Here is a 140,645-nt window from a genome sequence, read left to right on the forward strand (position 1 = left end):
ATATGTCACATCTTCTTTATCCATTCATCTGTTGATGGACACTTAGGTTGCTTCCATGTCTTGGCTATTGTAAATAATGCTGCTATGAACATTGGGGTGCATGTATCTTTTCAAATTAGAGTTTTCACCTTTTCCAGATATATGCCCAGAAGTGAGATTGCTAGATCATATGGTATCTCTATTTTTAATTTTTTAAGGAACCTCCATACTGTTCTCCATAGTGGCTGTACCAATTTACATTCCCACCAACAGTGTACTAGGGTTCCCTTTTCTCCACACCCTCTCCAGCATTTAGCCAAAGGGGTTGACTTATAGGTGAACTTCCCCTTAGTCTCTTATCCTGCACGACTGACAGGCCCATTTGCTAACAGCAGTAGAGACCAAAGCAAGAATTAAGAGTCTCCAGACCAGGCAGATTGTCTCAAACGTCCTATTTTAAAAGTCAGTGAATACTGCCCTGTAAAGAAAGGACTATAGTTTCCCATTCATAATGAGTTTTACTCTCAGGCTAACTTCACAGAAATTCTCTCCTTCCTTCTTCAAAGCCCTGTTAGAGTTTGGCAAAGGTAGCAATTAATATACCCACAAGTCAGATGAGAACACTGAGGCCCGAAGAGGTGAAGAAATTTGACTCAGTAGCAATCATCATGTCCAAACTGGAAAGCTGCACTTTTGTTGGAAAGTCAGACTTCTCTTGCTTGGATCCCTAACACTGATATTCAGTGCACAGCATGACTCTCTAATATTAGAGACTAGGGGTAGGATTGGATGTCATTTGATATCGTGACTGGGATCCAGGAACTCCTCAATCTTACCCTGTTAACCATCCCTCTTTCCAAGAGCTTCCTGAGGGTCCGTTAGCACAAAAAACAATGGCAAATGGGACTAAGGACGGCATTTTATTATAGGCAGAGCAGTGGTCTTCCCCATTAGGAAATATGGCCCAATGATTTGGACTCAGAGCAACCATATGATCGCTTTGTCTGCCCTTGGGATAGAGGGAGGCTGAGGCAGGGGGCAGGCAGAGGAAACTGACATGTGGGGAGCAAGTGTGGCTAAGGGGTTAACCTTTGATGCCATCTCTAGTCCAGACTGTGGGAAAAGGGTCAACTTTTTGGAAACCAGAACTGAGAACATGTAAATTTGGAAGCTATGGGGTAAGCCAAGGTGGGTCATAAAACCAGGGATGAGAAAGTGAGGCTACAGAAGGAGAAGAATGAAACTGGCATGCAAGGAGGAGCAGAAAAGAGGGCCTGGGTCCTACTTTTCCAGTTTCTGGTTGCAACTGCACGGCCAGCTACATTTCCTCTTCTGGGAACTTCGAAGAAATTCCCCCTTTGTGCTTAAGCTAACAGGTGGGTTTCTGTTACTTATACCCATTCTGTCATTCTCTTAACTAAGAGAAAAACCACCAAATAAAGAAGCAACGTCCCAGTTCAGTTCATGGCAATTTATTTAATTTAAAAATAAAAACAGAAACAAAAAACAAATCAGTTTCCAATGAAAATACAAACACTTTGGGTGGTTATCCAGCTTTTTTTTTTTTCCCCTGTAGGCTGTCCTGGGCTCAAACCAATCAAATGAATGAAAACCAATTTTGACTGGAGACATAAAGCATGTTGCACCGTTTAAATTACACCAATATATTATTATAATACCTTTGAAATGCCTTTCAGACCAATAAATAAAAAAAGACAAATTCAAATAAAAAAGTCAACTTTTTATTACCAAAAAAAAATAGAAATTAAATAAAAGTCACAACATGGATTTAAAAAAATGTGCAGTCAAGTTTCTCTCTCTCTTCTTTTTTTTCTTCTAGGAATGATACCATGCCAGTAAATCCCTACAGAACATTTCCAGTTTGGCAATAAGCAGTCAGTCAGTCATTCACATTTGTACTCAAGACAGCAGGCGTGGCCAACACTCACCAGAGTCTCACCCTGAAAGATGCACCTTGTCATCTGCAGAAGCAGCACCTTAAAACAGGGATGGAAATTCAGAGAGTACTTGGCATTTTCATTTTGCCTGGGGTCTTGAAGCACTTCCTGAAAACTGATCATGCCTTGAAATTTACCTGTAAAAAGAAGTATAATTCTACTCCTTTGGCAGATGTGTAAACTAAGACACTGAAAGGCCCACAGAGGCAAGGAAAGGACCAGGAGAGCTGACCTTGAATCTCCTGCTTGGTCCACCAGGTCATCAAAGTGTCTCTCACTTGTAATTCCATGGAAATGAATCAAGCATAATTTCCTTGGCTGGGATTGGCTGGAAGGGATGATAGGACTTAATCAGGAAGCAAGGGAGCTGCTTTGAGGGCCTGTCCCTCTATTCCAAGTTTTTCCTTAAAAGGACAGAGTCAACATCACGTCCAGAATCAGAGGATGTTAGCAGAATGTCAGAACTAGGCAAGGCCTGAGAGACCAGCTAATCTACCCCTCCAGCCCTCACTGAAGGGAAAACTCAGCCCCGGAAATACTGCAGGTGCCTAAGGCCACCAGCACACCTGGATTAAACTCAGGGTCTCTTCCTCTGAGTGGAGGACTGTCTTTACCACAATCCACTGTCTGGTTCTACTGACAAGAGAGAACATACATGTGTTTTGGGGGTGGGGGTAGAATGACGTTCCTTAATAGTGTCATTTTTACTTGAAGATTGTAAGGATGGAAAATACCAAACAGACACAATCACTAGGGCAAGAGGAAAATACACCAACCAGTAGGTAGGTGTTATACCTAAGTCATACTGACAGCTACCAACCAGGCTGGCTGCCATGCATGAGGGACCAGCAGTGTGGCAGTGCAGGCTGTCCAGAAAAGGTTGCGTAAAATGAGACAAGGAGGGAGCTTTAGAGATTGCAGAATGCCCTCCGCGCACCCACACGCCCCATACACAGTTTGCTAGCTACAGAATTTTTTTCCCTTTGAACCTATCTTGGAGTTCAGGAAGGAGGTGGAATTGAATGAAGGGAAACCGGAAAGCTTCCCATATTACACTACTCAGCTCAACCCGAAGGGACGCACAAGCCAAAACCCCAGAGCTGGTGACAAGGGGAGAAATGGAGCCATCTCCTTAGGGAAAAGGGCAGTTTCATTCTAATCAATGTTCGTAGTACCTGAAGGTGAATTCCTTCTCTTCTCCCCATGAACTATTATTATCTGTTGGTTTTCCCCAAAATACCCCCAAGACTAGTTCTCCTTAAATGTCTAGGTGGCTTTCAGAAGTCAGCCATCCTGAAACAAGAGTTTCAATTAGCTGGGGCCAGTAGAACCTGAAGTTGTCCCAAACTCCCAAATAAGACCATTAATTCCAAACTCGGTATCTGAAGATGCCCCACTGTGGGCGTGACATCTGATCACCTGTAATCCGGGTGTCTAGAAGTTACACTATGTTAGCTATGTTACTTTTCAAGCTAAAAGTCCTGTCACACCTCTTTTCTGCCTCCTCCAGAAGCATCTGGAGGACTTCCAGGGAAGTGTTCCCTCTCCTCTCTGCTTCCTCCCAACCCACTCTGCTCTTTAAGCACCTTATTCATCTGAGTGGCTGGAACGCTCCCCCTAAAGCCTAGGAGTTCTAGGCAGGTAGGACACAGAATACCTAGATTCGTACGGGGAAACACCTTCTGCCTGACTTACCTTTCCTCATCCAAATACCCCACCTACACACTAACTCCCTAGAAGCAAACTCGCCTACCTCTGAGGATTCTACGCTTAGTGGATGGGGAAACGTTTGCTACAAGTAAACAAGGTTAATGGTTGAGCGAGTTACTCCTTTGGGGACTATGGACGGTATCACATCCAATTCAAAATATTCACACAGGTCAGAACCCACAAGGCAGCATTCCAGTTAATATTGAGATGTTAAAGAAATTGACAAGTTGTCCCCTTGCTGGTGTGGATCAACTTCCACTCATCTGCAAAAGATCACAGAGGGTTCCAAGCTCTGTTATACACCATAGTTTCGACCTCTGACACCACCTCTTTTTCCCTGTCTACCCTTGGAGGTTGTGCTGAAGAGCCAGGAAGACACCAGGAAAGAAGAGGCAGACAACAAAAAGCCAAAAAATCACCATGGGCTGACTCTAAGTCCTTAGCAGTGTTCAGAGCACTCTCTCTCTGACCAAGGCCCTGTCTTCCATTCAAGGTAGAGTGGCAAATTAACAAATGCCACACTAGTGGCATGAAAGAGATAACACTGATCCCACGGGATCTACACTAGCACTCCCAGGGCTTAGCCAGGTCAAGGATGGCAACTACACGGCATGAGTGCTACTGCACCCCTTCCCATCCCCATGGCAGCCAATACTATTCAATCACACCACTCCTTCCCACTGTCTGGGCTACTCAAACCCGCACACCCAGCAGCCCCTATCCATCGATTACCGATTCAAGCTCAGATGAAATCTACGTGCCCACCCCCTGCAGGCAGACCAAGCCTGCTAACGTGAGGAGAGAAGGAGCGAGCTCTGAGTTCACTCAGAGCAGATGGCCCCAGTCTGTCTTGCCCTCCTCCAGAAGCATGTGGACGACTTCTAGGGAAACGTTTCCTCTCCCATATGCTCCCTCCCCACCCCTTAAGTGCTGGCCAACACCACCTCCCCTGGACTCTAGGAGGTGCCATAAAGCAAATGCCAATGAGGATCCCACTTCTGACTGGCAGTTGGCAGGACTGGCCAAGAGCCCACTTCTCCCTCATAGGCACTGGCTCAAGGCTGCAAATTTGGCCAAAGCAAGACAGCACCGATCCTTTTTCAGTCTGTTGTCATGGCCAGCAAAGAGGTAACCAGCTCTGTCCATAGCCCAGTCACCACTCCCACTCCTCCCTTGTACCCACCCCGACCCACCCTTGCACCCTGGGGAGCTAGTTGAGTTTGTTACAGATCTCCAGCGCTTTCTTGTAGACCTGAGTCACATCGTCCATGTCCGTGAGGAGGGAGAAGCTGCTGTCTCCCAGCCGGTTCCGGTACCGCTTCAGGTACTGGGGCCGGGGCCGGTTCTGGAGCCCCTCAAAGTCCTGGATCTGGAGGAAGTTTTCGGCAGAGACGCAGCTGCGGATGCGCTGGCGGGCAGGGCGATTCTCCTGCAAGTCGAGCAAGTCGAAGGAGTCGCTGGACAGGACGCTGTCGTCACTGACGACGCTGGAAGGCCGGCTGTAGCTCCGGGAGAGGCCCTCGGCAGGGATGCCGGGCTCCAGCAAGGATTCCAGTGTGGGCATTTCGGGGCTGGCCAGGGCCTGGTCCATGGTGCTCTCTGAGTACTTGCTGCTGTGTTTCAAGATGCCCTTCCTGTGGCAGGAGAGGCTGTGGGACGTCACCCTGGCCGGATCCGGGGGGCTCGGGGAGGGGATGCCGCCATCCAGCCCATCGTTACTGTCCAGCAGCTCCGAAGACTCGCTGCGCTCCGGGGACGAGTAGTAACCCGATTCTCTCTGCTGGGTCTTTTTCAAGATGCCTTTCTTGGGCATCGTGGCCGACTGTTTTGGGCTGAGTTTAGCTGGCACCTCCGCCTCGGGGGCGCTTGGCAGGGGCACGGCAGTCCGGCACAAGTCCTGCTCCAGCTTGAAAGCGGGGGGTAAGGCAGGGCTGACGACGCCTTCGATGAAGCCGGTGCTGTGAGAGCGATGCTCGCTGTTGCTCCGCTTCTTCAGGATCCCTTTGGGCCGCTTGGAACTCACCTTGGATGGGCTCTCAGGCACCGAGTCCTGGCCGGACTGAGCAAAGTCGTTCTCTTTCTTGGACTTCTTCAGCGACCGCTGCCGCTCCAGCATGACCTCGGGGGCCCCGGGTTTGGCCAAGCCCTTAATTTTGGCTTCAGCCTCAGCCTGTAGCCCTGTGGAACGGTGGTGCCAGTCGATAATGCGGGCCAAGAGTGGGGACTCAGCGCTGTGAAGGGCATCGCAGTCACAGACGCTGCTCTTGTAGCCCCAGTTCACCCACCAGTGGTTGGCAATGTCCTCGATGGTGGCCCGGCGGTCGGGGTTTACCATCAACATCCACCGAATGAGGCCTCGGGCATCTATGGGACAAGAAGCAGAAGGAACGATACATTTTACGGGAGTTTTGGGCTTTCCAAAGCTGACGCTCCGGGGGTGCAAAGGAGACACACTCATTTGAGGAAAGATCCAAATGGAGCCCTGGTGAAGCCACGCTATGGAGCAGGAAGCCGTAGCCTTCCAGACTGTCCATCAGAAAGCGTCATCAGGACTCAGAGCCACAGGCCAGTGGGCTATCAGAGCCCGGCATGTTTCTCCGCGCTACTGACGGAATGTCAAACTGCTGACCTTCCATCCACTCAGATCTGTATAAAATGGGGAAGGCCAGGTAACCAAGAAAGAATCCAGACCTGACCCCAAGCAGGGCCCCACCATTCCTTTGGTGGATATCGTTTTACTAAATGGGAAAACAGGTATAGATTACCACGGCTTTTAGTCCTCCAAAGTTAGGTCTATATAAACACACAGCGCTCAGGTCACCAGGAAAATGTGTCAGCACAAAAAGGAAATTTAGGGCTGAGATGGCAAGGAAAAGGCTTCTCATCAGAGAGGGAGAGACAGAGAAGGATGGAGAGGTGTTCACACCTGGCACGCCTGGGCCTTGAGAGGGGGCCGTCCCCAAGGCTGGCCTGACCCGGGCCTTGGCCGGGCTCTGAATCCCACACCCAAGTGCTCACCTCCTGTCCCTCTCTGACATAAGCCATAGCCTACCAAGCTGTCAGATCAGAGAGCTGATCTCTATCTGCTATCCGTTTACGGCCTGTCTGAAAAACTCCATTTGTCAATTTCTGCTGCCAAAGAATTAGGGGAAAGCCCCAAAGGGATGTTGAGGAGGCCACAGGAACCAACAGACTCTCACAGCTTATAAATCGCCTTTTAAGATCAAACCGTGCTCCCCAAATGGGGGTTGAATTATATCCTGGGAAGGCGCCACCTCCCCTCAGCTACTTATGTAGCTATTGAGTAGCTGGCCGGGACCTGGCAATGGAGCCAGGGGTGAGCCGCAGCCCTGAAAAGTAACAGGATGTTCATTCATTCGGTCAATAAATGTTTTCTGAACCCCTGTAGTGTACCAGAAACTGTGTTGACACAAGTTAGCTGGTCAGGCAAAAAGGCTGCCATAGATTTCACCCTGAATTTTCTAAAAACAAACAAAAATACTCGGGTTAGCTTATTGAAAAAATGTACAGATATAGATATCTGCATATCTATACCTGTTTATACATATAAAATACTCAGTGCTCATTATTCACAGATTCTGTATTTGTAAATTCGCCTACTCATTAAAATGTATTTGGAACCCCCAAATCAATACTCAAGGTGCTTTCCACGAACTGGCAAAAAATGTGAATTGCCCCCACACACAATGCGCATGTGCATTCCCAGCTGAAGCAGAACCAGGTGACAAGGCACTGCCTTCTTGTTTCTGCTCTCATGCCGTAAGCAAGTGTCCTTTTCACAGTCCGTTTAGTTCATGCTTTTCACATATTTGCACTTTTTATTGGTGATTTCACTGTTTAAAATGGCCCCCAAGCGTGGTGCTGAAGTGCTATCTGGGGATTCTAAGGCCAAGAAGGCAGTGATGTACCTTACGGAGAAAACATATGAGCCAGGTAAGCCTCATTCAGGCATGAGTTAAAGTGCTGTTGGCCGTAAGTTCAATGTTCATAAATCAACAATATATTTTAAATGAGGCGTCTTTAAACAGAAATATACATAAAACAAGGATATGGATTGATCAGTTGACAAAAACGTTGTGACCACAGGCTCCCAGGAGTCGAGCCCTGTATTTCCCTATGAGTAGTGCTTCAGTATTCACAAACTCAGCGTTCACAGCAATGTTATAGGACACAACTGCGGCAAATAATGAGAATCAACCGTGTGTGTGTATATACACATGTAGGATGCGCGTACTGCAATATACGAAGTGTCTGTTAACCACATTCCAAATACGGCCACCTGTACACACCCCTTCTGCACTCAAACAATGCTCTCCCATCAAGAGATGGAGCTTATGGCCTTGGGCGCTTTGACCAATAGAATGTGGCAGAAGTGACATCATCTGGCTTCCAAGCAGACGTTAAGAAGGCCTGGCAGCTGCTTCTTCCTCCATCTTCGAGCCCTGAGCTGCTATGTAAGAAGTCCACGCTCCTTCCTAGAGAGAGAGGCCTGGGGAGGCAGCTCATGGGGAGAGAGCCCACACAGAGGGGCCCCGAGGTGTCCCCACAATCGGCCCCAACTCCAGCTACCGTCTGATTGCAACTGTAGGAGAAACCCAAGGCCGGCCAGAAAAGCTCTAACCAATCCAGGGAATCAAGAGATAACGGCTAATAGATGTTGTTTAAACTGCTGAGTTTGTTTGGGTGTGGGAGCGGGATGGGATAGACTTGTTCTGTGGCAACAGGTCATGAAACAGCACCCATGTGCCATACCCCCCGGCCAGGGCAAGGTGTGCAGAAGAGCAGCTGCCACCCTTAGAGTCTACTGAGGGGGTTTTATGTCTACGTGGACTGGAAGGCACTTCACGTAATACCTTTTCCAAAATGTGAATGTATAGTGGAGAAACAGAATCTAAACAGGGTAAGGGCCTTGCCCAAGTTCACACAGCAAGCAAACAGGACCCCTAGCCTGCAGGGTAGAACAGCTGTTCTGGAAATATCACAGCGGGAAGGTTTGGGGAAAGTGGCCTAACAAGCCAGCTCTGCCAGAAGGCAAAGATCTGGGGGGAAGAAAGAGGAAAAAGCAGGAGTCTCCTTACAGACATGGACACAAAAGCAGAAAGTGTGAGCTGGCCTCGCCCGGCTTAGCCGCTGACCCTCCGTGGGCACACACCTGAGGGCTGCGTGGGCTCCCGGTACTCTCCACTGCTGATCTGCCGAATGAGGTTTTTGTGATCGAAACCATCGAAGGGCATTGTTCCATAAACGAGAGTGTAAAGCAACACGCCCAGGGCCCAGCTGTCCACCTGGAGCAGAGAGACAAGACATATAGGAGCTGGGAAGTAGATTCCCTTCCAAACCATTAGCATCACAGACCATGAGCAGCCACCCTCAACGACCCCAGGAATGGAATTTAGCACCTGGCAGACAGGTTCCCACCACAGCCTGACACCTGATAGGCAGTGCACCTGGGGCCTGTTTCAGAGCCTGACTTTTTCATTGCAAACTGAGAGCAACGGTCCCAACCCATAGAAGAACTTTCTTGAATAGATGATATTCTTTGATCCTCACTATAATTTTGTGAAACAGGTAGGGCCCCGGATTATTTTCAGCCCTATTTGGCAGATGAGAATACTGAGGTCCAAGGAAGTTAAATGGTTTCTCCAGAGGCCCCTCCCCATCCCAGTGATGGAGGTAAGACTGGAACATGGGGTTCTTGACTCCTAATCCAGGAATCCTGCACCTTCTTCAAATGGATCAGGGGTTGCAAACTCAAATGCTTACAAGAGCCAGGCAGACAACAAACATGAACAAAGAAAGAGAGACAGTGGGGTACCACGTGGAGTGTTGGTTTGAAGACAAACTATAGAGGGCATTCACCCATCTTACACAGGCAGCCTCCTCTGGCTAGTTGCTGTCACATAGTAATATAGGCCCAGCACTGCTAGATCCTTTGTTTTTTCAAGAGAAGTCAGAAAACAGACTTTTATGTGAAATCTCCCATTTATTAAATGTTCAATTTTTTTTTAGAAAGATGGCCAAATAAAGCACTCTTGCTGGCCAGATCACAGGCTGCCAGCTTGTAACCTCAGAAATGGATCATCAAGGATCAAAGCAGCATTCATTATCTGTGATAAATTTACAGTGTCAAGTTTCTGCAATGTTGTAAATTGGACCTTAGGCTCCTCCCTTACATTCTTGTTTTGGAAAGACTTTCTCCTTACTGCAAGTGATGGAGGCTCTTGGCATCCATCTCTTTACCCTCTAGCCCTGCCCCAAACACTCTCAAACAGATAAATACTTGGAAGGAAACATTTCAACCCACTGAATGGCTGCTACTTAAAGTATCCTGAGTGGATGAATCTCTCTATAAATAGAACTATCTCTTTAAAAATGAATAATCAGTCACAACTCGCCCATTTTCAAAACGATATTTTCACATACCTGTGTCTTACAGTGGCCCTGAAAGCTTTAGGCACACAGAGAAATGTATTTCTCATGAATCAGAAGATGCAATTAAAATGTATTTCCTTGATCAGAAATACATGTTGTCAAAGATACACGCAAAAAGGTTCGCTGCAGAGTGAGGCTGTTTGCTTTCTGTTTTGCTTGTCTCATTACCATAGGGAACAACTGAAAACAATCTGTCTAACACTAGGGAAGTGATTAAATAAATTACAATACATTCATACAATAAAACATCATGTCATCGTTAAAAACCATGTTTTTAGTAATAACAAATTCAGAAAAGTCACAATTTTAAGTTAGTAATACAAGGCGAGATGTACACATATAACAGTGACCTCAATTGTTTGAAATACAAGATCTACACTGGAAAAAAAAAGCCTAAGAAGAAGTCACATAAATATTACGTGGTTGTCTCTTGTGGGGAGATTGCAGGCAACTTTATTTTCTCTTTTAGGCTGCTCTGGATTTTTCTCCCAGGTGTGTATATTATGGCTTTTATAATCATATAAGGAAACGGTTTTTTGTTTGCTTGCTTTTATGTTTGTTTGGTTTTTTTAAGTATTCCTAGCTTCAGTTCTTTTCTCCCCTCCAGCCCCCCACCGTACACACCAGGCAAGCTGCTCACCTCCGGCCCTCGGTAAGGCCTCCCGTTGACAATTTCGGGAGAGGCATAGAGTGGGCTCCCACAGAACGTTTGCAAGAACTTGTCCTTCTGGTACAGGTTGGAAAGCCCAAAGTCGGCAATCTACAAAGAGGAGCAAGACCCAGGGAGCCTGTTAGCGTTACCGTCAGCGTCTGCATCAGCTCAGCTCACACCACACGGACCAAAGCAGCTGAGGTGCCCCTGCGTGGCTCTGCCAGCTGGGTCACCCTTTTTTTTTTTAACTTTATTATTTTTTATTTTTTTTTAACATCTTTATTGGGGTATAATTGCTTTACAATGGTGTGTTAGTTTCTGCTTTATAACAAAGTGAATCAGTTATACATATACATATGTTCCCGTATCTCTTCCCTCTTGCATCTCCCTCCCTCTCACCCTCCCTATCCCACCCCTCCAGGCGGTCACAAAGCACGAGCTGATCTCCCTGTGCTATGCGGCTGCTTCCCACTAGCTATCTACCTTACGTTTGGTAGCGTATATATGTCCATGCCTCTCTCTCGCTTTGTCACAGCTCACCCATCCCCCTCCCCATATCCTCAAGTCCATTCTCTAGTAGGTCTGTGTCTTTATTCCTGTCTTACCCCTAGGCTCTTCATGACATTTTTTTTTTCTTAAACTCCATATATATGTGTTAGCATATGGTATTTGTCTTTCTCTTTCTGACTTACTTCACTCTGTATGACAGACTCTAGGTCTATCCACCTCATTACAAATAGCTCAATTTCGTTTCTTTTTATGGCTGAGTAATATTCCATTGTATATATGTGCCACATCTCCTTTATCCATTCATCCGATGATGGGCACTTAGGTTGTTTCCATCTCCGGGCTATTGTAAATAGAGCTGCAATGAACATTTTGGTACATGACTCTTTTTGAATTATGGTTTTCTCAGGATATATGCCCAGTAGTGGGATTGCTGGGTCATATGGTAGTTCTATTTGTAGTTTTTTAAGGAACCTCCATACTGTTCTCCATAGCTTTTGCACAGCAAAGGAAACCATAAACAAGACCAAAAGACAACCCTCAGAATGGGAAAACATATTTGCAAATGAAGCAACTGACAGAGGATTAATTTCCAAAATTTACAAGCAGCTGGGTCACCCTTTTCTCTGCAGCCCTGAGCTTTCATGAAAGGACCAGTTGGCACAACTGGGCCAGTGATTCCCGACTGCAGTCCCTGGCACCACTGCATGCTCTGTTACTTAAAATCGCTCCTTGCGAGGACTCTATTTTCACGTCAGTGTAGACTTGTCCTGAGAAATACCCACAGAATCACATGCTCGATGTTTCTGATGAACACTACAGTGTGTAACTATTAATCTGAGACCCGTCCGTCTGTGGCCTACCTAAAATCTCACTGCCTTCCTCCACAGTGGTGTAGGTACCTACCTGTGCACTGGACATCACCACCTTTTATAGACCTACGCACCAATCAGAACTGTATTCTGCCCACCTTGGGACCCTAGATGAAATGGACCCACAGCACCGGGTTCTGAGTCATCACACTGCAGCCCACACTCTGCCACTAGCCATCTGTGGGACATGGAGCAGGTCCCTTAGCTACCCTGAGCCTCAGTTTACCACCAGAAAATGGAAACCCACGATCCCTATGCTCTTCTGGATCACAGGACTATTGTGAGAACGATTAAAAAAAAAAAAGAATTAACCAAGGTGAACGAAAAAGTGCCTTGAAACTTTGTCTACAAGTTCCGGGCAAATGTTTTCCCTAACCTTGCTTCTCTTGTATCGCACACCCCTTGGAATCACTCTCTTCTCCTTTGGCTTCTTGAAGTGTTTTACTATCGTTTATGGCAGTGCTCTTCTGTGTGTGTGTGCACCTATTCATATATACATATAATGTATATATGTTACACGTATATACGTATTATCACATATATATGTATAATGTATATATTATACATGTACATATCATCACATATATCACATACATTCATATAATATATATGACATATGTACTTACATATGTATATACATACGTATATACAAATATATATATTATATGTATATAAATTCACCTTGCCTACTAGGCTGAGTCCCCCGAGGCAGGTGGCAGGTTCCACATCTGCCCCTCATCTCTGTAACATCCACTGCTTAGCACCTGCCCTCACCCAAGAAACACCTGTCACCAGAATAGGCATTATATTTTGAAAAGCACAAGACAATTAGTAGATAATACAAAATAATAATAGTAAACTTAGTTACCACTTACAGAACAACCTCCAATCATCAGGCGTGGTTCTAAGCACCTTACACTCTCTAATCTAATCCTATCTAAAATCCCATTTACACAACCATGTGAATGTATTTCATGCCACTGACATGGTACATTTATTTGTTTTTTTTGTTTTGTTTTGTTTTTTTGTGGTACGCGGGCCTCTCACTGTCGTGGCCTCTCCCGTTGTGGAGCACAGGCTCCGGACGCGCAGGCTCAGCGGCCATGGCTCACGGGCCCAGCCTCTCCGCGGCATGTGGGATCTTCCCAGACCAGGGCATGAACCCATGTCCCTGCATCGGCAGGCGGATTCTCAACCACTGCGCCACCAGGGAAGCCCGACATGGTACATTTAAAAGTGGTTAAAATGGTAAATTTTATGTTATGGATATTCTATCATAATTTTTTAAAGACCCACTTAACAGATGAGAAAATTGAGGTTTAGGAAAATTAGGTTATTCGTCTCAGGAGAGCTACCTAGCAAGCAACAATGTAAACCGAGTGTCTCTAAAGGTTCAAACCACTGCCCAGCGCTGCCCCTGGGTAATCTGCAAATCTCACCCAGTCTAAGCCAGCCTGCCACGCTGAGCCTCTGCGGACTTCTGCCCTTCCCCAAACTGATTTCCACTTGAAGCTTATAAATAGGATGAGTGATTCACGCACAGCCCAGCTGAGGCTCTGTTTTGAAGGCAGCGCCCAGAAGAAGGCTACTTTGTAAAAGTCACCCCTGAATGAACGGAATGGCACTGAAAGCAGCTGGCGCACAACCGCCCTCAGAAAACGCAGTCTCGGGGCTCAGCCTGCACTTAATTGCCCTGAATTCCACTTTCTTATCAAGGCCCCTGACTGGCTTGCAGGAAGTTGGTTGCAAGCTTTATGAAGTGTGCCCTGTCAATCAGGACAGGAAGGGACCAGCTGCAGCCCTGGAACATCCCGAGAAGTCGGCTAAGGCAGGACACAGCACTGTGAACGTCGGTGGCAACTGGGGCACTGCGTGAGCTTCCAAACACAGGCGCACACACACACACGTGAGAGGCACCCGCCACCACCACGTGCAAAACCCCACACACACACCAGGAGTGCTCGAGTCTGGGCATCCCTGCTTTCTTTCTCAGCTCTTCTGAGAAGTGTGTTTATGTTACGGCCCACTCCCATCCTCACAGACTAATGTTTATCAGCCTCTCCCAGTTAAACTGTCATTGTTGCTGACATAAGATTAATAGAAATCTAGATTAGTCCATGTTCTTGGCACTTCAGTGGAAAAGAAATATTAATCAACACACACACACACACACACACACACACACACACACAGTTCTCCACTTAAACTTGGGCTGCAGCTCTAAGATTCCACGCCGTATGGAGCTTATAGCAACTATTAAGACGGGAAATGGCCACTGTATAAAACGTCTCAAAGCCTCAATTTCCCATCTGTAAAATGGAGGTAGGAATAGTATCCAGCCCCATGGTGTCATAGGAATAGTATCCAGCCCCACGGTGTCAGAGATGTAAAGTATGTGCCAATTACTATTTTAAGCATTTTACAAAGTTGGAGCTCAAATACGTGTCCCACCTTTAAATCCACCTGGGTAGCTTTATTAGCTTCATGATACTCAAAACAATACTGGTTTTCCGTTGGAGGTAATTATGTAAGGTTTCTTTTTCAAATACACATGATTTCTTAAGTGAATTGCACTAAATAAAAGTATTAAAGTGAAATAGCACAGAAGATACTAGGAAAAGGCAAAATCCATGAAGAGAACAAAAGAAAAGACATTTGGGAAATTTGGGAAATAATGATTTTAAACCTAGTAAAACAAAAAGGAATCCCAGAAATGGTTCCAACGTGGAAGAGTCGTAAGTGGTGAACTAATCCTGCCCCTCGCTCTGTAAGTGAAGCAACTGAAGGTTACAGGACTTAAGAAGCTCCACTGAAGGTCACAGACAGAACAGCTACGTGAACATTGGGTTCTGTACGATTCTCTGTAACAGAACATCAGTTGTGTATCGAGGGTGACTCCACCAACGAGGCATCCAGCTTTGCTTTCAAAGTTGTATTTTTGCCGACACACTGGTAACCTTTGGAGAAAGGTAACCACTTTGCTGGTGATGGGCTGTTGCCCTGCCCCGTTCAGAACCACCCTCTGTCCTCACACTGGGCTATCAGTTCAGCCTGGACTCTGAAAAGGATATCAACACTCATGCCCTTAATTTCTAGAGTTTTTGTTGTTTTCAAACCTTTCTACAGGTGTGCCCTGCTGGATGAAAATCAGAGTTATACAAAGTGGGAAGTGATTATTCACATTTCAAAAGAATTAACCTCACTACAACATGGATGAACTTCGACGACATTATGCTAAGTGAAACAAACCAGACACAAACCGATAAATATTACAGAATTCCACTTATGTGAGGTACTTAGTGGAGTCAAGTTCATCAAGACAGAAGGTAGAAGGGCGGTTGCCAGGGGCTGGGGGAGGGGGGAACGGGGAGTTAGTAGGGAATGGGCACAGAGTGTCTGGTTGGGAAGATGCAAAAGTTCTGCAGATCCATGGTGGTGACGGTTGCACAACAACGTGAATGTACTTAATGCCACTGGACCGAAAACCTAAAAATGGCAAGCTTTACGTTACATATATTTTACCACCATTTTTTAAAAAGGGGGTTAACCTCGGATCACTGTGAATAATCCCTGTGAGCTCACGCAGTGAAAAAGGAAGGATCAGCTTGCTGATGACTAACCACTGGGAAAGGATGCTGATGTGGATGATAATAAAAGCAACGGTCTGACAGTCATTTGCAGTGTCTGACAGGAAGTGGACTGCACAGCTCAGAGGTTGTGGAGCCAGAAGCACCTGGGGCTAACCCTGGACTTGGCACTGCTAGATCATGGGTGGGAACTGCCACCAATTTCCTCATTGGCAAAATGGGAATAATAATAGAACCCACCTCTAAAGCTGTTCTGAGGATTGAAGACATGCACGTAAAGCCCCTGGAAGAGTCCTGGTACTGGCTGACTCTATAAACGACAGCCGTTAGGATAATGATGGTGGTTTGGTCTACTTAACAATTGTTTGCTCGGAGCCAGTGCCCACCAAAGACCCAAGAGAAATGACTACCATTCATTTCCGAAATGAGCATGTCCAGCATGAGAGGCTGCACCGCACGACAGGAGAAGTAAGGGATGCTGGGTTTGAGTTCAAATCCTGGCCTCGCCTTCTACCAGCTGGACCAGCAGCGTGAGCACCAGCTGGGAGCCCCACCCCAGACCTACTGAGTCAGTGTCTGCATTGTCACACGGTCCCCAGGGGATTCGTTGCACATCAGTCACTCTGAACCTGTGTTCCTTCAACTGTAAAATGGGGCGGGGGGGTGATGATTATAATGTAACCTACCTCACAGGGCAGATACGAAATCAAATGAATTGATAGATAGAAAGTGCCTTAACCCACGCCTTAAACATGGTAGGCCTTCGGTCAATGTTAAGCGATCACTACTTTCACCTGAGTCTCAGTTTCCTTTGTTGGATAAGGGAATTGCAATAGCCTCGACCACAAGGTGTTGTGAAAAGCAAAATCAGATTAAATGAGATAATAACAGCAGCATTGCTACATGCCAGTCGTTGTTCTGTGAGCGCTACGTATATTAAGTCCTCACCCCAACCCAATGAGCAGGGATCCACTGTTATCTCCATTTCGCAGATGAGGAAGCTGAGGCCCAGGGCAGGAAAGCGGCTGGCCTGAGATGTGGGTGAAGGGCTGCACTGGCTGTAAAGCTCTACATAAAGGGGATTTATTGTTCTTGGGTGGCTGAGGAGGAGACGGGCTTTCTGTGTCCCTCTCCAGAAAGACACACTCCATAGCTCTGTCGGGCCCTGGAGTTCATTGCTGTGGCTTTTCCGTGACAGCCTCACTCGGGTTGTCAGGAAGTGAAGGTACGGAGTGAAATGGTGAGCAAAAGTGAGTGGGGTCAGCTTGCATCGTCAGATCTAAGGTTACACCTCCTCTCGAGAGAGATGGGAAATAACGGATCCCAAGCCATCTGGGGAAGCTCTTCACTGAGGTACCTCCAAGAAGCAGCCTCTCGGGGGATGCGAACACGCAACCACCCAGCTCATTCGACCCTGGCAGCCCCGCATGGCTACTCTGGCCACAGTGACTCAGGCAACCTGGCCATGGCCACCATCAACACTTGGAGAGTCTCCCCCAGGGACAGCTGTCTGCAGGCTGCCTATATACAAGGTAAGGCCAGCTGAAGCAAGGATGAAAGAAGTGGCCTCCCCTTGTGAGTGTGAGGATGCTCTGTTGGATTTAGGGCAAATCTGGGTGGGTGTAGTAGAGAATTTATCAGGTGCCCGGTCTTTGGAGTCAAATAACCTTAGGTTTGTAAGCCAACCCCATTGCTTATTAGCTGCAGGAGCTTCCTCATCTGTAAAATGGGGGTAATCAGACCCACCCCAGTGGAGACATTCTGAGAACCAAATGAAATAAGGCGTGTGGAAGGTCTGCCCCAGGGTTCTGGCTTCTAGCAGGGGCTCCAAAAAGGTTACTTTCCTTGTCTAGCCTCCATGCCCTGCCCTGCTCCTGTGCTTGCTGCTCCTCCCCCTTGGAAGCCCATCATCACATCCCTTTCTATCTAACTCCTAGCCATCCTTCAAAACCCAGTTCAATTGCCACTGCCTCGGCAAAAGCTTTCTGATCTGCCCATAGTTCAGACCCACCACTTCCTCCTCAGCACTTCCACGACAGATTACAAAGGGACTATGAGGCACACAGCAGAGTCACCTGGGCCTAAGAGATGAGGATCAGGGAAGGCTTCCTGGAAGAAGAGGCCTTCAAGCTGAAACTCTAAGGAGGGGTAGGAAAAAAGCAGTAGGAAGAGCATTCCAGGCAGAGGCAACTGTGTGTGCAAAGGCCAAAAAGTCTAGTGGATTTGAGGAGTTGTGTCCTAGGCAAGGGAGCTTCTCTGACTGCCCCCCACCCCCCGCCCCCTATAGCTCAAATAACACCTGTCATTCCCCATACTCATCCCGCATGGATTTTCAACACCTCCAGAGAATTACACTACATATTTGTTTATTGCTTGTGTCCCCAACTGGAATTCTAAGTCCATTAGGACAGGTACCTTACCTTCCTCATTCACCTCTGTATCCTTCTCATGGCTCATTATTACTGCTGGTTTAACAACAGCTAGATTCTGAGCTCCAAGAAGACAAGGACCTGGCCATCTGGTTCACTATTAAATTCCCAACATCCAGCACCATGCCAGGTATACCGTAGGAATTTAGTAAATATTTGTGGTCAAATAAATAGTGCTCACGGGAGGTATTCAATTTGCTGAATGGATAAGTGCAGGAATGGAAGAGTGAATGCAGGCATTCATGGATATGTATGTATACACGCACATACACATAAGTGGACAAATGAACAAACAAATGAATGGATTCATTAATGCATGAATGCAGCATCCTCACATTCATATAATCAAAGCCCAGAGGCCCGTACCCTGAGCTGCCCTTCTTGGTCTTGTTAAGCCCCGGGGTTTCCATCTTGACTTAGCCCTGGCCATTCAAAGCTGCTCTTCTTATCCACAGCAGCAGGCATTTCCATTGTCATCAGGGGCAATGGGCCATTTCCCCTATGTCCCTCTACTCTGAGCCCTGGGAGCTCACCAAATTCCCAGCCCTCTTTGTGGAGGTCTGCTGACCCTGGTGCCTGGCCCTCTTCTCATTGTCAGGCACTTTTACAGGAGCTGTCTATGGGAATTGTCAGCATTCCATTCTCCCAGAGAGTGGGATGTGAATCTGGCCCATTTTTATTAATTGCAAATTAATGCTGTGCTGGGTGTCTATTTTAGTAGACATGCTTCTCCGCAAAGTACGGAATGCAACCCAAAGAAGCACATTGCTCTCATTCTTTCTGCCGACCGACTGTGTGAATATTTTTAGAAGCCACACCCTCGCGCAGTGGCCAGAAAAATAATTCCCAGTGCCAGATGCGCTCTTTGCAAATCAACATCAGGCAGGGAAGGGGAGAGGAACAAGAGCCATGGCTCACACCAAAACTGCAGCGACAAGTTTCGACCAGTAGCATTTTTATAGGCCTTCTGGGCAAAAGCCCTCCACCCTCGAGATACGCAACATGGACCCACATTTTGAGAAGCACCTCACTGCTCATACTCTGCTGGTCGGTAACAGGCCTTCAGGGTCAGTGGTCCCCCGGTGCAGACACTGATGACATGGACTCTCTTGAGCATGGAGGCCAGCTTGTGGCCATGTGTCTGCCTGCCTTTGCTACGAGTGCCCTTTCTAAATATGTTTCCAGCAAAATGCTGAGTCAGGAAGAGTTGAGCATATGCAGCCGGAAGACAGATCAACAGCAGCTGAAACACATTTTCAAAAACCTTGGAAGTGGGTGTGAGACGATATAAAGAGAATCTGCCTGGAAGTCAAACATGTGAGTTCTAATCCTGGCTGTCACCCCTTCACTCCAGAATCGAATAGCTTAGAGTACCGACTTACGGCGTGTAACAAGCATTGTGCCACATTCCAAGGAAACAAAGACACAATGACATACTGATTCGTTGTGTACAACCTTGGGCAGGCACATCACTTAGACTTTCTGGGCCATAATCATTAAAACAAGGGGTTGGAAAATGACCCTCAAGGTTCTTTCAAGCTCTAGGATTCTCAGATCCTCGTAGGATTCCTTGAACAAGCAGAAGGAAGGAACAGCGTAAGAGAGAGGGGAGGTTTGTGTGTGTGTGTGTGTGTGTGTGTGTGTGTGTTTTACCTTGGTAAACGCCGGGAGTAGACATTCTTAAGGATTCAGAATCCTAAGGAAAAAGGACGCAAACCTTACTTTTTATAATGTTCTATGTATCTGTTATTTCCCTACCTAATGGTTAGGGACCCTGGGATGAAGGACTTGGTCCTGGGAGCTGGGAGACCCCCATCACTGCCCTTTTGCTTTATGCAAATGAGCCGTTCTCCCAGGCTCCTGCCCATTGTTCCCCGCACAATTGCTTTCAGAATGGTGACCATTCTTCTCTTCCATCGGGGAATTCTATGACTCCGTAGGAAGCTATGTGCTTTATCACTTCTGGGACTACATCATGGGACCATGAGGTCAAGCTGTACCACAGAACCCGACCCCCAAGCGAGAGGCTCACATTCCAGGCCTTGTAAAGACCACATTTCGTTTTGAGAGTTCAGGGGCAGGTGGCAGAAAGACTCTGCAGAGAAAGTTACCAGGGTGGATGATACAAACCCTTAGAATGTGCCCCTCAGACCAGAACCCAATTCTCTAGCCGTGGCCTGACCACCGCGCCCCAGCACCTTCAGAGAGCTCACTTCCTGTTCAATGCCCTCCCCAATGGCCAGCCTTGTCAGCTGGGGCCTTGGATATTAATAGGTAAGTGCTAAGTGCTTTGACCACATATTGTCTAAAATCCTCACGTTTGTCACTGACTGTCCAGGGCTGGCATCCTTACTAGACAGATGTGGAGACTGAGGCTTAGATATGTGAATAATTAATCTAAAACACTGCCGTTAGTAAGGGGCAGGGTTGCACTTCAAACCCAGGCCATGCAACTCCAAAGCCACTGCTCTTAACCTGGACTCACTGCACTGTGCTTAGACAAGGCCAAAGGCAGAGCATCTTGTTCAGTCCTCAAAACAAGCCCGTGGGCATTACCCTCTCCCCATTTTATGGCTGAGGAAACAGGGTTTTAAGTGGCTCTCCCGATGTCAAACAGCTAGTAAACCACACAGGATGGAATTTTCTAACTCTGCAGCCACTGCTCCTTCTGGAATAATCCAACCACTTTGCCAGAAACAGAGAGACCCTGAGATTTCACTTCCTGTTCCTAGAAAGACTAATTGGACCGACTGTTTCCTCCTTATTCTGTGGGCTACGGAGACATATGTGATCACGGTCAACCACTCACAAAAAACAGGAGGTCACCCGGATGTGGCTTCCAGGGGCCTCTCAAAGGACGATGGTGACTAATGGTTGCCACCATGATCTGCAACCAGAATGCAAACACCAAAGCAACTGCAACCGTCCCAGCAAGGAAACAGCCTCCCTGTGATGCACTCCCTCAAAGGAAAGCAACAACAACAAAAAAAGGGCATGATGCAAGGTCACTCCCATGCTTGGTCCAGGGACCAGGGATGAGGCACTAACGTCACCGGTGGCCAATGAGAGGGACCCCTGGTGCTGGGAGTACTAAGGCCATTTCATAATGAAACCCATGCGGCAAGCTCCAGTTTATTTTGAAACCGTATTTGCTTACTTTGCAGCCATGATCAAAAGGCCATTCGGAGTGCTCTGCAGGGGGCACTTGAACCCTGTCGGCCAGGAGAGCTTTCTCTAGCTCCGTCAGCAGCCCGCATTAATACTCCCCGTGAGAGTCCACCCCATCACTTGCTGGCATGTTCTTTCCCAAAAGCCACCACCGCCACCATTTCAGTCGGCTTCCCAGTTCCACAGCTGGGGTGGGGGGTGAGGAGACAATGGGGTGGAAGTGACAGAGAAGTGGCAGGGACAGATAATAAATTGCGGGCCTGCGGGCAAATTCCAGCAGAATGGTTCAAACTTGGGCTCAGTGGGTCAGAGAGACAGGGGTTCAAACCCCAACTCCACTACCTACCACTGTGCTATCTCAGGAAAGTTACTTAACGTCTCTGTGCCTCAGTTTCCCTATCTGTGAAATGATGTAAGTAACAGTATCTATCTCATGACTGCTGTGAAGATTGAATTTAAGTGATATCGGGCAAAGATGCTATGAAACACAAACGCACTAGGTTATCGTTGTAAGTATTTTGATGGTGCTAATTACAGACTATGAGCTTCCCGAGGACAGGGACTGTATTCTAGTCAACTTTTAGGACAATGTCTGGCATGTGGTTGGAGATCGATAAATGCTTGTTGAGTGAATTCAACCACTGGAACTGAACTGAGGGCTCAAACACAGTGATTCTCCCCACCCGCCTGCCGGGAAGGAAGTGGCCGCCTTATTCGTAGGCTGCAGCTTGGAGCAGAGTGTAAGCCTTCAACCAGCTGTAATCCCCAGGTCTGGCATATCAATCAGTGAGGCAAGAGCTTTACCTTAATATTACAGTTGTCATCAAGCAGTATGTTTTCCAGCTTCAAGTCCCGGTGGACCACACCATTCTGAAATAAGAAGACAGGCAGGGAATTGAATGGGAGCAGTTGGGATGAGAGAGAAAGTGGGAGAGGGGGAGGAAGGAGGAGAGTGAGCAAAGGGAAATCTTTGACAGATTAAAGAAATGCGTCAGCGCCGGTGGTCTTCACCCCCATCCTTCAGGGCCTCTCTCACTGTCATGAAGCTCCCTGCCAGCGACCAGCACAGCACCAGCGACAGGAGAGCATTAGTCACTTGCTGTGTGGTTAAGGGAAAAATGACAGGAATCCATTCTCCCCCAGAGCCTGTAAAACAGCGGGGGGGATTCTTTGTCGGAATGTAATTCCACTGTGTGAAAGCCATATAGTCCCAGGCAGTGGCAAACATTGTCTGTCTGTGATGCGATTCCCAGGGAAGCAGCAGATTTCTCTGCTGGGGACTCAGAATGTGGGGCTCACAGACCCTGCTTGTCTTGTCTGTCTACCTGTCTCCCCAGGGCCTGGCTCAATCTGTTCTGACCCAGGAAACCATGCAGATCTGTCCTGAGGATAACGGAAGCATTCCCAAGGGTTATTTCCTAGGCAGCTGGGAGGCAAGGCTCCTCTCTGCTGGGCAAGACTCAGTGTGGAGTGAAGGGTGAAGGTGGGAGAGGCCACTGAGGCCAAAGCAAGCTGCCGCCATGCGGTGGGACCTTTCCATTCAAGCAAATGCTGGCAAAGCTGGCAGAGGAGCCCAGTGACAAGCAGGCAGGCAGCTGAATGGTGAAAAGAAGTCCTTAACCAGCAGGCTGTGGGTCTATAGAGCAGTAACGACTGTCCTGCTCAATTCTTTTCAAAACCCAGTGATCTTTTAAGGGGATGGGTGAGCAGGGGAAGAGGAACTGAAAGAACCAGCTATTGGGGCTGGGAGGACGTTTTTAACATCATTCAGCATAAAGGACCTTGGCAAGTGAAGCTGCCCTTTCAAGAAAACCAACTGGCTAGGAATTCTTTGTCTTTCATTCAGGATTTCTTTAGTTCAGAATCTGCATGTTCACAGCTAGTACTTTATTGCTTATTTTCCTTTCTATTTGATGGTTCCTAGTATCTCTAAAGACACTGAGACTGGAGAGGTGAAAACATGTATTTCTACCACTCTTTCTAACCCAAACCTTCAGGGATTCAGAAATGCACAAACCAGGGCTCCTGGAGGAAAGATACGGAATGCAAGGTAGCTGATTTTGTTTAATTTTAAATGTTGGGAGTAGTTTGGTTTACACTGTTGCATTCCCAGTTTTCATAAGATGGAATGAGCATACTAAAGCCCCATTCAGTGTGAAGCCAAGTTTCACACACGTCAAATAATGAAAACAGGATCTGTGGTGCTTTATGATGACGCCTGATGATAAAATACAAAACACTGTGCGATCTGAATCATCAGTGCCTTTTGAGTCAGCAGAGAGAAGTTAAATAATGTCCACATGGGTCAAGGGTTTTAGATTGTAAGTAATTAGAAGATGATCATTCCAGAGTCGTTCTCAGTTAACCAGGGTATTTAACAAACCAGAAGGCCCCGCGCTGCAATCATTCAAATGAAGAAGCTGACTCTATTTTGGATGGCATGTTGGATTCAAGTCACTACTGTCCTCAAAGTGAAGGACTGTTCCAGGTGTGCAAAGTATGAATGGGATGGAAATCAGGACTAAAATGATAAATAATAATTGGTTGAAGTATGGCTTGGAACTATCTGTGTACTTCATTCCCTTCTCCAGAGACCAAGGGTAGCTAAACTGGCTGGACTAAGAGCACATCCCATTAGTTGTGTTGCAATAAAATCGTACATGTGTGTATGTAACCTCTGTGGATATAACCTATGCAAGGAAAAGAAACCAGGGCATAGAAAGGTTCAGAACCTATGGCCCGCTAATTGCACTTCTGGAATTTCTCTTAAGTAAATTATTCAAATGAGAGAAAAAAGGTTAATGTATAAAGACATCAATCGCTATTTCTAATAACCAGAAATTAGAACCAGCCTAAGTGTCCAACAATCACAATCATTCCAGAGACTTTTTAGTAACATAGGAAAATGTTTAGATTAAAATCCTAAGTGAAAAAGCAAGACAGAAATGTAAAAATACATGCAATGTGTACCACATTGATTGCATATGGATTGCATCCTGGAAGGGAGAAAGGTCACTGGTGTAAAACTGGCGAAATCCGAGTAAAATCTGGAGTTTTGTTAATAGCAATAAATGAATGTGGGTGTCTCCATTTTAGCAAGTGTCCTACAGTCCTGTAAGATGTTAGCATTAGGGTAAACTGAGTGAGAGGTGCATGGGAACTCTCTGTACTATCTCGGAAACTCTGCTGTAAATCTAAAATGATTCAAAATTTAAAATTTGAATGAAAAATAAATGTGAGGAGCAGGGGGAATAAGATTGGAAAACAACAAACAAAAATGTCAATAGTGGGTTATCCCTGGATTCTGGGTGATGGTGATTTTCTTCTTTCTGGTTTATGAATTCTCCATACCTACTACTATGAACAGATGTCACCTTCATAATATGAACAGAATCACGTGGTGCCATGAAAACCGTCTGTGAGCAAAGCTGTGGTAGGGCCGGCCGTACCTTGTGACAATGGTGCACGGCGGAGACGATCTGCCGGAAGAAGTGTCTGGTCTCCCTCTCGCTAAGGCGCCGCCGCTCGCTGATGTAGTCATACAGCTCCCCTTTGCTGGCGTACTCCATGATGATCACAATCTTATCTTTGTTCTCGAACACTGCGGGAGGAACGGCGATACACAAACACCCTGTTTAACTGACAAGCTCACTAATAGCTATAGACCGTGCGAGAGGGGACAACAGAGATGTCGCTGGACAAACAAATCAGTCCACAGCGTCACAAGGAGATGGGCAAGTTTCCCAGCCAGGTGGGCAATGACATCATCGCTGCTGTTACTGGACTTGCGTCTGTAATATCACGGGGAATGTGCCTCTCTCTTCTGAGGACCCCACTACTCCCTTTACCAGGTTCATTTCCCACAAGAGCCTCCCACCAGAACTGCCTCCCTGTGGGTGGGGAACAACAAACACGACTACCATTTATTAACCATTTGGTATGGACCAGCTACCCAGACCCCAAAACGGGTGGCGAAACTTGTCGTCTCTTTGCTCAAAACCTTCCAGACTTTCCATCTCACTCAAAATAAAACCCGAAGTTCCAAATGTGGCCACCAGGTCCTACATGTCCTATGGACCCTTTTTAGCCCTGTTACATATCTAGTCTGTGCAGTTATTCTGTCTACCTCACTAGAATCTAAACGAGGGTTGGTTTATTTCTTTCACTGATGTATCCCCAGCACTCAATGCCTTTTGGCAAAGGGGCTCAATTAATATTTATTAAATGAGGGAATTCAAAACTTCACAAATGCATTCTGGACCATTATACTAAATAACTACATGGCACTAAATGCTTCTCTCTCCCCAGACCTGATATTCTCTAGCAGTAATGCTCAAACTCTGCTCGACTGAGTCCTAGGAGTTCCAGGCAGATGCCCATGGGGGTAGGTCAGGGGAGATCATGAAGGACAGGCTCTAGGTCCTCAGCTCCACCTCAGCCAAAGCCACTCCACTGCTATTTGCTTTATAGTTGGGGCTTTCACATAAGACGTCCTTTGAGCAAAGACAAAATAATAATTGTGTTGAAATCCAACCTTCCAAGGGATGTGGTATAAAAATGTTGGTAGGGTACCCAACACCCTCCTTCCCTGAAGGACCCCTGCCTACCTCCCTCCATCTCATCGGCTTCTTCCACTGCCTGTCAGGCCCCCTATGCCCACTGATGCCAGACTGTTCACTGTTTCTCCCAATCACACACAAACACACTGCTGTTTCCCACCTCCATGCTCTGCCCTCTGCCTTTACTCCCACCTGTCTTACCTGCCAGGGACACTCCAACTCATCAGTCAAGGATGAACTCAAATCTGATGCCCATGTTGCCTCCCTTCTACCTCTCATAATGGATACTTGCAACACAGCACTTTCGAACTGTGTGGATATATTTGCTGATTTACATATTTATTTCCTCAGCCGGGACTGTGAGCCTGGACTTGGAGAGGTAAGAACTGTAGTTTTGGAATCAGACACTCCTAAGTAGATTCCTAGACCTCCCTCTTACTTGCTGTGTGACTCTGGGGGAACTGCGTACCCTCTCTGTGCCTCACACTTTAGTCAATGGTAAAATGCGAATAATATCAGTAAGTACTTCCTAGAATTGTTGGGAGGGTTTATTGATATCAGGTATGTGAAATGCTTACAACGAGGCTTGTACTTATGGCATACACGCAATAATGTTAGTTATTATTGTTGGTATCACTACTATGGGACCCCAGGGCCTAGCACTGAGCCAGACACACTCGATGAACTGGAACGTGCTCTCAGCCTGGGTCCCCTGTCCTCCCATACCTTGTCACTGGCTGCTAGAAGCTCAGGCTCCTCCAGTTCCTCTTTGGCTCCTTCAAGTCAAGCCAAACCTCTCTGATAAAACGAAGGGAGGGGCTTCCATGGTGGCGCAGTGGTTGAGAGTCCGCCTGCCGATGCAGGGGACACGGGTTTGTGCCCCGGTCCGGGAAGATCCCACATGCCGCGGAGCAGCAAGGCCCGTGAGCCGTGGCCACTGCGCCTGCGCGTGCGGAGCCTGCGCTCCGCAACGGGAGAGGCCACGACAGTGAGAGGCCCGCGTACCGCAAAGAAAACGAAAACAAAAACAAAAACAAAATTGGCTGCTCCCGCATCTGCTGGCCTCGGTGTGCCCTGCAGCTTTGACTCTTGCCAGGGGTTTCAGCCTGTTGTGCGCTTTTCATTAACAATAAACTTTGGAAACTGGAAAAGCTGCCTCAAGATGCATGGCTCAGCCTCTAAAAATGATAGAGTGACAGGCCCTGGAGAGGGCAGTGGGTTTTCTAATTTTAAAAATCAGTGGGGTCAGGGCGGAGGAGGAAGAGGGAAAGTACTTCGACAGGGAAATAAACAAGGAGCCTCACGCCCCCGAAGAGTCCGATGCATCCTTGAAGGAGGTCAAAGCCACTGGCCCCTTCAGTGACCATCAGAAGGTGTGGGTCACTGGCTGCACGCAGACGAAAGGACTGTTTCAGTGACCAGATGTATCCCTTTCCAACCGGCTAACTTGGTATCAAGGAGATATAAACACAATTCAGTTCGACACAGTTCAATATGTCAAATGTTTTACCAAACAGCCTCCATCAGTAAGTCCTTCTGGTCCTACCTCTAAAATAGAGCCTGATCCTGTCCACCTGTCTCACGTCCCCGGCCACCCCCTTCTGAATGATCTCCCCTCTGTTCACTCTTGCCTCTTTGCTGACTGCATTTGGAGGGGGTGCTGGGGAACAGCTCCCAATGCGTGTTTCATGGAACACTAGTCCCACAAGACATTCTGGAGGAAAAGAAGGGTTCCATGGTAAAACGTAGGTAAAATATTTGGAAAATGCTAATACTTGATCACCCCTTGGAGAACCTAGTTTCTTTAACTCTGAGTTTTGCAGGGCGATTTGGCCACTGCCGTACTCCTACTGAACTAACTGGGAGCCAGTTTGGGAAACAATGGATGAACGAGGCGATAGCCTCACTGTTGCTGGTAGGGCTGGTGGGCAGCCGGGCGAGAGAACTGTCCACGGGGCCAGGCCTGGCTCTGAGATCGCATCCCCCAGTCCTCCAGCAGGAAGCAGCTGGAGTCAGGGTCAAGGCCCTGGTTGCAGCCCTAGATTAGCTAAATGCAAACAACATTTCTAGACTTGGGGCATCAGTGATTCATCCAGGAGGCTATTATTATACATGAAGCTTCCTGAGCCCTACCTAATAACAGCAGCATTTACTGAAGGCCTACTATGTGCGGGCACTGTACCCATGGCATTTTGCACGCATTATTTCATATGGCTTTGGTCCTATGAGTATCTCTGTTCTACAGATGAGAAAGCCCGGGTACAGCAAGGTTAATAACTGCCACGGCCACAAAGCAAGCTCGAGGCCTGGGCCCACGGTCTGATGGCACACCCCACCCTCTTAGCCCCTATACTGCTATCCATATACATCAACCACTCTGAACCTCAGTCTCTTCATCAGTCAAATGAGGCCAACAACTTCCTCACACGGTAATGGGGGATTCAGTGAGCTCATGGGCCTAGCACCCTGAGCACGGTGCCCTGGCCACTGCTCAGTCAATGGGAGCTATTCTCATAATTACTTCATCTGCCTCTTAGGCAGCTCTGGCAAACAAAACCCTAAGACTTTCCTCTCCCGGCCGGCATCACTCTTTAAAACATGCTATGGCTCCGCAGAATCACAGGATTTTCGAGCAGGAAGAACCTTAGAGATCAGCTATTATTTTTCCAGAATAGCCCAGGATTTATAATGTATAACAGCAAGGCCTTGGGAATTCGTCCTGAAGAATGACTGGCTTCCGCACCCCTGGCCCACGACTCCTTGCCCGCGGTGAGGTCCCTATCCACCAGGTGACAGGAACACTCACAGCCATTCTTCTGGCAAAAAGGGCTGCTTCCCTTGGGTACTTTTACAACTGGTTATTTATAAGCCCAGAAATCTTGTCTGTGTTTTTGTTATTAGTCACTAAGCAAAAGCTTATTTTCCACCAGTTGGGAAGGGTTTCCTTTCTGAAAAATGAAAGCCTGTGTCTCTTGGCCAGACAGTTCTACCCAGAAGCCCGGTGGCTCCAGAATAGTAGGGAAAACTATGGCCCTTGACATGCCAAGCCTACCAGGAAAATTAAACCCCTGAATAGAAACTGAGCTCAACTTGAGTCAGCCCACAGTGCAGGGGCCAGGTCCATGTGGTGCAGACCCAGGTTTCTAGAAGAGCCACAAAAACTTTACAAAGCACCCATGACGTGCATGGCACTGGGGATACTGGAAGAAATCTTTACCAGGGTAAGAAGGGGAGGAAAGGTCAGCCCGGCAGAAGGAGCAACATGAGTGAAGGGGGGAACAGGAGCGCCGTAAGCGGGACCCCCGGAGGGGACAGGTGCCAGGGACTAAGACAAGAGAAAGAAGCAACAGACTATGAATGAAACACAGAGGCCTTGAATGCCCACAAGGAGCTTGACAGACACGCAACCAAACATCGCCAAGAACAATAAACATACGGAACAAGGGACAGGGTAGCAGCCAGGACCCTGGACCCATGAAAGAGTGCAGGGCTCACATCACCCCAAGAGCCTCCCCAGTCAGTGATCTCTCCTCTCCTAGAAGGCTGATTCATAATCACCATAGTTAACACTTACTGAGCAACTACTGCATGCCATGGATTGTCACATCCAATACTAACAATCCTATGAGACATTAATATCACCCCTACTTCATAAATAGAGGACCAGCGCTCAGATCTAGAAACAATGTGGCCAGCGCCCGCCCCCCCGCACGTCCTCTTCGGTCACTAACCATCTCCCCAAGGATATGTATATAAGCCAATATCATAGATTCGTTCTGGACTTTGAGTTTTCTAAAAACGGAATCATGCAGCATACAGTATATTCTTTTGCGTCTGGCTTCATTCGTTCAATATTATATTTGTAAGAATAATCCATGCCATTCCATGTAGTCAAAGATCGTCCATCCTCGTTGCTGTAGAGTACTCCAATTTGTGTGTCATGCTAACTTATCCATTCTACTGGTGAGAGACATCTGGGTTGTTTCCAGGTGAGGGTCATTACGAATCATGCTGCTATGAACAGTCTTGTGTGTGTCTTTTGATGCTCCTCTGTATTCATGTCTGTTGGGCAGATAACCAGTAAGGGTCTGACCCCAAATGTGGCTGACTTGAAAGCTTATATCCTCGCCATGACTCCCCACCACTTTCCTCCATCATAGGTTTACTCTCCTTGCCTAATACTCAGTAAAGATTCTCCTTCATTAAGGAGAACCAACATCACTCCCTTTTCTGACAATGCTTGTTTATCAGCCTATCTGAAGCATTTACCTGAACATTTTGCTATGTGTTAAAGGAGATACAAATGTAGCATAAGACGGTCTTTGTTCTCAAGGAGCTGCTATCTAGTTGTATAAAACTAGTACTTATAAAATAAATCAAATGCTAACCTGTGGGATATAGACTTTAAGTCCCCAGATGAGCAGCGAGAACGATGGGTGGGGCAGCCTGAGTGGGCCTGAGGAGATTCCTAGAGAAAACAGGCGTGGAACTGAACCATCAAAAACACCTTGGGCTCTGTTTGCACAAGCTGGTTTTACCACTGTCTCGGCATATCCTAAAATACCCAGACCCTCTCCTTTTTCTTCTACTGTTCCGCAGAAGGGCCTTCCTCCCGGATACCGACTTGAATTATTCTTCTTGTTTTCTGCTTATTTTCCATTTCAAGGGAGAGTGGGAATTGGCTGCTATATAGTAACAGCTACTTCTCCCAATTAATTCTGAATTTCATCAGATGTTCAGTTTGACAGTCCAGTTCTGCCTTCTGATTGCCTGGCTTTCACAACCACGCTAATTACCCAACTCCTAACCATTCCCTCCCTTGGGGTTAATAACACAACTTGTATAACTTGAGAAAACGCATACGATAAAAACAGTGGCCTGGCCTGGGAGAGACGCCGATGAGTGAGGAGATCTTGAGATTTCAACCATCCACTGGTCATTTAGAGCCAAATACGAGGCCATGTAGGAAGAAAATGGGCTTGGGGAGGGAGAGGGTGAGAATCAATTAACAGGACGTTCCATGAGAAGCAGGTTATAAAAAATGGAGGCTCTCTTTCTGCTTAACATGGAACCTCAAGAGAGGAAGACTCGTCTGTTGGTTTTAAGTGAAAGGCCAAGAGCCTAGGATGGACCAGTTTGAATTCTCTTCATGCCTTTGCCTTTCATCGACTCCATCTCCTAAATCACTTCCAGGGTGCTGCCATTCGCTCCATGGCAGGGCCTCCTCACATTAGCAGCATTTTTATTACTTTCCTAAGCCCTCAGATAGAAGCACCATTCCACTCCTCAGGGTGCTCTTTTATTAAAGTTCAGGAGGATCCTCCCAGAAAGTCATTTTCTTTTTCATTTCAGAAATGGAGTGATCTTTCCTTGGCAAGAACTGTCTGCAGCCTAATTGGGTCATTTAGTCAATACAAGATTCATACTTTAAGAGTTCCCTCCCCAGAACTAAACTTCAGACACCTCATGGGCTTAGTCCTTCATAAAATGGTCCTCTAATCCCTCAAGTCTGAAAGCCCAGGGCAGTGAGAGTGAGAAAGTTAACCTAGATTGGCAGCTCTCCCATCATCAGTGAGTTGGTCAGAGTTGACTCAATGTGTTTCCTGGTTTGGACAATGAAAGGCTCTTTAGTTCACTCATTGTCTTTTCTTAAACCAAAACTCTTTCTGGATGTCGGTTGGCATGCCCAGGGAGAACCAGAGTCAAGAAGGCCACCCATTGCCAGCAGTGGACTCCACAGAAGGCAGACGAAATGAAAGAAAAGTGTATAAGCTGACCGAGGAAGAGCAGATGAAAAAGGCTGGCCAAGTACCATTTATTAGTGCTATCTGGGGAGACCAATAGCAAACCCTAGGAGGGCAGGGGACACGACCAGGATAGAGGGGCTGTGTGGGAGAAGGAATCAGGGTGCCATATAGGACCAACCATTGGACTCCACCCTCCTCCACAGTGAACTTCTGGAAAAAAGCATGCTCCCCCAATTTGCACAGTGAAGGGGTAGAAATCCCACCCTCTGTGAAAACAGCCTTAGTCTCCCTCTCCTGAAAATCCCCACAGGTGGCTTTGCTATATGGGTTCACCCCACCCTTATCACTTAGGGTGGAAAAGACAAACTTGTGGGCATCACACCTCTGGCTCTAGCCACTGCCTGACCCTGAGGTATGGCTCAGGACTATCTTGTCAACCCTAAATTCTAGTCTGCTTCGTTGGGCAACAGAGCGCAGAGCTTAAGAGCTTGACTCCCGAAGCCAGGCTACTGGGCGCAAATTCAGGTCCTGCCATTTACCCATCTGAGTGACCTTGGCAAGTTACTTAACCTTTCTGTTGCCTCAGTTTCTTCATCTGTTAAAATGAAGTTTCTATCGTCATTGTGAGGATTACCCCAGCACGCAGCAGTAAGCAGACATGTAAGTGTCAGCTGTTATTATTAGGCAGCAAATCTTAGTTTAAGAAAGAAGAACAAACGAAGACATGCCTGGCTCAAATCCAGGATTATTATGGATCTGCATTGGCAGAATCCACACTTGCGATTGCATTTGTGCCCTTGAGGGATGGGAGAGGGGTAGGAGAACAGAGGAAAGAGTGAACTAACACAAAGACATCAAAGGACTCCGCAAGCCTGGTTCTCTTAACTGCGGTCCATTCTTCAGTCCCCAGTGGTGTTCCAAAGCACAGATGTCAATCTTGGAGCCGTACCTACCAGATGAACCCACTGTCAGAAGTCACTGGAGGGGGCGGAGCACAAATTCCCAAATCAAAAAACCCTCAAACTCTGCAAGTTAGAAGTTATAGTTCATCTAGTCCAATCCCCCTTTCAATATCCAAATCTCCTCTGTAGGGTATGGTCATTGTAGAGACCCCCCCTTCTACACTCCATGAGCCTTCCTAATTTGCAGCCTCGGCAAATTAACAGAGCCATCCCAGTTCATTTCAAAAGACCCTAAGTTACATGGCAATACAGTTCCATTTTTTTTTTTTCTTTAAAAATCAGCTTCAAGTACTAGTGGTGTTATTTGAGGCACTAGAAAATATTGAATTCCAGGAAACCCAAGAGGGCGAGGCAGGACAGCCAGGGAGTAGCATTCGTGTTGGGTTGTTTTATTTCTAATCTCCAGCCTCTAGAAAAATGACTTGGGTGTAATCAAATGAAAACAATGAAAATAATACACTTGAAGGTCAAATAGCTAACTTCATAGGAAACTCATTAGAAACGTGACTGGACAGATTCACAGCCCAAGAGCTTGTTTGTCTGATTATAAGTGAAGAAAACTCTCTGGAGCTGTGTGACTAACGGGTGGGTCCTTCATTTGGATGCAGTCTGAAGAGACTTCATGTGGAACTTGTGAATCTGACAGCAGAGGGAGTGTGTTAAAATGCTCAGCAATTCGCCATGGGTTCAGAAGAGTAAACACAAGCATAATGCACCACTTTGCCAAGTTCAACAAACTGTTTCATGGGGCTCTGAGTCCCTGATGAGGGCAGCAACCAAATGGCTGAGGAAGGAAACCCAAGCCCAAAGGTATCGCCCACGGCTCACTGGTGACAGCTGCCAGACACATGTTCTGCTCTGGAATCCACTGATGACAAATGATCAGACCAAGACAAGTTTCTAGAGCAGGGCTCACTTCCTCCTGGTTGGAGGATCAAGCCCATCTTTCTCAGGACTGGCCAATTAAATTGAAATCCCTAGGGGTGAGGCCCAGGCATCAGCATTTCTTCTTGCAAACGCCCCATGAGGTTCTAATGTGCATCCAGAGTTCAGAATCACTGCAATGGACAATCTGGCCTCAACCTTCTCTGCTACCACCTCCTAACAGAAGTTTCTATTCCAGCCAGAAAGGACCTCTCAGATCTCTAACTCACATCACATCAAGAATGATCAGTATGGTTTACTGAGCGTGTACCTGGGACCAAGCTTAGCCATTTTATTCATTATCTTAATCCTCACAATCTTATCTATAAAGTAGCTAGCTATTGACCCCATTTTATAGCTAAGGGAACCAAGCCCCAGAGATGTTAAGTCACTACCCCAAGGTCACACAGTAGCAATTGGCAAAGCAACTGATTCATTCAAATCTAAGCCCATTTGGACAATGCCTACATATTCACCCTGCTAGCCCAGTACCTGGAATATAGGTGCTCAATACATCTTTGTAAAATGAATGACTGAATGAATGAATGATTAAGGAAGCAAATGAATAAGAACACAGGGTAGTATTAGTGACCCTCAGACCTTGTTAGATCAAATCAGCTGTCCCTTGGCTTCGAAAGAGCCTAAATCAGGATTTGCCTGCTGCCTGAAAACTCTGGATTGAGCCAGAGAAGAAAAATGTTAACTGCTTCTATTGTAGGTATTTCCAAATCACTGACGCTCGCAATGAAGCCCTGCTTTAGTTTCTAACCTACTGAGCAGGGGTTTTTCTAATATGGTGCTTCTCAAACTTGAGTGCATCAGAGTCACCTGGAGGGCTGGTTATTACACAGAACATCAGGTCCACTTGCAGGGTTTCTGATTCAGTGGGTCTGGGATGGGGGCCCAGGAGATGCTGATGCTTCTGGTCCTGGGTCACCCTCTGAGAATCGTGCTCAAGTGTATTATTCGGCAGTTTATCGGGATCCTGCCATCCTCAAGGGGTTCTCTTCCAGGGGCAGCAAAAGTTTCTCACTCCAGGACGTCTGCTGAGTTCTGTGGAAACATCTTGCACTGCTCTCATTGCCTCTGGCCACAAGTTGCAAGGGAGGAGAAGGCAGGAATGGCTGTCATCAGAGCCTGGATTTTTAAAGCAGTGATTTTCACCAAGAGACGAGAACTAGATCCCCTTCCAGAAAGATCTATCGGAATCTCATAAGGCACACGTAGCTTAAAAAAAGCATATTGTAATGTATACTTCTAAGAAGCTGGGAGGAGCTTTTAACTGATAGTAAATTCATCCAAAACGTCTCCACAGTAAGAGTTCGGAGAATTTAGTAGAATACGGACTCTTTTACATCTTCTCATGGACAGCAGGTTTAAGGCTCATGGAGCCAGGGCATGAAACTCACATGATTATTAAAAGAAACACATTTGCTTGCTACTGTGTTTTTGAAGTTTGAGAGACTCTCCCAAAGGCAAGAGATCACAGCTGACAAATGCCAAATAGCCATCCTACTTTGTCCCAGAAAGCCAGGCTCACCCTTACCTAAGACAGGGGATGTGATGAAAAGGCTGGCCAGTCTGGCATATCACAATGTAAAAAAGGGCCGAGACAGAAGATGTAATCTTGCAGGGCCAAGAAAAGAGATTTCCAGGAACAAAAAAAATCAAGAGCATAAAAGTGAAGGCACCGGTCCAATCTCCCACTCCCCGCCTTTTTGCTTTTACATGCTGGACTGTGTTGTCTCCCTGAAGTGTTGTGCAGCAAGATGCTGGTTCGTGGTTTTGCAGATTGAGTCTCCTGGGCTTCCAAAGGGGAAATGGGGGTGAGACAATGTGCCTTTGATGTTTGAACTTGGGTCCTGAAATCAGAACCCCAGGCAAAAACCGTTTTTATCTCTTCCATCCTAGGCAAACCAAGGTGAAAGCTCCGGGGCACTTCCTTTTCAGCTGTTCTTTCCTTACTGTCAATTACCTCCCTGCTGAGAGAATAGAATTCCTTTGACTGAAAACAGGGGTCCATCCCAAGATGGTGCCAGAGATTTCTTTCTTCCTTTTCTCTCTCGATTAGGTTACCCTTATAGCATCACACGCTAGAAGGTGTATGTCTATCCTCTTTTATTTACTTAGCATTAGAAGCCAGTTATGGTTTGTGTGTTTACACAGAGTTGACAAATTTGAGGGTCAATCACCTTCACCTACGTGTCAAAAGGAGAGTAACCCCAGGATCTGGTTTGAGAAAGAAACATTTAAGAGGAATTATTTTTGAGATCTGGTGAACAGCAGCACTGATTTCAGTGAAGCTGCAGATTTTATGAGCCTGCCAGGTACTGTGAATAATATACAAGTAACTTACATTTCCATGAACGGCAGCTTAGGAAACACTTGACCTATGAATTTACTGGAATGGGGACCCAAGCTTCTTCCTAACATGTATACAGAAATATTCTCTAAAATACCCACCAAGCTGGGATTTAATACTCTCACATATTTAAGACAGTAACCTCTATGAAGGCCAGGAATTATCTGTATCACAGGGTTTAGGACAAGGCTTGCCCCCAATTAGGGGTCGCTGCAGACCACCAAATACCTGGTTAGTATCAGCAGCACAAGCTTCAGAGTGTCGCTAAGTTCAACTCTCAGATCCACCAGTTACTAGTAGTTGGTATAACCTTGGAAAATGCACTTAGCCAACAAGCTGAATTTTCCTTACCATAAAATAGGGATCTTAACAATTCATCTTTCATGGATATAAGGATTAAATGAGATCATACATACAGATATCCTAGCACAGGGTAAACACTCAATAACTCCACGCTATTATTAGTATTATTTTCAAGTGTTAATTTTAAAATGTTACTTCCTTCCTCAAAACCAGTGGCATCCCCCTACTCCTGGTGTAAAAAATCCATACTCTTTCCTTTAGCCAATGTGGTCAAAATATGGCCCTCTCCAATTTCCTCTCTCCTGCCACCCTATTCAGTCCCTCAGTCTCAGAGGCCCTCTGTCACTTCTCACAACACAAGCTGATTCCCTCCTCTGAGCATCTGCACATACTGTTCCCTCTGCCTGGAATGCCCAGGTCTTCAAAGGGCTCACTTCTCATTCCATTCAGGTTTCAGCTCAAAAGTCACTTATCTGTTCGCCTGTCTATTCACTAAATTTCAGCTCCATAGCCCAGAGCCTGCCTTGTTCACCTTTGCATTCCTAGTACCTAGAACAGGGCCTGGCACATAGTAGGCACTTAGTTTTTTTAATGAATGAATTATTCCTCTGGAACTAGTTATTTCAACATCACCTGATTGTACAGTCCAAAATGGTGCATTCCCCACATGAAACCCCAAAGGTCCTAAACATACAGGGTTAGGTGCATCATTGCTTTGTCATGTTGCTGCTATTATTGTTACTGCTACTGCTGCTTTTGCTAGGATGTGTGTGTGTGTGTATGTGTGTGTGTGTGTGTGTGTGTGTGTGTGTGTGTGTGTCTGTTTTAAATCACAAAGGTCCTTGTTGAAGAAGAAATTGTAAAGTTCACTTAGCTAATGTCCAAACAGCCAATTAGATGCCTGGGCACTGATTTTTCACTCAGAAAATTAACACATGTCTGAACTCAGCTAAGGCTCCTGATTGGCCCATCAAACGACCAATCAGCATCCAGGGAGAAGGTTTCACTTTGTGAGCTACAGAGGGACCAGGGTATTAACTCACAGACTCAGTTCCCACCACCATTGCTACCTCTGCACTGCCCCTGCCACACCCCAGGGTTGAAAAGGAGGGAAAAGGCCAGGCTGAGGGGGATGCCTGGGGCACAGTGGTGGGCTGCAGAGCCAGCAAAACAAGACACAAGGTCAGAAATACAGGGCTGAGGCCTGGCAGAGGGAAAAAAACAAGTGGGGTAAGAAGACCTGTGTGCCAGGGCCACCAACTAGCCAGCATACCCAGTGTTATAAGCTGAATATTCCCAGCCCCACTGCAAAACAAAAAACAAAGAAACAAAAAACCCTATGTTGAAGTCCTAACACCTAGTTCCTCAGAATGCAATCCTATTTGGTGATAGTCTTTAAAGAAGTAATCAAGTTAAAATGAGGTCATTAGGGTGGGCCCTAAGCCAAAATGATTAGTGTCCTTCTAAGAAGGAAAAATTTAGACACAGACACATACAGATGTGAAGACGCAGGGAGAAAATGGCAGTCTACAAGCCAAGGAGAGAGGCCTTAGAAGAAACCAACTCTACTGACACCTTAGTCTTGGACTTTCAAGCCTCCAAATCCAAGAAAAAAATAAATTTCTATTGTTTAAGCCACCCAGTCTGTGGTAGCAGCCCTAGCAAACAAACACACCCAGGGAGTCATGAACCTTCCAGAGCCTCAGTTTCCACAACTACGATGCTGTCCAATATGGCAGCCACTAGCCAAATGTGGCCATTGAGCTACTTGAAATGTGGCTAAAGTGTCTGAGGAGCTGAATTTTTATTTCAATTAATTTTAATATCCATCTGTAGCTAGTGGCTTAGACAACATAGTTACATACTTAATTTCAGAGGATTTACAGACCCCCTGTAGCTCATTCATGAAATATCCTGTCAATGGACCCCAGATTAAGAACTACTTAGGATGATTATGGGGTCTTCATAACAATGACCTTTTTGAGCTTACCAGTATATGTATCATCTCATTTAATCCTATTGACAAATCCTAGGAGGGGGTAGAATTGTTATCCCAATATAGGTGCAGTCATTGAGGCACTGAAAGGCCCACCATCCTGCTCAAAGTCTCAAGTCTGGTGTGAGAACTCAAGCTCTTCCCTGACTCCCTAAAGCCAGTTCTAAGGGTTTTATGAATTGAAGCCCAAGCTCTCACCTGAGGCCTTGGTGAAAGTTATTTCTAGTCACCCAAAGAACTTTAATTCATGCTGATACCCATCTTTAAAGTTACAAGCAAGGGCTTCTCTTCTTGAAGCCTCCAGCAGGGGCTGGACTAAGGCCTTGACCTTGATAATAGGATGTTCTTCCATTGAGGTTCATCTCTGGCCTTCCCTTGGAAGGGGGACAGACTCCTGTTCCCCATTCAGCCTGAAGGATTCCCAAGGTCAAGGAGGGCATGATGCTAGTAAAGAAGTAGGCTTCTTGATGCCAGACTTCTGTGACCACAGATCCATCTCCCAAATAAAGAACTGGAAACTTCATGCTGGATTAAAACTCTGCTTCCTGGTAAAGAAGCCTCCAGCTCTAGGCTAAGAAATCTCACAGAACTGCACACAGAGCACGTGACCCACACTGGTCCACACTATGCGTGATGGCCTTCAGGTTTCCATGGCAACACAAAGAGCAAAAACACTCCACATTTAATAAAATTCACTCTCATCCTGCATTTTGTATCTCAACTCACTTCTCACTTCTGGAAATTCCCCTCAATTACCAGGCATATTCAGATTTGTTTTACCAGCCTGGAATTCTACTTTTGTCAATTCTTCCTCCAAAAAAACTCCTTCAAGGCCCAGCTTGGATGCCATATATTTCCATGAAAACTTCTAAGCTTGGGCCTCCTTGGTCCCAGAATATATTGTTTACATATCTAAGGCAGGTCCTGGGCAGGGCCTGGGACTCTGCATTTCTAACAATCCCAATTTATGCCGATGCTTCTGGTCCAGGGACTGCAGTTTGAGACTCACTGCAAGAGATGTTTGTGGAATGAATAAGTGACTGAATAAATGCAAATTTCCCCCTTAAAAATCCTATCTCCAAGGGTCCCAAAAATGAGCTTTAGAAAAATCAAGATAAAATATATTACCAGCATTTACTTCTACATGAGGAGGAAAAATAGAAATAGTAGGGGGAAAAAAGCATAGCAAAACCCAGCAGGGAACCAGAAGAAGGAAAACTGAAATATCAGAAAAACTTTAGGGTCACCGTCTGGTTTCCTCTTAGCCCTTACTGTATAAGTTATGATGAACCGACCAGAAATTAAAAATAGGTTTATTTTTCTGGCTCAACCGTATATTAAAAAATATTCCAGAAATGTTTTGACTCAGTAAATCCAAGACTAGGGATTTTTCAGAAGAAAATAATCAAAAATGAATGTAAACATGATGTACAAGGAGAGTCTTTAAAGCCCTGTTTATAATAACCAGAAATTTAAAACAATTTATATATTTGACAAAAGAAAACAGATCCAATAAATTATGGTATGTCCATAAATGGAACACTATAAAGCCTTTTAAAATGTCCTTATAGTGGAATATTTATTGATATAGGAAGAGATGCATGATATAAAAAAATGAAAAAATATCAAGCTAAAACCCAGTATAAACAGTATGATCTAACTCTGGATAAAAACCACATTACAGGGCTTCCCTGGTGGCGCAGTGGTTGAGAGTCCGCCTGCCGATGCAGGGGACACGGGTTCGTGCCCCGGTCCAGGAAGATCCCACATGCCGCGGAGCGGCTGGGCCCGTGAGCCATGGCCGCTGAGCCTGCGCGTCCGGAGCCTGTGCTCCGCAGCGGGAGAGGCCACAACAGTGAGAGGCCCGCGTACCACAAAAAAAAAAAAAAAAAACCACATTACAGATATAGAAAAGTAGACTAAAAATATAAATATGTATAAAGAGCCATTCATCAAAATGAGAGAGCAGAAATTATTTTCAAAATTTTAACAGTTGTATTTCAATCATTTCTGCCATAAACACATGTTGCTTGTGTAATTTTTTAAAGGATATTTTTTTAAATGATAGACTGGGAAGTTTATACTCTCCATTTCTTCCCATGAGGAACTAAAGAGTTGAAGCATGAGCACCTTTATAAGCTTTTCCCCTCCCTGTCCTTCTGTAAACACCAACAACTCGAACTGTATTTGCAAAGTATCTGTCACACCAACAGATCCCTCTTCTTTCTTGGCATTTCTTGGACCTGCTGGAAGTTAATTCCTAACTCAGAAAGGCTAACTTTGAATAACTCGTGACACCACCCCTGAAGCATCAGCTTTGGGGAATGACATTTACAATAGATCCACCGTTACTTGGCCACCCAGAAAACTGCCATTTTCCAGAAACCATGGCTGTCTCACATAGTGGTTTTCAATAAGGTGGGTTGCTTAGCAACCACCAAGAAACGGGGAAGACAGAAGAAGGCACCAGCCACAGCTACTTTATCACCAAAGTGCGCTGTGCTACATGTGTCTGGTTGCACTCAAGGTAACAAAATAAGAGATAACACCCAGCTATTTTTGCATCATGAGGAAAAAATACTTGGCTCCTGCCCAGAAGGGCAATTACCTAAAAATCTTGGCAGGCCCCATGGTATGAGAAATGGTAACTGATACGGGGGTGAAAAAAAAATCACTGACCTTCATAAATACTGATGATATGAGGATGGTTGAGGGATGACATGATCTCAATCTCTCGTCTGATGTGAACCATGTCTTGTTCATCCTTAATTTTGTCCTTACGAATGGATTTTATAGCAACCTATAAAGTCAGGAAATGAAATGTTACTCAGAGAACTAAACAGATGCAAATCAGCCATTGGGAGAGTTTGGAAAATAAATACAGATGTTACTTGTTGGCAGAACCGACAATAACCAAAACAAAGCTTCGAAATACCCCCGTCACATCTTTCATTTATAGCAAAAACACCCTTCTCCAGACAACAGAAAACATCAGGTTTTAACAGCCTGGGTTTGGGATGGTGGCTTTTTTTTTTTTTTTTTTTTTCCACAAAGCAGAGGGCTGCTTCACGCGGCCAGATTCATTTACTCTAGGAATCCTGATCCTTTGAAAAAAGAAAAAAGGAGAGCTTGGTTTACAGGGTGTCGATGACTAAACATGGAGAGGTGAAATTAGCATCACTCAGCCCCACCATGCAGCTGCCGCAGTGATGGTCTCAAGGCCAGTTCTGCTCAAACCTTGCGTTTTAAGACTCCGGCTTATGCTATGCTGATGCAATTGCTCAGAAGCCAAATCCTTCCTACATCCTTCCTCTCACTAAGGCACCTTTGACAGCAAGTGATACGACCAAAAGGCCCTGCTTGAGAAAAGTCAGAGTAAAACCAAGGAAGCTAAGCTAGACTCCCTGCCCAGCCCCAGTTGATTCCAAAAGCTCCGTGCCAATGTTGTCTGCAAATCCAAACTGCAGAGAGTTGCCAGGGCCAAGGCGCAGAGCGATTACTCAAAAGAAACACATAAATAAAAAGACATTAAAGGACAATGGGAATCTAATAAGGAAGAAATATATTTGCCAATGAATTCATCTCTGCTCATAAACAAGTTGGTTGGTAATTTAATCCGCCTTGGCTCTAAGGGGGGCAAAAACTACTTTGGCGGAGGGGGTTAGCCATGGGTAACAAGGAAACCTGCCAATCGATTTGCTGCCAGCTCTGAAAGCCTGCTTAGTTCCCTCCAAACTGGTCCTCTTGTGATCTCGACCCTCACCTTAGCAACCTTTCCTGGATGAAAGGAAGTAAAACCACCCCTCGGACTGCAAAGGCCCTGGAGGAAAAACAGCAGCCCAGGGCCACACCTTGCCTATCACAGGGTCAAGCATGGGCGGCTGCAGCAGGAAGGCACTCACACCTGTGAGCACCTGCAGTTTCCGACTGGGCACCAGATCCCCATGCAGCGCTACACACGGAAATGTCTCTAAAATACCACCAGTCCATCTGTGACGCCACAAGACTTAGGAAGCTCTTATTATTCTTGATTTTGCTCTTTGCTGGTTAAATCAACTAGTAGGTCCCCGGATTCCTCCTTTGCAGACCTTTCCCCAGCTGTCATTAAATCAGTATTGGTGTCATTACCTGACCCTACACTAGTGGGGATCTTGTTCACTGCTTTCTCTCCAGCGCTTAAAACGATGCCTGGTGCGTGGCAGGCCTGAGAAAACACTGAGTGTGGGCAGGGAGGCAGGTACATAGAGAGGGAAGGGGGAAGGAGGGAAGAAGGGCAGGGGGGCAGGGGTTGATGTTATTAGGTGGATGAGAGGCCAGACCAGGGAAGTGATAGCAGAATTGGAGCAAAAACAGAGGGACCACTCCAGTCAAACAGCACCACCAAGACAGGCACGTCAAGAAGGTGACTTAGGATTTCTTTGGCATCCTACTTAACGTGGGCAATCGAGGAATGGGGAAAGCAAACAGGAAACACAGGACGCCCTGCTGTGAACCCAGGGGCAGGTAGCACCCTCCCTAGAGTGTGGATGGACCACACATCTGGAGACAAGGAGGCTGCACAGAGATGAATGAGCTTCCAGCTTCAAGGCCCCCTTTTACCAGGGTGCCAGGCCCCCCAGCTCCCCCAGGCCCTCACGACAGCCCCATTCAGGATGCAGCAAGAAATGCCTGCCTCTGCTTACGTCAAATGTAAAGACATGACTTGAAGGCTTTATTTTATCTGAGCAGGGCCTGTGATCCTGGGAGCTTGCTCTGGAGGAAGCCAACAGTGAACACACTCAGGCCGTGGAGGATGTGGGTGGCTCTTGGACCAACTCCTACATTCCTCCAGGAACTAAAGATGGGCCGAGTGGTGAAACTACCCCTTTGATTATACAGCAGGCTGAACTTGGCCTTGGGGAGGCCCTATTGTCAAATGACAATAGAAATAAATTCTTTCACCATCCAAGGTCAGGGGAGGGTAGTGACATTCGGGGGGTTGAGAAAATAAGTGGACTTGTCAATCCCCCCAACCATGGAGCGAGAGGCCAACGGTCCCACGGTGTCTTTGCCAGAGGGATGTTTCCAGCCCAGTGTGAAAAGGAAAGTGCCCACATTCTAATCACACCCCACTCGGCACTGAGGAAACTAAAAGAGCTCCATAAATGTTAATAGCCATGGTGGTTGTCCCTCCACAAAAGCTTCCCTCTTCCGACAATGAATCTTCTATTGAAAGTGCAAAAGAGGGCTCATTCTGCCCCCTATTTCAAAGGCGTGGTGGGAGACGAATGCTAGAAATCACTGAGAACTGTGCAACTGTCAAGGCCAGAGGGGAGACATTCAGTTCAACTCCCAAGAGCGGGAGATGACTCACCCAAGGTCATAGATCCAATGAATGGCCAACCACGAAAGCAATAAGGATAGAAATAATAGTGGCATTCACGATGCACTTAATAGATGGTACAGACACTGTGATAAGTGCTTTACACACCGCGGATCTTTACATCCTTATCATTCAAGCTTCAGCTCCGTGGTCCCTTAGGGAGGCCTTCCCTGACCCCTCTACCTGATAAGGACACTCCTGGCCTTATACTCTCCCTACACCTTTCCCACACCATCTGAAATTATCCTGCTTCTTTGTTTGATGCATATTCAGCCTGAGGCCAAATCCAGCTCCCAGGATGTTTCCATAGGAGCCAGATAGCTAAAAATGGTTGTCACATTTTTGAAGAGTTGTTTAAAAAGGAGAATGAGATCTAAAAATGCAGCTTCTGTAACGTAATGCAGTGCCTCCTTTGTGAAGTTGAAGGATAAACTGAGCCAGCACACGGTGAGGCAGCATGATGGTTAAGGACATGGCCTTGAGTCCTGGCTAAAACCACTCACCAGCTGTGTGACCTTGAGCAGGTTGCAAAACCTCTCTGTGCTCCAGTTTCCTCATCTGTCAAGCAGGAAAATACAGGACCTGCCTCACAGGGCCCTATGAGGATTAAATGGCTTAGAACATGCCTGGCCCAGGATAAGGGCTTAATAAATGTCAGCCACATTTAACCCAGAGAGAATACCCCATAAATAGGGCCTTCCTTCCTTTTCTCCAACCTGAGAACAAACTTGAATTCCTCCTGCTTCCTTGTGGGGCAGCAAGTGAAGGTCTAGGGAATGGAGACCACATTTGTTCCCAAAGTGCAAAAAGGGCAGGAGAATCTCTCTCCTGGGTCTTTAAATTGTACCCTCATCAGAAATGTCTGGAAGCTCAGAACAGCTGAGCCCACATGAGCATCCGTGGCTCCTGAGTCTGAGGCCAGACAGGAGGACGAACAACTGGAACCCGAAAAGCAACCTCAGGACCATTTCCCCTTTCTCCTTCCAATAGTGGCCAAAGGCTACCAAAGAGATACACAGAGATGCCCGATATTGTGGAGCAAACCTCCTCCCCAGTTTTCCTCAATCCTCACCCACATCTACAAAGAAAGACAGAGGTAAGGAAAGGGCCCAGCAGGAAGAGGTTACCAAATGTCTGAAATCATACACCCTCCAAAAAAAAAGTCCAGTTTGTTCCTGCAGGAGTTGGGAGAGATTTCACTCTGCCTTCAAAATGATTGAAGCTGGGAACTCAGGTGTTTAAGCCCAACGCACAGCCCAGCCCCTTTCCTAAGTGTTCCCAAGTCTAGACATCACCGTGTGCCTTATAAATGAGGCCACCCTATCGTTCAATGATTAAACCTTATGGCCGTGGACCTGCAAATTCTGCCCTGCGGTGCCTGACTTGTTTAAGAGGCAAAAAGCTCAGCCGATGCTGATCCCTTGCTAAATATAACAGCCTTCTCTTCTGCAGTGGTTGTTTTTCCCTTTTTGAATAATCACCCCAAACTACGTGCTCTGCAGCCTGCTGGGCTTCCTCTTCCACAGTGGCCACTGGGAATGTTAAGAGCTCGGGGGTCTAGGCAGGGCTATGGGGAGCAGAGCAGTATGGTGAAAGCTCAGGCTTTTGCTGGCTGGATGACCTCAGGCAAACCTGAACCTCACAGGTCTCAGTTTCCTCATCTGTAAAATGGGGTCAGCAAGTCCTAACTCTTGGGGCTGTTGTAAGGAGGAGAAGTAAGTGCAGTGCCTGGCCCTCAGGTGTTCACTGAATGGCAGTGACTATAACGAGGCCTGTCAGAACGACACGGTGATACAGGGTCTTGGGCCACATTTAAAGGGGTGACAAGCCCACAGCACGTCATCACACGGGCCTCTCCCCTCCCCATTCCTCCCACACACATCCTCCCCTTCCCCACATTTGTACTGAGGCAAGAACAGGTTAAAATTAATATCCAGCCTGCATGCCTACACACAGCAGGGCAGCCAGCCATCTTCCTGGGCTGCTTTGGGGAGTGGAGAAAATTCCGCGCAGACTGTGTGTATTTGAGGCTCCAACCAAAAGAATCACTACCCTCTTCCCTCCACAGCCACTTCCCATGATGCTCATTGATTGACATCTGTCAGCCTAAAGAGAGGCTGTTCCAGAACAGTGCCTCTCAAAGGGGTCCTGGACATCTGGTCAAAATGAAGATTCTGAATCCACAGGTCTAAGGTGGGGCCTGGGATTCTGGGGTTCTAGCAAACTCCCAGGTGATGCACCAGTGCTGTCAGCCCAGGGACCACACTTTGAGTAGCATGATCTTTGTGCTTTGTCTTTGGCCTAACATACCAACATTTTTAAAGCAGCAGCAATATCCTTAATAATAACAGTAACTAATATCTATTATGTGTTAACCACGTGCCAGTGGACTTTATCTCATTTAGTCCTAACTACAGCCCCATTGTACAGGGGCACCAAGGCACCGAGGAGATAAACATTGCCCAAAGTCACGTTGCCTGTAAGAGATGGAGCGAGGACTTGAACCCAGGCAGGCTGAGCCCAGAGGCTGCTGGTTCTTGAGGCTGTGGATAAAGTTGGGACAGACAGCAAACATGGCAGGTGACAGAATCTCTCAAAGGATCCCAAACAGTCCCCAAAGCCCAGTGTGATGGGCCCCCTCCAAGCAGATGAAGTTTTTTACAGGGTCCCATGTGAGGTTCTGTGAGGTCAGGAGTTGGGGACTGAGCAGCAGGGAAGAAACAGGGCCATAAAACACAGCATTAGCATCACTTAGTGAGAACAAGTTTGAGTTCTAATCCCGGCAACAGGAGCTGGCAGCTTCCCTGCCATTCATAGGTGTGATCTCACACCCGGCCACGTTCCACTGCTCCACGGGAGCTGCAAGGCACTGAGTCAGAGGCAGCTCAGGCGACCTTTTCTTACCAAGAGGCCCAGAGGCCATTTGCAGTGGGAATGAATGGTTAGCCAAGTCAAGTTGGAGGCCAGCGTAGGGCGTTCCTGCTCTGGCCTGGTTGATGGTCAGAGTTCAAGGCAAAGGCACAGCTCCGCATGGGCCCCACGGGTCCAAAGCTCCCCAGGATCACCAAACGGCTTTCACTTAGAAAGGCTGTGCCCGGCCATTACCACGGGGACACCAGCCAGGAGGCCACCTTGCAGCCAAGGCCCCTAATTAATTAAATGACCCCCAGCTCTTTGTGAAGAGTCTGGCCAACTCAGGACAACACTCTAGCAAGTTGCCATGATGCAACCAGCCCCATGGGAATCCAAGGCAGCTCCACCGTGGGCCTCTTCCTCTCTGGCCTGTTAATTCATGTCAATGTGTGGATGTTTCTTCAGACAGAAGCAGGTTGGAAGCCAAGAGTTGTATCAGCAGGCTCTGAGGAGAGGCGTCCTGACGCCAGGGAGCACAGCATATAGAAGAAAGACCTTTTTCTTCAAAGAACATTATCCTACCATTCGCCTTCGCCACCACCAGCCTTTTAACCTTCTAAGAGGTTCTGAACATATAATCCTGTGTAAATCAGCTCTCAATCCTCAATTTCCCAAAACTCCCCATAAGAGATGGTGTTTCCTCAGATGACCCTGATTTTTTTTTCTCCTGCCATGAAAAATGTGTTCTATCTCCAGAACTGAAACAGCAAAGCAGATTTTTATTTGTCCAGGCCAGGGCCCACTTAGGAGGTCCTCAGAAGGGCCTGGGATGTTTCTATCTACAGATACAGTCATCCCTTGTTCTGGACCTGCCCCCTTCAAGGGCTGAGCGAAGAATGTCATTATTGCATGTGTCAGTGCCACAAGGGAAGTGGAATTAACGACTAAGAAACTGCAGGCAGATTTACACTCCCTGTATGGCGCTGAGGTTTGTAAACAGGAGACAGTGGCCAGGGCTGACCGGGTAGGCGCCGATGGAAAGTTAGCGCCAGCAGCAATGATAGAGCAAGCGACAAGCCCACCCCGAGCACGCAGTTAGATTCCAGGAGACAGCACTTGGCCAAAGGCTGGTTGGCGTACCACCTGCATCAGATCCTCCGTCTGGGGAGGAAAGGGGGATGCTGACTGCCATAATGCAGATTCCATGGCCCAGCCCAGACCTATTGAATTCGAGGATGAGGACAAGCTGGGATGGGCACTTTTTACAAGCTTCCCTGGTGATTCTGCTGCACTCTTTAGTTTGACCTTAAACCACAGTCAATGTGGCTGGGATGGCACTCCTTCCATAACTTAAATACTATGCAGTCATATTAAATGCTAGATGATTAAGGAAAATTCATGAACTGCCCATCTATAAAGAGGGGAATTTAAAACAAGCTACTTCCTTGAAGGGACTCAGTGACCTGCATTAATTTGCCCCTGGGAAAGGGAAGGTTTGTTCCCAGAGGACATCTGGCTCATCCTAGCCTGAGGCAGGCCTGTGGATGCCGGGAGGCCACGGAAGCTGGCTGCTCATGGGTTACTTCATGCTCTGCAGGCCACCTGGAGCTCCCACACCTGATCAAAGTGAATGTGTCCAGAGGGGGAGAGAGGAGGTGAGGTCTGGAGCCCCCCCATCCTGCCTGCTCTGTGAGAGAAGGTCTAGCCGGGGCTGTGAGAAGCCCCCTCTTGTGGGGATCCGCTGGAAATCTCTAAGAAACCATCCCAAGGCCCCCTGCAGGAAATGGTCTCCAGTAGCACAAGAGACGCTACACAGGCAACATCAGCGTCACAAAAATACCGAAATCGCGAGGCTTGTTCAGCTGGGACTCGAGTGGCCAAGCAGGGGTTTATTTTTGGACTCTCGCGTTCCTGAAAGCCAAATGCAACACCAACTCAGAAATCTAAAGCTCTACGACTCTTCTTCCAGGTTTCCATAGCTCTGGGGGGAGGACAGACCAGACCAGAGGGCTGAGGTTACTTCTGAGTTGGACGGCCTCAAGCAGTAGCGTCTGATCACTCTGACACTGTTCACACCACAGCCTGAATAAGCTTAGGATTCCACAACTGTGATTTATCAAGCTCCAAGCCCAGCAGAGCCCCAGCCAGAGCTGCTAAGAAAGCCAGCCTCAGCCCCTTGGCCCTGTCATCAGTCACAGCAACTTGGCCCAGGTGCCCCCTGCACAGGGAGGCACTCAGACAAACATGTCACAGCCTCAGTTTCCTCGTCTGCAAATAAGGTGACAGGAGCACTGACCCCACGAGGTTGCTGTGGGGATCGCATCAGATTGTGCGTATGATGAAGGGCGAGAAGGCATAACCAGCAACATTATCACTGGCAGATGTCAGAACTACAAGGGCCCCAGAATGTTCTATGCCAGCCCCCTCGTTTTACAGATGAGGAAACCGAGTCCCAGGGAGATTAAAGTACAGGCCCAAGTTCACGAAGCTAACAGCAGTACTGGAACGGCAACAGGGGTCCTGATTCCCACTCCACTCCTGGATATATCATACCCTGGGTGGGGATTCCTAACCAAATTCCAAACCACAGCTAGCAGCAGGACTGAAACTGCCACCCAAAAAAAAAAGGGTTTAAATTCACATTTACATGTGAGGCAGGCCCCAGCACAGCGAAGTCCCCAGAACTGCTGCATTATTAATAAACTGAGATGGGGGCATGGGGCGGAGGTGACAGCCACGCCTAAGCATGCTGGCCATTTAGGACCCGTTTCACAGCACGATGCGTGATTTCATTTCCATCTGACGCCAGGGGGCTGTCCTCACACAGACCTGCTGGGGACACTTTTCAGTCCAATTCAGTCCGATCCTTGTTCCAATATCTGAAGCCTGATTTGATATCACACGTGAGTAGGCATACCTGGGCGGTTCTTCTCCCATTATTTCTTAATTCACTGAAAACATTGCTTTTAAATATTAACTTCAGGCGGCCACTGAATCACTGACCTTGGGAACCAATGAAAAAGGGACACAAAAGACCGAAGAAACATTAGTCTTCCAAAGGGAAAGGAAATTAGCCAACTGAGTTTAGCTGATCCAGGTAAGCAGAACAAAGGAAAAAAAAAGTTTTTTAATTTCTTAAGATGGTAGGATACCTATAACACACACACGCAAATTAAAGGGCATGGCTTTAAATTTTATATGTTAACCATGGGTGATTTTAAAGATAAGTGAAACAGAAGAGTCCTCAGAGGTTATTTTTATACTGACAGAATCCCTCTTAGGCGAAAAACGGGCATATAGCAATTAGAGCGCAAAGACGGATCAGAGAGGGAAGAGATATGGGGACATTGTATATGTATAACTGATTCACTTTGTTATAAAGCAGAAACTAACACACCATTGTAAAGCAATTATACTCTAATAAAGATGTTAAAAAAAAAAAAAAAGACGGATCAGACAGGGAAGGAATAAGAGCCCGGGCTGCAGTCTGTCCCCGCCCCCACCCCCAGAGGCCTCATTCATCACCTCCTCACAAGCAGCAGCTTCTTTTCCTTCCAGGGGAAGCTCTCAGCTCTCAGTGTCCATTATCCCTGCTCCACAGCCCCTCTCCCCGCGCTGGACGCCCCCATCGCCCTCCACTCCCCCCCCATCCTCTCCCCACCCCCCGGCACAATCCATTTGGATGCTTGTCAGCCCGCTAATTACCGCCCGGCCAACCTGCTACCAGGGATGTTGTCACAGAAGCACCTCCAGCTACAAAGGCACAGCCCCCACCCAGCTCTGCCAGCCCAACCCCCAAGGCGCATGCTCAGTCCCAGGTGGAAATTTCCTGCCACTCCATCAGGCCGGTTGCCTCCATGGGCCTCACCCACACCCATCACTCAGTGCCTACCCTCAGGGAGGTTGGGGCAGGGGTCTGTGGTCATTACAGGGACTTAAGGAGCAGCCTGGGTGTGTCCATGCCCCTGGACGTTTGTGCCTGTCATTTCCTCTGCCCGGATCCCCCCACACCCTACTGTCTGCAACTAACTTCTGCAACTGACCCCCTCCTCCGCACCCACCCCCTGCAATGAGCCCCCGAAACGCACATATAGGTCCCCTTTCCTAACCTTGCTCACCATTACTTACAGGCTTCATTCACACAGAGACCGTTTCTGTTTTATTCATTGCAACATCTCCAGTGCCTGGCAGGTAACTGGTGTTCTGTATACGCCAATGAGCTGTGGCTGACATGGTCCCCAAGTATTAAGAAGGAACTTTATGAAACCATACAACAATAATAGGGCATCTGATTCCACCCAACCCAGCCCCCAGCCCCCTGCCACTGCGTCTTCTTTGACCTGGCTAAACTCTCAAGTGTTGAATCCCTGCTTGTCCCAAAATCATTGAGCCTCAACGTGCTCATCTTTAAAATGGAGCAATAATAGTGCCCACTCCAGAAAGGCTGGGAGAGAATTCACAACAACAGCTAGTGGTAATCATGATAATTCCCAGTTATCAAGCCCTTGCTGTGTGCCGGGCACTGGGCACCATCCTGTTAAACCTCTCAACAGCTCATTCATGAAATTCTCACTAAAAGAGTATTTCTGCTTTCTCAGTGAATTTAAACTGAGTCTGAGGAAGATGAAGTAACTTGCCCTAGGGCACACAACTAATGAACAGGAGAGCTGGGTCTTGCTAAACCCAAAGACCCCACTCTGAAGCTCGGTACCAACACTGACAAAGCAAGTAACACAGTGCCTGGCGTTTAGTGGGTGTCTATAAAGAAGGCTGAATCGGAGTCTCCGGAGATGCAGGCGCCACCAAAGCCACACCGCACCGCCTTGTCCCCACCCTAAGTCTTTTCTTATTCAAATCAGTCCCATCTTCAAAAGCACATCCACTGGTGTTTCTTGCTGCTCTCTGCAGGGCCAGGCAACACAGCTGAACAAAAGGCAGAATCAGACCAGAGGGTCTGGGAAGCACATCCCTAAAATGATGCAACAGTGAGTCAATTCTCCAGCAAGCAATCCTGGGAAATCTGCTCTAGATAAGGTACCGATCAAGATCCTGAAAATCATGGACCTACCCTTCAAGTTGCTTACAATCCCATGGAGAGGGCAATGGACAGGCTCTCCCTGCCTTGCACCATTCATCCTTCTACTAGTAGGAGCACCCTGACATTGCACTGGGGCCCACCCCTACCCCACTGTTAAAAGAGACTGACAGTCAAGATACTGCACCCTCCCCATGCCAATGGGTAGACACATGACCTACAGTTTGGCCAAGGAGATGCTCTTCCTAGGACTCTGAGACCCTTCCCAGCAAAGTGTTCTTTTGCGAGATCACAGGCGGAAACTGATGTAGAAGTCCTTCCGGGCCTCATTCCCCCATTTCCACCCCCAAGTCTCCCTCATGCTCCTAAGAGGAGAATTGAGTCTCACTTTGCCCAGAGTATGAATTTTCCCATCCCTGACAAGAGCCAGGAGAGAATCTCCCCTGTCCTCTTTGCTCACTCATGTCATGTATGTGCCTTACACTCCATCATCCCCTCCATAAGATGGGCCTCTGACTACTTCACTTGACTGGTACTAGTTGAAATACCGTCTTCAGGACCCATCCAGATTAATTCTTACAATAATTTCCTCTCTCACCCCAATAAAGACATAGTAAATTATTGTGGAATTTGGCCTTTTTTTCTGGCTGATTGGGGGTTCAGTCAGGTTGTTTTGACCAATCTTGCAAGAAAGGTACAGGAAGTCCAACGATATTCCCTGACAAATAATGTTCTACCCTATAAAATATTACCAGGTGTTATAAACTGAATTGTCTTCCCCTCCCCCCAGCAAATTCAAATGTTGAAGCCCTAACCCTCAATGTGACTATTTGGAGGCAGGGCCTTTAAGGAGGTGACTAAGGTTGAATGAGGTCATAAGGGTGGGGTCCTGATCTAACAGGACTGAAGTCCTTGGAGGGAGAGGAAGAGACCCCAGGAGCACGTGCTCCCTGAGGAAAAGCCATGTGAAGCCACAGGGAGAGGGCAGCCATTTGCAAGCCAGGAGGAGAGGTCTTACCAGAAACCAGCCCTGCCGGCACCTTGATCTTTGACTTCCAGCCTCCAGAACTGTGAGAAAATTAATTTCTGTCATCTAAGCCACATAGGCCACGGTATTGTTCCAGCAGCCCAAGCAGACTAATATGCCAGTCGTTGTCTGCACTACCTAAATCACAGTCCACATATAAGAGGGGGAGTCAGTCACGGTCAATACCCGGAACAGGAAGCAGAGACGGCAGGTACTACCTAAATCACAGTCCACACATAATATAAAAGGGAGAGTCATTCACGGTCAATACCCAGAATAGGAAGCAGACACGGCAGGATAGGAACCCTCATTCACCCCTGCGTCCCCAACAAGTAGGGAAGAGTCCGGTCCCATAACAGACATTCAATAAACACGTGTTGAGTTGAGCTGAATCAAACATGCTGAATCCCATCAGTCATAATTTTTATAAGAATGTTCACCCAGGGCTTCCCTAGTGGCGCAGTGGTTGAGAGTCCGCCTGCCGATGCAGGGGACACGGGTTCGTGTCCCGGTCCGGGAAGATCTCGTATGCCGCGGAGCGGCTAGGCCCGTGAGCCATGGCCGCTGAGCCTGCGCGTCCGGAGCCTGTGCTCCGCAGCGGGAGGGGCCACAGCAGTGAGAGGCCCGCATACCGCAAAAAAAAAAAAAAAAAAGAATGTTCACTCATCCACCCACTACCACCAACCTGGGCCAAAATCTACAAGTTGCTGATGTCAGATTCCCAATTCCACTCTGGTCCACGTTGATTCTATACTTGCGGGTGAGACCGCAAACCCGTGTATGCAATACCAAGGTGTGTATGTATACATTGCCATGTATACAGTGCCATCTCACTTTATTTTACTCTCCCTACCATCCATGAGACAAATTACTTATTTTGCAGGAGAAAGAAACTGATCCTGCCGAAAGGAACTCTCTGAGTCCCCACAGGTCATAAAGGCAACACCCCAAGTTCCAGCCCAGGTACTTGGATTCTGTGGCCAATACTACTTCCACTGGGCCACACCTGTTTCCAAGTGTCGTGAAATCCATGCAACCACGGGGTAAAGGAGAAACACCCCAAGTCCTGGCACTGTGATGCTTCTTTTCTCCATTGTTTAAACCCTGGGGAGAACTAGCTCAGATATCAGACTGTTCAAATGTCGTGGGCGATCTGGCTGGGGAGCTAATCAGAGCAATTTGAGTGCACGGCTAAACGAGGACACCCCTTCCTGGACCAAGCCCTGCCTTTATGGCAACACTTCATAAGAACCATTCCCTTACAATACAACTGTCAAATCCAGCAACCGCAGGCCAGAAACATCCCAGCTGAACCCCGCCAAGCTGCTTTCTGATGTACTGTACACACAAATACCAATATTCCCCAGATGTTCTCCATGTAAAACATTTGGTTTGAGACACAGCCCTCCTTTCCCAAAAACTCTTACATTTGTTTAATGGACTCATACAGTTCAGCTAAAATATCCTGGAGCAGACATCTGAAGCCAGCCAGGCTCTGATGCAAGCATCCCATCTGCAGAAAAGAAGAACAAGTAAATAAGACGGTCCTCCCCAAGATTTATGCTCCCTGCATCTTTAAGCAGGTCATAAAATGTAAGCTATGTACGGATAATAATGCAAGTTGCTTTCAAGTGTGTTTCTGAGTCCATCTCGGTACTAATCTAAGACTGATGTTCAAAAGGGCAGTGGGTCTGGCTGGCATGCTAAGGAGGAGGCCACATTCTGTTTCTTACTCCCTCAGAAAAGAAGTGAAAAAAATCTGTCACTTGAGCAACCTAGATGATTGAGGTGAAGGTAGGTTTTCTCTTGGTTTTAGTTTTCCAAATATAGCAATAGCTCCTTTATTCCAAAGTCACTTGTCCCTCCGGAACACAGGTAAGATATGGCGAAATGGGAAATGTACTGGACCTTGAATCAAGAGACTCAGCTCAACCACATACTAACTGAGTGAGCCTGGCCAGGCCAACTCTCCCCAGAATGGCTCATTCTTTTACAAGAGAAAACAGAATCTCATTAGGTTCATTGTCAGGGCCCATTCAGCTCTGAAGACTGTATGAGAAAGGAAACGAACTCTTAGAAAAGCCACCCCAAGAAATGGCATAGAATCCATCCACTGAGCCCCTGAAGATGGTCACCCAATGTTTTCCTGCTAACACAATTCTAACAAGCTTGTCATGGCAAAGCTGTAGAGAAGTGGAAATATGGAACTAGAAAGCCACTAGAGACAGCCTCCCTGGTGGAATCAGGACAGGACGACTGGCTTTTACCTTTCGTCTTTTAACTTTTCTGTGTCTTGTGAGTTTTCAGTATTGAGCATGCATTATTTTTGCTAGAGGGAAAAGAAAAATGTTATCATTTAAAAGGGTCACAAAAAGGCATGGAAGCTGATGAAGGAGCAGATACACAAACTATAAATAGCACACATGAGAACTCCAAAATACAGTACTGAGAACCATTTAGAAGTTCCCCAAAAGACTTCGAGAAAAGGTTTAACTACCTTCAAGGTACTTTGTTTTAAGAAAGCAAGAAAGTGTGCATCCAACTGAGAAAGATTTCCATAAGAAATGGCTACAATTTTTTAAAAGATTGGCTTGTAAATAAGCGAGCTTCAATTACCTGGAAAACTATATTTAGAGCTCTCTATTATAACCTTTTAGTATTTCCACTTAACCAATGCATCAGATTAACAAGAATTCTCCACTTTCTTCACTGGGCTCATGTCACGTTGAACCCTAGGGGCCGCTGGGCTGCTCTCTGCTTCTCCCACCCTCTTCTGTTTTACTAGCCAACTTCCCACCACCATCCCAGCCAAGCCAACTGCCCCAATATGGCAGCTTCTATAGTCCATGGAGCACCTCATCCTCCCAAAATGCCAGCAAATCATGGTATAATTGTAACTTCCTCCATTTGAGGATAAAGATCCCCAGATTCATCACTGCCAAGAAAAGGCAAAATGCAATGAGACAACATACAAAAAATGCCCAATACTGTCCAACATACAGTACATACTGCAAAGCCCCTTTTTAAATTATTATTATTAACAAATAGGCCACATGCAGAAATGTGTGTAAGAACCCTGCAGCGAGACCTTCAAAATACGAGGTTGAGAGGATGGTGTCAGAGGGCAAAGTGAGACAGGGCTTGGGAGAAAAGGAACAGCTGTAGCCTCTTTTGAAAGAGGACATTTCGGGTCACCCCAGTAAAAGAAGTCCTTCCAAATGTACTTCTGTAACCCCCAGGGAATCGATTTTGTAGGACAGAATTGCAGGACACAAAAGTCACCACAACTGGAGCCTAACAAGAAAACAAGCCAGCTGCTGATTTACAAGCAGCCTCTGATGCAACAGAGCAAAAGGTCCGCGGCTCAGGTCCAGTGGGATGGCTCTGGACACACCAGCCCTCCGTGGAGGAAGCACACTGGGAGCCCCATAGGGGAGGGGCCTCACCTTGCTGTGGGCAAGGTCCCAGGTGGACCAGGCATGGATGGGACACCTTCAGGAGTGCAGACCCTTGGGCCTCTGTCATCACCATGCTCCACCATGGTCTCAGCTCCAGCCGTGCACCCAAGCGTCTGTTTAAAGATGGTGATGCCCGGGCCCCACCCGCAGAGAGCTGCTAAAAGGTCCCTATAGGTGATTCTAATGCTCCGCCGGGACTGAGAACAAGCGGTGTAGCCGGAAGAGCCCACAGAGGGGTCAGACAGACCTGAGTTTTTAACTCTGTCGCTACCTTGCTTACTTGAGCAAATCAGTTACCCTTTCTGAGCATCAACTTTTTTAACTGCAAAGTGGGATCATGACAGAGCTGCTGTGAAATAAGATGATGCACGTAAACGGCCTCATGGAGGGTGATTATTCTACAAATGTTCTCTCCTCTCCCTTCGCTCCCCTTCTTTCAAGGTTCTCCCAGGTGGGTCAGGAGTTCTGGGCATCTCCCAACTCTAAGGGGCTTCCTGCCTTGCTAGGTGGGAGAAAAAAGGACGGGAGGGAGGCACATCTTTCCTTATGTTGGATGCCCCCCATCACGCACTCAGAACCCCTGCTGGTGAAGTAGGCATATTATTCTACAACAAAACTACGCAAAGAATGGAGAGTCACAAGCAGCAAAATGAGGGAACACCTAGCTTGTAAGATTTGCTTTGCTTTTCCTGGCGAGAGGAAGACCTAACCTGGGTGTGACACTTTCTCGGGAAGTCCCTGCCTCTGCCTCTGTCTCTCCTGTTAGCTGCAAGCCCCTACACCTGGCAGCACAGGGGTGAGGTATAGTAGGCCCAGGGGAATGTCTGAATTTATTATGCTCTTTGAGGCCAGGGATGGGCATTTGTAGATCAACAGAGCTCCTAAGGCCCACACGTGTTAGTCCCCTCAACAGGCATTTCCTAAATATACCTGACTCTGATTCTGAGCAACTGGCAGAAAAGGATATAAAGGCACATTCGGCATTTTGGGGGGGCAGCAGCTCAAGGTCCAGTGACAGAGGAGCAGCCCCGCAGCACTTCCACGCTGGCATTCCCATTCAAGCAGTGCAGACTTGGGCCAGTGACTTAATTTTCTGTGCCTCAGTTTATCCACTGTAAAATGGGGATGATAATGCTGTGCATCTCTTAGGGTTACCATGAGGATGAATTAGGTCAGTGATTCAACGTGCTTAGACTACTGCCTGGCACAATTCCTGCTATGTAATTGTTTGCTATTATTATTACTCCATGGGAAAATAACAGGCAAAGAGACCTCAAACTGCGGTTCCAATATAAAGGCGTGGGGTCTTAGGGCCCTCCAGTTATCACAAAAGAAGGTGTGGACTGAAGAAGGTGGCGGGGGCATATCCTCAGATGAATACAACGAGCTTTCCATTACTGTGTTTCCCAAGGACAGACCATGGACCAACCCCATCACCTTCCCTTGTGTTATCTGGTTAAAATGCTGAAGATTCCCAGGTCTCCCTAAGTCGCACCCCAGCCCTGCTGGACCAGGCTCTCTGGGGTGGGTGCCAAAGATGGTGCATTTTAACTGGCACACCCAGGAGATTCCCATGTCCCCACAAATCTAAGAGCCCTCAGACTGGCTAAGCTCATTAACTAGAGGGTCATGTCCATTTGCCCACCATCACAGCCTGAGAGGCTTGCACATAGTACGTGCTCAACAAATATCAGATGAATCCATTCCAGAGTTACAACTCAATAAGTGGTCAGTCAGTTGTTTTGAAGGTGGCAGGCACATGCAAAGCAATGCTAAATCAGACAGACAACTTCATGCATTTATTCTAAAAATCTTCACCGTGCTTACTGTATACCAGGCACTGTTCTAGACGCTGGAGATGCAGAGAAGGTGATGAACGAGGTTGTTTAGAGATAATTAAAATGGTGACAAGTGCTGTGAACGGAGCTAATAAAGCAAGGAAACGGGTGGAGCATGTCCCTGCTGTCATTAAACTCGGCCTCTAGAGCAGCGCCACCCTTTAGAACTTTCTACGATAATGGAAATGATCTTTCCTGCATTGTTGGATGGTTGCCACCAGCCCCATAGGGTTATCCAGCACTTAACATGTGGCTAGTATGCCCAAGGAACTTAAGTTTTTAATTTTATTTCACTGTAATTAATGTTAACTTTAATAGGCACGTGTGTCCACATGAGACAGCACAGGTCTAGGGGCGGAAAGAGATTAGTAGACTGGAAATTATAACACAAGGCACTCAGTGCTATGAGGGTGAGGGAGGTGGGTAGAGCACCATGTGTTATCAAATGCCTCTCACCCAATTACCAGATGCCCTAATGTTCTCTGGCTCTGGGGATTGAAAGAACAAGGTGAGGTACAAGGCATTGTACTTGGGCTGGAATTTTTATAGGCCATGATCAGTTGGAAGTGGTATGCAGCCCGGCCAAGCCCCAGAGACTGTGGTTCAAGAACACACCGCCATCCACAAAGCCTGCCCACAGCTGCCAGAGAGATCTCTCTCTTCCCCGTCATTCCGCTGATGGTCATTTTGTCCTTGGCTACAACGTCCCACTGGGCCCTGCATGGATTTTACGAGATTTCTTCGCTTCAAGCATAAGTACGGATACAAGCCTCCTAAATTCCACCGGAAAATTGGTGGCTAATCCAAACATTTCATAAAATTAGAACTCATTGTGGGGCTGAAAGGAATTCAGACTGTGCCGCCACCAGAGAAATGCAAAATATTTGTTATAATTTTTTCCTTCATGAGCTGTTTCAAGCAGCAAGTGCTTTTTCAGCTTGAAGTTAAAGGAGGCGCTGGGGCGGCGGGGGGAAGGAATGGGAGAGTTTTTGTTTTTGTTTTGTTTTCTCTGTGGTTTGCAAAAAGTATCACCAGATGATGAAAAATCGAGGAATCCTGCTGACTCCCTAATCCCTCGGCTAGCAGAGATAATAAACTTTCCCCATCTCGGCTGCACCTTGCCTTTATAAAGATGGTGTTTTTCTTGGAAAATGGTACAGCTGCTCCTTAATTTTCTTCTTAGGCTTTAGCCCCAGAATTTTTTCTAGGCTGAGATTTCATCAGCAAGAGAGAGATGGCAGTCATTCATTCAGGCACGCATGCAGGCATGTCACCAATACTGATTTGCCAGGCACCATGCTAGCACTTGAGATAACACCAGTAAACAAAACTGGTGAAAATCCATGCCCTGGAAGAGCCTGCCTTCCAGTGAAAGAGGACAAACAAGGGAGGAGTTGGTGACTGCCACTTGCAATTTGGAGACAAGACCTGAAGACTCACCAAATGCAGAAACTGGATGGGGCTGGAAAGTAAGCTCCAAATCAGTCCCAGAACTCTCATCTCACAGAGAAATTAGCTGAAGCCATAGAAGAGGCGTAATTCGCCCCAGGTCACACAGCTCAAGTTGTGGCAATGGTGGGGCTGGCCCCCAAGCCTCCTGACGACATCCCCAGACTCCTAACACTCCACAGCCATTCCACAAACACGAAGTGCCTTCTTCTTGTGCACCAGGCACAGAACCAGGCACAGGGAGGACATAAATGAGTAAGACACGGAATAACTGGCTTCATGGAACCAAGTTCCTCCAGCTGCTATTTTCACAAGCCTGGACACAACTTCTCTGAGCGGTAAGTCTGGGTTCAGTGGAAGTCCACCCCACAGCGTGTGGGTGAAGGACCAAAGCAGGAAGCTGCAGAAGCCTCCAAGGATCCGCGCCCATGAGAGGCCATGGAGCCCAATGATTACAACCTTGACCCTGAAGTCAGACAGCCCAGCCCTAGATCCCAGCTCTGTGACTTTGGGCAAGTCTTGTGACCTCTCTAAGCCTCTCCTTCCTGGTCTGCAAAATGAATGTACTAATAATACAGGCTCAAAGGAGAGGTAGCATGTAAAGTAGTTAGAACAGTGCCTGGCTCACACCCGCCACTCAATGAATGTTTCCTGCTATTACAACCGTTAGGGAAAGGATCCTCCTTCCGCTCTGGACCTTCCTACACATTCAAGAAGGTGGATACGACTCAGTGGAGATTTCCACTTCATTCCTCCCCTCTCCAGGATTTCTGCCATGAGCTGCCTGCACACCCACTCACACACTGGTTCCTTCCCCGAGCATTCCATTTGATTCTGCCTGGGAAACAGATATCAATTAACCACAAGGAAGATGCAAAGCGGGGTTCTCCCTGGAGCAGGTGCATCACTGCCCTGCCTTTCCACCCAAATACATTCACGTGCTGGGCTCTGAGCTCACCAGATCAACCCGAGTATCAGCCTCTTCCCTCCCACGGCTTCTGCTAGTTGGAGAAATAATTCACTTTCTGATCTACTGAGAGCTAGACAAGGTAGTAGCGTTACATCAAGGACCGCCGAGAGCTTCTCAAAGTTTGCTGTCTTCTCTTATAATTGATACTGAGAAAATCATGGCTGCATAATGAATGTACTTGATGTAAAGGGATGAAATTCTAAGAGACTAAAGCACACACAAAAGAAATACAATAGGGAATCAGTGTCCTTAAATGGGCCAGCAAGGAGGGGTAAGCGCTGACCACAAAGGCTGGAGATCTAGAAATGACAAGGGGCAGCTGCACGTTCTAAAACCAAGAGGTGGCTGAGCTCCTTTGGGGCAGAGGCTGTTCCCTGTTGCCGTTGCCCAGCCCCACCCCACCACCTCCCTGGTGCCCACACAGGGCCTGGCACGGCGGTGGAGCTCAGCAAGTATTTGAATAAATGTGTTTAAACGTGCAACCTGGGAGAGGCAGAAGGAAAAATGACAGCTATTTCTACTCCTCCTTGGAAGCCGTCTAGGGTCGTAGCCGAGAGCTCAGGCAGATGTGAATTTCATTCCTGCCATCATCCTCCGGTCACAGATAGCGTGTCCCTGGGCCTCAGCTCCCTCTGCAGTAAAATGGGGGTTGTGAGAGCATCTCTCTCACTGGGACGGGGGGTGTCTAAGAACGACCGGGAAGTCAGTGAGATGATGCAGGTAACACACTCACCCCAAGGCCTGGTGAATATAAAGCGCTCCACAGAGGTGAGCTTGATAGAGTGATTTCATCTTTAAGGATGAAAGACTAGTAAACACACCGGTCAATTCTTCCTTTTAAGTGAGGATGCCAAAAACATGCCTTCCACTGGGGAGAGGGCCCCTCCTTAGTCTTCTCCTCCTGCCCGGAGTCTTGCCTCCACCCACCTGTCCCCGGGTAGAAGGAGCTCCCTGGATGCTGAACGCCCCCCCCCCCCCCCACACACACCGTCGATGCTAAAAGCACTGGGAGACCCAAATGCACAATGGAGAGCAGAGGCAGCCACAGGCCTCCAGCCTCACTGGGACCAAAAGCAAAGCCCCCTAAACTTGAAGTAGCTAAGGAATGAGTGAAGATCCCTCCAAGCAACCCAGCAGGATATGAGTTTGCCTTCCTCTGAATCCCAAATAATAACAGCTAATTTTTATTGAGAACTGGCTACATGTTGGGCACAGTTCTCGGCACTGTCCCTGACAACCCAGGAGGCAGGGTCTATTATCATCCCACTTTATAGATGAGAAAACTGATTCGCTTCTTTGAAAATGAGAACGGTCTAACTAACTTAGAGCCTAGGCCAGAACTCACTTCACAGACATGCTTATAAAGCAATGTCTGCCTTGAGCTGAATGGAAATGCGGACTCTCCTTACACTTGACAAAGCCTGCACCTAACAATCTGAAAAAGGTTTTGGGAGCTGAAGATACCTCCCCTTCCCGCAACAAGACCTCCTGCCAAAAACCAGGCAGTAGGAAATGAAGTCTACATTTCACCAGTTGCATTCAGCGAATCCCAGGATTCTCTTCCTATGCGCCGGCAGGGACCTTGGAGAGCATTTTGTCTTGGCCCCTAGATTTACGGGTGAAGAAAGGGGCTTCAACACCTGGGCGCCTACTCTGTGATGTCCTGTGTCCAGGCTGCCCAAGGTACAAAGACAGCTGAGACCCCATCCTGCCTTTCCCAAGAGGGCTCCTTCCAAGGATAACATTCTCTGTGGGCCACACACTTTTCTAAGAACTTGACGTACAACTCATTTATCCTCACAACCACTCCCATTTCACAGAGGAAGAAACCGAGTCCGGCTGACCATCTCAAATTTACACAGGAGGTTGGAGCAGGGTCTCAAACCCAGGCGCTCAGAACCAGCCCACACTCCCTTTGGAGTCCTGGATTGGATCGTCCACTTCCCTTCCACCTTCCTGTGAGTGTCATTGGCAGCTGGGGTGAATCACACACGAGCTGAGCCCAACTCACAATGAAATGACAACAGCCAGCAAGGATTCCTTCCAACCTGCACCCATCAACTGCTTGTGCGGCTTTCGAGCCACGTGAGCTACGCGGAGCATGACACCAGCGAGAGGGAACCGGGGACTTAAGGAAACACTGACAACGCAGCAGCTCCCTCTTTTTAAACTCCCTTTGGCCACAGCGTTGCAAGTTGCGCCCTGAGCCATGTGGACACCGCCCTTCCCCTCCCCTTCCAGGGACGGAGGGAACCTACCACAGCAGCCTCTTAGCACCCTCCCACTGGAAATATCCAGCTGCCTCTCAATACCTCTAATGAAAGTAAGCGAAGTGGCATTCTTTTCTCGAGGTTAAAAGGCAAATCGCGATGGTGTTTTTTCCAGACATACATTAAACTCCGCACTCCAGCCGGTTTACAATTCCTTAAGTACTTGATTTACAGCCCAGGGAGAAAATGTTTTGAAAATCTTGCAAATGCATTTCGTGTCTCCAGCTTGCCTGCTCTGCAGAGCTGATCACCAGGGATTCTCAGATGGGGGGCGGGCGACTCCCGGAAGTGTGGGAGTGACCCAAGGAGGCCACAGAGCTCCAAAGAACCACGGGGAGCAGCCGCCAGGGGTGGGAACCGGCTTCCCTCCTCCTCCCTCCAGCCGTTCAGAGCCACAATGGAGACGCACCTGGCCGCGCTGGGCCCTCCACCGCGGTCCACCTGGTGGTAAGGAGAGGGGTGACCCAGAGCAGGGTCACCCAAGGGCCCTTCCCCACCTTCTCAGGACTGCTGGTGCACTCTCGATGCAGCTGTTCATTCGTGCATTCATTCATCCATTCATTCATTCTTACTGAACACCTACTGTATGCCTGGCACCCGGCTACAGGCCAGGATGCTGTGGTCAGACAGTGACCCTGCTTCCCTTCTAAAGGGGGAGGAAGGGGAAGCTGTATACAGACAAAGCATCAAACCCACAAGCTCTGAAGGAAACCGACACAGGGCCAAGACAGGAGGACAAGGGAGTGAGAGTTTGGACAGCCAGTCAGGACCTGAAGGATGTGGCAGATTCAGAGTTTAAGTCCTCAGCAACCCATGGGAGGGTTTAAAGCAGGGACAGCCACGACCTGGTATAAGAAGGCCACCAGGTGCTCGACGCTAGTACTTCTCAACAAAGTAGTAATACCGGCTCTGGTTTTCAAGATACTATGCACAGGATCTGCGTTGCAAGCTTCCAAATCCTACTTCTCATGGCAATCGCACTTGGTCGGATATTGGTCGCCACATTTTCAAGATGAGAAAACAAAAGCTCAGAGGAAACGTGCGGCTTGCCCAGGATCCTCCAGCTGCCGAGCCGCAGGGAGGCAAAGGAACCCAAGTCTGCCTGATTGTACAGCCATGATTTCTTTCTCCTCATTTATATACTCCCTTGCATCATTCTCAGACTCCTCCAGATGCGTTCATGACACGCCCCAACTAAGTTCTCGGGACCTCGATGGCAGGTCATATTCTGCTCTGAAACTTCCCACTGTCCTGGGCACTTTAGGAAGCCCTCATGAAATACACCCGGTTTACTGCCAGATTGAAAGGAAAAGGGGTACCAACCCCAGCGGAGGATGTGTGCTCATCACGGGGAATCTTCAGCCCAGCCCCGGTTTAACATGCAGTTAACAGCTTACCGGAGAGCCTCGCCGTGAAGTCAACATCTGGCTGCTTCTGGACCATTTCCAGAGAATTTTATCAATACAGCCAGACTCCACTCACGGTGGGTCATCTGGCCCAGCCCCTCCTGTGCCGGGGCCTGGGATCTTCTCATTCCTGCGCTGTACAGTGGCGGCTGGGCCAGCGGAATGATAAATGCGTTCTGCTTTAAAGCAGATACTTCACAAATCATAACTTACAGATGCTCCAGGACTTTCATGTGGGAAAGACAAATGAGACTTAGGCTGTCTGACTCCAGAGCCACTGAGGACAGGAAGCCACAGCCAGGAAGGCTCTCTCCCCCCTAACAAGCGCATGAGCAAATGTGACAGAAAGAGAATTCGTGCAGGGAAGGGTCTGCCTGGCTTTGCAGACTCTGCTACGTAACCCGCCATTCATTTCCAGCCATTGTCTTTCCTTGCCCACAAATCGGAAAGCTGCTTGAGGTCGGGGGTGGTGACCTCCAGCCTCCACACCTCCTAAAACAGTCCCTCGCTCACTGTACTCGCTGTATTCCCTTCTGTGCCACCCTACAAGCCTGTGCGCAGGACCTACTATGTGCCTGGCACACTGCTAGGCACAGACAGTAGGTCCAAGATGGTTAGAAGGGGCTTCCCAGCAGCCAAGACACCTCAACTCAACCCTTATCTCCTGCGGCTTCCCAGGAGGAAGTGAGATCAGACCTCCTGGAGTGGGGTGGGTGCATTTCTGTCTGCAGGCCGGGAAGTAAACCAGCTGACCTCCCGAGGCCCCCTAGGGATTCCAGAACCTGAGGCTGCTGAAGGCACAAAGAACAAAGTGTGTGCCCAGGAGGAGAGCTCTCTGACCTGCTTCATGAAAACAGATCCGTGGCCCAACAAGCAGAGGTCTCTCTCCCCCAGCACCGTGCTGAGCCTTATCTTCTCACAGCTCAACCCTGCGAAAACCTCCAGGCTGGCTCCCTGCTCCAAGCCGGCACACCAGACCCATGGGCTCGGAGCGCCCGCTGCGATCAGCGCCCAGCTCAGCCCATCTAGAGGAAGGGAGCTGGCCAAGGTCTCTGCATTCACGCTGCCTGGGTCCAGACCCTGGCTCTGCTGCTGCGTGTGACCCTGGCAATTAGCGAACCCTTCTGTGACTCCGTCTCTTCATCTGGGAAATGAGACAATTGCAGGATTGTCACGAGAATTAAATTAGTTAAATGGACCTGGCACGTTAGAAGCGCTCAAGAAGAATTAGCCGCTATTAGTACCATTATTATTATTAAATGGTATTATTATTCCCCCCATCCCATATCACCAACCTTGCCTCCCACTATGTCCCAGCATACACCCTGCATTCCAAGAGATCTAGCCTGCTCACCCTGGAATCTGCCCTCTGCCCGAAAGCTTCCATATTTCAGTCTTCGGAAACCCAAATCAAGGGTCATCTTCAACAGCCCTTGCCCTCCCTAATCCTACAGTACGCCCTCTCTCTATACCCTTCCTGAACAACAAGAAACCCCCCCCAGAAGAAGAACCTCCCCATGGCTAATCTTCTGGCACATGAGTGAAACACCGCACCCAAATCCAGAGGTCACCTGCTGTGCATCAAAAAGAAGGTTTTCCATTTCACCAGCAGCAATGGGTCTCAACATAGATAAACCTGTCTGACACTGCCTAGCTATCTGATCCTGGGCAAGTTACTTAACCTCCCCAAGCACTGCTTTCCCCACTGGTTAAATGGGTCTAACAAGAGTGCGCACCTCTTAGGATCGTGGTGACGATCAGAAAATGTCTGCAAAGCACTTAGCACAGCGTGACACACCACAAACTCTCAAAAGTATCCGCTGGTAGTAATAACAGCGGCAGCAGCAGCAATACAGGAGGGGGTGTTCCTGTCTAGCACGGAACTCAATTTAATGAACTGATCTTCGATGAGCTATATTCCAACTTGAAAATCTCCAGAAGTAATCAATTCCTGCATAGAAGAGGTACCCATGGCCTAGCAACTGCTCACTCTGTCTCTTCCACCAGACTGTAAGTTCCTCGGGTCTTATCCATGTGTATGTCCCAGAATTTAACATGGTGAGAAGCATATGGCAGATGGTAATAAATCTTTGTTGAACTGAGCAGAATTAGTTCAATAGTTGTAAGTACATTTCATCTTTGCTACTAGATTATAAGCTCTTTAAGAGTGAGGCTCGTGTCTTGCTCCAGTAAAGATTTATTAAATGAGTGATGGAAAAATACCAAACTAAGAATCAGGTTTCTTAGACCCAGCCCAGTCACTCACCAGCTGTGCAACCTCAGAAAAGTCACTTAACAATTCTGTGCCTTATTTTTCCCACCTCAAGGATGAGAAGTTTGGACCACGTGTCTGCCAAAGTCCCTTACTCCCTGAAACTGGGTTTGGGCCTTAGCTGCAACATGGCACCTCAGCCACCATGCGTATGACAGCCACGCCAGGCCAGCTTACTAATTTGCATCCCCGATCTGCAATTTTCCAGCACCAGGCTATCAATAACTTTGGACCAGTGCTTAAAACACCCGTTTTTAGTCAAATCAGTTCCTTTGCTGGGCAAGGATGCCCCATCACCTATGCACCATAGCAAACTGGGGGCACGATTTGCCCGCCAGCCCTGCCACTCCCATGCCAGACCCCTCCCGGAGACCTGCTTCCTGCTCACACCACGTCACATACTGCTGCTCACAGGAGCTAACCTGGTGCAGAGGGAGAGTTGAACATAGCCCTTGACGGTGAGATGATCGCATAACACCTCTCCCCAAAACCTTGTTTGTTTTTGCCCTTGAATTTTTTGGCAATGCTCTGTGCAGCCTGAGGGTCCAGGGAGTTTGGCTCAAAGAAAATGCCATGTTATAACATTGGGGCTCACTACACAGCCCTGCCTGAAACTGTATCAAAACGAAAGTTGTGCAATAAACAAAGCCCAAATTCAAGGCCTTAGCAATGTGTTCAGATCCTATCAGAATCTGGCTGACTGTCGTGGCTTCCTATGGGTGCACTTCCCTAATTAACCTGAAAAGTTGATGATTTCGCCTTCCTCCCTCTGAGTGAGTTAACTGTCCAATGCATCATGCCTCTCTGATGGTCTTAAAATCTAAATGAAAGTCCAAGTGATATGAGAAAAAACATCTTTTAAAAGAGGAAAGTAAATTTGCTAATTTCCCTTTTTGAGGTTTTCTATAGGTTATTTTATTCAATTCTCACAACTAGTCCATGAAGTTGGTACTATATTAGCCCATTTCACAGATGAGGAAGTGGAGGTTTCTGAAAGTTACATAGCTTGCCCAAAGTCACAAGGCTAATCAGGGATCAGTCAGGACTTGAATGTAAGCCAGGACTCTTAGCCCTTCTGCAAGAGTGCCTCCTTTGTGGGGCTTGTTAATCTCTGGAAGAAGCCACTTTGAGTCCTTTCTCGTGGACATGCTCGGGCAGCAGCAGCAAGACTACATTTGGGATGAAGAGGGGAAGATGCCTGGACCACGCGGAGGGCTGGACTAGCCAACTCCAAGTTCCAGACTCTGCAACTCTCTACGGAACTGCCTTTCACGGAGCGTTGATGCTGCGTGGTATTTTGCTTGATTCAGAAGGCCCTTGCAGACGTGCAATGAAAAGCCACAACATTCTTATTCTTAAACACTTCTCTGTCTCAGGGGGGCTGATTTCACAGCATCTCATGGAGCCTGACACCCAGCACCCGATTTCCGCCACTCGCATTGGCAAAGGAGCTGAAAGTCACAGCTCCTCTTGGGAAGTGCTCTGAAGGGCGTGGGTACAAACGAAAATAAAACATCACTTCACAGTTCTACCCAAAGGCCTAAAAGGTAGAAATGAGACAGCGTGCTCTGAATTCTCCTAAACCGCACCCCAAAAGCGAATTGTGGATGTTTAGTGCATCCTTAGAACCAGAAGAAAACTCCAAGTTCACACTTCAGATGAAAATTCCTTGCTGCTCTTGACAGCTTCTGAGTCACCAAGCACTGTACAGGCAAGAACAACTTGCTGACCAATTTTTTTGATGTTTGTTTTATTTTCTGTCCAGTCAGGCACAGGGAATTTTCCACCTGACAATTCCTGTTTCTCACTTAAGTTCTGACACCATCTGTGAGCAGTGTGCCCAGCAGGGGAAGGACTTGAGGCCAAGGAAGCCTTCCCTTCACCCAGCCTCGGTTTTCCCATCTGCTTAATGCAGGGTTTTCACCAGATGATTTTGCTAACATCCTAAGTTTATCTACCAAGTAGAAAGCAGTCTGGGGATTGCCAGTTTCTGGATGTGGATATGCTACCAGATTCAAAATCTTTGCATAATTTTTGAGTAAAACATGAGATGGAGCTGAAATGAATAGCACAATGGGAAACTGAACTAGGACTGGACAATACCAGAGCAGGACTCAAATCTTGCGGCTGTGAAATGAGCCTCTTCCGTTCTCAGGGCGCCCCCTAGTGGCCACTCGACTAAATCCCGACGGAATGTTCAGAGTTTCTGCAAATAAAGGGAAAGACACCCACCAAAAGAGAAAGGCAGGCTCCCGTCTACTGATGCAATCCCTTTCACTCTACCCTAGTCCGTGGATCAGACAGCAAGACAAATACCTGAGGCCCCAGCGAAGCTCGGAAAGATGTCTGCCATAAGACAAGCTTTCACTCTTGCAGTTAGTAGCAGCTCCCCAGGTTTCTGGTATCTGTGTCCCCTCACAAATCCCAGACACACCCTCACCACTCAACCCCTCACAAGCTCACATCCTCAACCTGCAGCTCCAACTGCGTCTGGTTTTCATTACTCCGCTTTCCAACTTCCCAGCGCGATTCTTCAACAGCTATTAAGACAACATGAGCAAGGAGCTAGGCTTAGTTTTTGCTTATTCAACATCCAGCCTGGGGAATATCACCTCAGACGAAAAGCATGAATGAAGCGCACGTTTCTCAGCCTCCTCTTCCACAGACCTGCAAGTGTGCTCCTCAAAGGTCATCTTTACAACCATCTCCTCTTGAAATTTTTCAACCTACAAAAATGGCACCTGCCCTCTCAATGACTTGCTTGCTATGGAATTTGTTGAGAGGCGACAGCTTAAAAATACAAGGTACAATCTCTCAAATTTCCAATTAACCTATAACAGACTTTTTTAGGCTATAGGATAAAGCCGTATCAACCCAAAGAGTGAAGCCTAGAATGAGGGAGTTACCCAGGTAACCAAATATTTGAGAATTGGGGGGCTGAACTTTCTGACTGATGCCCCATTTTGTCCACAGAACTGTCCCTGCAAAGATGCAAAAGAAAAATACTGACATGAACCTACCACTTCATCCAACAGTCCATTTTGCTTTTTCCCTATGGTCATTTGTTAAGTTTATAATCAACCTGGGACCTGAAACAGCCCCCAAAAGTGTATACAAGGAGTCCCATAATTAGTTCCTGACTTTGGCCCCAAATCGATTAAAATCCATCTGATATGCTGCAAATCAAAGAACCATGTTAATATCCTGCCACACACCACACAAAATCTTTCTGCAACAGTCAGTCACTTTGAACCCAAACCTCCAGCCACAAGCAGTGTGGATTTCAAGGGCCCGTTCTGCAGAAAGGAAAATGACAACACACGGAGGTTGGGACAATGCAGAGACCCCAAGGCACTCGAGGCGCTACCTGGGGCTGTGTAAATGGTCTTGGGACCCTGGCAGGGTTTCAGCTGTCACAAAGAGTGGGGGTGGCTGGGGCAGACCCCTTAAGCAATGTAGTAGCCCTGCACCAGGGCCTGAAATGCAATTGAGTCTGCAACTCAACGTCCGTGTGGCTGTCCATGCCCTAGGCATTTCAGTCCTCCCAGAAGCCAGCAACAAACTGTCACAACCCTCAGGCATGCAGCAGCCTTTACTTTTGTCCCCTAACCTTCTCTCTTAAAAACAGGCAGGAGTGCGTCCTCCCTTGCAGTGACAGCAGCATCGCGGTAACGGGGAGTGGGAGGATGCAGGGGAGGGGGGTCTCATTCATCTACAGGACATGGGGCTTGGGGGAACAGCTCCGAGCTGAGTTTGTGGTTCTGTCTGGAGTTAAAGCAATAAGGCATTCCAGGGAATGAATGCGTGCCCGCGAGGGAGACCCCAAAGGTCCCGACGTTGCAAAGTGTTTGCAAATCATAAACACTACTTTGCTGATGGGATCAAAACCCCCAAAATATGCGCAGACAGGATGTAACAAGTGTTTCGGGAGAAAGACACGCCTGAGCCACGGGGAGCTGGGGGGAGAGTGAGGAATCTGTCTGGGGGTTCCCGGGAAGCCCCCTCTCGGACAAGAGACCCTCCTCTGCGCCCCAGACCCCGCCGCGCGCGCGCTGGGTCCCCAGCCGCGTCTAGCCCGAGCCCCCCGGGTTTCCCCCCAACTCACCACTCGGCCCGAAAACCTCTCGGTGGCCCTCTTGACTTTGCCATAGGTGCCTTTGCCCAGAGTCTCCTGCAGCTCGTAGCGGTGTTTCAAGTTGTGCTTGTGGTGATGCCGCTTCACCCCGTGCGGCTTCCTGGGCTCCGGAGCCGCCGCCGCGGGGGCTGCTGTCGCCCACGCCCCCGCCTCCGGGGGAGAGCCCGGAGCCCCCGGCCCCAAGTCCGGGCAGTCCCCGGCCGCGGGCGCAGCGGCCCCCTCCATGTCCGAACGCGGGGCGAGCCGGGCCGGAGAGGGCAGGACAGGGCACGGCGCTCGCGGTGTGTGGCTCCCCGCCGAGGGAAACCTGGGCGCGCTCAAGGTCGCCCCCGCAGCATTGGGTAGGCGGCCGGCTCCCGCCCGGGCTGCGGTTGGGTCACTGGCGGCGGCCGGGACCGCACATCTGGCGCCCCCGGCGCGCACGATCCGCGCACCGCCCACCAGCCGCGGCGAGCTGCGGCGCGTCGGGAGAGGTGGCGGCGGTGGCGGGGGAGGCGGTGGTGTTCGCAGGAGGGAGGGGAGAGGGGTGGCTCCGAGCGCAGGAGGGGGAGTGTTATGTGGGGCGCCGCGCCCCCGGACCCCTCCCCGGGAGGACGCGCAGACGGGGCGGGGGCGGAGGCGGCGAGCGCGGGCCGGCCCCGGGGGAGGGGGGCGAGGGGCGAGGGGCGGGGCGGCCGGGGCTTCCCCCACCTCCCGGGACCCAGGGCCACCCCGAGCTGGGAGGGGGACGGGTGCGTGTCGCGACTCGCCCTTTGTGCCGCGCCGCCTAGGCCGCGGCGGCGGCGGCCGGCGGGCTTTGTCCTCGCTCGGCCGGGACGGAGACAGGGGATTCCCAGCCCGGGCGACCCCTCCCCGGGCTCGCCCGCCGCAACTACCGCGGGCCCTCCGCCGCTTCCGCCGCCGCCACCTCCACAGCCTCCTCCGACTCCTGCTCCGGCCGCTCGGCCTCCCTTCCTGCTCGCGCCCTGGCGGCGGCGGCGGCTCGCCGAGCCCCGGGGCCGGGCAGGCGAGAGCGCTCGGAGCCGAGGGCCGCCGGGACCCTCTCGCGATCCGGCCGGGGGCGCCGCGGGCTCGGGCGCCCCTTCATTTTCTTTTGGGTGTCGCCGCGGCCGCCAGGCCGGAGACGGGGGAGAGGCTGGGGGAGGGAGCAGCGCGGGTGTTGGGTTACAGGCGGTGAGTCACGGCCACCCCGGCCCAGCCGCGGTGCGCACCCCCTCCGCCCCACCGGGGCTGGCCCCCCCTCCTCGCAGACCCCGCCGCGGCAGCGGAAGGGCTGCTCGCCCCGGGCAGCTGCGCGCCCCCGAAAACCCCAAGAGGGGCGCGCTGAGCCCGGCGCCGCGCCCTCCCCGAAGAAAGGCGGAGTCGGGGAGGGAGGGAGGCTAGGAGGCTGAATCTGGGGCCCGCCGCCGCACTGCCGCCCTCCGACACCATCTAGAGAGAGCAGGGCGACGGCTGACAGAGGAGGAGAGCTGGGTGCCCACCCTGCCCGCCAAGGCTGCCTTTGGAGGTGGGCAAACTAGGGGCCTCGAATGGAGCAGGGTTGGGGCCTGCTGAAGCCAGAGGTGACTTGCAGGCCTCTCGGCCCCTTGGGCCGTTAGAGTTTTCCTTTAACTGAAATGGCCAGATCCTGGACATGGTACCAGGCACTCTACCCACCCCCAAGCGAGGGTCAGGCAGGAAGGGCCTAGGTCTGCAGCCAGGCTGCCCCGTTCTTCTAAGAAGAAGCAAGGAAAAATAAAGAAGAAGGCAAAGGGAAAAGAAACCTTAGGAATTTTTTAAATAAATGGTTCAGTATACCAGACTAGGATGGGAAGAGTGAGGTATGAAGGGTGTCTGGTGCGTTCTGCAGATGGCTTGGTGGTTCTTACTTTTTCACCAGTGAGCTGGGCTCGCCCTTCCTCTGCAGCTCTCAGGTTCATCCCTTCTGCATTCCTGCTGCCTTCACTCCTGCCTGTCCTTTATCACCTTACCGAGGACTCCAGCAACAGCATGTCCTCCCCGCAAACCCCCTCCCTGCTGCCAGAGTCATGGCCTATAACACTGCAGTCATCATATCCTCTCTGTGCCACACTCCTGTGCTTGGTATTCTTCTCTGTCCAAAATTCTCTTCTACAGATGCTTGACATAAACCCCGCTGTCCCTTCTTGCCTTCCCCAGGAGCACACTGGTTATCGCTTAATACAAACACAAAGGCCATGTTTATTCAATTCCTATTCTGTCCTCCATGCTTGCAGGGCCTCTCTGCCCCCATCCTGCAACTATTCTGCTTTTGTATGAAGTCTGTAGACGTTGTGTATGTAGATTAAAAAGTCAGAGTGAGTAACATGCAGGTTGAGCCTGGCTTCCCAGTGGATAGGCTGTGTGACCTTGGTCAAATGACTCAACCTCTCAGAGCTTCAGTTTCTTCTTCTTAAAGTATAGATTAGTGGGTCTGTTTTACAGATAAACAGATCGTGTCTGTAGCGGTAATTAAAACTGTTAACCAAATATTTTCTGGGTCTTTCCCTTCCCAGGGACATGGTAAGAATCTACTACCCCATCCTCTTGAAATTAGATTTGGCCGTATGACTTGCATGGGCCAATGGAATGAGAGCAGTGATGTGCGTTGCTTTAGGTAGAAGCTTTTAAGGATCAATGGGCAAATGCCCATGTCTGGACAATTCTGCAAGTTCAGTCTTGGCAATCTTATCGTGACAACCATGAAGTACAGAGATAGAGCCTCCGTCATCCAGCCTGGGCCTCTGTAAAGATGGCAGAGCTGTCCCAGTTAACCTGCATTGGAAAAGTAGTGTGAGCAAATATTAAACACATGTTAAACCAGGGAGATATAGGGGTTATTTATTATAGCAGCGTAACGTTGCTTATTCTGGCTGATAGAGATGCTCCCAAGTGCCTGGGACTTAATCAGTATTTGTTGCATGAATAACACCTACCATGTACGGAACCTATTTTATGACAGGAAACCCTGTTTTTGGTTGAGGAAACCATATCAGAAAGGTTAAGTAATTTGCCTGGGATTACACAGTCTGTAAATAGCAGTGCCGGGATTTAAACACTACCTGTCCAGTTCCAAAGTGTATGTTGTTCTTCCACATATGCTGTGCTACCTCTCCTTAAATGGGAAGGATGGAAACAGTACAATGCCTGGCACACAGTCATGCCCAAGCACAGAGAGTTCCTCTCCAGACTGAATTCCTATAGCATTTATAATTTGAACCACACTTCAGCACAATGTTCTCATGCATTGTGCTCAAGTGTTTTCACATAGATAAAGCATTTCCTCCAACAAGATCCCAGGCTCCTTGGTTAAGAACTTGAGTTCTGGAGTCAGACTGCCTGGGTTCAAAGCCCTGTTCCACCACGCATAACTGAGCATCTTGGACAACTCTTTTCCTCCTCTGCCCCTCGGTTCTCTCATCTGCAAAATGTCAATGGTAATAACATAGGAGGTATTGGCAGGGGTAACAGTATGTCCCAGGGGGTTGGTGTGAGGATTAAGAGACATAATGTATACACTCAATAAGTCATGGCTATTAATATTATACTTATTTTTCGTCTTCTTAGGGCTCCTACTAGAATTCATGCAGTTACAAGCAGGTTGATCATACTGCCTGATTAGACTCTGATTTCTGGCTTCATTCTGGATATGGGACCAATGTTGTCACGTCAGCAGTTGGAAGCATGACATCCACACTGTCCTACAACTTATATTTACATAAGGCTCCCTACTTGTTCTTTACTACACTTTCTATTTTCAAAGCAATTTAAAAGAAAGAGTGTTTGCTCTCTTGAGAAATCTTTGTCCAGAAAACATAGTAATACCAGTTACGGTTTATCTACTGTCTGCCACGACCTTTATATGTATTACCTCTAATCATCATAAAACCGCAAGATGGGTGTTATGATCCCCACTTGGCTGTTAACACTGAGTCTCAAAGAGGTTAAGTTACCTGTGATCAGGCTTTGCTCTGACCCCCGTTCCAAGCTGCCTGACATCCCAGCTCATGTCAGTGAGTGCATATGCTTTGGTTGACACGAGTCTTCCATTTTTCTAGATGAGGTTTTGGAACGTTACCTAAGGTTGTTACATTTCTAGCTTATGTTGTCTGGTAGACGACCTACAATAAAAAGCAACCCAGGCAGACGCTTATTCTTCACAGTGGCGGATTTCTAGATGCCCGCCAAATATTCATGCTTCTTCCACAGCTGCTCCACTGGGGATATATTTCCCAGCCTCCTTTGCATCCCACTGTGGCCATATGACTGGTTATCTCTAGTGAGGTGTAAGCAAAAGTGATATGCATTACTTCTAGACCAGGGTGTTGAAAAATGGGTATACCTTCCCCACTTTGCCTAGCTGGAAGCAGAGGACTCCGAGGCCCCAGAAGATGATGGAGTCAGCAAATAAAAGAAGCCTGTGTCCCTGCATCACCTTGAAAAATAAAGTCACCCTCTGACTAGGATATTAGACTGGTGCATGAGTGAGAAGTAAACTTCTATTGTGTTAAGTCCCTGAAATTAGAGGGTTTCTTTGTTACAGCAGCTAGTACTACCCTAACTAATACATAGAGCTTATACTGTCTGTATTTACATCTAAAAAGCAAAATGGGAGATTATAACAACCCTCTGAACAGCTGGAACCCAAAATGCCACTTTTATGTTCTCTGTCCACTTGCTTATTATTTGGAGCAGGAGTTTTTCCTTTAATCTTTCCCAGGTTACAAGTATCTGTGATCAAACAAGAGTAGTATTGAATAGTCATAAAACTAGTAAGAAACAAATTTAGTCATTCAACAATATTTCTTTTTTTCTCACTACATACCAGGCATCTGGGGCTGAGAATGCACTGTAACGAGACAGGCCTAGTCTCATCTTCCTGAAGTTTCTAGTCTGTGGGTAATAAACACAATTTACAACATTCAACTGACCTCCAGCCACCAAACTTCTTGGGAGAGCCCAGGCTATTTGAATGTGGAATATATACTTAAAATAAAAACTAAAATTTCCTCAAAAATCGAAACAGAAGCTGTGTTTCTCTCTAAGCTAAGTAGCTAGAGAAACAGTAAAAACGGTGGTTAAGAGCATAGGCTCCAGAATCAGAACCAGCTGAGTTCAAATCCTGGCTCTACCACTTTCAAACTGTGTGATCTTGGGCAACTTCTTTGTTTCTCAGTTTCCCCATCTTTAAAATGGGACACTAATAATACTTAGCTCAAAGGGTTTCTGTTGAGGATTGATTGAGTTAATGCAAAAAAAAAAAAAGGCACTAAGAACAACACAAGATGACACGAGATAGCGTCCAATAAATGTTGGCTGTTATTATTTTTTGCCATCTTCCCACTGGTATTACATTATGTGTATAAAAGGATACAAGGGAAGACCTTTTCAGGGGGGCTGACAGATGACACCAGGAAACAGAATTTTCAATAAAATCCATTGATATTACAAGGATTCAACTGAAATAACCCAGACTGAGATCCTACTTTCCATTCTCCTCATCTCTTTGGTGACTGAGGGGACAAAAGGGTCCTGTTGGGAAAAGCATCACTTTGGGTATCCACCGGAGTATGGGGACAACCAACGGGACAAGTGACAGGGCTCCTGGCCCCTACGGTACCCAGAGGTGGTACTGTGGGCAGGTACCTTCGCCTCTCTGTGGAATCCTGTCATCAGGCGAGATGCCCCTCGGGGCTGACAATTTGCGATCCCTTTTGGAGATTTCAGTTTTACATTCCCGGCACATTCCTTCTTTTCCTCCCTTCTTCATGCACGTGTGAAGAGAATGGGGCAAGTGGACGATTGGCAGCAGCTCCATTTGCTTTGTTTTCTCTGTCCTAAACTTTATACTGAAAAATAAGATACCGGCTTCCTGTGGGAATACAACAGCGGGGATTCGTTGGAAGGTTCTGTTATCGAGAAAAGAAACTGAAATGTGATAAATTCCCCATCAACAGGGAAAACGCTGGCAGGACTCCAGCAGGAGCAAACAATACCATACCACCCTGGAAAGAGTGGCTGCCAGAAAGTCAAGAGAGTACACGTGTCACATGCAGGGATGCACTGGGGTCATGTGGGAAGAACTCTAACTGGCCGCAGTGGAAGAGCCTTTGGGTTTCCTTGAGGTTACATGGGGCGTTCGGGGCAGGTTGGGGAGATACAAAGAATTCTCTACGTTTCGCTCCCTGCATGGGCCAGTGCACTCAGTCACGTGAGCTAAGTGCTTACGATGGGCTCACCGTGATTCTAGGTACTCGGGATACAGAAGTGAACAAAAACAAAGCCCCTGCCTTCGTTTGGTTTATAGATAGACGAATAAATGTATTACGTGTCCGGTAACGGTAAGGGCTAGCAAGAAGAATAAAGCAAGGTAAGGAGGTAGAGCAGTAAGGAAAAGGTTTTCTGATAAGGGGACATTTGAGCAGAGGCTCCAAGGAAGAGAGAGAATATACCATCTGGGTCTCTGGGGAACGATATGGATATCAGGGGGAAGACCCTCCCAGCCATAGGGTCTAGTAAGTGCCTTGAGGCAGGAATATCCTTGGCCTGTTGATGGAACGGTGCGGCGGTCACTGCGAGTAGAGTGGAATAGGAGTTGAGGCCCGAGAGTTAACAGAGGACCCAATCCTCTAGGGCTTTGTGGAGTGGTGGGAGGACTTTGGCTTTTATTCTTTTATTTTATTCAGGCAGGAAGCCATTGACCAATCTGATGACAGCAGTGACATAATCAGATTTGGGTTTGAAAAGTCTCCCTGCAACCACTGTACTGAAAATAGGCTTGAGGAGGGAAGGAAGTGATTTGGAGAGGCACAGGGGAGGTGACTCTGACAGGGGCTAAGGAGAGGCACCCACAAGAACTACAAAGCAAGGACTATAGCTCTTTAGGCAGTCTCCTTTCTGCCATCCTTCCCCCACCTGGTCACCATATGACGTTCCTAAAACAAACGTCTATCTGACCCTGTATCTACCTCTTCTACTGATCTCCTATGGCCTTCAGGGCAAAGTCCAAATTCCTTGGCCTAACATACAGGGCAGCTTGACAGGGTAATGAGAGCATCAGCATTAGCATCAGAAAGACCCAGATCAGAACCCTGGTCCTACCTATCACCAGCTGTGTGACTTTGCCCAAGGCACTCGACCTCTCTGACCTTGGTTTCTTCTCCTTCCTCCCTGTCCTGTATATTATGACCTTCATGTCTCTGAAAGCAGAGACTTTGTCTTGTTCCCTCTGTATATTCAGCATCTAGAACAATGACTAGCACATAGTAGGTACTCAACAAGTTTGTGTGGAGTCAACGAATGAGCTAATATAGGCTAATACAGGAGAAAGCATCTGGCATAGTGGCTGGCACGCGGGGGAACAGCCACGTGTCTTTCTCTTCCTGAGCAATGCCGGCTTCTCTTTCCCTGCAAGGTCTGACCCTAACGACCCTCTCCTGATTCATAACCACACCACCTCCTTCCACCAAGCGCCCATCGTTTCTGGGGTACTTCTCTCCACCTTCATACATGCTGCACCCAATGCCTGGGACACCCCCCTTCCTGTCCTCCAGATGACAAACTCCTACTCACCTCGGACACCTAGCTTAAGATATCAGTCTGCCTCTGATCCTGTGCTAATCAGAACTGAAGGCTCTCGCTCCAGAACACTCAGTTCCTGAGTCTATTACAGCGCTTACCTCATGGTAGTACAGTTATTCGATTATGTGCCCAGCTCTGCCCAGTTGCCTGAGAGCTCCAGGGTAGTCAGGTCTAGAACAGCACCGTCCAATAGAAATATAATGTGAGCCATGTATAGCATTTAAACTTTTCTAGCAGCCACATTAAAAATGAGTTAAAAAGAAAAAGAAGAGAAATTAATTTTAATCATATATTTTATTTAACCTAGTATGTTCAAAATATTATTTCAATATGCAATCAACATGTATTCAATATAAAAACTTATTGATGAGATATTTTACATTCTTCTTTTGCATAATTTACACCTACAGTAAATCTTAATTCAGAGCTAAGTTTGCAGTGGTTAAACTGAAATGTAACCCTAGCAAAAAAATAAAGCTGTATTTAACAGAAAAATATTTTCCACTACTCCAAGGTTTCATAATTTGAATTTTAGTTAATTGCATGAAATTAAAATTTTAGTTCCCCAGTCACACAGCCGTATTTCAAGCACTCAATAGCCACATGTGGCTAATAGCCATTGTATCCAGCAGTACAGAGCTCGATCTTATTCTTCGTTCTAATAGAAGTATAGATCTGCCTGATAATGTGTGCCATATAAACATCGGATGGGTGGATGGATGGATGGATGGATGGATGAATTTGACTACCTTTACTTCCTCCCTAGTTTACCTTCTTATTTCTTACTCTGGAAATGCATACCCCCAGAAAGAAAGAATGAACTTAAGAGAAAGTAAATCTGTAGAAGTCTTCCTTGGACTCCAATTTTTCAATTTGCCCCATTGGGCAAAGTTCAAAGGCATTAAAGTTATACTCTCTGACTCACTCCCACACAACTCATCAACCCAGCAGCACCTTCTACTGTTGCTCAGATGTAACCTTGCCAGTGGGGTCTTTCCTGATCATCCTGTTTAAAATCGCAGCCCACCCTCTTCTCCCCCACCCCACCACTGGTGCTACTTACCCCCTTTATTCTTCACCATTGCATTGACCAGTGTATAATATTACACAATCTACTTATTTGTTGTGTCTGTCTGGACAAAGCAGAGATTTTTATCTATATTACTTGCTCATGAATCCCCAGTACCTGGCATATAATAGGTGCTCAATAATTATTTGTGGAATGAATGAATGGATGGATGAATAATTTGAGTTCCACCTCTTTCATCTGCTAGCTCCATGACCCCGGTAAGTAATTAAAGATTAAACCTCAGTTCCCTCATCTGTAAAATGGGTATTATAGTAATAATTACCTTTTAGAGTTGTGCGATGTGATCCTGCGGGGTTAATGCTTACCTTATATGACTAAATAAGATGATGCCTATGAAGTGTTTAAGTATAATACCTACATAGGAATGTGGTAAGCACTGACAAACTGGGAGCTGCTATCTTACGGTTTAATTAATAATATTATTAAATTTATTCTATCAGCTATAACAACCATGTAAAGCAATTACAGTTTCCCAAGTAATTCTGTCCCAAACAAACAAACAAAAAAAGTTAGGTCAGGGAAAAATAGTCCTGGGCTCTAGATACCCTACATAATTGCCTATATTTACCTGTCCTGTTTTTGTTTGTATTTCTAGCCCTGGGATATGGGTCCTTCAGCTCTGCCCTGCCAAGACCCAGGGCAGCTCAGTGTCAGGCCCTACGTCCATTATGTTTACTGTCACCAGGGACTTAAGCTCTAAAAGCAGGCTTGAGAGGGAGGGCATTCCAGGCATGTCACCAGCCTGCCTGTGATGGTAGAAGTTCTTTGGTCCACCTGCTCTAGAGCAGTTCCCCAGGCCTTAGACAGCCCGGGGCCTGACAGCTGGGTCCAACCGGAGCCAGGCTGCCCAGGCAGCCAGCTGGTGAGGGATGCGTTAGCTGCCTTCCCAGCAGATGAGGCAGGTGCCCCACATTCCTCTCAAGGGTCCGCTGTTCCAGCTCCTTCTGCAGCCTCATCCTTTGAAACCCTTAATTTAACAGGCACATTTCCAGTCTCCCCTTCCCTTCATGCTCTCTGCATCCACTGGTTTCATTTATTCATGCAGCAAATGTTCCTTGAGCATCTGTAAGATGCACTCCTTGTGCCCGGACTGGGGATCAAGAGTAATCAATGGAGTCCTCTGCCCTCGGGAAGTTTCTAAGACCTCCCATCAGTATTTGCTTGACAGTTTACAAAATGCCTTCACACAACTGGCTTCTTTTCATTCTCATAATGATATTTTACTTGGGATTAGAGATTTTTACTTTCCCCACATACACTTGATGTGCTAAGAGATTGAGTGCCTATCTAAGTTCTGGCAGCTCAAAAATGGGGAGCCAGGACTCAAACTCAGGTATTTTGGCTCCACCACAGCTAGTATCCAAGCAACATCACATCTCGCAAACAGCAGTTCTATAAAAACCACAAAAAGTCAGCCCACTAAAAGATAAAGGCCATTTGAGTGGCTCCAAAGAGAACTGCATGTTTTGTTTGGAGAGGAGAGAGACTGACTCCCTCCCCCAACAAGACAGAAGAGGGGACATCTGGGAAACAGTCAGGAATTCGGATGAATTGGGAGTCTCCCCAGATCTGTCTTCCCATAGCCCCTCCAATGCAAGCACCCCACTAGGGATTCCTGAAACCTCAGAACTCAGAGCCCTGACTGCCCAAATTAACAGGATGTGGACCAAGGCAGAAAACTCATGCCCAGGTGTGAACCACACTCTTTTTTCCCCAGAAGTGCCATTTCTTGTGTTCCTCCCTTGAAACCTGAAGTTCTCTGGGAGAAATTCCAGGTGGCTTTATGAGAAGAAACATTTTCCCACAGCACCACCAAGTGGCTGAGCCTCTGCCCACGAAAATCTCTATGAAACAGGCAGAAGAACTCTAGTTCACTTCAGGGCAAGCCCAGACACAAAATACCTAATGACCAGGACAGAGGAAAAAAAAAAAAAACCTTGGCAAAAATGGAAGTGGAGTGGAGAAATTCAGGGGTGATCCAGGAGGCATGGATGTCCTCAGGAACAGGAGAAGGCAGGCAGTCAAAGCTCTTTATCAAGAAGCAATTTGAGGGACTTCCCTTGTGGTCCAATGGTTAGGACTCAGCGCTTCCACTGCAGAGGACGCAGGTTCGATCCCCGGTGGGGGAACTAAGATCCCGTATGCTGTGCAGTGCGGCCAAAAAATTTTAAAAAATTAAGAAGCAATTTGGCAGAAATTCACAGACTACTAGGGCTGCAAGTGGCCAACCCTTCCCTCTTTATAGATGGGGAAATGGAAGCCCAGGGAAGTTCATGCTCTTACAGGTGGGTTATAAGAGCGATGATGTCCCCTGTGCAAAGCCCATCCCCTGTATGATCTCATTTAAGCCTAAGAGAGAGGCATGTGTGCTCCCCAGTTTTATGAATAAAGATAGAGCAGGGACCTGCACCACCTGTTTTGTGTCTTACACAACCTAAGGCTGATTTTCACATTATTAAGTGGTTGGAAAAATAAAATAAGAACAGTGCTTTATGATATCTGCAAATTATATGAAATTCAGATTTCAATGCCATAAATAAAGATTTCTTGGAAAACAGCCATGCCCATTTATTTATGTATGTCTATGGCTGCTTTTGAGCTATAAGAGTGGAATTGAGTAGTTTCAACAGAGGCTATATGATCATCAAAGCCTAAAATATATACTACCAGGCAGAAAAATTGACCAGCTCCTAGGACAGACTCAAAGAACTTGAATAACTCAGGGAGAAGTGATGTGATGGAAAAAGAATAGAAGATGGAGTCAAAGGACCAGGTCTGCCACTAACTGTGTGACCTGTAAAATGGGAGACAACAATACTCCATCGTAGGGACATTGTCAAAATGAAAAATAAACGTGGGGGGCATGTTTGTGAAAGTCACTTGTGAAATACTTTCTACATAGTTCGTTGCAGGGTCTTGATGTCCTTTTTATAAGGAAATGGAATGCACGGAGCTTTCAGCCTCCAGATTAGAATACAGTGAGCCAGAAAAAAAGAGCAGGACAAAGAACCCCTCCCTGGCTTCAGCTTGGCTTCCTGCTCTTTCAAAAAGAACAGCCACCTCCGGACTTCCCTGGTAGCACAGTGGTTAAGAATCCCCCTGCCGATGCAGGGGACACAGGTTTGATCCCTGGTCCGGGAAGATCCCACACACCACGGAGCAACTAAGCCCGTGCGCCACAACTATTGAGCCTGCGTGCCACAACTACTGAAGCCCGCGTGCCTAGAGCCCATGCTCCGCAACAAGAGAAGCCACTGCAATGAGAAGCCCGCGCACCACAATGAAGAGTAGCCCCCGCTCGCCGCAACTAGAGAAAGCCCGCGTGCAGCAACGAAGACCCGACACAGCCAAAAATAAATAAATTTATTTAAAAAAAAAAAGAACAGCCCCCTTGATGTTCTCTGAAAAGAGCAGCTGACTGGCTTCTCCACACCTTCGTTATGCTGGAAGGGCATTTAGGGAAGTTAATGCGTCCTTGGGGTATTTTCACCCAGCAGTCAGTCCCCTTCCAGACTCTCACTCTGCTTCTCACCCCTGGCCTTCTTCCGTTACCAGCGGGCTTTCTCTTCAGCGGCAGGACCAGCCACTCCTATCAGACGTGGCGGGTGATGAGTGGCCTCTGGCCGGAGGGACTAGATCCCCACACTGACAAAGAGTGGACCATGGGTAGCCCCCCAGGAAGTTCATGAAGAGAGGAAAGGGTATCCTGTGAAGCAGGAGCTGGGGAGCAGCCGGCTTCATCACACCCACCCACAGAAAGATGCAGTGATTATCCAGAGAGTCTCGGTCCCCAGTACCTAAAGTGTCCCAGCAGCTCTCACCAAATTGCTTGGGTCCTGGGTCTACCTGCTGGTCAGAGCTCCATTTGACTGTGTGGCTCCATAGCAGCCAGCTGCATCTACCTAAAACAAGCCCAGCCAATGTCAAAGGGAATATAGAGCAGAGGAAGTCCAATGTAGGAGAGGCCATGTACATGGAGAATGAAAGTTCTGGATCTGAGTCAAAACCCAGCTCCCTCCATTGCTAGCTGTGTGACCTTGGGCAAATTGCTTAATTTCTCTGGGCCTCAGTTTCTGCATCTACAAAATGGGAACAATACCTAACAAATAATTTGGGGAGGATTATATTGAAGTGTGCCTTGCATCTGGCACATAATAAGGGCTCTATTAAAGGGAGATATTGTTATTTTTTACTGTTGGGACAGCAATTTCTCCTCATGCATCTTGGTAGCCCTCTGCCCCTCAGATCAGAACTGTGAAGACCCACCTGCTAAATGTGAATGAAGGAACTAACAAGCGAAAGAGCAGCATGCTTCGTTTGGTCTTCCTGATGACGTCCAGGAGAGTTGTGTTATCGCATTATTGTGTCCAAGTTTTACATGAGCAATGTGAGACCCAAGAGCCCACATCATCCATAGAAATGTGGAATTCAAGCCAAGGGTTTAGATTTTGGCTTCTGTTTGGGCTTCTGTTTCCTCATCAATTAAACAGGTATAATCATCAAACTTATCTTACTGGGCTGCTCAGGGCATCCAGTGAGAGGAAGGAATATGAGAACATCACTTTTGTGACTAGTAAATGTAATGGTTCACTCTCCAAGCAATGTACTTAACAAGGCACAGATTGCCTGGTTGACTTTAGCCAAAGGGATGAAACTCTAATTACAGAATTTCAAGCATAGCCAGATGAGCTTAAGAAGTGTCAGTGCAGGTGAAGGAGAACTTCCCTTTTGCAAATAAGTCCCATATGGCAATGTTGGCCAGGGGTGATCTTGTCCTCTAAGGATGTTTTCCTGGATTTGTAAAGTCCAACCTTGATTATGGCTCTGGCCTCTTGAGTAAACAACAGAGTTGCAGAGACAGTGGACCCCACAAGCTCCATCCTCATTACTTTAGAAGTATCTGGCATAGTCCCTGTTTACAAGCACCTGGTCAGAGCTACAGGGGTTTAAGGCTATAGTGAGCTGGGCTTTGTTCATTGCACTGGCTCTATAAGTAGAAACCCATCAGAGGACGCCTTTCAGATTACACACACACACACACACACACACGCACACACACAAGATTACTTAACATTGAAAGATCTTGCAATATAAAATTATCTAAACTGTCTAGACTAAACCTTCACCTTAATGCAAACACATATATTCCTTTGGGATAAAAGGCCTTATCGGTGCCTTAATGTCCAGTAAGGTACCTGTAGGAATCAGTCACCTGTAAGAATGGACGTTCTCCCTCTCACCTCAGCAATTGTCTCAGCCATCACTGTGGGTTGGATCCAGTACAAGAGTTCTCATGAGAGCATGATTCAGAGCCTCTGACGAAAGTCTCCCAAGGGTTCCTTAGGGCAGTGGGGAAGGGGCATGCAGAGGGGCACCACACAGCCCCCATCGTGTCAACAAATGCCGTCCAGCTTTGAAAGCTCATGGTTCCCGGGCGCCTTTTCTGTGATTGGTTTCACTGGAGTGCTGCTGCTCACACTTTTGCTCTGATTGGCTCTATGCAAATAAGCAAACCCTAATATGTTGATCCTAGGTATGTTGATTAGTGTCCGTGCTGGCTGTGCTTCCCCCACCCATCTCTCTGTCATTTATGGAGGTATAAATTAATCTACCTTAATCTGCTAATGTTGAAAAGATGAGGAAGGAAGGCAGCTCTCATGAGCTGATCTGGATTCCAGAACCAGGACTTCAAGATAAAAGCCACGCATTCATATACTCTGTACACCCCATAGTAGGTGTTCAATAAATGTTCTCTTTCCTGGCTTGATTTGCTACCCCCATCATCTCCCCCAACCATGTGGCTGCTTCCCCTCCTTTGTACTTCCATATCATCATTGAAATGTCCATTTTTTGAAACTATCTGTTTATCTGTTTATCCTCCCCCCTGGACTGGGCAGGGTCTGGGTCTCTTTTTCACTGTGTGCCACTAGTGCTATTACTATGTTTGAAACAATTCGTGCTAAGTAAATATTGAAATAAGCTGAGCTAAAGCCCAAGTGTGTAACTATAAAGAAATGAGACTGATTTTTTTTAATTCATTAAAACACATAAATCCAAAATGAATGGTGTCCATTTCAGGGTAGTCACCATAAAGGGGGGGTACACTTGCTGGACCTTTTTTGGGAAGAAGCTTTTAGTATGTGGCACATTCTTTTGAACAGCCTTAGTGAAAATGCACCTTCCTCCTGTAATGAGAGGATTTATATAAGAACGATTTTAACAACAAGGAACAAAACAATGAAGTAAAAGTGACAAACAATGAAGACATGTTATTATCTTGCATGACAAGAAGACTGGAGGTACATTGTTCCAGAGTTGGCTCAGCAGTTCAACAAAGACATCAAGGACACAGGCTCTTTCAATTCTTCTTCTCTTCCATTCTTAGTTTATTGGTGGTTGTTTTTTTTTAAATTTCCTTGGGTTATTACCTCATGGTCACAGATGGCTGCCATAGTTCCAGACATCACATTCTCATACTATGGCTTTCAAAGTAAGAAGCGTTGGGGTGGTGTGAGCCCCTTCATATGCCTGTCTCTCCTTTTATGAGAGATGCAAATACTTCCCAGCCCACCCCCTCCACCAGAACTTTGTCATATAGTTACATTTAGCTTCAAAGCAGGCTGGGAAAGCAAATGCCAGGCGTATTCAGGTTCCGTGGAGGGAGGCAGGGAAAGACAAAAGGGGGGTAGGGGGGCAAGCAAGAAAGGTTCTCAGAATTTTTATTTCCAGTAGATTCAAAATTCAGTTATAGCCCAAGAAATCCAGTAGTTAACATCAAGGTGGAATCGTAAATAATAACCTGTTGAACCCTAAATATATGCCAGCTTTATAGGAAGGAGCAGGAAAACCACGTCATCCTCAAAGCCAAGCTGAGATCTCTAGTCCACCTTTAGCAGTTACAACACTGATCCTCTCACCTCCACCTGATTCCTGTGTTCATTTCTCAGTTGGTTCACAACTAAAAGGGAGGAGAATGCAGTAGGGTCTCACCAAACCCCCAACATCTAGAATGCTCTGACCTCTCGCAAGCCCCCATCTGGCTAACACCTACTAATTATTAAAAATAATTGATAATAATAATAGCTAACACACAATGCTTATTATAGGCTAGTCACTGTTATAAGTGTTTTTCAAATATTAGTTCATTTAAAACTCATGCAAACGCCATGAAGTAAGCACTGCTTTTAACATCTGCATGTTAAAGGTGAGGAAACTGAGGTATAGAGAGGTCAAGGGACTTGCCCAAGGTCACATCCAGCATCAGAACTGGATTTCAACTTGGGCAAGATGGCTGGAAACTATACTCTTAACCACTCTACTTCACTGCCTCTGGCTTCCCCACACCCCACTCCCAGGCTGGATGAGGGGGACCTGTGTCTTATTGGTGTCTGCAATACTCCATCCAAACTGCTCAGGCCACGTTGACCACGCTGTATCAGAATCATCTGTTTATGAATCTGTCTTCCCTCTTGGCTCTGAGATGCTTGAGGGCAAGGACTGCATCTTATTCTTACTTTTATCTTCTCTGCCTAATAAGATTTTTTTTTTTTTTTTTTGCGGTACGTGGGCCTCTCACTGTTGTGGCCTCTCCCGTTGTGGAGCACAGGCTCCGGACGCGCAGGCTCAGCGGCCATGGCTCACGGGCCCAGCCACTCCGCGGCATGTGGGATCTTCCCGGACCGGGGCACGAACCCGTGTCCCCTGCATCGGCAGGCGGACTCTCAACCACTGCACTACCAGGGAAGCCCAAGATGTTTTTATTTATTTATTCAGCATTTCCTGAGCATGACTAATGGCAAGCACTGTGCTATTTCATTATTTCTCCCATTCACCTGATGTCCCAGATGATAGCAAACTTGTAAAGTTAGAATGATAGATTGTTTACAAAAAACGGCCTGCTATCATTCCCCTCCTTGAATCAATTTCCCCACTCCTTGGATCTGGGCTGGCTTTATTATTCACTCTGACCAATAAAATGCAGTGGAAGTGACGTCCAGCCAATTCCAAGCCTGGACCTCAAGGGACCTTGTCCATTTCTATTATCTCTCTCTTGGCCTTGGACAATTGCCACAGGAGCAAGCCTGGACGGGGCCAGTCTGTTGGAGGATGGGAGGCCACATGGAGCAGAGATGAGCCAGCCCAGCTGTGGCCACCCTAGACCAGCCAGCCCCCAAGTCATCTCACAGCTGACCACAGATGCATGAACCCAACAGCTGTAAGTCATACCTGGCCCAGATAAGAGAAACGGCCAGTCACACCCAGTCTCATGAGCTGAATAAATGGCTATTGTTTTAAACCACTAAGTTTTAGAGTCATTTGTCACATAGCAAAAGCTAACTAATACAATTGGCAACCGTGGTGTGCACAGAAGAGTAGTGAAATTTGCAGTAACCACACACAGACCCTCTTAAGGACAAAGTGAGGCAATAAACAGCCCATCTGCTGCCCTTGTCAGTTAGGTCAAAGACCCCCAGTTCTGCCTCTTCCTTTTTTCCTCTCACTCCAAAGATGAGTCACATGGTCTACAAGATGAGAAAGGACCACAATGGTTCCAAAGGCTCTGTGAAAATAAGCCAGACAGGCAAACAGGACTTTCATTCCAGTCTCCAAGGGTTTTAACCTACTAGCTCTCAAACCCTGAGATAAATCTTGCTCTACCAAGAAATGACTATTGTGTACCCCAAAATTAGAACATTTCAAAGGAAAGTTCAACGAATAAAACAAAGTGCCAGGAAAGCCTCTTATTCCTGAGGGAATGAAGCCAGTCTCTTTGGAAGTGACTTGAATCTTGGAGAGGACACTTGCCTGTTTTTCTGGTTAGTGATTAAGGGCTCAGCATTTCTATAAAGGGATGAAACCTTGCTGTTCTCTCACCAAGTCTTGGCTCTTCTGCCTCAAAGCTTTCGATTTTCACCTATCAGGTTCTATCTCAATAAACTGAGATAGCTCTGATCCCTCTGGAAGAGAGGAACTGTCTTTTTTATTAGCTTCTTCATTGCTCTGCTGCCTTTGTATAACCCACATCAAGAGCCTCAAGATGCATTTCTAGGAGTATAAGTGAGAGAACAGAGACAAATCTTTTCCTAGGAATAGGCTTTGTCATTTTTTCATTGAAAAAAAAATTCTAGTAAGCAGGCACTGTGTTAGGCTCTGGAAATAAATGGGGAAAACACCCAGGACCTGTCCTCCAGAAGAAGAAGGAAATGGAGAAGGAAGACCAAGAGGAGGAGATGATCTTACAACTACCAATGGTTTTTTTCATTAGAGCCTGGAACTGCCCTGGGCTGGGAAGGACAAGAGTGTTAAGAAACAAGATCCACTTTCAGAAAGATAACAGTAATTGTTGTTAACAATAACGTTGTTATTGTAACTTCCTTGGTTTGGTTTGGTTTGCTTACTTTTTTGTGGCAAAATATGCATAGCATGACATTTACCATTTTAATCATTTCTAAGTGTACAGTTCAGTGGCATTGAGCACATTCGCACTGCTGTGTAACCATCATTCCGCCATCCATCTCCAGAATTTTTTCATCTTCCCAAACTGAAACTCTGTACCCATGAAACACTAACTCCCCTTCCACCCTCCCCCCAGCCACCACCATTCGACATTTTGTTTGTGATTTTGACTACTCTAGGCTTCTGGTAAAAGTGGAATCAAACAATATTTGTCCTTTTGTGACTGGCTCATTCCACTTAGCATAATGTCTTCAAGGTTCACCTGTATTATAGCTTTTGTCAGAATTTCATTCTCTTTTTGAGGCTGAACAATGTTCCATCTTATGTCTATACCACATTTTGTTTATCCCTTCATTCATCAATGGACACTTTGTTGCTTCCATGTTTTGGCTACTTTGAATAATGTTACTATGAGCATGAGTGTACAAATACTTCTTCGTGATCCTGCTTTCATTTCTTTTGGGTGTGTACCCAGAAATGGAATTGCTGGGCTTCCCTGGTGGTGCAGTGGTTAAGAATCCACTTGCCAATGCAGGGGACACGAGTTTGAGCCCTGGTCCGGGAAGATCCCACATGCTGCAGAGCAACTAAGCCTGTGCGCCACAATTACTGAGCCTGCGCTCTAGAGCCCACGAGCCACAACTACTGAGCCCACGTGCCACAAGTACTGAGCCCACGAGCTACAACGACTGAAGCCTGTGCACCTAAAGCCCATGCTCCACAACAAGAGAAGGCACCGCAATGAGAAGCCCGCGCAGCGCAATGAAGAGTAGCCTCCGCTCTAGCCCCCGCTCACCGCAACTAGAGAAAGCCCGCGCACAGCAACGAAGACCCAATGCAGCCAAAAATAAATTTAAAAAAAAAAAAGAAAGAAATGGAATTGCTGGATCAAACGGTAATTCTACATTTAATTTTTTGAGGGACCACCATGTTGTTTTCCACAGTGGCTGCACCATTTCACATTCCTACTCTCAGGGCACAAGTTTCTATTTTCCCCACATCCTCATCAACAGTTATCATTTTCCATTTTTTAAATAATAGCCATCCTAGGGAATTCCCTGGCAGTCCAGTGGTTAGGACTCTACGCTTCCACTCCAGGGGGCACGGGTTCCATCCCTGGTTGGGGAACTAGGATCCCGCAAGAAACGCGGTGTGGCCACACACAAAAAATATAGTGATGATAATAATAATAATAGCCATCCTAATGGGTGTGAGGTGATTTCTCATTGTGGTTTTAATTTGCATTTTCCTAATGATAATGATGCTGAGCATCTTCTCATGTGCTGATTGCTCATCCATACGTCTTCTTTGGAGAGATGTCTATTCAGGTCCTTTGGTTTTCTTTTACATGACCATATGCTGCCTTTGTGTTTTGTGCCAGGCACTCAAGCAAGCTCCACAGATGCATTATTGTATTGCATTTAACCTCACTACAAGCAAATGAAGGGTTATTGTTCCCATTTTACAGGTGAGGAAACTGAGGCTCCTTTCATGACTTGCTACCTAAGAAGGGCAGAGAGGGCCTTGAGGCAGGCCTGGCTGAGACCACTGAGCCTCACTTCATGTCAGGCAGGGGAGACCCGTGGGAAGGCAGCCAGGTGGGGTCAGGAGACAGGGACTCAGTGCACCCTGGTCCAGAAGAGCTGGTCTTGGCGTTTCACGTGCTCCTTCCTGCCTTTTGCAGAGAAACTCTTAGCACCTCGGTGAGAATAGCTCCTACCCCCAGAGGATTTTCATTTTCAAAGGCTTGAACTAGAATAGAAGTGCCCAGAAAGACCCTCTAGAGGCCCTGACTGGGAAATCTGAATCTAACCTGGGGTGAGACACTGGAGACAGGGCAAGCCAACCTCAGCCCCACCCCCATTCCCATGACCTGGTGACTGGCTCTTTTCTTTCTTTGCATGAGGAAGCGTTACCCAACTATTCACTAGGTCTTAATACAACTTAATACAATGGGCTGTTGGCATAGCTACAAACTAACTGACACCTACTATATTCCAGGCACTGTTCTAAACATTTTACATGTATTCACTCATCTCATCCTCCCACTGGTCCCATTGAGAGATGCAGAAATTGGGCCTCAGAGCAGTGAGATAAGCAGCTCAAACTCCCACTGCTTTCTTTTCCCCCACTGCTCTCAAGTGGTCCAGTCAGCACTCCAACACAATTGGTCTGGTTTCAAAGCCTGAACTTAGCTGCTACGTCATACCACCTACAATTTTCTCCTAGAAGAATTTAGAGACAAATAGACATGATAGTTAGATAGGAAAACAGATAGAGAGAGATAGACAGACAGACAGGTGGGGGAGGGGAAGGGGAGGAAGAAGGACTTTTTCCCCCATTCCTGACTTTTACTTAGCTGTGAAGTAGATCCACCATCAAAGTCAGCCTCTTGCCAGCTCCTCACTCACTCCTCCACAGGGGAGGAAGTTTCTGTTGCCTATTGTTTGCACCACCCACTCAACCTCTATCCATTCTGTTCTTTCTCTGACCCAGGGAGGCTGACTCCCCTTGAGTTCTGGCTTTCAGTTGGGTGAAGCCATTGGGAGGCACCAGCAAGGGTCGGAGGATGACAAGTGCCCTACTGCTAGCAACTTCTGCATCCTTCTGTGGTCAGGGATCCTGCCCTATAACCCCCTCCATGGATACAGCTCCTCTAAATGGAATCCCTCTGCCTTCCTGGCATCCATAGGGGAGGTAAGTCCTTCCAGCTATTGCTAGCCTTAGAGAGCCACACCACTGAGTATCTGTTCCTTAACTCTGCCCACACCTCTGTAATTCTCCCTTCTCTTCTCTTCATAGACTTTCCGTCCCAGCTCTTCAGACTCTCCCAAGAAGTTCAGACATCAGATGGGGAAGAGGGCTATTTTTGGTGGACCCTACACACACGCGCACACATACACGTATATACACATGCACACAACCACATGTATACGCATACACACATAGATACATATGTACACACAGGTTTGAATACATGCACATGCATGTATACATATACACCCATGCATACACATATATTTACAGATGCACACACACACACACACACACACACACTCACAGCCCAAATACTGGGAGGACACAAGCCAAAATGTTCACGGTGCTTGTCTATGGGCAATAGGATTATAGATGATTGCTTTTGTTTTTTCTTTATGCATTTCTAGATTTTCTATGATATTCATGACAAATTTCTTTTTAATGTTCTTTCTTTTTTCAAAGAAATGCTGATCCATTGGTGAGAAGGCAGAGCCAATGATGTGGGGGGCAGGGTGTGGATATATTTAGGGGTCAGGGCTTCTTCTGGTTTCCCCTGAAATAACACTAGGAAGAGAGGGACCTCCCCTGCCTTTGCAAAGACTCCTCCTCAAGACTTCCCATGGCCATGATGGAGATCTGAGCCCACCCCTGCTTCCCCACCAAGGGTACCTTGAGGCCTTGAGCAGAGGAAAGGCCATTATGAGCCCTTCCTTGCCCCCCAAAGTGGCCAGAAGTGTCCGCTAGCCCTCTTCCTGGGCCCTTGTACCCCTGTAGCCCCTGTGCTCAGCTGTGGAGCCCACCCTGAAATCCCCTGCTCCCCACCTGTGAGAGAAGTCAAAGGTGGACCCAATTCTGAGGATAGCCCGGGCTTCCCAGGTAGTCCTCAGAACTGGGGAGTCAGGTCAATGTCACTGGGCAAGAAGGGCAAATGGCCCTCACCCAGGCAGGGACTGGGCCCAAAAGCCCACCAGCCCTCACCAGAGTTGTGCAGCGAGAAAAAGGAGTTTCCCACGCCTCAGTCCTCACTTCCATATTCTCCCTGTCACCCTACCATCCCCCTCACTGCACCCAGTTCAATTCTCTCTCGGGACCAGCTCTGAGATCAGAGACACTCCCTGACAACAATAGCAGGTCAGATGGAAAAGTGTTGCCTCCCAGAGGTATTTACATTTTAAATAGAGGAATCTTAGAAAGGCAGCTCCAAAGAGGGCCTTTCAATGGAGCACTTCCAGGCAGTGGTTGGGGCAGTCCGTTGAGAAGCAGAAGGTGTCACAATGCCCTTGCACCAGACCATAATCAACTTTCTACTGCATTTCAAAGTAGGGTCAACCAGGGCCGGCCAGGTCACTGCCCATGGCTGCTTCTGAGAAGCTAATCTAACAAGGATCTAGCAACACCAGAGGTAGGAACCAGCTATTGAGATGGGAAATTGGGTCCAAGCAAATGAGTCCGCACTCCACCCAACTCCCCAGCTCTGCAGAACCTTCCAGGAAGCTGCAGTCAACAGTTTCTGTGGGTGGAGAACAGCCCCAGGCCTAGAAGTTTAAAATCCTGTGTTCTGCACCCAGCTGTCTCCTAATTTGCTGTGTGATGTTATTAGGCAAGATAAACCTCTCTGAGCCTTGTGTCATGACGGGCAATAGGAAGAGAGTGGATTTGATGGCCCTAAGGCCCCCTCCAGCTCCAGTGTGCTATGATCTCCCTCTCCTTTCCCTCCCTCCCCCTCCCAGTCCCCCTGTCCCTCACATACCCCTGCCCAAAAGAATGCATATCAAAATGAAAGCAGAGGGACTTCCCTGGTGGCGCAGTGGTTAAGAATCTGCCTGCCAATGCAGGGGACATGGGTTCAAGCCTTGGTCCAGGAAGATCCCACATGCACCACAACTACTGAGCCTGCGCTCTAGGGCCCACAAGCCGCAATTACTGAGCCCACGGGCTGCAACTACTGAAGCCTGTGCACCTAGAGCCCATGCTCCACAACAAGAGAAGCCACCGCAATGAGAAGCCTGCACACCGCAATGAAGAGTAGCCCCCGCTCGCCGCAACTAGAGAAAGCCCCCACACAGCTTCCCAATGCAGCCAAAAACAAATAAATAAAAATAATTTTTTAAAAAAAAGACGAAGGCAGAGAGGGGGTTGGGGGGAGGGATAAAACAGGAGATTGGGATTAACATATACACACTACTATATATAAAATAGATAACCAACAAGGACCTACTGTATAGCACAGGGAACTATACTCAATACTTTGTAATAACCTATAAGGGAAAAGAATCTGAAAAAAAGAATATATATATAACTGAATCACTGCACTGTACACCTGAAACTAACATGATATTGTAAATCAAGTAGACTTCAATTAAAAAAAAAAAAAAAAAGACAAAGGCAGAGAGTTTGGCTCACCTCAGCCCAGAGACTTCTGGAAACTGCAATAAGCCTGCAACTCACATTGGGTCAGCTGCAGCCAGCTGTCCTAGGGACTGAAAGAGCTTCTCTTCCCAGGTCACGCAAAGGTCCAGGCCTAGCTAAAGGGCCTGCCCCATGCTCAGCTTGAGCTGCTCAGCCCACATCCAGGATTAACCAACGCTCCTCACTGGCCCTCTGGTTTCAAAACAAAACTTTTGAAAGAAAATTGCATTCAGTGGAAAATCCCCCAGTAACAAGGCTCCTGGGAGCATTAGCGGAACACCATCTGTCAAGCATTGGTTTGCACAACCTGTGACCAAAAACAGCCTTTTAATGTCAATACCAATCATGATCATCTCACCTTGTGTATTTGGACAGCACTACTGACCTTTCAAAGCCCTTCATCTGGGCTCAATTTGGCCTCATGCAACTTTCTGAAGCAGGCAGAGCAAGAGACTTGCAAATAACTCAGTCCTGTGCTAGAGACGGAGAAATTGAAGCCCGACAAAATAACAGAGCTGGGAAGAGAGACGCTCAGAGCTGGAAGAAGTCCCCTAAGCAAAACTCAATGAGTTTCCCCACATCAGTGCACCCCAAATGTCATCTTCTGATGGCTGCCCAGCTGGCAACATCACAACCATCTGAGCCCCACCGCAAAGACGCTAGAGGTCTTGGATGCAACCTCCAAAACAAGCATTTTTTAATTTCCCGTGCGATGCACAGATTCGTGGACCACTGCCTGCTCCGCAGTGTTCACAGAATCTGGGGATCCTGGAAATTCCAGGCTGGAGAGATCATCAGAGCTCACTAAGCACAATCACCTGCTCAGTGCGTACCACCCCCTGCACCTCAACAAGTTCTTGGGACACAGGTTCTGCCGCAGTGAGAGACGCTGCAGATAGCTCAGGATTAAATGGAGGAGCAGGGTCTCTTTCTTTCTCGTATCACAGTAAACAGTAGAGGTCGATAGAGCTGCCCCCTGGGGCCAGGGACACAGGATTCTTCTCTGCTTTGGGCTCTTTAGGGTGTGTTGCCCTTTGAACTCCTCAGGAAACAGACTCAGAAATGGAAGTTAACCTGCAGGATGAACACCTGTGGAAAAGGGTACAGGCTGGATTGAGCAGAGGGAGGAGTGGGGCTGTGAAACAGTCATGACCAAGGCCTCAGCCACCCCTTTGGGGTGCCCTGTAGCTGCAATGGCTTTTCAGGGTTGTCCAAGTTGAGGTAATGGGGCTGGGCCTTTATACATACACACAGAGACTGGTCATTGGTTACTGTCTTCCCCCAGGGAAGGTATGTGACCTTGGAGCAGAAGACTCTCTTCAGCTGAGGGCATGTCTCAGCAAGGGCTGAAAGCGGGGGACGGCGGGGGGGGGGGGGCGCTGGCAGCTGTGGGTATAAATCCTTCGGCCCTAAAAGGTAATCACAGCACAGCATCCACTGTGAGGTGGTTATGGGCTGAATTGCGTCCCCTCCAAATTTTATACATGGAAGTCCTCACCCCCACTCACCTCAGAATGTGACTTTATTTGGAAAAATAGGGTCATCGCAGATGTAATTTGTTAAGTTTAGATGAGCTTATCCCAGGGTAGGGTGGGCCCCTAATCCAATACGACTGGTGTCCTTATAAAAAGGGGAAATTTGGACAGAGAAATGCACACAGGGAGATAGCCACAAAGGCAAAGATTGGGGTGATGCTTCTCCAAGACAAGGAATGCCAAAGATTGCCAGCAAACCATCAGAAGCCAGTCTAGAGACATGAAATAGATCCTCTCTCACACCCCTCAGGAGAAACTAACTCTGCTGACACCTTGATTTTGGATTTCTAGCCTCCAGAAAGGCAAGACAATACATTTCTGTTTCTTAAGCCACTAAGTTTGGGGTACTTTGTTACAGCAGCTCCAGAAAACTAATACAGAGATGTTGCCTTCATCTACATGGTCCAAAATGGTTTACCACCATGTCCGCATTCTGGCCAGTGGAAAGGAGAAAGAGGGAGGGGAAGGCGGGCAGACCTCCTCCCTCACTTCCAGTCATATCCCATTGGTCATAACTTGATCACATGGCCATATTTGCTGCAAGGAATGCTGGGAAATGAAGTCTTCATTCTGGGCAGCCATGTGCCCAGGTAAAAACTCAATTACTAAAAAGAATGAGACCATAAATAAAGTGAAGTCAATCCCTTCAAGGAGCTCAAGTGAGCTTAGGGGAGCCAGACATAAAAACCAACACTTCACTTAGAACACCTTGCCAAGAGACAGGTATTGCACTGGTGAGAAGCTTCCTGCTCTGGCACCCTGACAGGTAGAATTGCTGCAGCAGTTAGGTGAGTCTGGACTCCAACCACTCTGGCAGAAGCAGCTCTATTTCAGCAGTCCCAGCCCGGGCCAAGGAGGCACCACTTTAACTGACTTAGATCTCACTGCAACAAGCTCCCCAGGGAGGCAGTGGTTCCTGCCAAAGACACCAGCAACTCTGGGTGCCCAGGTGTCTTCCGTTTTGTTCTCCCTCCCATCTCCTTCCTATTTCTGTTTTTCTAGCCCTTTCAAGATCTTTCTAACAATACCCTGTATTAAATTCCCTGTATTAGAAATACCCAGCATGTTTTTTTAATTTCCTGACCGAACCTCTTCAAACTCAACATACATTTTAAGATTTTTTTCCCTTCTATTTTTTTTGGGTGGGGGGAATGAAAATTTATTTAACTAGTTCCCTTTGCTTCCAGTGAGTCACACTAAGATCTGTGTGCATGTTTCTCAGAAAAATATATATAGTAAATATATATATTTACTATATTTCCAAATATAGTACTTGGAACACACCTACAAGTAATAGTCATTCAATCATTGGGCCATTCTTTTTGTTTAATATTCAATTTAAAAAGCTAAGAGGGGGCTTCCCTGGTGGCGCAGTGGTTGAGAGGCCGCCTGCTGATGCAGGGGACACAGGTTCGTGCCCCGGTCCAGGAAGATCCCATATGCCGTGGAGCGGCTGGGCCCGTGAGCCATGGCTGCTGGACCTGCACGTCTGGAGCCTGTGCTCCGCAACGGGAGAGGCCACAGCAGTGAGAAGCCCGCGTACCGCAAAAAAAAAAAAAAAAAAAAAACTAAGAGGGAACCATTAATGCTACCTCAATTGAGGTTTGGGAGTTATTATCCGATATCATCCCTCCAATAGTATTTTCCCCAGGAGACTTTATAAAAATATCATCTCCCCCTTTGAAGCAGATATCTATCCACTGTGGAAAAAACTCTGGATATGCTGCTACCCAGACTGGGACATCTCTTCAGACAGGTCACAAAGGAACACGCGTCCCAAGCTGAAGACTGAAGTGGCATGGTAATAGCCAAATGTTGGTCAAGTTGATACTGACGGGCAGGAGAACAGTCTTTGAGTGGTTGTCACATCTTCCAGTGTCCAGAATCTTCTTCTTTGTTACTTATTTTAAAAGATCACAATGTTGGGTCCAGCCTGGAAAAGAGAGCCACCCTTGACTTTGGTGAGTTCCTAATGCTCTTGGTATGATCTTCAAGGGGTCTCACACCAAGTAGTTTCATCGGTTTTCACAAATATATAGGTCGTTTCCCCAAAGGAATTCTTCTCTGATCAGCTACTAAGACAAGAGTTTTCTCCAGGGTAAGCGGGTTGCCTCTACTGCCCCAAGCAAAGTTCCATAAAGGGGTCTGGGGATGGTTCAGCAGCTGAAACCATGAACATCCAGGCCTATTTAGATTGCCCTGTGGTCATGAAACAGACGTCTCACGTAAACCTCCAAGACTTCCCATCATACAAGGGTCTGAGAAAGGCTTAGTTCTGTTTAGTAAGTCCTATATTGTCAATTATTTTGTTTTGAGGAGCGAAAGATGCAAGTTGGAACTTTAGTGCAGGATGGAGGGCAGGGTGCCTTCGGGGGTCTGGTTGTTACATGAGTTGGGGATGGGATTGAAGGAGGAGAAGGTTGGAGAGCCAGCAGATGAAGTACCATGACAGGCTCAAAAAATACTTGAAACTGGGACCCAAGAATGACCCTATGTGAATCAGAGCATACGAGCCTCCACAAAAGCTTGGGAAGGAAACATGACCTTCCCCTGTTCTAGTACATCTTTCAAATAATGGTGATTGAGTCACTCACTCCTTCAGTCATTCCTTACATTCAGAGAAGCAATAAATATCTTACATGCAATACTTCCTGGTGGTTACACTTGCCTACTCTGGAGTCAGATAGACCTGAGTTCAAATCTTACCTCTGGCTCTTATTACCTATGTGTCTTAGGAAAATGGTTCCATCTCTCTGAGCCTCAATTTCCTCATATGTTAAAAAAAATGGGGGTAATAATGTCTCCCTCAAAGGGTTGCTGTGACAATGAAATGAAATTGGTGCAAGGCACAATCCCTGACTTACAGAAACACTCGATTAACAATGGTTTTAAAAATCTGATCAGGTCATGGCCATAAGCACACTGCCTGTACTTAAGGGATTATTAAATGCTTGTTGACCACTTGACCCATGGCCCCATGGCCCCATGGCTCCTCTCCAGGAACCCTGACCTCAGCTAAGCCAATTAGATTTTGCCTGTTTAAAATTTGTGACACTCAGAAATTCTGGTTCTTCTCTGTTGGTGTTTGAACAGAGAGGACAGGTAAGAGCTGAGGTAGCTACTGCATGTCCCGTGTCCAGAGAAACCAAGAAAGCCTAAGGGAGGAAAGGAAGAAGAAAAGAGACTGGCAGAGTGAAAAGCAGAGATGAGAAGCCATTGGAGTGGGAGGGGTTGGGGATTGAAGAAAAGCAACGAAGGAGGAGAGAAAAAGAAAGAGAGCTCATACTTGGTTTTCATGAGACACCCCAGGATGCTCCTACTGACCCCCCCTTTTGCTAAGACTACTTGGTGAGCCTGATCAAAGACATCTTCTTTCAAGTCTCTCCTTAGCTCACTGACTCTTCTCCCATCCCTCTGGTTATAGGCATCCTAGTTCTTCCTTCTACAGTTGAAGACTGAAGTTTGGAGCACATTGTCTGGTAAGCATAGAGTCAAGACTCAAACTGCATCACTCTGTCTCCCTGGGGAATGAGCATGGCTCCAGGACTCAGGAGACCTTGGGTGAAGGGGTAATTCTGCCCCTCCCCCGTCACATTACCTAATCCAGCTACTCAACCTCTGAGCATCCCACCTGCCTCTTCTGTAAAATGGGAATAACAGTCTGCTCCCCTACCCTCCAGGATTATGGATGACATACTGTATGTGAACGCTTTTTTAACTGCAAAATACTAGCCATTCATTCGTTCATATATTTTTCTATATCTCTGCCTGTCTTATGAGATTTGTAAGCTGAAGATCCCATGTCTACTTGAATGCCCCTCAAAATCACCTGGAAGTCTGCTGGTCCTTGGAAAATGTTAAATAACTCCAAGTTGAGAAATCTCAAACACATTTATCTTTCTAAGGCAAAGGATACAGATTTCATAAGGAAAGTAAATATGTTAAGAAATCACTCATTTTCTTAACTCACATTCCCAGCTGTTCATTGGAAACATTGTGGATGGCATTTGGGGTGATTAACAAAGAAGAAGTAATTTATGTGAATGTCTGCGTGTTGTTTCTCAAAGTAGCTATTAAAAACACAACTGAATAGCATGTGTTTTTCCATTCTCTGGAAAGCAAGAAATACAGAGCTGTTTTTACTCAAATATTTCCAAAACAAATCACCTTCTGTGATGGAAAATGTTGCCCTAAGGAGAGAAATTTTCAGAAAAATTCTGAGTGAGTGAAAGAAAACAGAGAACCAAGTGGAAGTTCTATTTAACGAGAACAAGAACCTTGGCCTGTAGGCCTGAATCCTTTCTCAGCCTGTGTCACTCAGCTATCATCTACAGGAGCATTAAAGTCAGACAGACCTGGGTTCAAATCCAGCTATGATTGTTAGTGGAGTTGCCTGGGCTATCTCGTCACATCCTTAAGCCTCGGCTTCCTCTGTAAAATGAGGATGAAATACTTTCCTCACAGGTTTCTGGAAAGATTGAATAAGATTACATATTTAAAGTACCCACCAGGGACTTACCTGGGGTTTTGTGGTTAGGACTCCGCACTTCCACTGCAGGGGCACGGGTTCAATCCCTGGTCGGGGAACTAAGATCCTGCATGCTGCATGGTGCAGACAAAAAATAATAATAATAATAAAGTACCCACCATGTTGTAAACTTTGAATATATCGTCATTTCTCTAGTTGCACTGGACACATTTAATCCCATTGAACATACCACACTGCCTATACAGCATCTCTTAGGTCTAAGAACCACGCTCTTCCTAGTGATGTCTACTAGAATATTCTAGTCCCCAAAACTGAGATTTTTAAGCCTCTCATCCTGGTATCTAAAAGATTAGGGATTGGATAGAGAAAGGCAAAATGATTTTGTTCTCGGGCTTCCCTGGTGGCGCAGTGGTTGAGAGTCCGCCTGTCGATGCAGGGGATACAGGTTCGTGCCCCGGTCCGGGAAGATCCCACATGCCGCAGGGCGGCTGGGCCCGTGAGCCATGGCCGCCGAGCCTGCACGTCAGAGGCCCGCGTACCGCAAAAAAAAAAAAAAAAAACAGATTTTGTTCTCTCATTTTTATTTATTATTCTAAACTACATTGCCAACTGTAAAAAAGGTGGAAAGGAGACCCACCAAACGAGGGATATCGGTGCCTGTGGTGTGTGAGGAGGGTAAGGAGGGGAGAAGAAAGAGGTAGAGGAGGTAGACCGAGAAAGAAGGCAGAAGAGAATTTTCACTGTATCTGTAATTTTAAAATTTCATTCATATAAAAAGATTTGAGGGAAAAAAGATAAAATGTCAACAGCAGTTCAAAGTAGCAGCTACATGAACGTTTGTTGTAATATTCTTTGTACCTTTCTGCATGTTTCACTATCAAAATTCTTTCCAACTAAACAAACTTTTCATTATAACCATAATTCATTTTTAAAATTTATTTATTTATTTATTTTTGGCTGTGTTGTGTCTTCGTTGCTGTGCACGGGCTTCCTCTAGTTGCAGCGAGCAGGGCCTACTCTCTGTTGCGGTGCGCGGGCTTCTCATCGCAGTGGCTTCTCTTGTTGCAGAGCATGGGCTCTAGGCATGTGGGCTTCAGTAGTGGTAGTGCGTGGGCTCAGTAGTTGTGGCTCACGGGTTCTAGAGCGCAGGCTCAGTAGTTGTGGTGCACGGGCTTAGTTGCTCCACAGCATGTGGGATCTTCCACGGACCAGGGATCGACCCCATGTCCCCTGCATTGGCAGGTGGATTCTTACCCACTGCACCACGAGGGAAGTCCCCATAATACATTTTTAATGGCAAGAACTTCACCAGTATCCTGGCTACTCTAGCAACCTATGTCATTTGTATCCTGTTTCTTTTTCTCAGCTTTGCACCTGGTTTACAGAGCATAATGTATAATCCATCGCCACATAGGGATGTGCCAGGATAGCAGAATAGTGGCCCCCGGTGTGTTTCATGGGGCAGTGTGCTTAACCCACGTAACAGGGCAGAAGGTAGATGGTTCGCGTTACAAACAGCCAGGTGCCTGTTGTCTTAAGTGCAGCCAGCTTCAAGGATTGTTGTTGTTGTTTCTGGTCCTTGGGTTTGCAAGTTCTGCATCACAAGATAACACCTGCTTGCTTCAGCTCTTCTTCAGTCGCCGACTCATCGATTCATTCTAGAAGTCTGTTCAGTAGCTCTCTGTACGTGGCCCTGTGCTGGGCCCAGGGAAAGTGAGTGAGTCAGACCAGGTGGTCACCCTCAGTAACCCAGGGTCAAATGTGAGAGATGGATGGGGAAGCACCCCACGAGAGGTTACACAAGGTGATGAGATATGAGGATGGTGGAGAGAAGCAGAGGGCGTGGGTGGCACAGAGGAGACTGGAGGACAAGGGACGACTCCCAGAAGAGGTGAGAACTGGAAAGGGTCTTGAAGGAAAAATAAGGGTTTGCTAACATTTCAAACTTGGGAGATTATTTTGTGTTATTAAATCCAGATGTTTGAGCTTATATTTAAAAAATCAGAAGATCTGGCAATGCTGGGGAAGAGTTCTACAGAGTGAAAGTCAGCTGGACCTGAGTGGAAGGCTGGGTGCCTGAGCAGGTGAAGGGATTCTGCAGCCAAACCTTGTCAGACTCAACTGACAGGATACGGGCCAGTGGGGGCTACGCACAGCCCTTTGGTTTCTCTCAACTTTTGGGGGAAGGAAGGGAGCATTGGCTCCTGCAGGCTAGAGGAGGCTGGATTCAGAGAGGCTCCTTCCTGGGACCTTCCAGGGCAGAGACAGATTGCAGACTGCACCCTCTGGTAGTAAGGCCAGAGCTCTTGCCTCTGGGCCAGAGAAGTCCCTGTCATGGTGAAGATATTGGCACCAAGGGAGGCCAGCTGGGGAGACGGGTTGGGGGGCAGAGAATTTGGTTCTGTGTAGATTAGATCTCAAAGCCCACTTCCTTCCCTATGGGCTCACAGAAAGGTGTTCCTAGGTACACGAAGAGAGAGAGGGGCCTAGTTAAGATCTTCCCAGGCCCAGAGTTAGCTGAAATGAGATGACAGCTGGGAAGAGTAAATAAGAGATGCCTTGACCTATAAAGCCTATAGAATGTCCCAAATGTTCGTACCCTCAAACTCAATAACACGATATATTTTGTCGTGGTGATTGTCGTTCAATACTATCTACATACCAGGCGTTATTTCAGCACTTACCTCTGAATCCTTACAATAAGGATAGGTTATGCGTTCTAACCCGTATTGTAGAGACGAGAAACCAAAGCTCTGAGCAGGAATGTACTTGTCCAGAGTCATCCAGCTACTGAAAGATGGAGCTGGGATACTGCTCCAGCTCTCTGACTCAGAGACCTATGATTTTTTCCACTAACTACAGCCAACTGCCCCCAACTTCTAGAAACCTAGCCTAAGAAGATCATCTCAAACTTGAAAAAGAATTTATTATGTAGAACATTGTTCATCCCAGGACTATGTACACTACTAGAAAAATGAACACAACCTAAATGTCTAATTGTTCACGAAGTGCCTGACCCAGAGTAAGCCCTCAACAAACATCTCCTAAATGAACAAAAAGGAAATAGTTAAAGAAACGATGGGCCACCACTCTTGATGGAGTATTAGATGCCCTTTACTAAGTGCACTTAAGAAGAGTTTGTGATAATAGCTTAAATGCTTATTATAATGTTATAGGAAAAATAAGGGCACACAATTATATATACTATATTATGTTCAATTATGTTATGTCCAAAATATGTTCAAACACATTTCATGTAGACAAAAAGAATGTGAGAAAATATGATATTACAGTCACTACATTTGGCTGTCAGTTTTAGACGGATGAAGATTTAAGTTTTTCTTCTCGCATTTTCCAGATGATCAGTTAAAACTTAATTGCTCTCATAATAAAGAGGAAACACTTTGTTTTATTTAAAAGAAAACCTGACTTTCAGAATTCTAGTCTCAGACAATGAGGACCTAGAACCAGAGCATGCGGGGAAAACTGGCCCTGCCAAACGGCCAGGCCAACAGGCAGGTGCCCAGGAAGAGGCAGCTGCTCTGGAATAAAGGCTCAAAGGAGAAAGCAGAGTGGACAACAGGAACAGCATCGAGCGAGAAGGGTATTTGGGGGGGAGGGCGTGGTACAGAAAGGGCCTGGGGTTAAACTGGAGCAGGCAGCTGCACTAATACACACACAGTAAGTAGACAGGCATTAATTGGGCACCTACCTTGAGCTACTGCTATCTTATTAAGCATTTACTGTGTGCAGGGCACTAGTCACATGATCTCACTTAACCCTCACTACGAGTCTATGGTCTATAAGTTTTATTATTTCAGTTTCACAGGTTCAGAAAATAATTGACTGGAAACTGTTTTAGAGGTGAAACACACTAAAGAGTTGAGTGGCACCAGTGATTTCCAGGCTGATCTGTATATCACAAACGCTGGGATACTCTTTCAAAGTATGGTGACGTCATTGGGCCAAGTCACCCAGCTAGCAAAATGGCCAGGCTGAGATTCACACCTTGTAACCACTATGCCACCTGGTCTTTGCAAGGTATGGCATAGCATCCAGAGTTGGGGGAGCACCTCTAAGCCTCTGAGGTTGATATCATGAAGGAGACCTTGTCTTCCCACAGACCGCCACTCCCAATACGCCCCCCAGACCCAGCACCCCAAGACTGATCTCACCAGCAGTCCTGAGTCTGTACCATGTATTTATTTATCCCGTGCATATACAATAAGTTCGTAGTTATGGAATATTAGAGTTGGAAGGCATCCAAGAAATGACCTGGTTCAACCCTCTCTCTTTTTTTTTTTTTTGTGGTACGCGGGCCTCTCACTGTTGTGGCCTCTCCCGTTGTGGAGCACAGGCTCCGGACGCGCAGGCTCAGCGGCCATGGCTCACGGGCCCAGCCGCTCTGCGGCATGTGGGATCTTCCCGGACCGGGGCACGAACCCGTGTCTCCTGCATTGGCAGGCGGACTCTCAACCACTGCGCCACTAGGGAAGCCCCCCTCAACCCTCTCTTTGACAAATGAGGAAATGGACACCCAGAGAAGTGAAAGGACTTTCTTAGGGGCACACATCTAAGTGGTGCCTCTAGTCCTAACTCTGACTTATCTCTGCTAGAACTGGACCCCAAATTCTTTGGCTTCTAGCTCACTTTCCATTTTTCCTCTCTAGGCTTCATTCTCCCGAGTTCCATTTCATTCTTCTAAGAACAATTATTAGTCCCGAAAGAGAAAGAAGGCAAGTTTGTCCCCTAAAGATTTTATTTCCAATATTCAAGGGATTATTGCAAATGACAATAAGTAATATTAAGTTATTAAAGCAACCCCATGTAAAATGAAAACGTCATCTCTCAGAAACTGGCTGCAAGATCATTTTTCAGAAATTAAAGAAAAAAAAGAAAAAAAGACTAGAACAGGGCAGGAAAATCACAATCGATCCAAACTGAACACATGTAAGGTCCAGCACTTAGCCAAAGGAGGCAGGAATAGCCGATTTCTTTCAATTACGTCCCATTTTTCATCCCTTAAACTGGATGAAGACTGTCATTTTATTGGCTTGTCAACCTTTAGGAAACTTGACCCAGCTCTTTATTTATTCAATTATCTCCCCAGCCCCAGCACTTAGCCAGAGAAAAAGCATGTGGCCCAGCTAACTCACTTTTCCCCCTAGGGCTCCTCTATTTACACTTCATTGCCCAAGAAGCTTCTCATTTCTCTATTTCATTACTTTTCATTTTCTGATGTCCCTAAAGTCCGCGCTCATACCACCTCTCCAAGCATGCGGACTCTGGAGTCAGCCTGAAGTTAGATTTTAAGCTCAGCAGAGCCATAAACTATACAGGTTGCCTTGAATATTTGAGCTTTCTGAACCTCAGTTTCCCAGTCTATAAAATGGGGTTACTAAAATGGCACATGACTTTTGTGAGAAATAAATAAGATTATGTGTGTAAATTAACCAGCACATAGTAAGCCCTCACTCAGTAAATGCTGGTTTTGTCCCCCATGACTATATGTGGGCGTGACACACATATAATCATCCCTTTAGCTCAGGATACCTTACTAGTTAACGTTCAGAGTAGCACAAAAGATTCCAGGCACTTTAAGACTTAGAGGACTTAAAGGGTAAGTAGTTATCAAAAAATAAATAGGAAAGTCATGTTCCTTTCTAAAAAATCAGAATTGAGAATCCTAAGAAATAGGACTAGAGATGGAGTTGAAGAAGAACTCAACTAAAGGCATTGAGAAGTTCTGTAGAAAGAAATCTGCATCCCTTGAATTTTCTAACTTATTTGGCCACAGAAACTTTTGTCAAGTAATACTTCTTTTTTTTTTTTTTTTTTTTTTTTTTTGCGGTACGCGGGCCTCTCACTGTTGTGGCCTCTCCCGTTGCAGAGCACAGGCTCTGGACAAGCAGGTTCAGCGGCCATGGCTCACGGACCCAGCCGCTCCGTGGCATGTGGGATCTTCCCGGACCGGGGCACGAACCCGTGTCCCCTGCATCGGCAGGCGGACTCCCAACCACTGCGCCACCAGGGAATCCCCCGAGTCCTGATCTTTTTTTAACATGTGACTGAAGTAGAAGTTAAGGACTACGTTCTTACACAGCTCCATCTCCAGTCACATGTATGACCTTGAGGCAATCCTCAAGACTCCACCTCTCCAGATTTCTGAGGTTCCAGCTATGCAATGAACAGGGTATACGTGATAGCTAATCTTTGGGTCTCCCAACATGCACATGAGGTAATCTGGGTTTATTATTTCATAAAGACTTAGGTTCTGAAGTCCAATTACTTGGGTTGGAATCCTGGGTCTATCACCTACTGTGTGACCTTGAGCAAGTTACTTAACCTCTCTGTTCCTCAGTTCTCTCATCTGTCAAATGAGATTAAATCAGAGAACAACTGTTTTGAAGGGTTTCAAGTGCTTGATAAGTGTTAGTTTCATTATTATCACCACTAGCCTTGTTGCAAAGTGCTGCCCAAGAGGTTACAAATCCCAAAATGCCCTGGTTTCTGGACAGAGCTGACATCTCACCCACAAAGCTCATTCCCTCCTCCCCTTCTCTCCTGCCTCCTCCCCACTCCCTCCAGTTCCATCTCCCACCCCCTTCTCAGCCTCCCAGTCTGAATCCCTCAGAAAGGAGTCTCCAACAAGCCTAAATGGAAACCACCCTGCTCGAGGATAGAGGGGCTGACCTCTCACAGCCGGACAAGGCTCACAGCGGCCAGTAGAGCCACGCAAGGTCGGGGGCAGCAGCAGGGGCAGCAGAGAGGTTGGCCGGGGCGCCAGCCCATTCACTAACAGCTGGCACCCTGCCTGTCCCCAGCCCCAGGGCCTCTGGGGCCATTGTGAGGGAGGAGCCCTCCTGCTCTGCTGGGCTCAGCCACCTGGACCCCAGAGCTGCCCCCAGAAGGGGCTCACACCACCAGGGGGGCTGCACTGCTGCAGCTGGACCAGGGAGAAGCTGGTGGGGGGTGGGGGAGGGGAGGAGGGCACGAGGATGGGGGTGGGGAGGTGGACAACGGGTAAACACTAGGATTTTCACCGAGAGCTGGGGCTTTTTACCTGATGATTAAGAGGGCGTGCTGGGGAGGGGAATAGGTGAGCTCAAACAAGGCTGCACCACCGTGCCATCCCCCCCGCCCCCGTCCCCACGTCACCTGGCCCCTCCGTGCCTCAACTCACTGAAAGGACCAAGTGAAATGATACGTAGAAAACTCTTAGAAGGCATGGCAATAAACTCCCAAGAAATCTTACCTACTATCATCAGCAGTTATTCAAGCCTGCCTCGCGGTCCTCGGAGATAGCAATTATTGCCATCTCCATTCTCCTAATGGAAAATTCCCATTTTCATAGAGCTTATATTTGGAGGCTGGGTTCAAATTCAGCTTTGCCCCCAGCGTTCACACTGTTGCAAAGTCACCCTCTGCCTGGGGGTTTCAGACTGCCCTTCTTTAGCACATTCTTCTCTGGTGGAAAGAAGAGAACTGTAAAGTTTGTCCATTCAGGCATTATCTGGGATGGGCCAGGCACTGACTATAGGGTCAGGGATACAGTGGGAAGCAAAGGAAGTCATGTCTACCCTCATGGAGCTTATGGTCTGGGACCGAGACACGCAGATCAAACCAGCAGGGTTGAGAGAGTGTAATTCCTGCATGAGGTGAACAGTCCAGAGGTGTGCCATCCAAGATGGTAGCCACTTGCCACCTGTGGCTATTTTGATTCAACTTCGAATTAATTAAAAGTAAACCACATGAATAATTCGGTTCTTCAGTCACACCAGCCCATGGGGCTAGTGGCTACCTTACGGCTCATCACAAATCGAGAGCATTTCCATCATGATAGAAGCTTCTATTGGAGAGCACTGCTCAAGAGGAAAGGAACCAAAACTATGAGTTCTGGGGGTTCAGACACCTAGAGGCTTCCCTTAGGAAGTGGCGTTTGAGTTGAGACTGAAGGATGAGGAAAACTCCAGAGAGCTGGGGAAGGGCAGGAAAGCATGGTAGGCAGGGTAACAACACCCATGGGACAAGCCTGTGATGGGAGGGAGCTATGTGACTGGAATGCAGAGAGAGGGACTGGAGTGCTTAGGAGTGGAGACTCCAAGGGGCTGGCTGCCTGGCTTGAATCCCAGCTCTGATTCGTCTTAGCTGTGTGTTATTGACAAGTTACTTGACCTCTCTGTGCCTCACTTTTCTCACCGGTAACGTGAGGACAGTAAAAGTACCTCCCTCCCAGGGCTGTCTTGAGGATAGTCAGAGCCTGGCATACGTTTAGCCCTACATGTATGTGTCCTGTTATTACTCCTGGCACAAGATAAGGACAGGCAGGTAGACAAGAGTCAGGCTATTCAGGCCTTGTGGGCCCTGGAAAGACTGTTGGTCTGTAACCTGAAAGCACTGGGAAGCCTGAAGGGTTTTAAACATAGAAGGCAGAGGGTTACCGTGGACAGTGGTGGTAGCAGCTACTACTCAACACCAGCCAGGTATTGGAACATGAGACAGTGAACCCAGTATTGCCAGACCTTCCAATTTTCCAAAAGAGGCAGGAAATTCAGACTTTTTAATGTAAAATATCCTGTCTTTTAAAAATAGGCCTCTTATTCCCAAATTTTTTAATATCTTGAGAAACAAACCAACCACCTGCTAGGACTTCTGGTCTACCTGCTAGTCTGGTCTATCTGTGACTCCCAAAACCTCCATAAACCAAAGTCTATAACTAAAGCTACGTCACCTGGTGAGCCAGGTGGCTCCAGGAAGAAACCAATAGATTGCCTAGAACACGAGTGGCACATCAAAAGAGTCACCAAATTAAATCTGATCCAAATGGTTATAGAACTGGGCTGGACGTCCTCAGGGCCTGAGCAAAAGGGCCCAGTGATAAGAACGTGCACAAGCTTCACAGCCCTTTTATTTTTATTTTTTAACCTTTTGGTGGTAAGAAAGAAAATATATGAAAACCTGTATTCTCTTCTCTCTTCAATTGTTAAATGAATATATTCTCTGCCTCTCCATAGAGTCTGTTGTCCTTTCACCCAAAAAGTATAGGGAGCAGGGGTTCATTTGGGAGGTCTGTGGTTCATGTCATTTCCTGGTGCCAGGTTATAAAGCAAAACCGCTTAATTAGGACATGGTATAGGGTGGGAGAGCAAGAAAGTCCAATAAAGGAGAAAGACTGGTTTCATGAATAAAAATGTTTGAAGGAAAGCCTGAGGACTGAGCAAGGATCAGGTATTTTAGGTTCTCATTCTTGACATCTTAAACTTTATTAACCATTGCTTTTTTTTATAGAAGTTTTTCTTCCCAAAATATTGAATGTCTAATGTATACTAGAAACTGGGACACAGAGCCCTGGGTCCCGTCCTCAGGTAACTTACAGTCAACTAGTCGGTGATTACCATTCCTCCACATTAAGAGAGAGACCCAGCTAAACACTTGCTCTAGGTGGTAAAACATTTGTAACAAAGAAAATAAAGAAAAATCTGACTGGCTTGAGCATCTTATTAACCGCCCCCCTTCCCCATCCACTCCCCTAATCAGGGAGGAAAGGTGGCCATTGGGCTCCTTAGGGAAGATTTTATGAATGCCAGGAAAGTGTAGAAACTGTCTCTTTAGAAAGAGGCTTCTGGCACTTCTTCCAGCACTAGATCTCCAAGGGTCAAGCTCAGCAAACAGCAATTTAGAAGCACTAGATCTGCTCTCTAAGAAGGGTATGGATTTTATTGGGTGAAGTATGACAGTTTGGGCTGGCACCAGGAGATGAGGCTGAGGGCTGCCAGCAGAGGTCCAACCTCCTTTCCATCTTCCCCCATCACCCCCACCCCTCCTATAAGTAGATGTTGGGAGGGCAGGTTATGGGCTGCTTGAGGATGCCTGTATGTCTTGGTCCAGCTTTGAGAGCAGAAGATATAGAGACAAGATACATGACACAGAGACATAGACAAAATGCTTCCAGATCTTAGGTCAGGGCCATCTAAATCAGACTAGGGCAGAGTTATTAACTTGCAGTCTGTAGATTGAACTTAGGGGCTCCCTGAACTTGGACAAGAAAAAATTTTTATCTTAATTTTCACCAACCTCTAACTGAAATGAAGAAGGCCCTTCTATTAGGAGTGTAGGCAACACAGTGGCATGAGTGGTACCTGTGACTTTACAATGAATTATAATCCCAAATATTCTCATATCATATTTCATTTGTGGCAGAAACTTTGAAATAACACTTATTTGCATCACGACATCAAAACAATGGTAGTTATTAGACTCGCTGCTGGATCTTGTTATCTAATACATTAATAAGAAACATATAGATCACTATATCACTAACTCTTTTTTTTCAGTGGGGTCCAAGGCATTAAAAGATTAAGGGCCCCTTGGACTATGGGATGCAGGTGTGGTCTTTTAAAGGATCAGTTGCTGAAATTTAAAGGGCATGAATTAAAGCAGACAAAAGAAAGGGGCAGGGGAAAGGCATTTCAGCCTAGGAAACAGCATTTGGAAAATCACATGCTTTTCAGGTACAATAGCTGTTTGGTGAGGCTGCTGAGGAGCTCTTAAGCTGTGGCGAGCTGAGGAAGGCAGTTCAGAGGCTGAGAGCGTAGTTGGAAGCCTATTCACCTTGGCGTCACCATCACAGAGGGCCCCAGCTTCAGGCCTCTGATCCTAAATCCTCTAATGAGATTATATCCCCATTGAACTTCTCATGCATGTGTTGAAACTGTTAATTAACCAAAACGTTTTTTGTTTTTTTTTAAATAAATTTATTTACTTTATATTTATTTTTGGCTGTGTTGGGTCTTCGTTTCTGTGCGAGGGCTTTCTCTAGCTGTGGCAAGCGGGGGCCACTCTTCATCGCGGTGTGCAGGCCTCTCACTATCGCGGCCTCTCGTTGCGGAGCACAGGCTCCAGACGCGCAGGCTCAGTAGTTGTGGCTCACGGGCCTAGTTGCTCCGCGGCATGTGGGATCCTCCCAGACCAGGGCTCGAACCCGTGTCCCCTGCATTGGAAGGCGAAGTCTTAATCACTAGACCGCCAGGGAAGTCCCACCTCCAAAGTCTTGACAGTGGATCCTGTTACTGTTCCAATCAGTCACTGCCTTTCTTGTAAGCGGATTAGACATCCCTGCCCATTGCCACACAGCTTTTGGTGCTTCCATTGATGTTGGGCTTGGGCAGATGTGACAGAGCCACCATTGAGCAGAAGCTTTTAGAGCCATCGTGTGGTTCAGTTACTGCTCTGTTACTTTCTGCCATGAGACTAATAGGAACTGTTCCTCAGTTATAATTCTGCAACATTTTAAAAAATTGGATTTAGATTTGGAATTGGGGGTTTGGGGCTCCTTCCTTTTATTGTGACTTGATTTTTTTTTTTACCACCTTTTAATGCCGCAGAGGAGAAGATAAAGTAATAGTTCTTGAATATCTAGAAGGCGTTAGACACTGATAGATTTGATATATGTGTTAACTTTATTGTATTAGCTTTCCTGGGTAATTAGGAATTTTTAAAAATATTTCTGAAGTGACATGCTTCTTTCCCCTCCCTAATTCCTTTTTGTAGAACCTCTGAAGTTACAAAAAATATAAGAGAAGCCCTATCATCGCCCTATCTTAGACTTCTGAACAGCCAAATATTCCATATAACATATTTCAAACACTAACCACAGACATTAAGAATTTTGGAGAAGTCACAGTCTGAAAAACTCATTTACCTTGGTGCCACCAGGGCTGATCTTCCAGATCTGGGCAGGGCATTTGGGTTTGCGCTCAGCCTCCCAATGTCCTGGGATTCCACTGGACCCAGTGACCTGCATCCTGTCCCAGAATCACTTCCAGCAGGGACTCCCTCAGTGGAGTCAGGCAGGAACCTTCTCCAGTCTCCCTAGCTGGACCTCTAAGTCTCTGATCCAGAAAGAGAGGGTAGACCACGCAACCAGTAATGGTTACCAGCTGAGGGAAATGGATACATTCTATACCCTTCACTGGCCCTCACTGTATCTTTGCCTCTCTTCCTACTGTCTCCCCTCCAGCTCTGTTGTCTCTATTTTAATTTCTCCCAGAGTCACCATCAGTTCTAAGGGTCTCTCTCTACCGAATTTTTTCATCAACTGGTACATTAGCTCATCCAACCCTCAGGATAAGCTCTGTGTGATGGATACTGTTAGCTCCATTATGCAGATAAGGAAGTGAGCCTCAGAAAGGAAACTGATCGATTTTGGCCACACAGCTGTGGAACCAGCCTTTGAAACCACACCTGGCAGACTCCAAAGCCATAGATGCTGAAATTCATTCATTCATAGATAGGATAGAGTCCCTACCATCTCCAAATCCTGCGTGAAATGGAAATAAATGGTCGATGAGACTCACTCCTCATGTAGTTTATTCCAAATTCACTCAACAGATATTGCCTGAGTTCCCACCAAGTGCCTGGACTATAGGGGTTTATAAGCTACTAGCAAATCCAGACAAATTCCCAAGCAACTAACAGTACGATTGGCTAAGTGCTACAGTGATGGTAAGTCAAGGGGTGATAACAGAGGGAGTAAGTGAGATCCACCTTCTCCACCACCTGCATTGTACTGGGTTTGACAAACCTTGGAATAAGCCTACCCAACCCCACTCTCTCCAATTCCAGTCGTCCTCTTCCTTAACGGCTCATCAAAAGCAAGGGACCTGCAGGGATTTAGGATATGCTGGCCTTTGGCCTATCCTCTTCAGCTATAGAAAACCATATTGGAGCAGTGCCTTAGGCCAGGATTAATTTCCGTCCAAGAAGTCAGGCAGTGTACTTGCAGCTCAGTCGTGGGAGGGTGCAGGGAGTAAGTCTGAGATGGGTCTGGAGAAATCCAGAGGTGGTTCTGCAGTCAATTACTGATGGTGAGTGAAAAATGAGGTCAGGTCCCTGACAGCAAGGCCCAGGAGAAGCAGCAAAATACCACAGAACCCCCATTCTCTGTGGCCCCGAGGACACAGCGTCTAAAAATAGACACACAATACCACTGGATCTGCTGTGGATTTCACAACTGCTGGCCCAGCACAAAATGTTTGGCTTGGGCCAAGTCAGGATGCAATGAAAACCAGCCGGGAAGCTGAGCATGACCAAGATCAACATTCACCAGGACAACAGCAACCCCTCCGTCCATCAGGACTGGACCGTGAAAACAAAGTTACCCACTGCCCTCGGTTCTTGTTCAACTTACAGAAAACTTGCCTTGCGTGCCAGGGACTTTCTAAGACATTGCATTTCAGGGACACTGGGGTGGAGGTACTGGTGGGAGTTTGCCCTGAGAACTGGAAAATTAGTGAGCAATGTCCATAATTTCAGTGTAAGGCGAAACACACTACAACATGGGATGTGGCTGGATGGGATAAGAAAACATTTTAAAGAGAAAATAATTACAAACACATGAGAGGGAGAAAGGGTATGGCCCAGGCTAGAAATGTGTAAGAAAATAAAAGGAAAACAGGAAAAGATTTGGCATCATATTTGTGGGCTTAAAACCCATTTTAAAGTTGACAGTTGTACTCTACTGGCAAACCTCTATTTTTATAGTTCATGAGATATTATTTACTAAGTAGGTAGCATGTGCCAGAAGCTGCTCTCAACTCTTTCCATGTATTATTTCATCTAAACCTCATACCAACCTTGGGGCAGATGCTGAGAATATTCCCATTTTTCAGATAAGGTAAGTAATTTGGACCCTTTAAAGCCTGAACAGACCTTAGCAATCATCTTAGCCAGTGGTTCCAAAGCTGACTGGTATATCAGAATTATCTAGGAAACCCTTCAGAATCTGGAACCCTATTCTAGATACCACCACCCTCAATTGGAACAAGGATAGGAGAGGGTCCAGGAATCTGTGTTTACAGAGCACCCCAAATGATTCTCATGTACAGCCTTGTTTGGAATCTACTTGCCAATCCAACCGACCTCTTCATTTTCCAGATCAGAAAACTGAAGCCCAGAGAGTTCTAGTGACATGCTCAAGGTAATCAGCCTGCTGGCAGAAGAATCAGGCCTAGAACCCAGGGCTTGCAATATGGCGCTCTTGCCATCCTATCATACATTCCTCACTGGATCCTAAATGGGGGAAAGGTGGCTTCTTTCTCTCCCACTGAATCACTAGATTTGGCATCACATTCACCCAACTCTTGCCCACACCCTGAGTTCAACTCAATTCAGTGCAATTAAACAAAATTTTGCTGAACACCTGCTGTGAGCTACACACTGTCCTTGGTGCTAGGAATCCCACAGTGAAGGAGACTAACATGCACTCTTGCCCTCATAGAGCTTAAAGAGCAGCAGAAAAGAACCATCTTTTAAAAGGTAACCAGATTCCTGAATGAACTGAAATCAGTCGAAAGCAACTTTATTTTCTCATCGCTGCCTCTTCAAACCTGCTCTATCTTCCTAGTCCTTGGAAATCTTAGGTATCTTCAATGGATCCTATATTTATTCTGGCCACTCTCAGATATTAAAGAATAATCTCACGTTCTGGGTAACTTATAAAGTCCCACTTAGTCTAATGACAAAGTTCCAATCTTTCATCCAGTTAAAAAGTCCTCCCCCAGCCTCATCTTGGTACTGGCTCAGGCTGGGAAGCTGCAATAGGGAAAGGAATTGTATGGGCTCCTTTGCTGACCCTTGCCCTTCTTCCCCACCCACTGTTTCGCTGGCAGGAAGGAGAGGTGAGAGAGGTAAAGAAGGTGAGACGGTCGTATGGAGCCAGGGTCATCTGTACTGGTCGAATGTCCTCGTTAATGCAGATGTGCAAACTCTGGTTCTTTCTCCCACAGGGACTTCCTCTCCACTCCCTTCTGCCATTGATGGAATTGGCCTCCTGTAATTCCCTGATATGGGCCATGCCTTCCCCAGCTGACCTCTCAACCCCTCACTTCCAGCCATCTCTCCTATTCAGACACTCTATTGGAGTCACCTTGTGCCTCACAAGGGATCTCTTGGATGGAGACCTCTCTCAAGATAACTCAAGTTTGGCTCCTCCTTCTTGGTACAATATTCAGGCTCCCATTGCCATTGGGAGGACTGTTCATACCAGCGTGGCCCTTCTTCCTCTTTCTTTTTTATTTATTTGTTTGTTTGTTTTTGGCTGCATTAGGTCTTCGTTGCTGCACGCAGGCTTTCTCTAGTTGCGGCGAGCGGGGACTACTCTTTGTTGCGGTGCATGGGCTTCTCATTGCAGTGGCTTCTCTTGTTGCGGAGCACAGGCTCTAGGCACGTGGGCTTCAGTAGTTGTGGCTCGCGGGCTCAGTAGTTGTGGCTCACGGGCTCTAGAGCGCAGGCTCAGTAGTTGTGGCGCACAGGCTTAGCTGCTCCGCGGCACGTGGGATCTTCCCAGACCAGGGCTCGAACCTGTGTCCCCTGCATTGGCAGGCAGATCCCTAACCACTGTGCCACCAGGGAAGTCCCTTTCTTTCTCTTTCTCATCAAGGCAATTCCAGTCTGACTCTCTCTTTAGACCCTCCAGGCGTAGTTGTGCACCAGTCACTAAGTCCCTTCAATGCCAGGGACTTTTCCAAGTGATTCTCAGAAGTCCTCCACATCTGGTTCCAAGGAAGGAGAGAGAAGCATGCCCCTTCCTCTCCCCACTCTGACTACTCACTCTCCAGTCTCTCTTCCTTGATCCCCACTCCCACCCCATTGTTTGTCTTCCATGTGTCTTAGTTCATGTGGGTGATGAGCTAAGAATTTTTTTAAACAAAAACTGATTTCACAATCTCTTAGCATGTACTACACAGATGGTCTCAACCTTGGGTACTTTGCCAAAACACCAAAAGTCAAATGTAACATCCTGTTACGCGAGAAATTACAAATTCAGAGTGCCAAGGGAACATACAGCAAGGGCATCTGGGGCCAGCCCACCTTGGTTTACTAAGATATTTCCCTCACAGCCCTCAGCTGAGGAACCAAGTCCCTCCTTTTCTAGGCCTCAACAGAGACTGGCTTTCCAGAAGGCAAATGAGTAGGTCTTTGCTAGAGCGCACAATTCACCCATCCCACTCCACCAAAATAACCGCCGCTTTGCATGGTACAGTATAGATTTAACTGTATACACGTGTGGACTCTATACACATCTGTCCCTATCTTTACAGTCATAGATTGTAAATGCCTGCGAAGGTGATCGAGGACGTCTCTAGAATGATGGTGACGGTGATGCTGCTGCTGGTGCTGGTGATGAGAATGATGACAATAATATTGACGATATCCGTTAACAATGACGATAATGATTAGGGGTGAAGAAGCAAAGAGAAATGATTGACTCATACTTCCTATCACTTCTAACTATTAACATATTGCCCAGCCTTCTAGATCCAACTCAAAAATCTAACACTTCCATCAATACCATTCCAAAGATGTGAAATATCTTATTGAATACCTTCTCTGTGTTGAAGAGCACATTGTAGTAGCCAGCCTCCAAGATGGTCCCCGATGACCTTCGTATTCTGGTATTCACACCTTTGTGCATTCCCGTCCACACGGAGTAGGGCTGACCTATGTTACCAAAAGAATTTTGTGGAAATGGTGTGTGACTTTTTTGAGTCTAGGCTGTTTTTTTTTAACTGCAATTTCTACCTTGATCCCTCTTTGAACATTCACTCAGTAGAAAGTCAGCTACCACGTTGAGAGGACATAAGCAACCTTCTGGAGAGGCCCACATGGTGAGGAATTGAGGTCTCCTGCCAACAGCCAGCTCAGACCTGTCAGCCATGTGCACAAGCCATCTGAGAACAGGGTCCTCCAGCTTCAAGTAAGCCTTCAGACAACTGCAGCCCCAGCTGACACTTTGATTTTAACCTCATGAGAGAACTTTAGCACCCAAGGTAAACAGCTCCTGAGTTCCTTACTTATAGAGACTGTGTGAGATAATAAATATTCATTGTTGTTTTAAGCTGATAACTTTTGGGATAAGTTATGACATCGCAATAGAAAACTAATATATTACGATGGTTATAAGCATGGCTCTGTAATTACAGTGCCTGGATTCAAATTTCATCTCGATCACTGATTACTGTGTGATTTGGACAAATTATTTAATGTCTCTGAATCTAAGTTTCCTCATCTGAAAAATGAGGAAACAAGAATACTTGCTTCATCGACTCAGAGAAGATTCAATTAAATGAGATGAGCCAGTAAGGCACTTAGCACAGGATGTGGCATAAAGAAGGCACCAAATAAATATTAGTTATTATTGTTAAGCCCTGCAGCAGTTTTCCTGATATCCCACATGAAATGAACCCTTCCTTCTCTGAATTCTGAGAGTGTTTGCTACCGTTTTGTCAAAACAGAAAGGGAATGGGAATGGAATTGACATTATCTGACCATGAGTTACTTACTATACTGGGGACTTGACATATATTATCACATTTGATCTTTGCATAGTCCTAGGAATGTAAGGGAGTTGCAACAAAGGCATTTAAGTCTTGTTCAATCTAACATGTTGACATGTGTGGCTTGTTCAGCAGATCCATGGGGCTAGCCTGGTAGAAGTTGATTTGCGTGAGGGACCGGGGAGACCCCTAGGAAACACACCGCTTAAGAAGCAAAGATTTTTGAAAAGCAAACATTTTACTGTCACCTGGTATGACAGATGAAGGATGACCGTAAATTCTTTGACACTTCACCCATTGAGAGGTGGGGTCTATTTCACCTCCCCTGACTCTGGGAAGGCCTGTGACTGTTTGACAGTAGAGTACGGTGGAAGTGACGCCATGCCAGTTCTTGGTCTAGCCTTCGAAGAGGACTCATAACTTCTTAAAGCTCTCGGAGCCCTCCAGGTCAGATTAGTCGTAAGACAAATGTCACCACTCAGTGATTCTAGTTCATACCACGTGGAGCAGCAGAAAAAACAGTGTTGCTTTAAGCCACTAAGCTTTGAGGTAGCTTATGATACATATCTGGAACATCGGGGGTCCACATACCCCGGAGTACCTGTAAAGAGAACTCAGGGAGTCCAAAAAGTTGGAGAAGAAAAACATGCATCTTTATTTTCACTAACCTAGAACTGAAATGTAACGTATTTGTCATTTAGAGTGTAGGCAGCAAACCACAGTAGTGCTAGCCGCATCTATGACTTTGACACTGAGAAGGGATTTATGGGCTTTTCCAAACCACCAAATGGGTCCAGAATGTGTGTACATGTGAATGTGTGCATGCACAGACACACACACACACACCTTAAGAACAATGGAAGAGTGTGAAAGCACAGCAGAGAGGGTCCAGAGTGATAGGCCAGTGTTATGGGGGGAGGGTTGATTCTGGGCACGAGGTCCTGTCCCCAAACTGTCTCTGACTCATGCCTGAGGCCCGGAAACAAGGGGGCTGCATTGAAAGTCATTAAGGAAGCTGTTTATTGACATAACTGCAAGACTTTAAGAGTCTACAGAGGCACAGCTGCAGCAGTGCAAACAGAAGCAGACAACTCAACAAGAGCCAGAGAGAAAAGGAGAATGTGGCCAACATCTCTGGGTGGCTACAAGGACTCTGTGAACACAGGATTGATTTCGGGGGAGCTATTTGGAAATCATGGAGGAAAACTCTGAACTGGTCTGTAGTTCCACAAAATTCAAGACGGAAAGAATAGACAGAGATTCTTTGGGACAAGTTAGTGACACCATTTTTCTCTCATGGGTTATATGACACAGGCAAAAGTATTACCCTTTTGCAGGGACCCCAAAAGTTTCAATCACTTAACAGAAGGCATCCAGGCAGTAAGTAGCAGAACTAGGATTCGAACTCAGGTCTGCCTGGCTCCAGAGTGCAGGTTATTTCCACAAAGTTGGTCCAGCCTCAACTCCTATGATTCCTTCTCAAATATTCTTGATCTCCTTACGCACATCATGAGTTCCCAAACATCTGTGTCTTTGCTCACTTTGTTCCCCTTGCTGAGGGTTCCACCCCACTCCCTCCTAACCCAACTTCCGCCTCTGAAAATCCCCTTTCGTATGAAACTTTTTCTCAGTCCATCAGAATGTATTGTTCTCTATGTTTCCTTAACCCTTCATTCACTATAGATTGTATCACATTGTAAGATTTGGCCTATTTGTCTCCCTGATTAGATAAACAATAGAATTATTGCTAATAATAATAGCTAACATTCACTGAACACTTGCTAGATACTATTCCAAAGACCTAACAGTTAGGTCATTTTAATAACAACAACCCTATAAGATAGGTCCTACTATTATCCCTACTTTACAGACATGGAAACTAAAACACTGAGTTGGATCAACTTGCCCAAGGTCACCCAGCTATGGAGAGGGCAGATCTGGGATTTGAACTCCCCAGTTCGTGTTCTTATCCACTAGGTTATAAGGCAGAGACTGTGTCTTATCAATCTCTGCTTTCCCTGCACCCAAGCCGGGGTCTGGTCCTCCGTGTACACTCAGTAAATAATCATTGAAGGAATGACGGCAGAAATATGTCATCTCTATTTGTGCACTGCTGCACCCCAGTTCCAGGTGTGGTGCCTGGATGAATGGAAGATGCCATTTGTTGATTCGATTGACTAAATAATTTCATTTTTAGCTCTGATGCCCTGTGATGGTGGGGCAGGAACACAGAAATGAAATCATCTTCCCAGATAAGAGTTGCTATAGCTCTTGATTCCAAAGCCTCTATTCTCTTCTGGAGCCATCACGTCACCACCAGTGATTTCTTTTTTTTTTTTTTTCTGGCCACACTGCACAGCAGGATCTTAGTTCCCCGACCAGGGATTGAACCCAGGCCATGGCAGTGAAAGCACCAAGTCCTAACCACTGGACTGCTGGGGAATTCAACAATAATTTTTAAAAGCCTAACAGAACCCAAACCCTATCAAGTTTTTGGACTGACTCCCTGATACACTGGGGAGTCCAGTGAGCAAATCCAGGAGGAACTGAGTGTGTAGTCTGTGAAGTTCACGCTCAAGTTCTTTTCCAAGCCAGATCCAGAGGCCTGGTCTTGAAGCAAGCCAGTGTTCATAAAGAACAGACTTAGCATTCTCAAGTCACTACTTCAATAAAGCAATCATAATAATGAGTTGAAAGAATAAGCGCTCTAGGTCATTATGTATGAACCCCTGGGCCAGCCAGGCAGCTTCAGTATAAAATCTTCTAGGTGTCACATGTGACAGGAAAAGATGAGGTGTGAATACAGACAGAAAAGGAGGCCCACTTGGCCCTCTTGGTGTTGTCTTTTCTGGTTTTGCCAGAGGTTCTGGTCCCAGCCAGACCCACATAACAGCCCATTTTTCCTAACCTGGTTTTCATCAACCACCGAGGTCCCAGGAGCACCTTTTTACCTGCCAGGTGCACTGCTAAAGTGGGCGAAGAGAGAGGAAAGGGGAAGCCAGGAGGAAAAAGAATGTTGGGGTATGCAATTTGGGATTATTTTGAAATAAAACAACATAGACCATAAAGTTAAATAATAGGCCCAGCCCAGGACTGGCACCAAGTGAAATACTCAGGAGGTGTGAGTTCCCCTTCCTTCGGCTAATTACAGAGAATTAGCCCTGGCAATGCCTGTTCCCAGAACATGCCTATTTCACTGCAAAAGGGAGAGTATAAGATTCTCAAATGCTGCATTTAGTGTCCCAGCCAGGGCTAATATTCAGCCGGAATGCCCAATAAGACTGTACTGGTTATTTATAGCAAATGTCCACCCCAAGTGGATCAGGCCTCTACTTTCTACTTAGGACATATTTTGAATATTACATCTGGTTCCAAATCTTCATTTATTGAATACACATGCATGAATGCCTACTGTATACCAGAACCTGATCAAACAGCAATGAAGCCTGGACCAAAAAAAAAAAAAAAAATTGAAAATGCTCTCCCTTTTTATGAAGCTTATATTCCAATGGTCGGGACAAAGCAGCACAATACGTAGTTGGTTATATGGTGATAAATGCTGTGGAGAAGAAAGAGGAAAGAAGACAGCAAGGACAGGAGTACAATTTTTGAACTTTTTACTGAAATATCATACATGTATGGAAAAGTAAACAAATCATACGTGTTCAGCTCAACAAACTTTCTCCAAGTGCACATACTCAGGTAGCCAGTTGAAGACACAGAACATGACCTGTGCCTATGGGGTTCCAGTTCACAGCCAAGTTCCCCAAGATGTAGGAGTCTCTGGAGATGTTGACCAAATATTTCCGGCTCTCTGCCTCTTGGACCTGAAGACAGCACTGCTCTGCTCCCCACTAGGTGCGGCCATTTATTTGCTCTGGTCTCTGTTGTGTGAGCAGAAGTGGCGAGGGTCACTTCCCCATGGTCCATACCAGGCTGTGGTGATTGTGGAATCCATGTGGCCGTGGAGCCTCCATCAGCCTGGGTCCTGGGGACCTCTGATGAGCAAAACACCCCTGCTAAACCCCAGGAGGCATGTGGCATGGGGACAAGTAAGTCTTCCTTGGTTAAGTCACTGAGATAAGCAGCTTGTTACCTCAGCATAACTAACCCATCCTGACTGATAATGAAGGTGATATCTCAGGAGAGATCGGAGGAGGTAAAGGAGTGAGCCTTCTGGAAACCTGGGGGAAGAACAATCCAGAGACAGAAAACACCAAGGAGGGTGTGAGGTGTTAGGAACAATGTCTCAGAATGGAACCCCCAGAAGCACTCCCTGAGACAAGGATTTGGATGTGAGTGATTTAGTTGGTAGTCAACCCCAGAAACACTAAGATGAGAATGACGAAGAGAGCCAGGGAAAGGAGGAAGCCATTAGAGGGAGCGTTCTTTCGTGAGCAGGTTACCCCTGGGGCTCAGTCCCACTGGGGGCATCGGGAGATGGTGCAGAAGAGGCCTCAGAGCTGTTCCCCTGGGGTACCAGGAGGCTGGGGTGTTTGTCCTCCAACATCGACTGTTGGCTGAGGCTGCTCCCCACGTGTTAACTCCAAGGCAGGCCAAGAGCTGTGGGTACCTGTCCCTACCGGGAGGGACAGAGACATGAACAGAGCACAAAGAGCATCCGCTACAAAGAGCAAGAACAGAGGGGCTAGAGGACCAACTGTGTACGTGTAACATGTATACATTACATCCAAAAGCCATGGGCAACATCCCCAGATGTTATTCAGGTTCTCAACGGCTCATCCGGACCATGCAACTCCACTCCTACCTGTTTATCCCTGCTCCAGCCTTTCCCTGATCGAATCCATGCTTCCTACTCAGCCAGAGTGGTCAGTAGAGCATGAGCATCTGACAATGACACATCCCTGCCTAAACTCCTTCGTGGTTTTCCGTCTCTGTCAGGATAAGCTCTGAGCCATTTGGGTTGGCAGACGAGACCCTGCGTCAGCCTGCCCCACCCAACTTAACACCCCATCTCCTCCACTCACCATCGCAACGTTGATGGTCCAGCCACACCAGATGGCCGACCACCCACTGCCCCTTGTTCTCTCAAAGCCCTCGACCTTCACAAATGCTCTTCCCTCTGCCTAGAGTTCTAGTAGGTCTCCCCACCACCTGTAGTCACCTCGTGGACTTTTATGTGTCATTCAACAAACATTTATTCAGGGCATACCATCTACCAGGCATTAGGAGACACAGCTGTAAATAATCAAACCAACCCTCCTGCACTTAATGAAGCTTGGGGGAGGCGGGGAATGGGGCGGGGTTGAGACCAGTCATAATGGACTTGAGGACACGGAGAGGGGGAAGGGTAAGCTGGGATGAAGTGAGAGAGTGGCATGGACATATATACACTACCAAATGTAAAATAGATAGCTAGTGGGAAGCAGCTGCATAGCACAGGGAGATCAGCTCCGTGCTTTGTGACCACCTAGAGGGATGGGTATGGGAGGGTGGGTGGGAGATGCAAGAGAGAGGAGATATGGGGATATATGTATGCATCTAGCTGATTCACTTTGTTATACAGCAGAAACTAACACAACAATGTAAAGCAATTATACTCCAATAAAGATGTTAAAAAAAAAAAGTAAGTAGGAAAATCAAATAGTAGTAGGGACTTCCCTGGTGACTCAGTGGTTAAGAATCCACCTGCCAATGTGGTGGACACAGAATCAATCCCTGGTCTGGGAAGATCCCACATGCCACAGAGCAACTAAGCCTGTGCACCACAACTACTGAGCCTGCGCTCTAGAGCCCACGAGCCACAACTACTGAGCCCGCACGCCTAGAGCCTGTGGTCCGCAACAAGAGAAGCCACCACAATGAGAAGCCCATGCAGCGCAATGAAGAGTAGCCCTCGATCACCGCAACTAGAGAAAGCCCGTGCACAGCAGCGAAGACCCAACGCAGCCAAAAAAATGAAAATAAATTTAAAAAAAATCAAATAGTAAATGCAGTGAAGCGAAAAATAACGATGTTCCATGACAGAGAGTGATGGTTAAGGTTGGGAAGTGTTGTGATAATTTTGATTGGGTGATCAGGGAGGGCCTCCTGAGGAGGTGATATTTGAGATGACTGGTTGGAACGAGAAGAGGTTGTCAGCCATGTAAGAACCGGGGCAGTGTGCCCTAGGCAGAGGGGTAATGAGTGCAAAGGCCCTAAATTAGCAAGAATTTTGGAGCGTTGGCATAACTGAAAGAAGGCCAGTGTGATGGGGTATGGCAAGCCAGGGGAGAGAGGCAGGACACGTGCTTGGCAGGTAGAAGCCAGGCCATCATGGAGGGCTTTGCCGGCCATGGCAATGGTGATGCACTTTATCCTACCATCTTCATCCAGGTGACGCCTCTCTGTGCCTCCTTCTCTATCCTGCAAAGAAGGTTGAGGGAGGGAGGAGCCAGTTCTCCTAGTGTCCCTTTCATACCATGAATAACCTTTGACACAGAGGTCCCCACAGAGGCTTCAGGCATCTATTCTTGGCCCTGCCTCTGCCTGGCTGTGTGACTTTTGACAAGTTATTCACCTCTCTGTACCTCGACTTTCTCCATAAATTTCTGTTCTATCCTCTGAGTGGTACTAAATTAACTCAGCCTTGCAGGTAAATTAGGAGGGACAGCAAAATTTTCTCCTGGCAGGAGAGTGTTTCATGAGTCCTCCCTTTGTACCACAGTCATTGAGAACCTGGGTGTGTTTTTTGTTTAAAGGTAATTTTAATAAAGTTTAATTAATGCAATAAGAGCTTCATAAAGACAGGATTTTATGGGTCCATATATAAGAGACACCTGAGTAGGAAAACCAGGGATTATTTTATTTATTTAGTTAGTTAGTTAGTTCTTTATTTATTTATGGCTGTCTTGGGTCTTCGTTACTTTGTGCAGGCTTTCTCTAGTTGCGGTGAGCGGGGGCTACTCTTCATTGGAGTGTGCGGGCTTCTCATTGCGGTGGTTTCTCTTGTTGCAGAACATGGGCTCTAAGAGTGCAGGCTTCAGTAGTTGTGGCACATGGGCTCAGTAGTTGTGGCTTGCTGGCTCTAGAGCACAGGCTCAGTAGTTGTGGCACACGGGCTTATGTGCTCTGCGGCATATGGGATCTTCCCGGACCAGGGCTACGAACTCTTGTCCCCTGCATTGGCAGGCAGATTCCTAACCACTGAACCACCAGGGAAGTCCAAGAACCTGGGTTTTGAAGTCAGACAGACCTGATATTGCATCCTGGCTTCACTGTTTTCTTGAGCAAATTGTTTAGTCTCCCTTGGCCTTGGTCTTCTTAGTTGTAGCATGGAGCTTATAATTATCCCTACTGCAGTGTTTTGTGAATGATTTTGTGAAGTAAAGGCCTTTAATCACTTACCATAATCTCTGCACAAAGTGAAGCCCAATTATAATTTTTTAACAAACCCTTCCAACGCCATCTGGGCCGTCTCATTGCTTCCTCTCTATGAAGGCTAAGATTTGCTTTGCAAGGATCCCCACCCATCCTCAAAATGTTACTCTCAAATCCAAATGCCGTGGAAAGACAGGGGTCCTAAACTAGGATTCGAGTCCCATCTCAGTCCATGACAGACTGTCTGACTTAAAGCAAGTCCCCTCTGTCCTCTGAGTCTCACCACATGACTTAAGGCAACTGCCTTTCCAAGAAGCCTGTGGCAGACAGAATAATGGTCCCCCAAAGATACCCACACCCTAATCCCTGAAGCCTGTGAACATGTTACCCAACAGGGCAAAAAGGATTTTGCAGAGGTAATTAGGTTCAAGACCTTGAGATGGGATGGGGAGATTATTCTGGATCATCTCAGTGAGTCCAGTGTCATTACAGGGGTCCTTAATAGAGTTAGAGATGCCGTGATGAAGCAGGGTATCAGAGTGATGCCATGATGATTCAAAGGTGCTACGCTGCTGACTGTGAAGACAGATGACGGGCCCATGAGCCTCTAGAAACTGGAAAAGGCAAAGGAAACAGAGGCTCCTCCAGAGCCTCCAGAAGAAACACAGCCCTGCTGATACCCTGATTTCAGCCCAGTGAAACCAATTTTACACTCCGACTTCCAGCACCGTGGGAGAATAGATTGGTGTTGTTTCCAAGCACTACGTTTGCAGTCATTTGTTACAGCAGCCGTGGGGAACCAATACAAAGCCCCTCTGTGCATGTTCTCTAGAAGTGCCTCTGCCTGCTTGCTTTCCTGCCCCTAATTCCCCACCACTAACATCTAAGGTGAGTGACCTGGCAGGTCAGCAGGTAGTTCAAGCTCTCGTAGAGGGAGAAGTATAAACACAGAGCTTTATTAGCCAGAAGCCAGGGGTCACTGAACCTTCATTAGACCAGAGCCAGATGGCACAGAACTGAACCGGGAGCTTCAGAATCTCATATCCCCAGAGCCCCAGAGCCTGGAGAAGGTCAAGGAATTTATGATCTTTCCAACAAACACTCATTATGCTTTCCACCCTTACTCAGAACAAAAAGAGTTTGCCCCAACCAGATCCATCCTGGCAAAAAAACAGGACCGTCCACAGGAATGTAGCAGAGCCGTGGCTCTTTTGCCTCCAAAGTGAAAAGTGCTAAGGAAAAAAAAAACGACAGCCTGCTTTCACATCACTGACAGCGTTTCCCTCATCCTCCGTCATTACCCTGTGTTGTTGTTGGTTCCATGTGGTTTTCTTTTTTTCTCCATAAAAAATGTAATTTGCCTTTGCTTTTGAGAAAGTTCTTGGAGAAAGTGCAAAAAAAAGTTGTTTTTCGGGATCCCTCCCCGTGGTTTAAAAGTGTCAGGTGCCAGATTTTTCTGCGGAAAAGTTCCATAAACATTCTGCCACGCGGGGCGCTCTTGCCCGGCACCAGGAGCATTGTTTTTGGCAGCCAGGCGGTTCACCAGGGGCACACCTGCTAAAGGGAGCCCGCCCTGTGCTCAGCCAGAGCTGAGGCTGATAGAGAGAGAAATGGAGTGGGCAGGGCAGATGGGCAGGGCGGAAATGAGAGCTGGGGGCCAGGGCTGGGCTGGGGGCGCCCTGGGCTTAATGGGACACACTTGTTGGAAACAGCCTTGCAAGGGAGCCCTCGAGTCAGCCGGGCACTTTTTAAGACCATGTACTTGGAAACTACAAACCAAGAAATAGTGATGATAAAGAAAACAAGAATCTCGTGTAAGGAGAGAAGGGTGCGTTGGTGGAAGTGGATGGAGAAGGAAAAGGAGTGGGAAAGAGAGACCGTCAAAGGAAGGAGGGAAGGAAGGATGGAAGGGAGGATGGAAGGGAGGGAGGGAGGGAGGAGACAGAAACCATTAATGTTGGGATATACAGATTGTTTTTCAGAATGTATAGCTGGGAAAATTATTCACCCCCCAGCTCTGACTTATTCTGAGAGATACAGCGGTCTGTGTAGCTCACATCATTTCAAGATTTTCTCTTTTCTGGGACACTTGAGACATGGGGTGAGGAGGGCAGCCAGTCCCCCTCTTCCTAACTCACCCACCACTGCCGAGGCACTGGGCTCTGCTGGGAGCTGATGCATTGGGGGTGGGGAAGTGGCTCCCAGCCTCTGGGTTTTCCTTCCCTCCGCAGGGTTTGCAGTGGATGAAAAATGCTGCCCTGGAGGATGGAAACCCAAATTCCAGGCAAGCCCCTAACTACCAAAATGTGCCCACTGGAATAGGCTAACCAGACCCCGTCTACAAAGATACTAGGTTAACTGCTGGTGCTAAATGCCCAGTGGAGGATTCGGGACCTCATTAAATTATAGATGATGGGAAGCTGGAGAGAGAGATGCCTTTTAAGGGAATGAAGCTGGTGATCCTTGGCTGGATGGATTACAGAGAAGGTAAAGGAAAAAGTATGGAAAACAGGAGAATTTCATGAATTTTCAAAAGGAGAAGAAAGATACAGAGGCTTTACAAAAACAGATTCATGGGCTTTCTCTTTCCCATCTTCATTCTGGAAAACTTAGAGAAGGATAATGAGGAAAATAAAAGAGATTCATAACCTTACCATCAAGAGATATCGTTTTTTAAAAAAATTTATTTATTTTATTTATTTATTTTTGGCTGTGTTGGGTCTTCGTTGCTGCGCACAGGATTTCCCTAGTTGTGGCGAGCAGGGGCTACTCTTCGTCACAGTGCACGGGCTTCTCATTGTGGTGGCTTCTCTTATTGTGGAGCACGGGCTCTAGGTGCATGGGCTTCAGTAGTTGTAGTATGTGGGCTCAGTAGTTGTGGCTTGCCGGCTCTAGAGTGCCGGCTCAGTAGTTGTGGCGCACGGGCTTGGTTGCTCTGCAGCATGTGCGATCTTCCCAGACCAAGGCTTGAACCCATGTCCCCTGCATTGGCAGGTGTATTCTTAACCACTGTGCCACCAGGGAAGCCCCAAGAGGTATCCTTTTTAATAGCTTTATTGAGTATAACAAAGGGCATATGTTTAAAATGTGCAGCATAGTAAGTTTTGATATATATGTATATACCCATGAAACCATCACCACGATAATATAATGATCATATTCATCACCCCCGCCCCAAAGTGTTCTCCTACCCTTTTGGAATCCCTCCTTTCTATCCCTTCACACTTTGTCTCCTCTGTTAGCTTATTAGCTATAATTTAACTCTTTGTTTTGTAATTTAGTGGATGCTCTAGGGTTTATAATAATCATCTTTAACTTATCACAGTCTCCTGCCAAGTGATACAACGCCACTTCACATATTCTGTAAGAACTTTACAACAATATCCTTTTATTTCACCCTCCTCCTTTTGGTATACATTTTGCTTCTACATGTTATGAATCCCACAATACATTGTTATTCCTTTTTAAGCAGTCAATTATATTTTAGAGGGATTTAAATAATATCTATCCATGTAATTAACATTTCTGGGGCTCTTCATTCTTTGTGTAGATCCAGATTTCAACCTGGTATCGTTTTCCTTCTTCCTGAAGGACTTCCCTTAATATTTTTTATAGTGCAAGTTGGCTAATGATAAATTCTTCCAGCTTTTCTGTCCCCTCCTCTTTCAGAGATTCCAATTACATTTATATCAGGTCACTTGTAGTTTTACCACAGCTCACTGAAGCTCTATTTATTTTTTTCAGTCTTTTTTTCTATGTTTTTTGGAATCGTTTTCATTGTTATATCTTCAAGGTCATTCATTTTTCTTCTCAAAATTTAATCTGCTATTAGTTCCCTTTTGGATGTTGTCATTCTCATCTCTAGAAGTTCAATTTCAGTCTTTTTTTTATAACTTCCATATCTCTACTTAATATGTTCAATCTTTCCTCTAGCTTCTTAAAAACATAGAATACAATTAAAATAATTACTCTAATATCCTTGTCTAAAACTTCTAATATCTGTGGCATTTCTAGGTCACTTTCAATTGATTGATTTTTCTTCTCATTATCATTATATTTTCCTACTTTTTCAGGTACCTCCTAGTGGTTCATAAAATGCCAGACATTGTGGATTTTACCTTTTTGGGTGCTGGATGTTTTTGTAGTCTTATAAATACTCTTGAACTTTGTTCTTGAACATAGTTAAGTTACCCAGAAACAGTATGGTATTTTCGAGTCTTGCTTTTAAATTTTGTTAGGCAGGACTCAAGGAGAGTTTAATGTTTAACCTAGGGCTAATTTCTCCTACTACTGAGGCAAAACTCTACTGAGTACTCTACCCAATGCCCTGTGAATTATGAGGTTTTCACTTTGACTGGTGGGAACAGAGACTATTCCCCGCCCTGAGCGAGCTCCCACCCATTTGAGGAGTTCTTTCCCCAACTTTGGGTATTTCCTCAAACACATGAGCTAAAGGCTGTTCACCTGAAGACTGAAGGAGGACTACCTGCAAAATCCCATAGTTCTCTCTCCTCCCCAGTACTCTGTCCTGTAAATGCTAGCCACTCTGGACTCCGCAGAAGGAGACCTCTGTCTCCTCAACTTGGGGAGACTGCCAAGATCCACCTGGGTTTCCTCTCCCTACACCACAGCCTGGAAACCCTCTTAAGGCTGCAAATTAGGGTAGGTCCAGGGCTCACTTCACTTGTTTCCCTTCTCTCAGGGCTCAATGTCCTTTGTTATCTGATATCCAATGTCATGAAAATCATTGTTTCACACATTTGGTTCAGTTGTTTAGTTGTCTTAGATGGGTGGGTAAATCCAATACTGTTACTCAACCTTGGCCCAGAAGCAGAAGTCGAGATGATGAGGGGTTTTGTTTATTTTCTTGTGGAATTATTTTCCTTGCAAATATTAGTCTCTGTAATGTATACATGTGTGTGTATATTCAACAAATCTTTATCCAGTGCCTACTGTGTGCTAGGTACTATAGTAGTGTTGGAGATACAGTGCTCATCAAGACAGACATGGCTTGCAGTCTAGGAGGCAAACCAATGAATGTATAATTACCGTAGTTCATCTGCTCTAAGATGGCACTGCTTGTAAGTTGCACCATTATTTTATGTACAACTAAAAAAGAAAAACACTACCAATGATACTTCTGAGGCACGTCCAATTGTAAGATGCACCCTGATTTCAGAGATATTAAAGTGTTTAGAAATATAAATATTGGAAAATCAAGGAACTAGAGCAATAATTAATAACAATTATGACAAGAGCTGAGACAGAGAAAGCCAGAATGCCAGAAGACCATATATCAGAAGGATCTGACTTAGCCTGGAGAATCAAGGAAGACTTCCATGAAGATGCAGCATTTGAACTGGAGTCAAAAAGATGACCAAGTGTTGGCCTGGTGAAGGTGGGTAGTGGGAAGAGTATTCTAGACAGAGGGACCAGATTGTCCCAAGTTGCTGAGGTGATAAGGAGTTTTGCATTGGCAGGAAACTGAAAGGTTCATGTGCTTCTCGTGTGAATTTAGGGACTCCAGTGTAATTTTGGACTTTACCCTCAGAGCAACACAGACACTGTAGGTTTTAAGCAAAGGAGTTATAAAATTAGATTTGTCTTGTTAAAATGTCACTCTGGCTTCTGGGGGAAGGATGGACTGGGGAAAGCAAGGACATCAGGCAGGAGGCAATCACAAGAGTCTGGGCAAGAAATGACAGTGGTTTGGACCATAGTCATGGCAGTGGAGAGCAGGAAACGTTCTCGAGAAATGTTTAGAAAGATGTATGAGTGAGATCTGGTGACTGGAGGTAGACAGTGAGGGAGAGGGAGGTGTAAGACTCGTGTTTCTGACCTGAGAAACCAGATAGATGGAGAAGACCTTTACTCTGATACAGTTCACTGGAGTAGGAGACGGTTTCAGAGGAGTAGATAATGGGCTCGTTTGAGGCACAATGAATTTAGTAAGCTTGTACATTTCATGGTCTTGGCTACAATCACCACAAAACAGCCCTGGGTTGGAAGGATAGCTGGTGGCTCACTGGTGCAAAAGAAAGGCTAGAGACCCTGTCACCAAAAACATTCAAACAAGAGAGAAGCAAAGTTCAAGTGAAAACAGCATGTTGTGGATGCTGCCAGGGGCATCGCCACCCCTGGATACTTTCCATCTGAACCCTAGACACTCGATTTCTTCAGTATCACTGTAAATGACCTCTGATTATCTCTGCACCTCAAAGGCTGAGCTGAGAGTCCAATGCTCTAGGCTGAGAGTTTGTAATTTGCTGAGAACTAGAAAAGAGAATATCTGTGCCTCTTCCCCCAAATAGAAAGTGTGTTCCAAAGACAGTCTGTTGTGAGGTCTTTAGATGCCAAGTATGTACTTAAGCAGAGCTGGTCCAGAGCTCAGGAGAGAGGTCTGGGCTTGAGAGAAAACCTTGGTGTCCTCAGCCTATGGAGGTGGCATGCTGAGCCCAGGAGCAGGTGGCATCACCCAGGAAGAGAGGATAGAGCAAGGAGAAAGGACTGTCCATGACCAAGCCCTTAGGTCTGGTCAAGGAAGAGAAGCAGGCACACATCCCCAGAGGGAGTGGCCAAGGAAGTGAGAAGAAAACCAGAAGCATGAAGAAACGCGGCCACCAGCAGAGGGAGTGGGCACTCGTAGTGAACACAGCTATGAGATGAAGATGAGGATGAGAAGATCTTGGACTTGGAACCCACTGGTGGCTTCCACAGGAACCATGTGACAACACAGAGGGGAACTCAGATAGCAGGACTGAGGGACGATAAAGAGACAAAAACTGGTGACGCCTTCAAGAAGTTTGCCTGTGGGCAGGGGCAAGAGGTGGAATGGGCACTGGAGGTTTTCTTTTCTTTTCTTTTCTTTGTTTTTCCTGAATAGGAGAGAGAGGAATGTGTTCAAGACTTGACTGGGTAGAGTCAGAGGAGAAGAGGCTGAGGATACGGGAGAGGAGTGGGAGGATGGAGAGTGTCTCATTCCAGGTTGTTGGGGTCATTCATTCAACAAATATCACTGAACACTTGGCTACACACTCAGACATGATAGCACAGTGGTCCGGAACACAGCCTCTAGAATGTTCAGATCTTGATTCTGCCCCTGACTGACTAGCTAATGGACCTTGGTCAAGTCATGGAAACTCTCTGAGCCTCAATTTCCTTGGCAGTAAAATGAGACTAATAATTTTAAATGATTCACATGGGCTTCCCTGGTGGTGCAGTGGTTAAGAATCCGCCTGCCAATGTAGCGGACATGGGTTCGAGCCCTGGTCTGGGAAGATCCCACATGCCATGGAGCAACTAAGCCCGTGCGCCACAACTACTGAGCCTGCGTGCCGCAACTACTGTAGCCCGCGCGCCTAGAGCCCGTGCTCCGCCATAAGAGAAGCCACCGCGATGAGAAGCACATGCAGCACAACGAAGATTAGCCCAGCTGGCCGCAACTAGAGAAAGCCCGCGCGCAGCAACGAAGACCAAACACAGCCAAATAAATAAATAAATAGAAAAACAATTTTAATAAATAAATAAAAATAAAATGCTTCACACACTTGTGACGAATAAGTGAGTTAAGGCATGAAAACAATAATATCAGCAAACATTTAATAAGCACTTATTATATGTTAGTATTTAGTTGTTTCAGGCAGATGGGCAAATCCAGTCCCCGTATCCACCTCAGCCTGATGTGGAAGTGGAGATAATGGTTTTTTTAATGTGTTTTCTTCTAGGATTTTTTTTTCTCTGCATACTTTAGAGTCTGCAATGTAGACATGAATATATATGTTCAACAAATCTTTATCAGGTTCCTACTTATACTGTGCTAAGCTCTTGCAATCTCACAAATACTCTGTGAGGCAGGTACTATTATAATCACCCCCATTTTACAGGTGAGGAACTGGGGCAATAGGTTAGGTAACTTGCCCCGAGTCACACACCCAGACAGCTGAGCTCCAGAGCCTGTGTTCCTAGCTACTAGGCTATCCTGTCCCCACTAGCTCCAAGAAGTCCAAGGGTAATAAGAGGAAGTGAGGTAAGAGGTCCACAGCCAACAGATGTAGGAACAGGCTGGGAAATGTGAAGCTTGGTAGGAAGCTCCTGAACAAGGCTTCCTGCCCAAAGTTTATACTTTTACGGCTGGCTTTTGGGTGAGTCTAGCAGAATTAGAGGCCAATGGAGATGCATAGACACCAAACCACCAAAAATGCCCCTTCATCTCCTAATGACAAGCTAGACCCTTAGTGCTCTCTTAAGATACAACCTCACTGTCCCTGACTTCCGGGGCACCCGACCAGGGCACCTGATCAAGTGAATTCAGTGGAAAAAGACCCTGCCCAAAATTAGTAGGATGGGGTTTCTAAAGCATAGCAAGGCACTCTTAGTGGAGCTGCTGAGCCAGAAAGGGTTTTGCCTGCTGACTTCACTTTTTATCTCTGCCTAGGGGTACGTGAGGCCACCACAGGCTCTGCATCAACCATTTCTGGAAGGAATTTCCATCAATTCCACAACGCAGAGATGGGCAAACCCGCAGCGTGTGGTACTTGTCACTGTAAATGTTTTTCCGGGATTAAACAGTGACACCAGCAAGGGCAGAAGCAGGCTACAATGCTGGATTCCAGACGCCTTGGGGTGGTTCGACATGCCTCCCAGCATGAGCATGTGACCCTAAAAGACCCGTTTTGAGCCTTTTCCCCCTGCTGGATTCACGTAGAGAGGTTTGAACCCTCACAAAAGAAACTTCTCAGCTGCACATACCACCACGCCATCCTCACCCATCCCCCCACTCCCCTCGTCCATTTCTGGTTTCTTACTTACACAGGCCGACTTGAGTTCTTGGCTAGTTCATCCCAATTCTCTCCTGACAGGATCGCAGAACCTTAGAGCTGTACATCAGGAAAAATGGGGCCAAGCTTATTGTGCAGATCACAGCGATGTCCTTCCAAGCAGACTCTGGACTTGAACCTCCGTCTCCCAGACCTAATCTTCTCTGTCCTCTGCACTACACTGCCCTCTTCTGGCAGTGGAGGGAAATTGCCTTTTTGGTCTGCGTGTAGTTTTCAAGACTCTTGAGGCTCTGACACCTCCTCAGGGCAGACTTTCTCTGCAGAGCGACTGCAGGGGTTGGGGCTCTCGGCTGTGTCTGCAAATCTCACTCACTTTCTCTTGTACCCCTTCTTACCTCCGGAGCCTGGTTCCTCCCTGAGAAGGGTGGGAGGAAAGTAGACATCTGTGGAAGGAGGTAAGGTGGAGCTGGGGCTGGCCCTAGTTTGTGGCTAGCAGAGCCCCTGTTCTTGGCAGGAGAAACCATATTGCACGACAGAAGAACCCAAAGGTCTTCTCTGATGTACAGAGCTGTGAATTTGCAGGCCTTGAAAGAGATTTACAAAGAGCCCAAAGTTTCCATTTCTCGGGGTTGGGAGTTTCCATTAATTCATCTCATACACTGCAAGGATCAAAATCCCAAATGCCTTTGAGAGGCAGACAAGGGTCCTAAATGGATGGAGAAGCAGAAGTGAGTTAGTGATGGGAACCGTGAGGATCTAGAGGACACAGGCCCACCTAGAGGTGCTCGGACCCAAAATTCCCAGCATGCATTTTGTCGGCCAACAACAGGCGAGCTCGTTTCACAGGACTCATATTTTCAACTCCCTGCCTTACAGTCAATTTTGAAGTAATATTTACTGAGCACCTTATTGTGTGAAGGGCACTGTTCTCAGCACCTGAGATGTAGTGACTATGTTAAGGGTCACACAACCCTATGAAGTAGGTGTTATTAGCATCATCCCCATTTATAATGGGAAACTGATCCATGGAGCCCTTGAGTAGCTTTCCCTATGTCCGACAGATAGACATTGTTATGGCTAGGATCTGAACTCAGAGAGTCTGGCTCCAGAACCCAATTCCTTGACTATCAGTACTAGATAAACAGTACAAGTATGTAAAGTTGTATCCTTGGACATTATGGGATGCCAGTTATATCACTATGGCAAAAAGAATGTGATTTTTAGTAGGCAGAGAACTGTCGTTAGAGACAGACCAAGGTGAGTCTGAATCCTGGCCCTAACGATTACTGTGTGATGTCAGGGCAAATTAATAAAACTTTCTTAGCTGCTGTGGATGACCAGCAAATCAGAGACTGCCGTTCTCACTTTCTGGGATAATCTCTAGGATTAAGTGAGATAAACGTGTTTTACCTAATGCATGACATAAAACACAGATACACAATTATGAGTGACTGCTACTTATGTTAATGACTAAGCATTCAGCATTGGACTGCTCTAAGGGTCAGCGCCTGCCCTTCTGAACTAGCTGGACGTGGGAAGGTTAAGTCCTTTAGGACTTACTAAGCCTCAACTAACAAAAGATTCCTATTAAAACCCTTTATCATTACCTAAGTTTTCAGAGGGAGCTCATTTGGGGGAGAGTATACATATTAAAAAAAGTGTTCATGTCACATAACAATACACTCATGAGTCTTTTAAATAGTGGGTTTTCTTCGTACATTTTAATGGTACAACTGGATTTATCTCTCCTTTCTGAAACACAATACCTAAAAAACTGAAGAAATCATTCCTGTGATCCCCAACTTAGACAATAGATGGCGCTAAATTCTCACTTCAAGCGGCACCTCTGGTTCCTACAGCCATCAGCCCTACAGATTTGGGGTGTGCTGAAAGTTCAAGAGCTTGAGTTCCTGGTGTATCCGGGTATCTTCTAAAAGTTAACAGACTTCGGATAAGGTTATACAAGATGTCAGCCCAGCCTGGAGGCTATCGCCGATAACAAATCTAACAAATCACTAGCCCCACCCCAGTAAGAAAGACAATATTTGAGCATCCACTGTCTGCCAGACACAGATGGGAGCTAGGACCACAGCCTTGGTTACGACAGAAGTTATCCTTGACCTCCAGGGCTTTGCCCACCCTCTAGTTCTTTTTCCCTCATACCTCCTGCTGCCCACAAGATGCTCCCAAAGAATCATATAAGACGATAAAGTCAAGGAAAGTTGGAGCTGGAAGAGAACTTGGAGATCATTTTATATTTATCACCCACCTCACTTTACAGACAGCACGGCAGACAGGGGCCCAGAGAGAGATGAGTTATCCAGAGAAACACAGGCCAGCAGACCAGAACTAAGACCAGCATCCTGACCCCAGGTCCTTTTCCGCCCTGCCTCCTGTCCTTAAAAGCTCAGCCGGGGGTACTTCCCTGGCAGTCCAGTGGTTAGGACTCTGCACTTCCACTGCAGGGGGCACAGGTTCGATCCCTGGTAGGGGAACTACGATCCCACATGCAGGCACGGCCAAAAAAAAACAAAAAACAAACTTCAGCTGGGGACTCCCCTAAGGAGAGCAAACCAAGACAATACCAGCACATGAGAAACGTAGACCTATGTTCCTGAGTTTCTAAGAGTGACTCCATAGGACAGTAAGCATCTTAATACCAGGCAGCTACACCCAATTGATAACAGGCATTTCAACAGAACATTATCAGGTATTTACACGCACATAGGCTGAGGTTTCCCCACAGCCCATTGCCCAACATGTATTGCTCCTGGCTGTTCATGACCAATACGCTCAGCACGGCCAAGGGGCCACTCGCTTTCCCGCGCAGAATGCAGTTCGCTGCCTGCAGCAACTCAGCTGCCTTGATTCTTTGCTTTCTTCTGGGCATTTCAGAAATTTGCTTAGGACTGGGATGGAGCCAAAAGAACCAGTGGAAGAGAAGAGAAGGAACTTGGCCCTGTCTCCTAAACAGCTAGTCTGTGACTTTGGGGGAGCAACTTCCTCTCTCTGAGACTCAGTCCCCCCTCCCCTGATCTATAAAAGAAGGGACATTGGAACCCCTTTTCAGCCTTAGCTCTCTAAGGCCTGCCACATGGCTATTTAGCTTGGCTATCATGAAAAGTAGTTAGTTATGTTTAAATATAGCATCTCATGAAGTATAGGGAGATGATCATTTGTTTTCTGATCTACACTATTTTAAATGATAAAAGTGTGGTTGACGGGCTTCCCTGGTGGCGCAGTGGTTGGGAGTCCGCCTGCCGATGCAGGGGACGCGGGTTCGTGCCCCGGTCCAGGAAGATCCCACATGCCGCGGAGCGGCTGGGCCTGTGAGCTATGGCCGCTGGGCCTGCACGTCCGGAGCCTGTGCTCCGCAACGGGAGAGGCCACAGCAGTGAGAGGCCCGCGTACCACACACACACAAAAAAAGTGTGGTTTACCACCTCACACCATCAGAATGGCTATCATCAAAAAGACAAGAAACAACAAGTGGCGAGGATGTGGAGAAAAGGGAACGCTTTCCACCATTGGTGGAAATATAAAGTGGTGAGGCCACTATGGAAAACAGTATGGAGGTTCCTCAAAAAAACAAAAATAGAGCTACCAGATGATCCAGCAATTTCACTTCTGGGTATTTACCTGGAGAAAACAAAAACACTAATTTGAAAAGATATGTGTACCCCTATGTTCACTGCAGCATTATTTACAATAGCCAAGGTATGGAACCAACCTAAGTAGATGAATGGATAAAGAAGATGTGTATATATATATATATATATATATATATATATATATATACACACAATGAAATATTACTCAGCCATAAAAAAGGATGAAATCTTGCCATTTGTGGCAAGACAAATGTGGATGGACCTGAAGGGCATTATGCTAAGTGAAATGAGTCAGACAGAGAAAGACAAATATGATCTCACTGTATGCGGAATCTAAAAAACAAAACAAACAAACAAAACAAAACAGAAACAGAGTCATAGATACAGGGAACAAACTGGTGGTTGCCAGAGGGACAGGGGATGGAGGGAAGAGATGAAATAGGTAAAGGGTAATAAGAGGTACAAACTTCCAGTTATTAAATAAAGAAGTCATGGGGATGTAATGTACAGCATAGGGAATATAATCAATAATATTGTAACAACGTTGGACAGTGACAGATGGTTATTAGACTTGTCGTGATCATTTCCTAATGTATAATGATACCAAATCACTGTTGTACACCTGAAACTAATATAATATTTTATGTTAATTATAATTTAATTTTTTAAAGTATGAGTGTTTCCCTATGTGTTTCATGCCCCTTTTTAAAAATTTTTCATTACAAAACATTTCTGACATGCAAAAAGTATCAAGAATATGAAGAGATTGGGAGTTCCCTGGTGGCCGAGTGGTTAGCCTTCCAGGCTTTCACTGCCATGGCCCAGGTTCAATCCCTGGTCAGGGAACTGAGATCCTTTAAGCCACATGGCATGATCAAAAAATATATATATGTATGGGGAGATGGATATATATGTGATAGTAAAATGTTCATTGCAGTATCTCAGTGGTAAATGTATGTGTTCACTGCACAATTCTTCCCATTTTTTGTCTGAATTTTCATAATAAATTGCTGAGAGAAGAAAAAAGATATTAAGAATAATATAATGAATACCCAGGTAGCCCCCACGTAGCCGAAGAGATCAATCTGAATGTGGATAGTCAGTAGCCTAGCCATTTCTTGATCCTTTTACTATAATATATAGTATTACTTTGTATGCTTCCTTAATTTTATATACAAGTTTTCATACTACGTATTTTCTTCTGTAGCTTTTTTTTTTTTCACTCAGCATTTAGTTGAGCAATCCATCCACACTGATACACAGGATTCTGGTTTAATTCATTTTTATTATTGTTTTGAGGTCCATTGTATGAACAAGTGACAAAGTAGTTATTGATCAGGTTACCAGACTTTTTAGGTGTTTACAATCTTTTTAGTCTTAAGCAGTTGCCACTATGCCCGTCATTTACATGGTTCCATGTCACCTTGTGTCCACATGAAAGGCACGATGGTGTACAATTCTGTGTGGTAAAGAACATGGCCTGTGAAGCTTCAGGCACAGCTGGATCCAGGTGCTCATACTATGTCATCAGGAATCTGTCTAGTACCATCTCTTGGCTTTGCTTTCCTCTATGCTGGCTTCATTCTCAGTGGTCTCTCCACATAGCGTGGCCCCTAGCAGCTCTGGGCTTATATCCTGCCAGTGGACAGAGGTCACTCCTTTCTAGAAAGTTCCAGCAGCAATGGATAAGATTGGGATATGTGTTCATCTTGAACAAATCAGACCAGGAGAATGGGATTTCTCACTGGCCGATCCTGGGTCATGTGCTTATCGCAGTCAGTCTCATCAAAGTGCAGTAGACTGAGAATGGGGAAGGGGTGATGTTCTGAAGAAAAACAGAGGAGTTGTTGCCTAACAAGGGAGGACTGATGCTGGGCAGGCAAAAACAGAGGTCCAGGACCTCATCAGTCCCTCCTGTATGCACCCCTTTACCGCAGCACACGTCACACTACATGTGCCGTTTACATATCTGTGTCCCTTTTTCAGCTGGGAATCTCTCAAGGAAAGGAGACCTCATCCTTCGTCTCACCTCCCAGAGCGAATGCAGTTCTGCCTGGTTCATAATAAACAGCCACTTGTGGAATCCACACTTTAACTAAACACAGCCTGAGGAGGGGGAAGGACTGTCAAAGCCCCTGCCCCAGTAGTTTTCACCTCCTTCCCTGTGGACCCAGCCAGAGAGGCGAGAGGAAGAACATTTCCACCACACCTCACCCTCTTTTTTCATCTCAGAGTCATTGACCAGTAAGATGGAGACCCCAAAATGTGTTATCCAGCTCAAAAATCCTTATGCACTCAAACAGATGCTGTTTACTGAGCACCTACTATGTGCCACATTTTTTTTAATAAGTGACAGAGGCAAGATTTATCAAATAAGAATGTGTCCAGCCTTCTGTAAATATACTAAGAACAATTGTACATTTTAATAGGGTAGATTTTGTAGTATGTGAATTATAACTCTTCGTTGTGGTGCGCAGCCTTCTCATTGCGGTGGCTTCTCTTGTTGTGGAGCACGGGCTCTAGGCGCACGGGCTTCAGTAATTGTGGCATGTGGGCTCAGTAGTTGTGGCTCACAGGCTCTAGAGCGCAGGCTCAGTAGTTGTGGCACATGGGCTTAGTTGCTCCACGGCATGTGGGATCTTCACAGACCAGGGATCGAACCCGTGTCCCCTGCCTTGGCAAGCAGATTCTTAAACACTGTGCCACCAGGAGAGTCCCAGGACTAGGTATTTTTAAGTGAAGAAAATAAATCAGTTATAGAGTAATTCAGAGCACAGGTTTTTAACTGGGATTTTCTTCTGAAACCAAAGGGGAGACACTGAAGGATTTAGTGGGGAAAGGACACAGGCTAACTTTTGAGAAAGTCTCTTTCTCAGAGCTTTTGAGAAAGATCACACCAGTTACCCATGGAGGATTCCCTGAATGGGAACCAGGCTGGGGACAGGGGAGGCCAAATAGGGGCTGTTCGTATCCTTCAAGACACAGACTGCAGTTTGTACATTTAGCTCTGTTTCTTTCCACATTTACTGCTGGTCTCCTCCCACCTGGACTGAGCATCATGAAGGCAGGAGCCGGATCTGTCTTGTTCCTTGTCATCTCCTCCTTGTCTAGCAAAGAGAGGTGCTCTCCGAGTATTGTTGAATGAATATTGAGTGCACAAACCACGTTTCTGTGTTAACAGGCAGGGGGTGCAGTCAGGGGTTGCTGCTGGAATTCAGGCACCATCTGGTGATGGAGTGAAGGCTGCAAGGAATGGGATGGAAGTGGCTGTGTCTGGGCTTCAACCTGAGTGGATGTGGAGGGACAGGAAAAGAGAGAGGTGGGGAGACATGGGTGACTCCTGAGCTTCTGGTTCAAGCTATGAGGGAGCAGTGGTTCCACTGACTCCAGGGGAAAGTGATGACTTCGGTTTCGAACCCTGTGAGATGTTAGGCAGTGGGGGCAGGTTGTCCAGATGTTACTGGAAAAAGAGATCAGTAGCTCAGGATCATGTTTTGAGGAAGACATAGGGTGATTGCAAAATATGTAACCCCTGGCAAAGCATGGGTGCCCACCCATGAGAACTAATGCTTCCTTGAGGGTGGAGCACAGTCCTGGAGACCTCACTACACCAGGGTTTTAGCCTATTAGTTGTTGGACTGTAAGGAGGTTAGTGGTCCCGAGGGAGGGCACTCAGGGGGCTCAGGGCTGCAGCTCTTTACCAAGCAGCACAGAAGTATTTCAATCTTTTACCCTCTGGTGTGGCTGCACATGAATGAGCACTGGAGCTCTTACTATGTGCCAGATGCTGTGTCAAGCTAAACCCTCTCCACCCACGGCCTCATTCAACCCTACAATCACCCTGTGAGGTGTTCATCATCACCACCACCATCATCATCACTATTCTAAGCGACATGGCACGTGGTGGAGCGGTCTCCTTACCAGCGTGCTGCCAGTCTGGCTTGGGGAATTTCACCGCAGCCTATTATCCTGGTGCTGGACCATCTGCAGTTTAATAAATACCTTCAATTACTTGTGCCTATCGCCTGTTCAAAGGGCGGGGCA

At 46.9% G+C, this 140,645-nt stretch overlaps 1 protein-coding gene across 3 annotated transcripts; it reads right to left on the reverse strand.

Moving 5' to 3' along the window:
- Positions 1-1,450: 1,450 nt before the first annotated feature.
- On the reverse strand, positions 1,451-70,700 carry NUAK1 (NUAK family kinase 1). Of its 3 annotated transcripts, XM_029206514.1 has the most exons (8): positions 70,214-70,295; positions 53,873-53,958; positions 40,848-40,968; positions 24,765-24,916; positions 22,120-22,185; positions 10,741-10,860; positions 8,821-8,953; positions 4,858-6,011 (listed from the first exon to the last, which is right to left on the reverse strand). In XM_029206514.1, the coding sequence occupies exons 3-8, from the start codon at positions 40,918-40,920 to the stop codon at positions 4,858-4,860; spliced, it is 1,698 nt and encodes a 565-aa protein (XP_029062347.1). In that variant the 5' UTR covers positions 40,921-40,968; positions 53,873-53,958; positions 70,214-70,295. The 3 variants fall into 3 exon arrangements, with proteins under 3 accessions (XP_029062346.1, XP_029062347.1, XP_029062348.1); XM_029206513.1 differs by lacking the exon at positions 53,873-53,958 and having other exon boundaries at positions 1,451-6,011; positions 70,214-70,700; XM_029206515.1 differs by lacking the exon at positions 70,214-70,295 and having other exon boundaries at positions 53,873-54,006.
- Between the last annotated feature and the right edge of the window lie 69,945 nt (positions 70,701-140,645).

The sequence above is a fragment of the Monodon monoceros genome, unplaced genomic scaffold (assembly GCF_005190385.1).
Source record: "Monodon monoceros isolate NGI ecotype Baffin Bay Population unplaced genomic scaffold, NGI_Narwhal_1 Super_Scaffold_6, whole genome shotgun sequence".
NCBI classification, from domain to species: domain Eukaryota; kingdom Metazoa; phylum Chordata; class Mammalia; order Artiodactyla; family Monodontidae; genus Monodon; species Monodon monoceros.

Coding starts and splice junctions, on each gene's coding strand:
- NUAK1 (XM_029206513.1), bottom strand. CDS start 70,468: ATGGAGGGGGCCGCTGCGCCCGCGGCCGGGGACTGCCCGGACTTGGGG. Junction 22,186..24,764: donor CCGTGCACCATTGTCACAAG/GTACGGCCGGCC, acceptor TTCTTATTTCAG/AATGGTGTGGTCCACCGGGA. Junction 8,954..10,740: donor GGCCTTACCGAGGGCCGGAG/GTGAGCAGCTTG, acceptor TCTCTGCTCCAG/GTGGACAGCTGGGCCCTGGG.